At 30.7% G+C, this 144179-nt stretch overlaps 4 protein-coding genes, 3 long non-coding RNA genes and 2 pseudogenes across 13 annotated transcripts in view; 4 read left to right on the top strand and 5 right to left on the bottom strand.

Moving 5' to 3' along the window:
- Nucleotides 1-8659: 8659 nt before the first annotated feature.
- LOC100809569 (zinc finger protein 3) lies at nucleotides 8660-10295 on the top strand. Its single transcript, XM_003544549.5, has one exon. The coding sequence runs from the start codon at nucleotides 8884-8886 to the stop codon at nucleotides 9820-9822; it is 939 nt and encodes a 312-aa protein (XP_003544597.1). The 5' UTR covers nucleotides 8660-8883; the 3' UTR covers nucleotides 9823-10295.
- A 7672-nt stretch (nucleotides 10296-17967) lies between these two features.
- LOC121173433 (mitochondrial-processing peptidase subunit alpha-like) lies at nucleotides 17968-20935 on the top strand (annotated as a pseudogene).
- A 2317-nt stretch (nucleotides 20936-23252) lies between these two features.
- On the bottom strand, nucleotides 23253-31808 carry LOC100806020 (kinesin-like protein KIN-12D; annotated as a pseudogene).
- An 8848-nt stretch (nucleotides 31809-40656) lies between these two features.
- LOC100810099 (uncharacterized protein At2g39795, mitochondrial) lies at nucleotides 40657-45876 on the bottom strand. Of its 2 annotated transcripts, XM_026125568.2 has the most exons (4): nucleotides 45478-45857; nucleotides 45058-45389; nucleotides 44350-44513; nucleotides 40657-43669 (listed from the first exon to the last, which is right to left on the bottom strand). In XM_026125568.2, the coding sequence occupies exons 1-3, from the start codon at nucleotides 45697-45699 to the stop codon at nucleotides 44354-44356; spliced, it is 714 nt and encodes a 237-aa protein (XP_025981353.1). In that variant the 5' UTR covers nucleotides 45700-45857; the 3' UTR covers nucleotides 40657-43669; nucleotides 44350-44353. The 2 variants fall into 2 exon arrangements, with proteins under 2 accessions (XP_025981353.1, XP_003544598.1); XM_003544550.5 differs by lacking the exon at nucleotides 40657-43669 and having other exon boundaries at nucleotides 44062-44513; nucleotides 45478-45876.
- Nucleotides 45877-54780: 8904 nt separating this feature from the next.
- LOC121173469 (uncharacterized) lies at nucleotides 54781-60828 on the bottom strand. 2 transcript variants are annotated; one of them, XR_005888390.1, is made up of 5 exons: nucleotides 60322-60828; nucleotides 58223-59062; nucleotides 58061-58145; nucleotides 57880-57977; nucleotides 54781-54917 (listed from the first exon to the last, which is right to left on the bottom strand). It is a non-coding gene; the product is annotated as an uncharacterized lncRNA (long non-coding RNA). The 2 variants fall into 2 exon arrangements; XR_005888389.1 differs by lacking the exon at nucleotides 54781-54917 and adding an exon at nucleotides 56072-56708.
- Nucleotides 60829-63494: 2666 nt separating this feature from the next.
- On the top strand, nucleotides 63495-67300 carry LOC100810627 (deSI-like protein At4g17486). Of its 2 annotated transcripts, XM_006596017.4 has the most exons (4): nucleotides 63495-64011; nucleotides 64534-64821; nucleotides 65566-65683; nucleotides 67053-67300. In XM_006596017.4, exons 1-4 carry the CDS (start codon nucleotides 63879-63881, stop codon nucleotides 67081-67083), a joined length of 570 nt encoding a protein of 189 aa, XP_006596080.1. In that variant the 5' UTR covers nucleotides 63495-63878; the 3' UTR covers nucleotides 67084-67300. The 2 variants fall into 2 exon arrangements, with proteins under 2 accessions (XP_006596080.1, XP_003544599.1); XM_003544551.5 differs by lacking the exon at nucleotides 67053-67300 and having other exon boundaries at nucleotides 63500-64011; nucleotides 65566-66671.
- A 24895-nt stretch (nucleotides 67301-92195) lies between these two features.
- LOC100806546 (uncharacterized) lies at nucleotides 92196-94207 on the bottom strand. Its single transcript, XM_003545391.5, has one exon. The coding sequence runs from the start codon at nucleotides 93966-93968 to the stop codon at nucleotides 92940-92942; it is 1029 nt and encodes a 342-aa protein (XP_003545439.1). The 5' UTR covers nucleotides 93969-94207; the 3' UTR covers nucleotides 92196-92939.
- Nucleotides 94208-132794: 38587 nt separating this feature from the next.
- Nucleotides 132795-135290, top strand: LOC112999322 (uncharacterized). Its single transcript, XR_005888267.1, has 4 exons — nucleotides 132795-132894; nucleotides 133064-134813; nucleotides 134947-135011; nucleotides 135129-135290. It is a non-coding gene; the product is annotated as an uncharacterized lncRNA (long non-coding RNA).
- Nucleotides 135291-139905: 4615 nt separating this feature from the next.
- Nucleotides 139906-144179, bottom strand: part of LOC112999317 (uncharacterized) — a 4572-nt gene continuing 298 nt past the window's right edge. Inside the window, exons 1-8 of one of the 4 annotated variants that reach the window (XR_005888252.1) lie at nucleotides 144016-144179; nucleotides 143676-143721; nucleotides 143052-143200; nucleotides 142557-142704; nucleotides 141763-141808; nucleotides 141142-141290; nucleotides 140736-140794; nucleotides 139906-140379 (exon numbers count right to left, since the gene is read on the bottom strand). The exon at nucleotides 144016-144179 is cut by the window's right edge and continues 298 nt beyond it. This is a non-coding gene — a long non-coding RNA (uncharacterized lncRNA). The other 3 variants (XR_005888254.1, XR_005888253.1, XR_005888251.1) reach the window with 3 other exon arrangements.

A 144179-nucleotide genomic window follows, 5' to 3' on the forward strand; every position in this document is an offset into this window, starting at 1 on the left:
CTGCATCATGGTCATCATGTCTATCTCTGCCTATAAGTCCACCTATAGCACGACCTAAACCTCGTGTTCTAGCTATGATCTGCAAATCATGTGGAACACGTATTTTTTTCGGTCAAAATATACGCAACCTTCTTTATAAAAATAAAACAAGTTTATTTATAAACAAATAAGACTAATTTAAATCAAATTATTTCAAAACATACACAACATAATTTTAAAAAAATAAACAACTTCATTTATAAAAAAAAAACACAACTAATGTAAAAATAATTAATTAGTAAACATCCACAAGTTATTTTTAAAAAAAAATAAACAACTTCATTTATAAAAAAAATACAACTAATGTAAAAAAAATTAATTAGTAAACATCCACAGCTTAATTTAAAAAAAATAAAAAAAACTTCATTTATAAAAAAAACACAACTAATGTAAAAAAAAATTAATTAGTAAACATCCACAACTTAATTAAAAAAAAATAAACAACTTCATTTATAAAAAAAACAAAACTAATATAAAAATAATTAATTACTAAAAATCCACAACTTAATTTAAAAAAAAAACTTCATTTATAAAAAAACACAACTAATGTAAAAATAATTAATTAGTAAACATCCACAACTTAATTTAAAAAAAATAAACAACTTCATTTATAAAAAAACAAAACTAATATAAAAATAATTAATTACTAAACATCCACAACTTAATTTAAAAAAAACTTCATTTATAAAAAAACACAACTAATGTAAAAATAATTAATTAGTAAACATCCACAACTTAATTTAAAAAAAATAAACAACTTCATTTATAAAAAAACAACTAATGTAAAAATAATTAATTAGTAAACATCTACAACTTAATTTTAAAAAAAATAAACAACTTCATTTATAAAAAAAAAACACAACTAATATAAAAATAATTAATTAGTAAACATCCACAACTTAATTTTAAAAAAAATAAACAACTTCATTTATATAAAAAAACACAATTAATGTAAAAATAAATAATTAGTAAACATCCACAACTTAATTTTAAAAAAAAAATAAACAACTTCATTTATAAAAAAAACACATTAATGTAAAAATAATTAATTAGTAAACTCTACAAATTAATTTATAAAAAAAATACTTCATTTATAATAAAATAAACAACTTTATTTATAATAAAATAAAAAACTTTATTTATAAACAAAAAAAACACAACTAATTTCAAAATATATAAACATACACAACTAAAATTATATATAAAAATAAAACAAAAATGGGAAAAAAAATTTCAAAACATACACAACTTAATTTATATCATTTATAAAAATAATTAGTATTTAAAAAAATTAGTATTTAAAAAAAATTTCCAAATCACACAACTTTATTTATAAAAATAAACAACTTCATTTATAAAAAAAACATAACTAATTTAAAATTAAATAATTAGTAAAATACTCAACTAAAATCATATAAAAAATAAACAAAACCAATTAACAAAAATAACCAACTTAATTTATACAAATAACCAACTTTATTTATAAATAAAATACACTAATTTAAAAAAAAAACAAAACAATATTTTATAAAAAAAAAACACTTCCGAAAGAAGTGGTTCTTCCGGAAAGTGCTTTCGGAAGCACTGAAAGGTCATCCGGAAAAACCCTTCTTCCGAAAACTTTCCAGAAGAACTACTTCTTCCAGAAAGTTTCCGAAAGAGGTGTTCCAGAAGATTTCCGGAAGACCAGTTCTTCCGGAAGACCTTTCAGTACTTCTGGAAGAACCCTTCTTCCGGAAATCTTCTGGAACACCTTCTTCCGGAAGGCGCCACCATAACCACCCTTTCCTCATTTTTTCCGGCGTCTTCTACCCTAAGGTTCCACTAACCTAAGGTTCCACTAACTTACCCTAAATGCTACAACTATAGTGCATAATAAAAGCAAAGGAAGGTTAGGGACACCTACCTCGAAGGCAAATGGCGTCCAAGCGAAAACAAGCAGCCGGACTCGTAGAGAAGAAGACGCAGGAGGCTCGCGGAAGAGGGAAGAGAAGCAGCAGCAAAGAAGAAGTCAGTGAATGGTTCCGAAAGAGGGAAAAAAAAGTGTTTTTAACTTTTTAAATGAAGGGCAAAATGACCCATTCAATAAATTGTTGGGTGCACCAGCAATATTGCTGGGTGCACCTAGCATATCCCGTACTATCTTGCAACTCCAGCTGGATTGTGAGTGGATAGTCCGCCTATCTTGGGTTAGTATATAATAGCTCATTGCTTAGCTAATTTTGGAGTTCATCAATCCCAACACTTAGTACTTGGGATGCTCCTTGCCCTCAACTAAGCTCTCTCCTTCTCAAGGACTGCTTGGGTTGAGTTGCCTTTTGCATTTTTTCCAAAGTATCAAAAAAAAGTCTACACGCATAACTTTTACTTGTTTTTCTTATCAAAGAAAAAAAAACATTTACTTGTTTTTATTAAATTGACACTCCACCAGATAGCTATAAAATTGTATGAATGTGTTGAAACATCTATTTTATCAACTAACAAATAGACCCACGTGCCTTCAAAATAATCATCATATTGATAGTAAAAAAAAATATCTTGCACAAAAAAATGGAGTTCGATAAGGACCCCGAAATTCACAATAAATTATTTGTTGTTTTATTTTCATTTAACAGAAAATTTATCTCTTGTTTGATACGTTCTAAGAAAAATATCCCATGCTTTATGGTATAGATTTCTATTACCAATACAAGCATTAATAACCTATTTGGATAGAGAATTTTAATTAAGGAAAGTAATTTATCAAAGAATTTAAATTTTGGTAATCTAGAATTCATTGTTTGGATTTTTTTTACGAAGAATTTATATTTTTAGAATTTTAAAACAGAATTTTAAACAACTAAAAATGTGAAATTTCAATTTCCTTCTAAAAGGTGAGAAATTGAAATTTTCTTCTTAATATAAGAATCTTTTAAAACCTCCGCGTATTTTCTTTATAACATTCATCATCTCTTTCACCTAAAAGTTCCCGAAATCCCGTTCTCGAACTCGTGACTCTTCCCTCGCGTCGATGATTCTCTTTTTCAAGAAACACCGTCCAAGCTCGTGGAGCATCGATCGGGTGTAGGCGTAAGGGGACATGTAGAACTATACCTACCAGTCAGGGGAGCAGCCATCGCAATCAATCACGCGACGGAGGTGTTCGCCCGCGCGGAGGGCCTGGGTCATGCCTTGGTCAAACACAATTTCAATTTTAATTTTTTTTGTTCAAACACAATTTTGAAAATAAAAGAATTTCAATTGAAGTATTTGAAATTCTTAGAATTTAAAATTTTTCAGAATTTTAAATTCTCTCATCTAAACACACTCTTAGGAACCAAACTCTATTGCCTTAGAAGACGAATGCCTCAACCACTTGTGCCATAATCATGGGATCTCTCAGTCTCACAATTTGTCTTTATTATTGGAGTCTAGAATATTCCACTTCAACAAGTGATGAGGCCAAAATAATATATATATATATATATATATATAATTCTTACCTTAAATCAAACCTACATTTTAATATGATAATAGAGACTATTCTAATGATTTGTTGTTGAGTCAACCCCTATTGGACTGATATTGGATCACCCGCAAATGTTTTTAATCTTGTAAATCTTAGACTCGAAATGTTCTATCCTTAAATTTATATATGTTAGATTCCTCGGAAATAATAGATCCTTTCATATTCCTCACTTCACTTGTGCTGATCAACATCTCCAAACTACATATCTCAGTATCACAAAATTTATTAGAGAACTAAACAATACAATTGCATTCACCAATTGACTGCAACACATAAATCAAATTTCTAGTTAAACTTGGTATATAATGAACATTAGTCAACTTCAATATATCACTAATCAGAATTGCTCCTCGCTTGTAACATTTGGCTTATTTCCCACTAGAAAGATTATATATATTTTCTATTCCTAATAAAAGGAATTGTAGATCGACTTGTCATTTGTAAATACGGAAGGGAGGAAAAAGAAAAGAAAATGAGCTTAGACACCAATAATATATCATAATTAAATAAAAGCAAGTGGATAGATGTCAACGACTACATGATCCAAATTCATTGTGGTTTGGTTTGAGGGTGTCAACCAGTTGACTAAGCCCTAATTCATCACTGACATCATCAACCACAACATAAATTTGTCGTTTCCAGTTTCCATGAATAGTGGCATTTGGCTGTCGTATGCTCAAAGATAATGGACAACTTTTTTCAGTATATAACAATTTTTTGGCTGCAAAATATTTAGAAATTAGGGTGTGAAACGATGGTTGTCACGGTCCATGTTAGAGCATGGTCTATCAACAAATATTTACGTACAAAGATAGATAACCCCCCAGCAAGAAATCATTGTACTCAAATAAACATATGTGCTTGTAGTTGTCACAAGCTAAAAAGCAAGTAAGGGTCAAGGGACAACGTAGTCCATGAAATATAGGGAAATATATGGGGAATATCTTCTAGTACCATTCGTTGCAGACCTACTGTGCACTTTGTAATTCACTCATGCCCTTAGATACTCAAAATTAAGATAAGAATCAGACCAAGAAAAACTAGCAAGTTGATTAAATAATGTGCTTCTATTATTATAAAAAAAATTTTGAGTTCATTTTTATGGATAAAAAAAATAAGAATATTGAGACAATTTATATTTTATTTTAATAAATCAAATTTGAAACACACATTTAAAACATGAATTATTTAATTTTCATCTACAGTTACAAATGTGTTAATTATGAAAATATGCTAAAAAAATGATACACCAAATCTGGTTCCTTATTTCAACATTTGTCTCCAAGCTTGATTCATTTTAGAAAACTTAATTACTTTAGATCCATTCATATGGTCATAAGTAGCACACAACTTGCATGCATAGAAAAGCAAACTGGGCTTTGGGAAAACGACTTTTTGGATGCGTGTGAAAGAGACCTGTGTATCAGATGCGATGATGCACGAAATTGAACAAATTAAGGTTTAGAAAGAAAGAAAACAAAGCAACTCATACTGACAAAGTGAACACCATCTTAGGGTTATATCTATAACTCGTGTACGTGACAATCAAGGCCCAGCCAACCATATTTCGATTTGTCATTATCAGCATTATGTTTGTGTCGAGAGAAAGAGGAAAAAAAACATTTAAAACATCATTCATTGTTTGATTTTATTAAGTACTTAATTAGTACAAATATGAATGTGTTTTACTGTTAATTTATCATATTATATGTGGGAAGTATGCATCAATCAATTTTATTGATAATTAATTTTTATTAAAAAATTTGATTTACCACTTCTCAATTTTATTTTATTTTCATTCACATTATTCGTATTCAACATTTTATTCTAACAATCCAAACCGAATTTCACTTAGACAAACATAAGGTTGGTAAAAATATGACAATTTGTATAAACTCATTGAATTTAATATAAATTATAAAAATTGAATAAAAAGGTTTTTTTAAGAGGGACTTCAACTTTGGATTTGATTTTAAAAACAATCTAATTTAAAATAAATTAAACTTATATATTTTTATTTCCTCTGTAATTTTATTTTTTAAATTTCAAATTATAAATTTAATTAAGATTAAATTAATTTTTAATTTTATTTTATCTCTCACGTTCTCTTTGTTATAAAATTTGGAGTTTTATACTAAACATATAGAGAATGTATGGAAGAAATAAAATATATACAAAAGGATATTCTTATTAAAGCCATAAAGAAATAAGTATTCTTTTTTTTTAATGTGTGTTCGTAGGCACGTGTTAAAAAATATTTTTTACTAAATAGTATTACTTACTTAAAAAATACTAAATACTTATAATATAATAAAAAAATTGACTCTTAGCAAGTGTCCATAGGCACACATTAAAGATACTAAATAAAATAGAACAAAGCAAATTAGTTAATTGATTATTTAGAACTACCCTTGTTATGTGTGTGGGTCCTCTTTTAGCAGTATATGAAATAAATAATATATTTCAACAATTAATTTACGTTATGAGATATTGGATACTTTAAATCATTTGTATTTAATATTTTATAAATTTCAGGTTGATTTTATATATATATATATATATATATATATATATATATATATATATATATATATATATATATAGCAAAGCAAAATAAGAAAATGAAAATCAAATGTTGATAGAATCCATTCACATATTTGAATTTAAAATTAAATCAAAAGAATGATTAAATTTAGTCAAGTGACCTTTCTAACCAAAAATCTATCGAATCCAATTCATGATAAATAAGAGAAGATTGGAGAAGAGAAAAAGGCATTATAGTTGTCTTCTTTCCGGTACTTTCACGTGGATCCTAAAGATATTTTTTTATTGATGGATTGGAACTTTGTGATTTTCTTTTTTGGGGGGCTTTCAAATGTGGACCTGTTTAGAGAGACAGAGAGATCTCTTAAAGAGATTTGGTTCTATGTATTGATTAGACAACTAACAATATACTAACATGAAGTCATTGAGTTGTTTGCCCAATGGGATTAATAACTTCTAAATTCCAAAACTCACTCATGGCTCTTTAAGGTGGGGTTAGGACTTTTGCTAATCAAAGTTGCCAAAAATGACTTGCGAATATGGTAACAATAATTAGTATTATATATGTGCAAAATCCAAAGTTGTATACCTAATCCAATAGTTTAACTTGGAGATATGATCCACTATAATAATGTAACTTGATACGAAATTCCACTATCAAGGGCATTAGAGGGACTCCACATCAACTTCCTCTTTTAATTGTCGGCCATTTGTCTCTTCTGCCACTATAGGCACATCACATAGGATTTTTCCCCTTATACTTTCTTTTACACCGCCTTCAATATTTTATTTGTGGACCATTTTAATTTATAGTTTCTGCAGCTAGCATTGGTTGCAAAGAGAGCAACGACGTTGGAAGGAAAGCAAATTAAAGAGAGTACTAGATTGTGTTCAAATTTATTTACTACTCCTTTATAATTAGTATTAGAATGCTAGTTCTCATAATAAGTAGCTAGTCAATAGTTCACAAGGATAAAAAAAAATAAACATGGCAGAAATAAAATATTTTAGAATCAATTTCGTGGAAAAACTTGAATGCATGAGTTCATCTTTTATACATATATATATATATATATATATATATATATATATATATATATATATATATATATATATATATATATATATATAAGTAACAATGATTTTGAGCAAGAGGGGAATATATGTATTTCACAACTTAATCACAGGTAATGTTTTTATCTAATTCTCCGTTTAAAATAAAATTATAAAGTTTAATTTTTATACATTATCAATGTAAGAAAAATTATTGTTATGATTTTTAAGATAATTATTATTAAATATCAATAAATCAATTATGTATAACAATTGAGAAAAAAGATTTTATATTAATAATGTAAAATTATTTTAAATTGTCATTCAATCATAAATAATTAAATATGATAAATATATGAACTTTTATAATAATTATATAATTGTGTAAAATTATTTTCAGTGTATCACTACTAGACTCAATAATTTATTATTAGATAACAATATAAAAAAATTATACTATCAATTGGATAAACTATTTACTCTATACGAATTGCTTGTATACTATAAATGAAAAGAACAGTCTCGGCCAAAAGAAAAAGGAGGAATAAGAAGCAGTATTGAAAATCAGAGATGAAAAGGGACAATCTTGCAACAACAGACACGGTGACTTTGTTGATGGACTTTCAAGTACTAACGAAAGTCTGTTTGGTGACTTTGGTATACATGGACAATACTTGGCTTTGTCCCCTATGTGAACGTGAATATGATATCGAGTATTATGATATGATATGATTAAGGTACTTTTAAGGCGCGCGTGATCGTATCACTCGATAATTTTTCTTCTTCTTTGTCCTTGTTGTGTGCACTTGTGCCCCAAGGCCAAGTCCAAATGGTACCTTATGGCTGGTTTCCAATACCTACAATACAAAGCAATGTTCCCACAATGTCTGTCTATACAGAAGGTTTAAGTATAAGGGTGTGATGAAATATCACATAATATAAGAATGGTTTAAGTATAAGGGTGTGATGAAATATCACATAATATAAGAATGAAAAGTTTAAATATCATAATTAATTGGTATAAATCTTTCTAACAAAGTCAAATACAATAACCCATAAATCTCATCAATTTTCCTCATGAAAACGGTTCTAGCTATAACTACTAAATTTACAAAATAATGTAATTAATCTTATTCATAATTTTATAAAATTTAATAAATTTCAATTAATAAAAAGAACTATGCTCAGAAAAGTATATTAATTTGTATTCTCATATATATATACTCTTTTAACAATATGTTTAGAAAAATCGTATTTAAAACAAAAATACAAAGAAGCAAGATGAATTAAGTAACATGATATAATAAAAGAACTAGAGAGAAAAATAGAATAAAAGAGATATGGAAATACTATATAGATGTAGAAACATCATTGTTTGTTGTAATGCTTATTCCACATTCATATATTGGATAATTAATAATCAAAATGAAGTATTTGCCTATTTTTAGACATTATTTGATTTTAAGTAATACATAGTTGATTTTCTTTAAATAAAGTTTCCAATGTTAAGTTTTGTAAAAAAATAAAAATTCATCATTGATAGAATTAATTATCACATTATTCTACAAGTATTTCTAACCCGAATAGGGTTACCTAGTGTGCATGATAGTGTAGACATAAAAAAAATAAAAGCAAAAAACAAGTGTCTCTCTCCAATATATCCTACTTTTATCCATTTAAGGCGTGAAGAATCAACAAATTAAAATTCCTTAACCTACCAAACAAGAAAGTACTCCGCAATGGAAGGACTAAGCATGAAGGAGCCATACTTTTGTGACAGACCAAGTTCAACACGCATCTTCTCTTCTTCTGATCCTCCAGAGGCTCCCCCAAGCCCAAGTACCCCACTTCAGCATTCGCATGAAAAGAAGAAACAGCTATGTGTTGAGGAAGAAGAGGAATTAGAAAAGGAGCCAAAGCAACATGTTAGTGTTACCCTTTTGGATCTGAATATTATCTCAGGTGAAGATGATAATTCATGCACTCCAGAAGGACCAGAACTCAACCTCATCACTTGTTTGGATGTGGGGTCATCATCCAATAATGCTAATTCTTCATCAGAAACAACAACACCTCTTGGTGGTTCTTCTGATCATACTGAGCCTAGAGTGTTCTCTTGCAACTACTGCCACAGAAAGTTCTACAGTTCACAAGCACTAGGTGGCCACCAAAATGCACACAAGAGGGAGAGATCAATTGCAAAGAGAGGGCACAGGTTTGGATCACAGATAATGGCCTTCGGCCTTCCCCTTTTGCACCATAACAACAACATCCGTTTTGCAAGCATGGCTTCTCTACCCCTTTATCATAGCAATAGAGGAACTCTTGGAATTCAGGCACACTCCATGATCCAGAAGCCTTCTTCTTCTCATCTTCATGTGAATGGCTTTGGAGGCTCTTATGCACATCATCATGGTTGGTCAAGACCAATCATTGATCAACAACCCGGAATAGCAAAGCTTGCTGCGCCAGATTTTCATCACAGAACAAAATCAGCATTATCATCATCACAAAGCAGCGTTGGTAGGTTTGAAATGGTTAATAGTAGTAATACCATGTTGAATTCTGCAGCCACTAATAACGAAATCGGTGGATGTGTGGCTATTGGTGGAACTCGTTTGAAGAGTACTACTAATCAAGAAGAAATGAAGCACCTTGATTTGTCCCTAAAGCTCTGAAGTCCGAACCAAATCCGCCGCGACATCATTTTTCGGCTGCAAAGTCAAGGTTTTTGGACTCACCATGTCACGACCACAATTGTGACTGCATCAGTTGTGTCTGTCTGCAATTTCCCACGTTGTCAAGGATCGTGATGAAACTGCAACAGCAACTCTGAACATTATATGGTCTTGGCTTATTTATATATATAGTCTTTGCATCGATGATATGAGTAATTGTAGATTAATTAGTATAGTTAAGATTTTGCCAAACTTATTTTTCCCACAGTGTGAAGTAACATTTGTGTAAATTTGATTATGGGAGGATCAAAAGTTCTTTAATTTTCTTGTAAATGACTTCTGCAGAATCATTCAACTCCAGTTAGGTCGGGTGCTTTATTGAGTTGAAATCTTAAAGTTTGTTGATGAGTCCTTTTCCCCTAGCTATTCTGTCCATAGATTAAGTAAATCTAATGAAGGGTTTTTCTTTTCAAGCTCTTGTCTACCAATCTCAAGACTGAACTAGAATATGTGTCACGGCAATTTCTATTTTAATATATAGTACAATTTGAAATTTAATCTGTAAATAATTGAAAAATAGAATGGATTAATACCCTTTTGAGTGTAAATATACTCCATGTTCCATGCATATGTGTACAAATCTGTTACATATATATTACTATATGTTGTTTTCACAAGGTTCTGATCCAAGAATTAGCATTTCTGATCATTAATTTCTAAAGCACAATCCATAGTTTTACAATTTCATAATGCAGAATTATTCTTTCATAATGCATTTCAAGTGGGTATTACAATATCTTCAAAAAATAATTAAAAAATATAAAAATTCTTTAAGATGGGTTTATTCCTCTTCACGGAGTCGGACAATATAAGATTCCGATCTAATGTACAGTATTTATTAGAAGGGCAACAATGCAATTAAGGACTAATGACAAAGTGAGGTACACATTAATAAATACTTAAATTCTCTCATTACAACAAAGACCTAACTGGTGGGTTTCCGTACTGGATAACATTATGAACATAAAATATCTGCATAAAATAAATCACACGGTTCGTTTGTCCATACATGGAGCAGTAGAATAAGACTTGCTATAATATATTGGTTTTAGCATACGAAGGCATTTTTGTCCTACATGGGGTTCATGTACTAGGTCTCTATCATCAATAGTGGCCTCAAATCTAGGAAAGATTCGTGTGTTTTATATTTTAAAGTATAAATAACATGTCTAGCTAGTGACCCCAACGTAGGAAGGACAAAGGCTTTGGATTTAAATAATAATTAGCAGACGAGGCTGTTAGTCATCAAAACCCTCCCCCTGCGGTCCCATTCGAACAGTTGTGTGCGAAGCAGTTAGTACAAACTTGTTTTCAGGTGCTCATTTCCAAGAGCATTTATTCTACATCCCCTAGGTTGTTTTTAGTGACAATTAATATTTGTTTAGAACAATATTGTTTAAATTAAATAATTAACATTATTATAAATAATGATTTTTAAAATATTTAATATAATTATATATCTAAGATTTTGTTTTAAATACATGAAGAAAAGTTTTGTTGCCAATAGTATTCCTATCTGAATCAAACATAATTGTCTTCAATAAAAAATACTTGTGACTTAAATAAAAAAAAGAAATCAAAATTACTTGTTAAGTTAAAATAACATAAGATACGATGGTGTTGAGGATTTTATTTTAGAATTTAATTTTATGCCATTAATTAAAATTATGGTGAATAAGATTTTAAAGATAATTATCATTAATATTAATAAATTTAACACATATGTACTTAGATGAAAATTTAAAATGTTATATACTAAAACAATGTTGTAAAAATTGGATCAGCCGATCTAATCGAAATCCGATGGGTACATTAGTTTAATTTGTTAAAAGGATCGAAAATGTGTCAGAATTAGTGTGACTCGAGTTGAACCAAGATAGATCTTTGGTTGAACCAATGTGGATCTTTGATTGAACCACATAACACTATTTTTTTACAAAAAAATTATGAACATTTTTATGCTATTTTTTTTGTAAACTTATGGTTATTTTTAAAACAGTGGATATTTGTTTGTGTTTGAAACTTATTTATGGACTTGTATTAACATGAATATTAGATGTTATTTGGGATATTAGGTATTTTACAATGACAATAATTTTAAATTTAGAGTATTGAATGATTAAATTATGTTAATTACTTAGTATATATATATATATATATATATATATCAGATCAAACCAATTCAAATAGAAAGACTCCAATTTGACCAATAATTCATTGACCAAGTATTCCTTTTGTCTCTAATTATAAAAATCTTTTCAAAAATTTGTTTATTCCGTTTTATAAAATTATTTTCTAATTTTTAGATGTATTAATAATTTTTTTCAATGTACTCTTACTTAATTATTTTTTCTCTAAATATTAATGAGAATCAATTGAGCGAATAAAAAAATAAAAAAAGAGTAATTTGTGAATGATAACATAAATAATTGACAAATTTAATTTAATGTGATTGATTAAATTAATTATTTTTCTTAAAAAAACATAAATTAATTAAAAAAAATCTTGTAATTAGAAACAAAAGAAACATCAATATCAATTCGATTACCGATTCTGTTCTTAAAACATTGAGTGCAGATGCATGAACCAGATACTCTTTATTTTATCTGCTTCTGTCCACACACGAAACTAACTTTTGGTGTTTTTAGTTCGATTTACAAGTGCGCATGTTATTACCTTCTTTCATTTTTTTTTAATTTAATGTCTAACCAATTAAATGAAAACACTTGGTTTTGTCATGGATTCGTACTGATGCCTTTTCGTTTGTACCATTTATATTTTTTTTTTGTACTCAACAAGATAATATTGACAAAATATATTACATATTATCAATAAAACAGTTTTATTTTATCAGTTAGTATATAAGATAATTTTGTTAATTTTTATGATTAATAATTATTTAAAAAATTATACTAACGATTATTTTTAATTGGTTGGCTGCATGCCTAAAAAATTTACACTAAGGTGTGTAAATATTAAAATCTATATTATAAGTTTATAGTTAAGAAAATAGGATTACAATTGACTGTATAAAAGTTTTACATCATTATCTATGGTGCGCCACATTTTATCTTAGACTAGATTATTTCTCGCTTAACTCTCTCTCTCCAGTAACCTTTGTCGTCCACCACTATATGCCTCCATCGAAGGCAATATAATTTTAGACGGTGTATCAATCTTATTTTACTTTTGTATTCTTTCAAACATTAGTTTCTCTCCAACCTATCATGGGGTCTTGTTGAATGGTCGACCAATAAATTTTGAAGAAAAAGATCAGAAGAAAGGTACAAGCTTTCCAAGTTTGAAGGAGAAGGTAATTGAAGGGTATTATGGCACAATTCACTACGCAAGGTCGCCTAAAGTTGCTCTTCAATGGGAAGAGTGTGTCTTCTATTTTGGAGCACAAAGACTCTTTTCTCTAAAACTTCACATTAAACTCATAAGCGAAGAATAATCATTGACATTAGGGAGTTTCAGAAATTACCTAGTAAATCGAAGACGAACCGGTTATCAGTGAGTAAACCTAGCTCCTCCAATAGGTATTGCGATAGTGTAGATCTTAGGGTTGTTAGGTGTTGGAGTGCACAAAACATAGTAGTTGCCGACATTCAGTTCCTCTTAGTTTTGCATGACGTTCTTTGAACCACAGAGAATCACTTGCTTCCATGCTTGTAATGCCATGTATGTGCTTCTCAAATGGTTGTTTTCAAAGACAGATACTTTACTCCTCTATCATCAAACTGATCATTTATGTACTAGACAATGCACTGCTTGATCATGTGCATGGGAGGTCCATTGTCTTTGATGATGACCGCGCACGGTGGGCAACGATTAGGGTTGTTGGGAGAGAATAAGGTGAGGAATAATCTAGTGTGAAGGATCTAAAATATATAAAATGATGCACTATATAGGCTATGTGAGACTTGATGAGATCTTAGAATGTGAGTTTAGGCCTAACTCAACTCCAATAGCTAGTTCAAGAGGTGAGAGTTACTCCTCATTTATATTCTAATTTAACTTTATTTTTAATTGATATGGAACTTGGGTTTTCCAAACATGGTGCATTGCAAATTGCTCCTAGCTTTGAATACTTATTTTGAGGAAGAAGATTCTCAGTTTATTTATTTTATGAATTTACTTACTTTTTATATTATTTACCTCTCTTTGTTACATATTATGTTTGGACTCTCATCCATTACCCACGTTCCGGTTAAAATCCATGTCAAATTAAATTACAAAAAAATGTGAAGCTGCTCTCAATAACTTCACCTTTACTCACGTCTACAAGAATGCGGAACCAAACACATTGATTGGTTGATAGTAATTTTCACACACAACTTGTAAGAAAATAAGAACGAAATTAGCTCTTTTAAGAATTTGCAATATCAACATGTTATTACCATTAAATTTAACTTAAATAATATCTTGAATTAAATTTAAGAAATATTATTGTGTTATTATCATTATTATATTTAAAGCAAATTAAATGTTATTTTTACATTAATTTGATTCACTAAAAGTATAATAATATCATTTTAGTTATATATATATATATATATATATATATATATATATATATATATATATATATATATATATATATATATATATATATATTATATTCGATTGAGAACTGGTTATATATCTGATATTAATACTTCCTAAAAATCAGTGTGTCCTTAAATTGACACAAAGCCATTCAACCGGTGGGTTAATAGGTTTCGCTTAATTAAAAAAAAAAAAATTCAAAACAACTATGTTTTGGTTTTAAAAAAATATTATAACTTATGACACTAATTTTTACTTTTTATTATTACCAATTTATATACATTATCTTTTTTTTATTCAATATTATATTAAAATAAAAAAAATATTTTTTATTAAAACCAATTTTTGATCCCAGTTTTACCCTATTGAGTCATTAATTCTTAAACCAATGCCTTTAATAGTTTGATGACCAATCCGATTTTAATAACATTGGTTTATATTAGTTTCTCTTCAAGTTTGACATACACACTCAGTATCTTTTTGTTATAAAAGCTGCGTTCACATTCATGGAGAGGATATTAGTGTTTTATTCACCCCCTTATAAAGGATGGTAAGTATAATGAAGCTAATTCTACAGGAATGTGAATTTAACTTTTCTCGTTTGTAGGTATATGAGGAAGCTCGTTATAAGTCATCCTAATTTTTTTTAAAAATGACTAAACATTATTGTTGATATATGATAATATAATACATATTTTTAAAAAGGAATGAAATATAATAAAATGTTTTCATTATTAGATAAAAATAAAATAAAGAAATAAAAATTCTAAAATGAAAGAAAAATTATAAAAATAATTATTTAAATGGAAACATATAACTTCTATGTCTATTAATCCAATACAATTAATTAAAATTTCACATTTAAATTGACTAATTTAAGCAATAATATTTTAAAAATATATAAAATAATTGATGTAGGATAAGTTATATAGCTTAATAGAAAGTAGGTCTTAAATGTCTCATAAACTTATCTCACTCACAATTTATTATTGTCATTAGTTTAAAGAAAATTTTACACACAATAAAAATCATGGATTCTTTTATTAAATAAATCATTCTTCCACATGTGAACATAGTAGAATCTCACACCATTACGACAATCTTATGAGTTGAATGTTAGCTTATCTAAATCTATATTTATGCATAAAAAAATCAAAATCAAAATTTACAAGTAAAATAAAAACTCAATTTCTCCTTCATTTTCTTTTACTGCCGTGAGCTACTAGCCACACACTCTCCACTCTTCCTTCCATACTTGCTTGAGTAAGAAATACAACGTTCAAGGCTTAATAGATCAAGGACTGTTGTCTTTAATATATTTAAAAGTGGAAATCTTTTCTCTCAATTGTCAAGTGTTCCAAGATCTAGACTCTTACAAGTTATAACCACCACATAGGAAATGGCATTCTTTGTTTGAACAGAACATAAATTATTCTTGTGTGTGTTACTTCCTCGTATGCTAAATATTGATAGTTGTGGGCCTGTGGCACTACAAACAAGCCATTGTTATGAAACCATATAGAAACAAAAGGACTGCTATTAATAAAAGTAGTTCTCTAAAGCACTGCTACAGTACCATCATAGTAAATTACATATAATTTGCAAATGATGCACATTGTTATCTCAAAAAGCATCAGCCTCGGCCTCCAATAAAGACTTGTGTTGATTGTGTTGCATAGGGTTGGCATTTGGGTCTTCAACGTAAGAATCCAAGTGATAAACAACTTGATCCATAATTTTGAGGTAACCATTAGGCACTAATTAATGACTACGTCACTCTTCAATGTGTTTGTTAGCTTTTCTCTTTTCAGTTTGAAGACCCTTTTCTCTTTATGGATTGAAAGACATTTTCTTGAAAAGCATAGAAAATATTTCAGATTATTAATGTATTGACATGTTTGGATAAATTTATCTAGAAACACTTGTAACGAAATAAAATAAGAAAAAAAAAAGTTTCTCCCTAAGATAAAATTAATTTTCCATTAGCTAACTAATTTATAAATGTCCTTACATCTTTTAGAGAAATTATATGAAAAAAATTCTATAAATTAATTAATGTTAGCTAATGAAATATCAATTTTAACTTATAGAAAAACTCATTTTATTTTTACGACAACAGTTCTACGACGGTTGTTTATAACCGATTTAGAAAGTGGCCCTGTGGCATTTTTGTAATTATTATGATTAAAAATATATTTTACGACGCATATTCTAAGACGGGTATTGAAAACCGCTTTAGAATGTTGTATGAATTAAATTTTACACCGGTTTACTGAACAACCGTCATAATTTGAAAATAAAAAAATAAAAAATTATATAAAGATTAGGAGAAATCTGAAGATACTAGTTATGTTTTTGTTTTGGAAAAGATAAAAAGGAGAAATCTGAAGAGACTCTTTTGCTCTCCACTCTCCATCATCTCTGCAATCTCTCGCCGCTTCCTACCCTCACAAACCCTACCCGCCACCATGGACAGTAACAACCTCTTCTCCCATTACTTCTCCGACGACCTCGATTCCTCCCCTACCGTCCCCATCGCCGTGACCACGACCACGACCACCACTGCGATTTCATCGCCCTCAAGCCTCTCTGATGCAATCCTACCCCGCAAGGGCATTGGATAGAAAACTGCAAGTAGATTGGGCCAGATATGCAAGAGAAGGCCCTAGGGTTCTTATGAGCCTCAGGGTAGATTTCGGGCCCATGGGCTAAGTACGAGCCCACTTATCTTTGTAAATATTAGATTAAGGTTTCATTATTTTTGGGCCTTGTATTTAGGGCTCCATAATGTAGGTAGGGTACCCTAGAAATATAGGATTTTTCAGCCCTTGTATTTTAGGGCACCTAGACTAGTTTTTGTATTAGGGGTAGTTTTGCAATTTCACATGCACTAAGTGGATATTTGATGTGTGTGGTTGGAAATAAATTTAATTGAATTGGTAGAAGCCCAATCCAATTAAATTTTAGAGGGGGAGGTGAGCATTTGCTTACTACACCCCATTGCCACATCATATAGTCACACTTTGTGCATGTCCTTCATGTTTTTCATGCCTCATGACACCTAAACACACTTAGTGGAGAATCTTGGAATTGATCTTGGATTAGTGGGCTGAACCATAACTAAAATTCACTAATCATAATTAGTGAAATTTTGGCTACAAAGTTTGGCTCCACAAATTCAATTTCAAATTCAAGTGAAATTTGAATTTCCCTCCAATTTTGTGTGACACTTAGGCTATAAATAGAGGTCATGTGTGTGCATTTTTTTTCAACTTTGATCATTTGAATATTAACTTCAGATTTCAGAGCTCTTTTTGAGCACAAAATTTCGTGCTCTTCTCTCCCCCTCCCTTCATTCATCTCCTTCTTCCTCCAAGCTCTTATCCATGGCCTCCTATGGTGGTGAGCTTCTTCTAGACTTATCTTCTCCTTGAAGTGGCGTCTCCTCTCTCTCTTCCTTCTCCATTCCGCTGCCATTTATCTTCCAAGAAGCAAAGGAATCCATTGATGAAGAAGATCCTAGGCCTACAAGCTCCAATGGAGCTTGCATCACTCTCTACCTCCTCCCATACACCTGGTGGCTCGAAGAAGCTGATCATCGAGGAGAGGTCGTGCTTTATACGGTGTCGTGCAATTCCGATTTTGAAGCCGAGATTTTGCTTCATCTGAGGAAGGAAGAGAACCCACACAACAACAATATTGGGGTTTTTGCGCGTCAGTATGCCTTTTTCCTCACTTCAATGTTGGCACCGCAGAGGTTTCTCTACACTTTCTCACACGTTCTCCCCCTCTATTCCTCTCTCTCCACCTTCAAATCTAGAGCCTTCATTTTCCTTCCCTTAGTCCACTCTTACTACACCCTAACACCCTCGATCTTGCTCTCGCCAATGCCTCACTGGTTTTTATTCAATTGGTTAGTCCCAATGCAAATTCCACTGCTACTCTTTCTTGTATTCTCGGAGTTGTGTTTAACAACTACTGCATTACGATTCGAAATTCTTGTTAACCACTTTAGCTAGTGTAGTACCTCAGGCTGAAAGTCTAAAACAATTTATATTCTATGATTCTGTGCTTCTGCTTATTTTTTTTTTGTTCAAATGTTATCACTTAATTTACTGTGCCTAGAAAATTATTTTAATCCCTGTTTTAGATTTTGAGCTTGATTGTCTAATAGTTTTGGATTTTGGATAGGCCCGTTCGTGCAGCAGCAGCAGGATACCTGCCAGTGCCAGATTTGCAAGTTCCGTTGCCACACAACAATCCTCTTCTGGTTTGGGTGGTTTATTTGGATGGCTCACTGGAGACCGATCCAGTTCTTTACCATCTCTGGATTTCCCGCTTCTGGGCGTTACACTTCCCCCTTCATTGCCTAATTTTGTTGCGCCCGGAAAAACTATTATTACTACACTCCCAAATGGACTCAAAGTGGCCTCTGAAACATCACCAGTATGAATGAATTGTTGCTTATGTTTGCAAAAAGTTTAAAATTTAAATATTATTATAATAACCACATTTTTTTATTGTGTCAGGAACCCTGTTTTCCTTGATTGAGAGGTTAACGAGCAGCTTCTGAAAGTGAAGGCTGAGATTGGTGAAGCTTCCAAAAATCTCCAAGACTTACTTTTGGAAGCAATTCATTCTGCTGGTTTTTCTGGTGCCTTGGCAAATCCTCTTTTAGCTTCAGAATCAGCTCTAAATAGACTAAATGGTACAATTTTGGAGGAGTTTGTTACTGTAAGTCTTCAAGATTAATCTTTATATATTACTTAATTACTTAATACGTGTTCATTTGTCTCTCAAAATTTGAAGATTTTTTATATGTTCTTTACCTTTCTTATAAGACTTGATCTTTTATGAAACATCAGGAGAACTATACAGCACCTCGGATAGTACTTGCAACATCTGGTGTTGAACATGAGGAATTGTTATTTGCTGCAGAACCTCTCTTGTCTGATCTACCCAGTGTTCCACGTCTAGAGGAGCCAAAATCAGTGTATACTGGTGGTGATTATAGATGTCAAAGTGAATCAGGGGTATGCAATAGAAAAATATAGCTTCTGTTCACACATCAGGTTTTTACTTTTTGGGATGAAATTTGTCAAGTCTAACATTCCTTGAATGACCAGAGGACCCATTTTGCTCTAGCAGTTGAACTTCCTGGTGACTGGCATAAGTTGAAGGATGTTATGGTTTTGACTATTCTTGGTTTTGATAATGTCTTACATTTTCTTGCTTTTCTGCACTTGAAATCACCTTTCCTTCTTTTAAGGTGGCTTAAAATATATCAGAGTATGGACTGTATGTCTAGTTGGTTTCTTAAAGTATGTTTACACTTTACAATATGATTCATTAAGTTTGTATTTAATTGTATTTCCTCATTTTACTGTAGATGCTATTGGGAGGTGGTGGATCATTCTCAGCTGGTGGACCTAGTAAAGGGATGTATTCACGACTATGTAGGGTTTATATGCTTACACGATTGACATACATTTAACTATTATGCAGTGTGAATCAATATGACCGAATGAAGCCGATGAGCTTTCTATTTGAATGAATGCAGGAAAGAGCATTGCTCTGTGTATGCCTTTCACTCTTTTTAGTTTTATAATTTTATTTACTGGATAATATTATTCATTCCTAAGGAAAAAGAAATCCACTATTTATTAATACCCTTTTTGTATTTTATCTTTTTGTATCAACATAAACTTCTGTGCTTTGCTTTTTAGGTAGGTAGGGTAAACTTTTGTGCCTCTAGGTAATTATGTTTCACATAAATCTCGTTACCATAATATGAATTCTAGGTAATTATCTTTCACATGGAAATCAATCACTACTACAAAAAGCCTTTTTTAAGACACGTGCTTTACGTCGATTGTACAAGGAACCGCTTTAATAAGTGGTGCGGTGGCATTTTTGAAATTATTGTGTTACAAATGGCATTTTAGGACGCACATTCTAAGGCGGTTATTGAAAACCGCCTTAGAATGTTATGTTTCTTATAATTTACGCCGATTTTTAGTAAAAAACCGTCGTAATTTTCAAAAAAAAAAAAACAAAACCGCGCAACCTCGTCCTAGCTTGTTCACCTCTCTGCTACGAACTCCTTTCTTTGAACCCTAGCCTGTGTTTCTGCTTGTCCTTTATTTGAACCCTAGCGCATGTTTCTTCCCCTTTCTGCTTGGTCCTTTCTTTGACATTCAACATTGAACCTCTGCTCTTCGACATTGTAGCCTTCTTCCATTGAAATGGACGAGGTCGACTTCATCGCTCCAACTTCTCAGGTTGAAGTTTCATGAAGAAAGAGATTTGCTAGTGACTTACAAACTTTGTTAGGTTAAGGTTATTTGAAGCTTGTTTTTGGTTAAGGGGTTCGTGTACTGTTATTATCTAAGTTTGCAGGTTCCATATAATTTCTGTTAATGGTGATGTTTGCTAATCGTGGTTGCAGGGAAGAAGCGTGCATGTCAGCGATGAGTTGTTGGTGAAGAAGCTAATGCGTTTTTGATTGGGCTACAAACGGGTCAGTGGCTTTTTTTTATTGAAGCTCTGGTTCATGTTCATATGATCTTTTATTAATTTTATATTTTGTTCATATGTTAAAGTTTGTTCATATACAACTGAATGTTAGCTTGACATGGTAATTGTTATGATGATAATAAAGTTGCTGGTCTTTAATCCCTTCCAGAAGTTAGTGTAGAAGCCTAATTTTAGTGAAATTTAAATTAAAAAACCTAATGTTGGTCAAAAAACTAATAATACTAAGAACTAATATTTGTCAATTAAAAAAAAAGGACTCATGTTCTTGGTCTGTCTGTTTAAAAAAAAAAGACTCATGTTCTTGGTACTGCTGAACTATATATAAATTATAACTAATAGCAACCAAGATCATTTTATTTTATTCCACATAGTTACTAACTTTCTGCTTGTACTCCATGGCCTGTGCTTCAGCGTGCAAATTTAGCTCTGAAATATGAGCCTTTATTTGTCGAATCTGTCATACAGCCAACAAAAAAGATGAATCTTTATCTGTTACGAGAAACTTCAATCCAAGAGACATGATTAGTAATGTTTCAAAAATCCTACCTCTGCATCCTTTCCTGCTAACTCCCTCTTAAGAACCTGTATGTGATTTAGGGCTTCATTGAGGCTTTTCTCTTTTTCATCCAAAAATCTACAGGAATTGAAATAGAAACAGAAAAATATTTTATATTTATATATTAGCATGGTAGATTTGCATATGCCTACGATAAAGAATCCATATATACACAAAAAAAAAAGGCATATAGTTGGGAATAAATGTCCAAAACCTTCTCATGTCACCATCGAAATTTCTAACATTTTGCATCTGATCTTTTAATGCATGTAGCTCCAACTCTAGATCTTCTCGTTGTAGCCTCTGTCGTTCTGCATCTCCTTTAAGGATGTCAACCTGGACAAAATAATTAAGGAAGTGTTATACCTATGAAGATAGACAAGCGTCTTGTCAAATATCACCATAAAAAAAGACAACTCACTTGGTTTTCTAGTACATTTACTGTACTTTCCAACTCTTCAACTGATCTCGCTAGAAGTTTCACCTCTTCTTCCCTGTCTTCAGCATAAATTTTTCTCGATTCTGCCACCTGTAATTATGTAATAGATATCAGACAGGAACAAGGAAGAAAACAATCATCCAGCTAGTTCACCATTCTTTTCCTTTGGCTTCTTGAATGAAAATAAATGAAATTCTTTTTCAAAGATCAAACTTTTAATGATAGGTTATCAAAATCATAATTGTACTATATATTTTGCTTCCCTTGGCACATGAATCTCTTTATAGAATTCTGATTCCCACAGTTTAACTAAATTGTGTAGATGCCAGAGTTGAGAAATGTGCAAAATTTTGTATCTCTACAAAACTGTACAAAGTTCAAATCCCAAATTGATATGGCTTTCTATGTTACTTGACATTAAAATAAATAAATAAATAAATAAATAAATAAATATATATATATATATATATATATATATATATATATATATATATATATATATATATATATTGACAAGTTAGAATTGTTGAAGTCTTGAAGATACAACTCCTTGTGTCTTATGTTGAAGATACTACATAACAAAGTTCTTCATGTTGAGTCATGGATTATTCAATAATAATGTCATGGAAGGAAAACATGATACATTTTTAATAGATAAAAGCATTACCTTCTGAGCTTCTTGAACAATTGCTTCATTAGCTTTAGCTTGTGCTTCAGCTTTTTCAAGCTTGTTTTTGAGGCAAATTCCTTGACCCTGAAGCTGATCCCTCTCATTAGTGACATCATCCAAATCACTACTCAGATTTTTAAATGAATCATTCATTTGGCTAAAAACACTGTTCATTTCCAGAATTTCATCTTCTAAGCTCTTTGTTATCTTCATTCTTTCTGTTAGCTCATTGTCAGCCAGTTTTCTCGCTGTCAAGGTGCCTTCAATATGAGTTCTAAGTTCTTGATTTTCACTGACTTGCAATGCTAGAGCCTCACGTTCTTTTGAGAGATCCAACTCAAGAGCTCTAATTATGTCTGATTTGTCCTGCAACTGAGCTTCAAGCAATTGACAGTTTGCAGCAACATCAGCAAGTTCACCTGATTTAACAGCTAGCTCCACTTCTAATGCCTCCATTGTAGCCACAATTTTTTCAACTTCATCTTTTTGGTCTTTATTGTTTGATGCAGATTCCTGTAGTAAGCTCAGATCATACAACAGTCCTTTTACTACATCATCCTTTCTGGATAACTCAACCTCCAGTAAGTTCTGCATTCTGGTTAAGTCCGAATCCTTTAGGTTCAACTCATTCTTAAGTCTGCAAGATGAATTTTCCAACATATAGTTTACTTTCTTTAACTCTGTGTTTTGATGTTCGAGAAAATAAACCTGTTGGAAAGAAAATTCAGAAGCCACATCCTTCCCAATGACATCACCAATTACTTTATCATAATCAGCTTCTAGATCAAGAATCCTATCCAGCAGTCTTTTCTTTGCCTTGTTAGCTTCAACAAGTTCACCCTTCAATGCATGATTAGAACAAGTAACATCCTTTAGAAACTCAATATTTTGTTCAAGGACCTTGTTCACTTCACCCATCTCTGTAATCCTTAAGACATTCCGGTTTAATTTTGTTACTAGGTCCTTCCTTTCCACTTTTCCCTGCTGAACTTCTCTTTCTAATAGGGAAACTTCAACTTCCTTATCCATCAAAATTTGTTTTGCTAACTCAGTTTCTACTTGGGAAAAGATTGTTTCTTTCTTCAGTTGCTCAATTAATATGGAGTACTTGACAAAATGCTCCTCCATATTAGCTATATTACATGACATATTTTTCAATTCAGATGCATGGATAAGTGATTCAAAGTCTTTGGCATACCAATCTGCCATAAAAAATTCGACCTCACATTCAATGGCCACTACTTTCTGTTTCAGTAGTTTCTCTTGATCTAAAAGGGATGTCACAATATCTGTATTACTCACATCCAATTCCCTCATCAGTTTAGCAAGTTGGGATCCCATTTCATTCGACCTTTGCAGCATTATCTCCTCCTGAAGTTGTAGGTCTGATATGTTTTTAGCAAAATTATTTAGCTTGATGGTGATTTCTCCAGCTTCAACTTATTTCTTATTAATACGATCAAAATTTTTCTTGATGTCAGCCAGCAGTTTCCCTTTCAAGATTCTGCACATATCAAGCTCTTGCTTTGTCCTATAATTATGTTCCTTCAAATCACTTATGACAGAGTTCGATTCACACAAGCCGTGTGAAAGCAAACCATTTTCTGCATGCATCCCTGTTACTGTTTCCAGTTAAATACCCATGTGACAAAGATGTAGCACAGACATAGCACAATCTTTAAAAACTATCTCAGACCATATCTTCTCAAGCCATGGCTGTATCAATTTAGTGGAATATAAACATTGAGACTTCAAGCACTCTAAATCACAAGCTAAAGACTTGAAATTTTCTGCCATCGTCAATTGGACGTCTTTAATGACATCATCCAACGTAACAATTAGATCCCTTGTTTCTACTAGACTTGATTCAACAAGGTTCTCTATCTCCTGATGCTTCAAATCAACAACAATTTGTAAGCTTTCAATATTGCTGACTAATGTACCCTTCTCATTGAGTAAAGTCCTGTCTTTTAGTCTTTCTATATCTATCTTCATTGACTCATTAGTTTTCACCAATCCATTGATCATAGTATTTGCTTCTCTCATTGTATCTTGTGCTTCTTCAAATTTAGCAAGAATACAAGATGCCTCTTGAGCTTTCTGAGCTTGAATGATCTTTGCCTCTCCAACTTCAAGTTCAAGTGACTGCAAAGAAAAAAGCATTGTCTTAACATTATTCAGTCAACAAGTGTCTATCAGCATGTCTTAACACTATTGTTATAAATGAACCGTGCCTAATTCAACCCCCAAAAGTATTCTAGCCATATTCCTAGAAGCATTGTCTTAACATTATTCAGTCAACAAGTGTCTATCGACATCAATGGGGAATGGGGAAAGTTAATGACAACAAAAAAAAACAAGTAAATGCACAATCAACACTAAGAATGACATAAAGCAAACAAAAATTTCTTATTTTAGAGAATGGAATAGAGGAAAAATGAAAACAGAGGTTCAACGCTGTACCTCTTTCCTTTGGTACCAATGGGAGCTGGCTTCCTTCAGAGGTTTCTCCAGGCCTCTAAGTTTATGACTGAGTACATCAATCTTGACTTTAGATTTCTCCTCAAAGTGATACATAGCTTCTTGCAGGAAAAGTATCTGATTTGTGAGGCACTCTATGCTTTGCCGACTCTTCTTTTCAGACACTGGCATCTCTTTTTTTTCATCATGTAATCTGGCCATCTCATATTGCACTTCTTTTAAGCTTTCAAGAGCACATTCGATTTCTTTTCTCAAAAGCCTAATAGTAGCATCTCTTTCAAGCACATTCTTGCCAACTTTTCTTGATTTCAGGTATTTCATATCATATCCACTTTTGACCAACTGTAAGTCAGTCAGGTCAACTATATGTTCTTCAACAGAAAGCGGATCTAAATCACTGTTTTGATGTGTTTCCAAACTTGTATGCTACAATGTCAAAATAGCAAATACTGAATAAAAACAATTCACAGACCACTGGCATAAATCAAATAAATGTGACATTACCTAAAGTAACCTATCAGAAAGCAGCATTAGCTTACCCTTTGTTCACCAATATCATCATAGTCTGATGTGCATGCATCCAATGAATTTCTATTATCAAGACTTCCTGGATGGTCTGCAAAAGAGGCCATGCATGATCTGATTGAAGAGACACCATCTTGTAATGTCACTAGCTGCTCCCTTGTCTTTGAAATGGCATTCTTTTCAATATCTTCAAGCTTTTGTTCCAAAGCACGAGAATGCTCTTGCTCCTCAGACAACTTCTGCCATAAATCATTACATTTTTCGTGCAACTCTGTTATTTGTCTCTCTGCTTGAACAAATGAAGTGGATTGGTCACTGAGAAGGACATCCTTCTTATTATTAGTTTCTGCTAATTCACTAAGCAGAATATCCTTATGCTTTAGATCATCCAGGTAACCAAGATTCACTTCTGACAATCTATTCACAACTACAAAAGCCACTGTTGAACAATTTGATGCTTTTCTGATATGATCTTCTGCCATTACCAAATGCTCCTTTAATTGTGCCATAGTAGATGTTTTTTCACTCAATTGTGAGGTCAATAGGAGAATTTCTTTTTCATATTCAGCACACTCCTTCTGGTGGGATTCAGTAATGACTAACGCTGCACTTCTTAAGGACTTTAGCATACACTCCATATCACTTCTTTTATTGCTTGCATCTTCCAAACATCTTCTAAGTTCATCAATTAATAATTCATTCTCAGAAATTTTTCTAACTATCATGCCAACTTGTTCAGAAATCCAGATCCTTTTCTGTGGAAATGAATTCCTTATATTCCCAAGTTCTTCAGAGGCATCAACTATTGCCTCACATCCATAAAGAAGAACCTCTTCAATCTCATAGGTTAACAGTTCCCATTCTTCTGCCAGTGATGTGAGTTCTATATCTTTTTGGCCAAGCTCCTCCTTTAAACTTCTATTATCATCAATAGTAGTAAGCATTTTTTTCTGCAACTCCTTCAATTCAGTTTCCAGATGCAGCATACTCTCTTTCATTTCTGTTTCCTTCAAATGACTATCATTTACTTGATGTTGGAGCTGGGCAAGTTCTTCTTGCATACTGATAATTACCTCAACAGTTTCAGCCTCGGCCTGCCGATGGATTTCATCCCTCTCTTCCTCATTGGATATCTGGAATGCATGATCACTTTGGTACGACATGTTCAGTTGCTTCGCTTTTTCAAGAGAATCGTGCATCCTTCTGAGTTTTACCTGTAAGGGGGACTTGTTTTCAAACTCTGGATTATTTGAAAGCAAATTATCTCTGAACTCTTTAGATGCAAGTTGGTTCTTCAAGGTCATGATTTCATGCTCTTGTTTCCCCATAAGCTCCATAAAATGGTTGTTCTTGGTCCTCATCTCTTCTATCTCTTTGATAGATAATATTTGCTGCAATTCTAAGGCTTCAATGACAGATTTTGCCTCTCCAAGCTGGTCCTTTGCATCTTCTAATTGTTTGCTTGTCTGCTCAAGCTTGTCTTTTGCCATCATAAAATCCTGATTTAAGCATGTTTTTTTCTCTTCCAATATGCCACGGAAAGACCTCTCTTCCTTCAGAATTACATTTATTATATCTAATTCCAACTGCAGATTTAAAATATCATTTGTGTGTTGTGATAGATGAGTTTCATGCTTGACCCCCATCCTTGGAACTGCCTGAGCTTCAATAAATGGTTCTTTGGTAGAAACCTGAAAACATTAACGGAAAAAAATAAATATTATTTCGCATGACACAGAACTATCATACATAATAAGGGGTAAAGAAACAATAAATTTGAAGATAAAGACCATAATGTGTATGAAATAAGGTCCATCTCCAAAAGAATTCACATGATTGAGTTCATCATAAGCCTTTCCACACAAACATTCACATGCTCCTCCTCCTATTTATTTGTACAATATAGTAAAGGACAAAATGTACAGATGTTAAACCAGAATAACAAGACTACCTTTGTACTATTTGTGCTGCTTAACATTGAGTGAAGAGAGTCTACTTCCCTGTATAAATATGCAATAAAAACATTAGAATTTTTATAGCCAAAATTTAGAGCTCCAATTTGCTTGCATACAACCAAATGGACTTCAAAAGGAGTACAAAAATAATACCTATTGAGTTTTGCATTCTCCTCTAAGCAATAATTTAAATTGCGCCTGCATTCCTGTAACTCATCAAGGGTGTTTCTTAGCTGCAATCCATGAACAGAAGCAATCACACATCACTATTTTGAGATGGGAAAAAAAAGGTTAAATTATTATGAAGGAATAAAACCTCTAGATCAACAAGGTTATTTTCTTTATTGCAGCACTGAGCTTTCTGCACCAGTAGTAAATGGAAATTGTTAGAAATATATTGGATTTGAACGTAAGCATGAAAGTTGATTACTGCTTCAATTAAGGGGCTATTTAAGCAGTTGATTAAAGATTACTATTCTAACAATGACTGAATTTCATACCATACTTGTACAAATATATCCCTCTGTAAGTCTGGTTTTGAAACACAATTTCAGCATACATTTTGTTTTAATAGGCAAAAGGGAATGAAATGTTCAATGGAATGGAAATCATAAATTGCTTCAAGTAATTATAGACTAACCTGAGGTTGAATATCATGATTTGAATTACCCTGCATGGAGTTTCTTCCATGATATTGAAGCAACTACAGAATGAAGGTAAATCATAGAATCTTAAAAAACAAGGAATCTTAAAGGGAAATTATTTCTGTATTAATTCTAGAAACACAAGTACCTGATCCCTCAAAGAAGACACTTCAGTCAATAAAATCTCTTTCTCCCCTTCTTCATAAAAATCTTGATATCTCTACAAGTAATTGTAAGGAACTGCAAAAAAGAGATAATATTTCATAGTCACTGTCTTGGTAACAAACGATATATCACTTTCTAAGTTGGTCTAGAAGCCTGATATTCTCTACAGCAAACCGAGTGACTTCAGGATTTCAGTCAAGTCTGCTCTGAAGTATTTGAATCTCATCAGAAAGTGTTTTATTCTCTTCCTGCAAAAATGTGTTCATAGGAATCGAACCAGTAAGTTGGGACTCCAATCTATGAATTTTATCTTCGCGAAACCTAAGCATCATTTTGCAACTCCTAGTGTCCTCCTCTCTTTGACGAACCTGAGTGACAGCAAATTTATGGATAAAGAGTGAAGAGAGTTGACATATAAAACTCCAATAGCAAGAAGAGCTCATAAGAGAAATACCAAATGATTTAATTGTTCAATTTCAGCTTCTAGTTGCTTAATAGAAATTTCTGCCATTTGTTCCCTTCTCAAAGCACCCGCTAGAGTTGTCTCCAATGAATGCAACTGAGACACAAATGATTTTGAATATATAAATATTTGAAGGAAAAAAACTATATGGTCACTTCATGGAGATGCTAACAATTATATAAGTTGCTTTTAGGAGACTAGTGGTAGATTATGTTAGTTTAGCCACAAGCATACCAGTGCACAAGAATTCACCATCATGGGATATTGGGAGGGCCAAATTTACATTGCATCGCTATAAGAGAGGTTTTCTTCCACAGCTAAAACTTGGAACAAATCAAAAGGCATTGCATTACCATTCCACTAAGGCTTACCCTCCCATAGAAACTAAAAGCATAATCACAACTTCTTATTTTACTTAGGACAGTGATCTCTTATAAAACAAATGAATAATTACAAAGGAGAAGTCCTTAATTCAATATATCTTGAAGCAACAAGGCATGAAAACAATAGAAACATTGGTTCATCCTTCATACATAAATTGTCATTACACTGGCCTTCATTAACATAGCCAAGCCTACCCATGTATACCTGTTTGTGGGACATTCTGATGCCCTTGGATTCATTATCCGGCATGTTATCTTCATGTTGGTCAACCATGTCAGTTGCATTTTCTAGGCAACAGTCTTCGAGTTCTAGTGATTGTTTTATATCTCTTATCGATGACAAAGAAAATGACAAAGACCTAGAGACATTCTGACGTCGTTTGAGGATAGAAAGCTCTTCCTGGCCCAAAAATTTATCATTTTAGTTAAATTAGCAACTCACATAAAACTTATACTACAAGAAATAACTGATACCACCTTCAAAAGTCGAATTTGATGTTGTAAAGCAATTACATCCCCAGTAGAATCTTTGTTCACCACAGCCTACAAGAACAATATATGGAATGTATAGTGATAGGTTGATGAGATTCATTCCTTTGAAAGAAATTCAGACTAATCATAGAATGACACTCACATTATTTTGAATAAGTTTTGCTCTCTGAGCAAATTTAAGTGTATTCAATGTTTTAGCAGCGCAGCTGCAAAAGTGAAACGGGTAAAGCTCCATCAAGCTTCTATGGTAACCTGAAAAGTTTCGATAAAGGAAATATAGTTCCTGATAAATAAACAAACCAGATAGAAGGGCTGACATTGGCAATGATCATTGTTTTCGAGTTTCCGCCAAGAGAGTCCTGCATTTTATGCCAAATAGTGATGAACAAAAGAACCCTGAGACTAAAGAGTCAAACTAAACCAGCACATAAATCAGCCTGAAGAAGAAAAGTTAGTCTAGAGTCTCTATAAGGGATATGCCTCTGCTTCCCATTTGTCACATCCACTAGTATCATAATAACATGACTGCAAGAATGATTAGAGAATACTAGTTACTCAATGAGAAAACAGAAATAAGACAATTCAAAATCTTAATGTATTAAGCTAAAATGTAAATACCCCAAGGTAGATAATGATTTATTGATGTTAGCTGCTTCTTTTAAACGCTCCCCCTCAGCACCAGAAGTCTTCTGTCTGTTAGATATATGATAATGATAATGATAACTTGGTTCATAGGATACTTTAAGGGTTTCAGCAGTAGACTTCCAATCCTGTACTTCACAATTTAACTTACTTGTATGTTTTGTGTAAGACGTCTAGACTTTTTTTTGTTAATTATGAATGTCATTAGTTTTTAGTAAATTTTTATTATTTTTGAGAATTTATATGTATATATTATACATTATATAAACTATAAAAATTTCAAAATAGCAACTATCCCGCTATATGCAATCTCGTTATTGTGTTTTTTGAGCCAGCGGCTCCACTCTGCTATCAGAGATTTAAAACATTGGTTCTATGTAGTATCATGATTTCCTAATGCTATCATTTTATTTTATTTTGTTTTCCCCTGCTTCAGGGAGCATCTGCAGTTACCAAGAGGACTGTCAGGGCAAAAGACTCATCTTCAACTGCTGTTACTGGTGGATAAGGTTTGGTTGATAAGAGCTAGCAATTTGTATTTAATGTTGCTTTGAGCTTTCAGTATTTGAGGAAGTATATTATTGTGCTATTGCTTCTAATGTTGTCGTGCATTACTTATTATAGGATGAAGTGACCACTAGAGGAATTTGTGTGCTAAATTTTGGTTACTTTTCTTCATACCTCTTGGCCTGGAATAGTTATTTTCCTTCTATAAACTTGCTATGTAGGTGAGAACATATGGAGATATGTTGGGAAGCTAACCGATGCTCAAAGATAACTTTCTAAAAGAGAATTATGTCATGTAATTGCACACTGAGATACTATTCCAATTTTTAATTGGTAAGTTTCTATCAATTTGCTGCAGGCGTATGCTAAGAACCACAATGATACTAAACTGCTGGTGGAAGTAATGAGGCTTCTGAAAAAGAATGATTTACCAGTGCAACCAGGCACAGCAGATATAGTTTTCAGGTATATTAAATTCTAACATTTTCTCATTTTTGTTTTGTAGTGAAGACTAGTCTTTTAAAGTTGAATTTGGATTTTACCTCCAAAAGTAGTAACTAGACATTTAGTAGATATAACTATTCTTAGTTGTTTGGCTGGCATACTCATTTCAAATCCTATTTTGTTGTTAGTTCCACAAAACAGTATATTGATTGTATGGCTATGAAGGCAATTGGTTCCTGTGTTTATGTGTAAGGCTATAAATCTAAAATATTACTGGTTTGTATAAATTTCCTAGATTACAAATGTAGGGATGTATTATTTATGTATCCCAAACCTTTCTTTGAAGCTTAAAGTGAAGCAAATCAGGACAAAAAGAGACTAATAACATTTTGGAATATTGTTATAAGTATGTGACTAAAATTTAATTTATATCTAGTGTAAAAAAATAAAAATAAAAAGTACTGCATACAGCCATCAATATCTCTTCATGTTGTTCTATTTTTTTTTACTCAGAGCTTTTATTAATTGCAATTGTTTTTGTGCTCAGGTTGGATTGGAATAGTTTCCAAGAGATTATGACATGGAATCCAGTAATTGCTTGTCATAATACCATCTTCCTATCTTGTAGGTGTTGTAGTGGGATGTTGATTGGAACGAGTGATTTGGATCCTTATAGAAGGCCCAAATCAAAATGGAGGTGCTTCATGGTACATCTTCAATTTTGCTTTGTTACTAATGTAGTATATTTGAATGAAAATTATATTTAAGGAATATGGGAAAATAAATTAAATCTTTGAAAAAAATTACTTTTAAAAATCTTGAATGTAATTTTGCAATAAGAGTAAAAATGCATATAAAAAATCTTCAATTTACTTACAATTAAAATTACAAATCTTGAATGTAATTCTGGAGTTATTGGTTCACTTATACTAGTAGGTACTTTTTTTATTTTTGTCTTATTGTTATGTGTTGTCTTTTGAAATTTGATTTTCATTACTTGCTTTCTAATAAAATAGGAATGGTACTTTTTTAATTTTCATTACTTTTTTTAACTTCTGATTATGGAATTTTGTTGTTATTTAATCTAAATATCACCCATTTTTCAGCTGCAAACAATTGTAATTGGCCCGTCGATGGAATATCTCACGTAAGCACGCGGCTTATGGGTCCTTATGGTTACGCAGCTTATGGGCCCCTATGGTTACGCGGCTTATGGGCCCCTATGGTTACACAGGTACCATGCAACTTGCTTTCTCTCTTTTCTCAATCAACAATTTTCTCAATTTTTAATTTCAAATCATTATATATACTTCATCGTTAACAATTCAAGTTAGTAATAAAATAAGATTAGTACACAAGATCGATAATCATGAATACATGGGATTTGAGGATCTCTCTAAATATGGGTCATAACACATATTGGAAGATTATTTTAGTGATTATGTGGGGAATTCAGAATTATCCAAAAATCGTATTTAAATGTCAAACCAGACACTGTATTAAAAAACGGTTATTACATAATAACCGTCTTTGAATGTCGAACAAGACATTGCATTCAAAGACGGTTATTACATAATAACCATCTTTGAATGTCGAACCAGATGTAACAATCAAACACGATTATTATGTAATAACCGTATTTGAATGTCGAACCAAATGTAACATTCAAAGATGGTTATAATGTACTAACCGACTTTGAAGTTCGAACCAGACACTGCATTCAAAGACGGTTATTATCTAATAACCGTCTTTGAAAGTCGAATCAGACACTGCATTCAAAGACGGTTATTACATAATAACCCTCTTTGAATGTCAAAGTAGACAGAGCATTCAAAGACGGTTATTACATAATAACTGTCTTGAAATGTAGAACCAGACACTGCATTCAAAGACGGTTATTATGTAATAACCGTCTTTGAATGTCGAATCAGACACTACATTCAAAGACGGTTATTAGATAATAATCGTCTTTGAATGTCAAAGCAGACAGAGCATTCAAAGATGGTTATTACATAATAATCGTCTTGGAATGTAAAACCAGACGCTGCATTCAAAGACGGTTATTAAATAACCGTCTTTGAATTGTTCTAACTTTCAAAGACAGTTATTATAAAAATCGTCGTAAAAAGCAATTGCGTTTCAACGATGTTACAACGACGGTTTACAACCATCGTTAAAAGCACTTAATAACCGTCGTAAAAAGCCATTTTTCTAGTAGTGAATGATAACTTATTTTAAAGTGGACATATATATATATATATATATATATATATATATATATATATATATATATATATATATAATATTTTATCTACTTTAATTACTTAAGCTAGGGAGTAGACACTAGTTAGTTTAGACTAAATTATAATTAAGATTTTTTTATAATATGTGAGCTTGATTATTTTATTTTTTATTTTTATAATTTTGATTTTCTTATTTTAAAAATTTATTATTTTGGTTTGATTTTTAATTTTTCATACTTTTATTTATTTATTTTATTAAATTATTTTCTTATGATATTTTGGTCAAATTTCAACATTTGGTGAGTTCAAGAACCATTACAATTTTGACTTTCATTTTTTTTATTTGCAAATATGGACAATAGTGTGAGTTATGATGCCTACTTCTCACACAACTCTTTTATTCTTTAGGTCACAAAGAAGCAAAGAGTGCCCAATCTGTTGGCAATCACTTGCTTTGAAAGATCCTGTTAGGTATATGTTCACTTGCAACACCTTTTCTCACTCCCTTTCAAATACTTGTTACAAGCTAGCCATTTATGGGTATCATTAGCAATTTTCAATTTTCATCAATTGCTTATTCTTTTGTAGCCAAGAGCTTGTAGCTGCAGTGGAAGATGAGAAATGCATGAGATCAAGAAACATTGCTAATTCTCGTGCCCCCCTTGGAATTATTTTTTTGTAGCCAAGAGCTTGTAGCTGCAATGAAAGCCACGTAATATTATTTAAGGGGAATTATCATAGTTTCATTCAATGATCAGAGGCAAATTATTTGCAGGATGATTCTTGCTCGGATGACTCTGCCAGGTATAAAAAGAATCATAGTTCTCATTCAAAGATTAATAAATTTATCATACATTAAAATTTATAATTAAATGATATTATAAAATTATTTTATTAATAACTTGTATTATAATTACTTTAAAAATACATTTAATATGATTTATAAATAGTTTATAATATAAATTATTTTACATTATGTTCTTAAATGATTAGTACATATTTATAAATAGATTAGTACATTATGTTTTTAAATTAGTTTATAGTATAAATTATTTTACGTTATCAGCAATGTATTCCAATTCCAAATGTATTGAACAAATTAAATTCGAGGATATTAATATTCTAAATACATATTTAGGCATATATGACGTGTACGTATCAGTTTCAGAGGCAAGCATGTGGTATTATATTTTAAACTAATATCTCGTTTTTTAAAATTTAGAATTAAATATAATTTTGGTTTTCTATTTTTTAAAATTCATAATTTTAGTCATCTTATTTTATAATAAAAATATTTAATATTCATATTTTTAGTCATCTTATTAAATTTGAGGATATTAATATTCATATTTTTCCAAGAAGGTTTCTCATTATAGTTTGCTTGCAGATACAATCAGAACAATTGAGGGTTACTCTGATATAATTGTTATGCGGCAACATCCAACTCAGGTATGTCTAAAATAGCCATCAATGCAGGGCTACTCTCATGAGAGAGTTTTATCAACAAAATAGTTATTTTCAGAGAGAATATCTAATTTTCTTTTCAGTTTTTCTTTATATTTTGAGTCATTCAATTTTGTTTTAGTCAACTAGAGATAAACCATTACTACTTTAATTGCTCCATGAAATTAGTTCAAGGAAATATAATTAGTAGCATAGGAGTAAACTTACTCGGTTTACTTGATCTTTTATTTTTTTAGCTTAACTACTGTTGTAGTTAGTTAGTTTAAAGGTCAAAATAGATCTAAGCTAGCCAGTACATATTTTTAGAACAAACCTATAATACTAGAATTAGTTTGTAAAAGTGACTCAAACGAATCAATCAACCATGTAAAGTTAGTAGGATGCAAATAATTAGTTACAAAAATATGAAGGACAAATTAAGTATTATTATTAATTTTTAATTATTGTACAGTTGGGTAACCCTGAAACATCTAATGCTGAGGACTGGATGGGTCTGGTTGATTATGCTTGGAGCCATGCTGTGATATCTGATGAACACTTGAACACTTTAAGGTGACCTTCTAAATTGAGATATTAGGTGTTGATTGGTATTCTCTCTAGTCTCTACAAAAAATTATGATATATAAAAAATCCATAAATAAAGTTATAAAATTCTTATTTTTATCCCATTCTTTCCATTCTAAAAAGTTATAAATATTAGCATTAATCATAGATTAAAATTATGATTTTTATTGTACATGTTGATGTTTTGTATAGTGTTTCAACCATTACTTATTATATACATGCCATGAACCTTAAAAATTGTATAATGGTCCTATGAGTATTATGTAATTAAATGATTTTATAATTGTTTAAATTATGTTTAGTATATAATTAAATCATTTTATAATTGTTAAAACTGTGTGTTGTAATTAAAACAAGAGCTTTTAAAGGATAAAAGAACACGTTGTAGAAAGTCAAACTCAAAATAGTCATTCCAAGACGATTATTGGAACAAACTTACTACGACGGTTCATATTTAACCGATTTAGAATGTTACACTTTCTAAGACGATTATTGAATAACCGTCTTAGATTTTGCATGTTGCGAATGACATTTTAAGACGGTTGTTGACATAATCGTCGCAAAAACTAATACTTACTAAGACATGTGTACAACAAAAACCGCCTTTGAAAAAGGAACATTCTTATATGGTTATTCAATAACCATCTTAGAAAATATCATTATTTACGACAGTTCGACAACCGTCTTTGTAAGCATAGTACCATATTACGACACTACGTTCTAAGACGGTTCAAAATCGTCTTAAAATGTCGTCTAGAGCCGACTTAAAAAAGGCTATTTGCAGTAGTAAAAATGTGTCAGAATTAGTGTGACTTGAGTTGAACCGAGATAGATCTTTGGTTGAACCAATGTGGATCTTTGATTAAACCACATGACACTATTTTTTTACAAAAAATTATGAACTTTTTTGTGCTATTTTTTGTAAACTTATGATTATTTTTAAAACATTGGATATTTGTTTGTGTTTGAAACTTATTTATGGACTTGTATTAACATGAATATTAGTTGTTATTTGGGATATTAGGTATTTTACAATGACAATAATTTTAAATTTAGAGTATTGAATGATTAAATTATGTTAATTACTTAGTTTTATTATTTTATATTATATATATATATATATATATATATATATATATATATATATATATATATATATATATATATATATATATATATATATATCGGATCAAACCAATTCAAACAGAAAGACTCCAATTTGACCAAGTATTCCTTTTGTCTCTAATTATAAAAATCTTTTCAAAAATTTGATTATTCCGTTTTATAAAATTATTTCCTAATTTTTAGATGTATTAATATTTTTTTTCTACATACTCTTACTTAATTATTCTTTCTCTAAATATTAATGAGAATCAAATAGCTAATAAAAAAAAGTAATTTATTAATGATAACATAAATAATTGACAAATTTAATTTAATGTGATTGATTAAATTAATTTTTTCTTAAAAAAACATAAATTAATTAAAAAAAATCTTGTAATTTGAGACAAAAGAAATATCAATATCAATTCGATTACCGATTCTGTTCTTAAAACATTGAGTGCAGATGCATGAACCAGATACTCTTTATTTTATCTGCTCCTGTCCACACACGAAACTAACTTTTGGTGTTTTTAGTTCAATTTACAAGTGCACATGTTATTACATTCTTTCATTTTTTTTAATTTAATGTCTAACCAATTAAATGAAAACACTTGGTTTTGTCATGGATTCATACAGATGCCTTTTCGTTTGTACCATTTATATTTTTTTTTGTTCTCAACAAGATAATATTGACAAAATATATTACATATTATCAATAAAATAGTTTTATTTTATCAGTTAGTATATAAGATAATTTTTTTAATTTTTATGATTAATAATTATTTAAAAAATTATACTAACGATTATTTTTAATTGGTTGACTGCATGCGTAAAAAATTTACACTAAGGGTGTGTAAATATTAAAATCTATATTATAAGTTTATAGTTAAGAAAATAGGATTACAATTGACTGTATAAAAGTTTTACACCATTATCTATGGTGCGCCACATTTTATCTTAGACTAGATTATTTCTCACCTAACTCTCTCTCTCCAGTAACCTTTGTTGTCCACCACTATATGCCTCCATCGAAGGCAATATAATTTTAGACATTGTATCAATTTTATTTTACTTTTGTATTCTTTCAAACATTAGTTTCTCTCCAACCTATCATGGGGTCTTGTTGAATGGTCAACCAATAAATTTTGAAGAACAAGATAAGAAGAAAGGTACAAGCTCTCCAAGTTAAAAGGAGAAGGTAATTGAAGGGTATTATGGCACAATTCACTACACAAGGTCGCCTAAAGTTGCTCTTCAATGGGAAGAGTGTGTCTTCTATTTTGGAGCGCAAAGACTCTTTTCTCTAAAACTTCACATTAAACTCATAAGCGAAGAATAATCACTGACATTAGGGAGTTTCAGAAATTACCTAGTAAATCGAAGACGAACCGGTTATCAGTGAGTAAACCTAGCTCCTCCAATAGGTATTGCGATAGTGTAGATCTTAGGGTTGTTAGGTGCTGGAGTGCAAAAAACATAGTAGTTGCCGACATTCAGTTCCTCTCAGTTTTGCATGACGTTCTTTGAACCACAGAGAATCACTTGCTTCCATGCTTGTAATGCCATGTATGTGCTTCTTCAATGGTTGTTTTCAAAGACAGATACTTTACTCCTCTATCATCAAACTGATCATTTTTGTACTACACAAGGCACTGCTTGATCATGTGCATGGGAGGTCCATTGTCTCTGATGATGACCACACACGGTGGGCAACGACTAGGGTTGTTGGGAGAGAATAAGGTGAGGAATAATCTAGTGTGAAGGATCTAAAATATATAAAATGATGCACTATATAGGCTATGTGAGACTTGATGAGATCTTAGAATGTGAGTTTAGGCCTAACTCAACTCCAATAGCTAGTTCAAGAGGTGAGGATTGCTCCTCATTTATATTCTAATTTAACTTTATTTTTAATTGATATGGAACTTGAGTTTTCCAAACATGATGCATTACAACTTGCTCCTAGCTTTGAGTACTTATTTTGAGGAATAAGATTCTCAGTTTATTTATTTTATGAATTTACTTACTTTTTATATTATTTACCTCTCTTTGTTACATATTATGTTTGGACTCTCATCCATTACCCACGTTCCGGTTAAAATCCATGTCAAATTAAATTACAAAAAAATGTGAAGCTGCTCTCAATAACTTCACCTTTACTCACGTCTACAAGAATGTGGAACCAAACACATTGATTGGTTGATAGTAATTTTCACACACAACTTGTAAGAAAATAAGAACGAAATTAGCTCTTTTAAGAATTTACAATATCAACATGTTATTACCATTAAATTTAACTTAAATAATATCTTGTATTAAATTTAAGAAATATTATTGTGTTATTATCATTATTATATTTAAAGCAAATTAAATGTTATTTTTACATTAATTTGATTCACTAAAAGTATAATAATATCATTTTAGTTATATATATATATATATATATATATATATATATATATATATATATATATATATATATATATATATATTATTCGATTGAGAACTGGTTATATATCTGATATTAATACTTCCTAAAAATCAGTGTGTCCTTAAATTGACACACAGCCATTCAACCGGTGGGTTAATAGGTTTCGCTTAATTAAAAAAAAAATTCAAAACAACTATGTTTTGGTTTTAAAAAAATATTATAACTTATGACACTAATTTTTACTTTTTATTATTACCAATTTATATACATTATCTTTTTTTTATTCAATATTATTATAATATTATATTAAAATATTAAAAAATATTTTTTATTAAAACCAATTTTTGATCCCAGTTTTACCCTATTGAGTCATTAATTCTTAAACCAATGCCTTTATTAGTTTGATGACCAATCCGATTTTAATAACATTGGTTTATATTAATTTCTCTTCAAGTTTGACATGCACACTCAGTATCTTTTTGTTATAGAAGCTGCGTTCGCATTCATGGAGAGGATATTAATGTTTTATTCACTCCCTTATAAAGGATGGTAAGTATAATGAAGCTAATTCTACAGGAATGTGAATTTAACTTTTCTCGTTTGTAGGTATATGAGGAAGCTCGTTATAAGTCATCCTAATTTTTTTTAAAAATGACTAAACATTATTGTTGATATATGATAATATAATACATATTTTTAAAAAGGAATGAAATATAATAAAATGTTTTCATTATTAGATAAAAATAAAATAAAGAAATAAAAATTCTAAAATGAAAGAAAAATTATAAAAATAATTATTTAAATGGAAACATATAACTTCTATGTCTATTAATCCAATACAATTAATTAAAATTTCACATTTAAATTGACTAATTTAAGCAATAATATTTTAAAAAATATAAAATAATTGATGTAGGATAAGTTATATAGCTTAATAGAAAGTAGGTCTTGTATGTCTCATAAACTTATCTCACTCACAATTTATTATTATCATTAGTTTAAAGAAAATTTTACACACGATAAAAATCACGGATTCTTTTATTAAATAAATCGTTCTTCCACATGTGAACATAGTAGAATCTCACACCATTACGACAATCTTATGAGTTGAATGTTAGCTTATCTAAATCTATATTTATGCATAAAAAAATCAAAATCAAAATTTACAAGTAAAATAAAAACTCAATTTCTCCTTCATTTTCTTTTACTGCCGTGAGCTACTAGCCACACACTCTCCACTCTTCCTTCCATACTTGCTTGAGTAAGAAATACAACGTTCAAGGCTTAATAGATCAAGGACTGTTGTCTTTAATATATTTAAAAGTGGAAATCTTTTCTCTCAATTGTCAAGTGTTCCAAGATAGACTCTTACAAGTTATAACCACCACATAGGAAATGGCATTCTTTGTTTGAACAGAACATAAATTATTCTTGTGTGTGTTACTTCCTCGTATGCTAAATATTGATAGTTGTGGGCCTGTGGCACTACAAACAAGCCATTGTTATGAAACCATATAGAAACAAAAGGACTGCTATTAATAAAAGTAGTTCTCTAAAGCACTGCTACAATACCATCATAGTAAATTACATATAATTTGCAAATGATGCACATTATTATCTCAAAAAGCATCAGCCTCGGCCTCCAATAAAGACTTGTGTTGATTGTGTTGCATAGGGTTGACATTTGGGTCTTCAACGTAAGAATCCAAGTGATAAACAACTTGATCCATAATTTTGAGGTAACCATTAGGCACTAATGACTACGTCACTCTTCAATGTGTTTGTTAGCTTTTCTCTTTTCAGTTTGAAGACCCTTTTCTCTTTATGGATTGAAAGACATTTTCTTGAAAAGCATAGAAAATATTTCAGATTATTAATGTATTGACATGTTTGGATAAATTTATCTAGAAACACTTGTAACAAAATAAAATAAGAAAAAAAAAGTTTCTCCCTAAGATAAAATTAATTTTCCATTAGCTAACTAATTTGTAAATGTCCTTACATCTTTTAGAAAAATTATATGAAAAAAAATTCTATAAATTAATTAATGTTAGCTAATGAAATATCAATTTTAACTTATAGAAAAACTCATTTTATTTTTCTTCTTATTTTCTTCTCTGAAAAATTCTTCTAAATAAACTTACCCAAACAAATCCTAAAAGGCTACTATTGTTAGGAAGTCATGGATGGGAGCATTTATTGTTGTACTTCAAAATTGAATCTGTACATGGTTGGTATGACAAATTAACAGTTGAAACTTGCTGATACAGAAGTATTCTGAACACTTTTAAGCATCAATATGCATGCCACGCATTGGTAAGCAGCATGTATCTTATCGTTTTGAGGGGGTACACCATATAACGGCTTGTGAGAAAATATGCTTCCATTTGCAACATAAATATATGTATAATGATCTTTGTCTCCCTCAATTCATGCTCACACATCATAGCCAGGTACAAACCGGTAGTAAAATAAGTGTAAAATCCAAAATTCTGTGAAAATCAACTGGTAGTAAAATAAAACCAATCAAATCATCACTCACTCAAAACCAATAAAAAAAAATCTATTATTTTCTGGATCATTAAAAAGCCTTTTAGTAGAATGTGTGTTGCTAGCACTCTTCTAAACAAAATAGATGTTTGTCCAAGACTTACCAGTGGAGAAAACAACTTTTGCATAGCGTTTAGATTTCAAAGACATTGCTACCTTTCACATAGGAGAAAGTGAGAAAGAAACAACTAGTTTTGGAATCATCATCAATCAAGGTTCTTACTTGGTCAAGGTTTTTCCTCTTGATCAAGTTTCTTACTCTTCTTTCTTCCCTTGAAACTATTGTTTCCACTCAAGTTGTGGAAAGCCATAAAAGCATTTTTAATTTCACTGTTAGTCTGCTACCATAAACACTACAAAATGAGGTCACTGCTTCACCTTTCCTAAAAGTTATTTTTATTCATAAGAATCAAAGACAGTATCAGGGAGTTTACAATAATTCACGCACCCTGCTCAACTAACTGAGTTAGACCCTCCTGACTTCCCTAAATTTTTCCTTATGTAACATTTTGTTGTTTTTCTCATATAATAGAATTTGAAAGTTCAGGTATTTATGTTCTGATAGCACAGAACCATAATGTCATTGAAGAGCACCACCAACATAACAAGCACAGATAAAAAGATGCCAAAAAATTAAAAGCTTAAACAATGGCTAATCTCATCAATTTCAAACCATGGTCAAATGAGTTGCTGTCTTTTCTCACCACCACTCTCCAAAACCACTCTGCTCCAAACCCTTTTGCCTTGTCAAACACCTATCCAAAGCTTTTCAGGTCTTTTAAGTGAAATGGCTACACATTTGAAATTCTGGTTCGTGAGAAGAATCTCAATTTTAGCTAGGAATTTCCTATTTCCATTTAGAAAGGATACAATGAGTGATGAACCTTGACAATTGGTTCTTCAACAGCTTAATTACGAGTTATGGTGAAGCTTGGTTGATCAAATAGTCTGACCATTGGTGTTTTACCATTAGTTGTTACACTCAACATTAGTTAATAGTTAGTCTATATTGCTTAGAAGGGATCCATCCAATATGGCAAGAGGTGTGTACGGTGAAATGCTCTGCATTTTCCAAAATGAAGACATTGGAGTCTCTCTCATACAAAGCACATTGTAAATTTTTCAAACTCTAAAGTAGATGTTCTCGACAGAACATCTTGGGGTATGCTTTCAGGAGATTTCATCATACAAAGCACACATCTCTCATCTATTGCCCTAAAAGCTAAAGAATCACCAGATGATTTTAAAAATGAAGGTGGTGAAATTGATGAACTTTCCATCATAACCAGAAGCTTAAACAAGATGTAAGGCAAAAGGGAAATCACTACACCAGTAATGCATTCAGGTATCGCACTCAAGATAGTGCTTCTGAAAGAAAGTGTTATTGGAAAAATTAAAACACTGGTCTTCTAGACAGAGCTGCTTTAGAAAAGCATTATCCAAGTTTAAGCATTACATATGCTTTCTTTGGAAAGTGCTCTGCTTGAATTGTTGTCATTTAAAAAAAAAAGTTACACAAATAGGCACCAATGCACGACACTTGCTTAAAAAAGCGCTATCTAGTTTCTTTATTAACATAACGTTATGATAGGAAAGTGCTACCTGACCTCTCCTTCAAACAGTGCTTTATATGGAAAATGAAGAGTTATGAAAACACATGTTAAACAATATCCCAACATATCACAGGATTCAGCTTCAAACTATAAATCACACCTAATGATAAATGTTCTCACTGTTTTATGTATAAAAATTTCGACCTAACCTAACACCAATACATCAAGCAATTACATGTCCTACCAAAATGGGATGCTACAAGATGCAGAAAATGCCAAGAATTTAAATAATGTCAAGTGGACACAGCCCAATCTGAAGTTAGCAACCACTTCCATCACAAATCATCCTTCATTCCACAAATTAGCAAACTTAGAAAAAGCATCGCTTATTTTAGGCCTCACACGTGCACAAAGACTGGCACAAAACCTAAAAGATATGTTATAACCAATAACAACACATTATATGCTTGTCAATCACCAAATAAAGCACAATAAAGAATGCAAAACAGATTATGAATACAGAACATAAATGCAAGGGCATAAACAAATAGGTTATCACTCCTGAGGATAGGAGACATTAAGCTTAGGTCTTACCTTACTCATAACAACATGTCAAATGAAAGCTCTTCAATTATGACACTAATTTACAGTGTATTTAGCATCACTAGTACAACCACTTCTAAACCTAAAATACAAATTCACAATTTAATTCTTGTTGCTAAATTTTCTGATAATTTTCTAAATTTTGTCCACTAAAAGCTCCAAAAATATGTACAATCTTAGTTTATTTTACATGATTGTAACAAAGGAAACTGATGCAAACATTACAAATCCAATGAATTCCTACATTAGCAAAACTTGGAAGTGTTTACATCAATTCTTAGTTTCAAGATTTACCTGTCAACTTTTGAAAAGACTTATCATTGTTCATCATTCATTCATCATATAACCTCAAAAGGAAATAGAGCCTCTATTATTTCCTACCCTTGCCTCCTAATGCACAGCATTCTTAAGGTGCATTCCAATCAAATATATTAATTCATACCAAATGCTAATGTCAAAACTTAGTGTTCACATCAATTCCTAGTAGTCAAATGCCAAGCATACCAATCTATCTTTCCATAAAAGACTTGAGACTATCCATCCACCGCAGAAGTTCAATTCTATCCTTGTTCATCATGTATTCATGCAAGAAAATTGCAAGCTCATTATTCACTCCCCTCACATCCAAGTACTCGTAAAACGTCTCCTGAACCTTAGCCTTCAAGTCCCTGAAATCAAAAACCAAAACACAAGAATCACTAGCAAACCAACTTCAAGTAACCAAATAACTTCAAAGCATCTAGGTCTTTCACACAAGTTCTCCTCATTAATTCAAAGTCACATAACAGACAGAGGTTTTAAAATACGGTTCCCAACCGCAACTGTGGCTGCAACATCAAGGCTTATGTGCCTCCACCAAGGTTTTTAAACAACAGTTTGTGACCACGATTTTGGCTACAAAGACAAGGATTTTTTGCTCTCGCCAACCACATCACAACCACAATTGTGGCCACCCCATTTGTCTACAATTTCCCGCAATATTACGGATCACAAAAAAACCACAACTGCAACCACAATTTAATTTAAAGCCTTGGCTTCCACGACCACATTGCAACGTCAACCACGCCCCATTTGTCTGAAATGTCGAGAATCACCACAAAACAATGACCGCAATTTAAAACCTCAGTAACGGACACATGACACACTAAACACAAAAACTTTGGCCAGTGAACCAATAAACAAAATCAAAACAGTTAATGCCATTTTCCAAACCTGAAATCAGGTCCAACGTAAGGCCTAGCCGCCATCCGGCTGCGTCTTAACATGTAAACTTTCTCAACATTCAAACAATCCGGCCACGCCGAGCACACAAACTCCAACTCACTGTCACCTTCTTCCCCTTTTGCTATATCTACAATTAAACTAAGGTGAAGACGCAAATTCACCCCAGAACTATCATCTCCACACGCCGGAACATGCTCACACCCATCAAACATGGTAGCCTCAATTTTAATATCCTCACATTCACCAAATTTCCCTTTAATCGTGACCACTTGCTCCCCACGTAGCTCTTCAACCGTAAACGAATTGAATTTAGTCTCAGGCTGCAAACATTACCAATAAAAATTAAAACTTTAATTCTAATGAAAACATGGATTAGATGTAATAGAATGAAATAAGATTAGTGTTAACCTGGTGTGGAGGAGCGTATTCTTCTTGGTACTCGATTTCGTTTCGGAGAATTCGTATGATGTTGGAATCGAAGGGCGATTTGGTCGCGGGTTCTGGTTTTGGTTCTGCTGCGTAGGTTCTGGCTCCGACACGCGTGGTGGCAGCGTGTGGGCTTAACGGTCTCGAGGTTCGAATGAGCGATGCAGAAGCTCTTTGGAGCGTTCGAATGAGAGAAGAAGTCATTGTGATTCGGATTTCGGAATAGCTGGAAAATTGCGGAAAGGTTTTAAACTTTGAAGCTTCGGCTTCTTCAATTCCTAAGATGAACTAAACGGCGTCAAGGGAACTGTGTAGTGTGAGTAGTCTGCTATACGACGTGCGTTTCGTCTTCTGTTTTTGGCGAAGTATTTCGGTTTTTTTGTTTCGGCCTTTTGGACATTGTTCTGATGTTTTGAAGAGGGAATTGTCACTTTTACCCCTTAATTAGAAAACATACCCCCATTCCTCTTTTATAATCTTTATTACCCAAAACATCCTTTTATGTATATAAAAACGCACGATATCCATGCCTCCACAGGGTGACTTGTTGCTTTCACATATTTTATAGGCGATAAAATAATGTAATACATATTCAATTTACTAAGGTTGTTGATGTTAAAAGAATCATTTTCTAATGGAATCAATATTTATGTGGTGAGTATATAGTTTACAAAAGTTTAAATTATATTATTATGTGGTCAGGATGAACATGACAATAAGATAAAAACTTTTTAGTAAGATTAAATATGATATGAAATTGTATATAAAAAACATGATACCATATAAAATATGAGTAACCATAGAGTTCAAATTTAGTATATTACAAGCAATATCAAAAGACAAATAAAATAAATTATTTTATATATAATAATATAATGTTATATGATAAATTGATGTGATAAAGACATGTAAATGAATCAAAGTATTTTTTAATTTAGAAAATAAAATTAAAACCAAAAAATAAAATAATTAAAACACTAAAAAGTATTTTAATTTAATCTAAATCTATAATTATTTAAAACGGAAAAAAATATATAAATGATAATTATGAATAAGCATGATAATGAGGCGAGCAAGGATGGATATATTCTTCATCCTTTTTTTCATCCCCACTCTCGATCTTACCCTTACTCTCTGTCGGGTAAATTTTGTACTCACCCCATCTTCATTCGAAGTTGAATATATTTGTCATGTTGCTATAATTGTCTACTAATTTTAAATTTAATGTTAATTTTAGATGTCATTAAATTAAATAAGCCATAAAAATACAATGATTCATAACATTATTCAATATACCTAGAATTATGTTTTCCTTGTTGTAATAAAGGGGTGTAAAAACAAGCAAAATAAACATGATTTTATTTTATTCAATATACACATAATGGTGTTTTTCTTACATATGTTTTACACTTGTATATTGCAACAACAAAAAGGTGATTTTATGTATATTCAATAAATAAAATTGCATTTTCGTTGAGACCATTGTTCAGCAATATACACAATATTCATTCCACTCTCACAACCACAACAGCTGCATGATCCATCTTGCACAACAACAATGGCCTCCACCTGCATCAACGACATTGAAATCTCGCCAGAAACCACCAAATAGGGCCAAATAGAAATGAAAAAAATTAAAAGAAAAGGGAACAAAAAGGGAATTAGAGAAATCCCTTTGTTGTTGCAACAACTGTTCATCACCACTAAAGGCAATTTTCGGTGGTGGTGCCACTCCCTATTTTCTTTCTTCATTTTCTTTTCCATCTCTTCCTTGTTTTCCTTTTTTTTTTTTTTGTCAGAGATAGTTTTCGTGACCTTCCTCAACCTTCCTTTCTCCCTCCCTTGACAAACCTCAATCACATGGATTTTCAGGATTTGTTCACTCGGCAAGGGAAAAGAAGGGCGTGTAAGGATTTGGTGAGTGGGCAAAAAACACATTTCATACAATGTGTGTAGTGAGAATAACAAAGAGTGTAGTAAGAATAGAAACACCCTTAAGTTGAGGATCTTTTCACTTCTATCGACATCTGAAAGGTTGGGGTTGTAGACCTCCTCATAGGTGTCAGCGGTGACCTAAAAGTAACGGCTGAAGCGTGAAGGAATGAGAGAAAAGAAATATAAAGGAATATGTATGATAATAGTATGCAACTGAAAGAATTCAAGGGCTATTAAATGTGGTGCATGGTGGATGACCTACCGAGGTAGTCCATGCTAAAATTGGTCGAATACATAATAATAGAAAATACATCCATAAAAGAGTTATATTGTGGTCATCATAAGTCAATCTCACCAATACAAACAAAAGATGAATTCTAACTATCCTCCCAGTCATAGATACAAAATATGAATCCTAACAGAGCATTTCCTAAGCCTAGACTGTCTTCTAGCATATCTATATAGCCCATCGTTGCATAAGTATCCAACTTCCTCGCCAAATGAATCCTCGAAGATGTAGGTCTCCTATTGCTCAAACCGTGTGTGAGTATGAGGGGTATCTAACATTGGTTAGTATCCAGGCGAGCGATCATAATCCTCTGACACAGGTGAGTACTAAGGTTTAGAAGTATCAGCTACTAGTAATGAAGATTGGAATTATGTAGATTTGTTGTCGTCGATCTCCTCTGGGTCCTCTGGGAGTGGTGACATAGGTGGATATAAGAAGTCCTCTGCATGCGTCATCTACATCTATGTCCTTATCTACAGCCGAAATGTCGTGATTTATGTGAACCCACCTAGGAGGTGTTAGACTTGAGAACTAAATAAGTACAAAGAAAACTACGGGCAATATCAAGACTCCTATAGTACCGATGATAGACATTGTACTGTAATCTAACTACGAAGGCCTCCTTATCATGGACCCATAATCTGTGTGGATTGTACGTCACTTGGATGTTCCATATAACTAGGAAATTCATTTTCGTACATCATGAGCATACATACAAAAGAACAACAGGAATGGAATGAGGTGTTTGGTTCCTCGTATCACTTATACAAAGAGTGTAAAGATTTTTTTCTCACTCCAACACACAGAGGTTGATATAATAAGAATATACGAGGAACCTACTGACTCATTCTACGTTATTCTATAATGCCTTTTCTCAATGTATGGATCCATACCTGCATTGATCATTCATCCTTCGGGAACTAATTTGGACTCAATATACCTTTAATTCCATTTGGTAAACGACACTTTTGTAGAGTGTGAAAAATTATCTCTCCTACATCTAAATTCCACTAAGAACCTTCCCTATAAGAGGTGTACCTTCCACCAATCATGGATTGCCGGGTGCATTTGACATTGATAAACGTCACATTTACCGTGTTTTTATATGTAATTTGAGACGTTTATTTGATACTTTAGTATGCTTTCGACTTTACTTTGAATCAAATTCGTTATGCTTTCAGTTTTTGATATATTTTAGTTAGGAATTACAATTTTAGAATTTTTTTAATATGATTTTGTGTTTTTATAGAGGAGCAAGGCAATTTTACAAGGTAACCTCACTCAAGCGAGGTATATGCCGCTCAAGCTAGCTCAAACAGAGGAGAAGATAAAATTTTACAGAAGACATCTCCCTTAAGTGAGAAGTGCACTAGACAGTGTGTCCAAAAACTAAATTAATTCAAAACATAGATAATTATAGAGATATAGTTCGAAGATAAATGAAGAAAATCACTTGAGAGATAATTACAACAATTAAAATAGATTATATTAGTTGAAGAGATAATTTCCTTGTATAGATTATATTATTTTATAAATTAAAGAGATTATTTGTCTCTATTAAACACATCTATGATTCTATAAATAAAGAGGCATGGGCTGCAACAGAAAAAACACCTCTACACACCACCCTTCACTGAAAAATCCTCTTCTTTTCTCTCTTGTATTTCATGAGTGACTAGTTTCTTTCTTAACTAGAAGTGGAAAGGATTGAACCCTATTTTATGTAATTTTCTCACATTAATTTATTGTTTAAGTTCATTATTCGCCTTCTATACTTAATGCTTTGTGAGTCCGCGCACCTCATAGATGATTCCAGGAATTGACGTGCACTTTCGTGAGTGTTGTTGAAACTCGAACTGAATCAGATACTTAATTAAGGTTATCTCGAGGGATAGAATAATCTTGGTTAAACCTCGCTAATTCCTAAACGATAATGTTGATTGCTTGTGTTGGTTTGCCTAGGGATTGGGAATTAAAGCAAATGATTTAGGGTCTATGACATAAGGGATTAGGGATCAAATACATTAGTGAATTGGGGATTGACAATATAACAATGTAGAAGTGTGAGGAATAGCATCAAATAGGAGGATTCTGAGTACAATCTTAGTATTTCAACTTTATTGTTTTCGTCTACAATTATTTTTGTGTCAACATATAACTTCTTATATTTTCTTTTAATTTCTGTTATTAAATTTTCAGCACATTAATCTCTCTAGAAAGATATATCTTTTATTTTTTGTTTTAATTAGTTTTATTTTTAGGTAGTTTAAAATATAAAAACACAAAAATATCTTTATCCGAAGGTTTTAAGTTGAATATTCATCCTTGCACTATTCCCTTGAGAGACGACTGAGCTTTGGTTTAGTATTACAATTGGGATTCGGTTACACTTACCAACATAAATCCTAACGTAATTAAAACATTAGCAGAGATGTACGACCTAACACTAATATATCCAATGAGACTCCCACCCTCGTGCCATCATTCTTTAGACCTTAACAAGACCACACCCTCCAATCCACACATATTATACCATGACTTCCACACACAAATCATATTAACTCTTAAACCTTTACCTTTTGCCCAATTTGGTTATGATACCATTGATGATAGGATTGTTTTGGCGAAAGGATTAAGTGACATTGGCCATGGTGATATTTACTTTTTTTTAGACCACCAGATTAATTTAATGGCCTAGATTTTCTTACTAGTTTTAAAATATATTTTTAATTTTAATACTAATTTAGTTATTTATATTTTTAATACTTTAAAACCATAAAAAAAATACTATTGAGCATGTAGATTAATCAATACAAAATTATTTCACTTTAACTAGTGGTCTCAACGGAGAATTTTACTATTCATAGCAATCCTATAAGTTCTCGTAAGTTTCTGTCAAATGAAAGATATCAATGGTTTGTATATAAAATTGTCAAAAAAATTGTAAAAAAATGTCAGTAGCTTAATATTGTAAAAAAAAATTGACAATTTCACACTCTGTTGAGTCCAAAGACATTTGTGTTTGAAAGACTGATCAAGATCCTTAATTATTTTGATTAGATGCAAACAAACACAAAGAAAATATGGTGCGTGATTTGTGTTTGATATCTGTATAATATCTGCATCTAATGATTTTCAGACAATAAGAAGATAAGATCATGATGTGACACTGCATATGGTATGATATTTTGATACTTCATTTATTATTGTGGGCAAAACATTCTCCTAGGATTTGTTGAATCCTATGAAGAATAAATGAAGTCAAGATCTAATATACCATCAAAAGACAAGCTTTCTTATACAAAACCTGCTTTGACACAAAGATCTAATTGTTTGCTACAATCTCTCATACACGCAAGCCTTAAAGAAAGATCTCTCTGCATTAGGAAAGGACATGCATTAAATGCACCTAACGACCCTTTTTCTATCAAACAAAGATCAAAACAAGATCTACCTGTTATGAGACAATGGATATCTAAAGTTGAATGCTTATATAAACCAAAATTTTTTGAACACCGGTGTAGTTCACCTTCTGTGCATAATTTCTCCTATTGTTCTTCTTCAACCAGACTTTCTGAATATTTTCTTGTAAGATTAGAAAAGCTCCCAAAACACCTTGAACATCCTAAAAGAAAATGACTAAGTGCTTAGATTGTTTAAGTGTCTGTAAGACAATTGTATGTTAATCTCCGAGCCATCTTTCATCCCAAATCTTGTTTGATTTGTTTAGAGCCAGTAGTGGCTTGGTAGAAGAAAGAATATTGGGTGTTGATCAAACATGGGGTAGAGTTTGATGTGTAAGAGCCATGAGTGGTCGTGACATAATACTTGTCACTCGTGAAAAGTTAGTGAAACTTGGTGATTTATAAAAAACTGAAGGTAGTTTCAGTGGTATAGACAAACTAGTATAAATTTGTGTCTACTTTTTTTATCTCTTCCTTTCTGTTTGATTAACTGACATTGGGTTTGAATTGTGTTTCAAAAGTTATAAGATAAACTACATTTTTAAAAATTTGTTTTTCTCATTGTATGAAGTTTTCTTGTGATAAAGATTGTCTTTCTTTCAAAGTTGTCTATACAAACGAAAAACCCTGCCTTTTCTAAAAGAATTGATCTTTTACGATAAATCATAATTCACTCCCCTTCTTGTGATATTTATCTTTACACACTATAAATTTTTGTCACAATAGATAACTATTGAACAATACTCGAGACCATCAATTAAAGTGATAATTTTATATTAGTTAATTTACACACTCAATAATATTTTTCTTATAGTTTTAAAATATAAAAGCTAAATTGTCGCAACCAGGGTTGCAACGAAATGATGAAAATTCAAAGCAACCCGTTTTGAAAAACTAGTAGAGTCACCACCAATATTTTTTATTAAGAAAACATTGGAAAACCCAATTAAAAGAAAAATAGTATTCAAAAAGGAGATTTGGGTCAAGGAGTCGATTATGTGTAGGGAATGTGTAAGCACTCTATGATGTTCGTCCTAAGACGATTACCTATAATTAACTAAGTAATTTATTAATAACTTTTAAAATATTTATCTCACCCTAAAACATAGTTAAGAGTTATTTATAATAGAAAATGAGAATTAATTTATTTCAATATTTACGTATGGTGAAATTTTATGTTTTATTTTATAGGGCTCGACAGGGGCGGTTCCCTAGTCCTACATATCTCTCGGTACAGTGAAGAATCAGAATCCACGTAGTTCTTGATTTTGTGACATGTGCTTTAGTTATTTTATTTTTATTATTTTAAGATTTTTGAACTGTTACGACTCATATGTTTTCCTTCACCAAGTCAACATGATTTCAACATGTTTATTTTAGATAAAAAAAAAAAAAATTGAGACATTAAATTGCTTGGGTGAGCTGGGCTGTCATTTGTGGGAGTAAGGAGAGTGGTGGGTTAGGTGTAAAAAAAAAATTAGTATTTTTAATGAGGCTTTGTTGGGAAAGTGGAGGTGGATCTTTTCCACCATGAGGAGGCTTTGTGGGCTAGAGTGTTAGAATCAAAATATGGGGGTGGAAAGGTTTTTTGAGGGAGAATGATCATTATTGGGTGTCCTAGTGGTGGAAGGTTATAAAGAGTGTGCGTGGGAGTCATAGTGGTGAGGGATGGTTTGACAAAGGTTGAGTGGAAGGTGGGTGTTGGGGGAAAAAACAAGGTTTTGGACCGATGATTGGGTAGACAGACAAAGCTTGACATCTTTGTTCCTTAGGCTTTTTCTCTTGTCGGTTAACAAAGAGGCCATGGTGAGGGATATGAGAAGGTGGAGTCATGAGGGCTGGTTGTGGGAGATCGCTTGGCGTAGAGAGAAGGTTTTGAATGGGAAAACTATCTCATTCAACAACTCTTTCTTTTGCTGAACAGTGTGATCATTCATCACTCTTTGGCTGATTCTTGGGTGTGGGAACCTTGTCCCACGGGGAGATACACATCCAAATCAGCATATTTGCTACTTTCTTGTGACTCTCCCTTGCAGTATTCAACAAATATTTTTGTTGTGTTGTGGAGACTAAAGATTCCACATAAAACATCATTCCTCATTTGGAAGATTTTGAGGAATCGTTTACCGACTAAAGATAATTTGTGCAAGCAAAACATTTTGAATTGAAGTGAGACGTTTTGTCCTTTTTTGTCTTCTTGAGGAGGAATCAACCCAACATTTATTCTCTTCTTGTATGGTGGTTAATTTAATTTGGAAGGAGGTTTATTCATGGAAGTAACTTGACTTTGCTACGGTCCTACCAAATTCTATTGAGGCACTCTTTCGACAAAATAGTGGCATGGGGATATCGAAAATGTAGTCAGATCTTTGGTATGTAATTTGGTGTGCAGTTGTTTTTTCTTCTATGGTCTATGAGTATCTGGTCTCTTTAGAGTTCTCTCCTCTGTTCTCCTTCTTGCTGGGTTTCTTCTTCTATTTATAGAGGCTTGGAAACATTTTTTTATTGTCAATTGTAATCGTTTTAAATTGTCTTCTTATGGTAATGACCGCAACTTCCATTGCTTCCACTTGTGACTAGGAGTCCATGCAGCACAAACAAGCAGTTGAACCAAGGAAGACAGTGCGGCTGAACCAGGGTGTAGGGTGGCGGAGCATGGCTCAGAACAGGGAACCAAGCTTTTCATTTATGTTTTTTTATTTAAGAAACTGTTTTATTGGATTTTGAAGATATTATCAATGTATATTTTTATCTTGATCAATGTAATTTACATTGGACTATTATTTGAAATTGATTGAATTGAACAGAGTTTAGAAATAGATTGTTCCAAAAGAGCTCAATGGCCTAAATGGCTTCAATGGAGTAAAAATCTTTCTTTCTCTCTTTTTATCATCATTTTTATTCGAAGTCTGTTTTGTGCTTGAAATTAAATCAAATCAAGTTCTAAAAGTGAATAGTTAAGATGATCTTGCACAAATTGACTTGGTTAAATTCGAAAAGGAATCAACAAAGCAAATAAAACTAAACACAAGATATATTGGTTTTAATTAAAAACAATGAAACTCAAATTGGATTTGGAATTTGAATCAAATTGATTCAATATAGGGAAAAAGGGCAAGATAGATAAAATTAACGTAACTAATTCGGAACAAATTGAAATATTAATAAAAAGGAAGCAAATAATGAAAGAATTGCTTTATTTGAAATTAACAATATTATTATTTTTTTAAGAAATAAAAGGATAAACAAAATTGGGTGTTCACATAAATTTAATAACTAAACTATTAAAAATATTTTTTAAAATAAGTGGAGAAATCTATACAATTAGATTAATCTAATGAAAGCAGGTTTTTCAAGCTGTTGCAGGTTCACTACAAACATGAAAGCAGAGCTGTTAGCTATCTATCATGGACTGAAAACGGCTTGGAATGAAGGTTTTAGAAAGTTATTTGAGAGTCAGATTCTTCAATGAACCTCAGTCTCATTGGCATCCTTATGCCACCATCCTTAATCGCATGTTCAAAGCTTTCACACACGAATATTGGCAACTCTCATTTAGCCATACTTTTAGAGAAGTTAACCACTGCGCGGACTGGTTGACAAGACAAGGTTCTTCATAAGGGAATCCATGGGTTACTTGGAATGTATATCCACCTAAGATCAGACTGTTGCCTTTGGCTGATTCTCATGGTGTTTCCTTTGTTAGGAGTTAGTGTTGTCCTTTATTTTTCTGACTAATAAAAGAAAAAGATTAATATAAGGATTCAAAACAAGAAAAAGTCACTGAATCCAAAATCAGTTAATGTGTTTTGGTGCTTATAATGTCAATGGAGTTGATATATATATATGTGAAAACAGTGATAAATTTTTGTAGGAATCGTAAGCATACATAACATTAATATTCTCTTTTTAATATAATTTATTTTATATTCAAGAATTAAATCAGGATTTAAACCATGACCTACTTAATTAAAGAGTACAAGTTGTTACCCGTACTTGTTATCAACTGTTTTTAGTTCGGTAAAGTTAGTATATTACCCTCCTAGGCTCCTACCAATTTTTATTCCTTATATAACACAGTAAAATATAATATTTGCTCATTAATTTTGTAACAATATTCTTGGCTTAATTATATAATTATCCCTTAATTATAATTAAAAGTTCAATGTTCCTTAATTATTAAAAAGTTTAATAAGGTAATTTAATTATTTAAAAAAGTTCAATTGAATCTCTTAATTGCTAAAAAAATCCTTTAATTATTTTTATAAAGTTCAATTAGGTCTCTAAATTATCAAAAAGTTTAATTAAGATCTTTTATTGGGTCTCTAATTATTAAAAAGTTCAATCAAAATTTATATATTTTATTATACAAAAGGATATGATCGTAGTATTTTAAATAATTTAAATAATTGAGGGATCTAATTGAAATATTTTAAATAATTGAAGGGCTTAGGTGGATTTTATAATAATTGAGAAATCCAATTAAAATTTTAATTATAATTAAAGTACTAAGTTAATCGAATATTCTTTCATATAATTTGATTAAAGGAAAAATCTTAAATTGTACGTTGTAGTTTTTTTTTTCAACTTGCAGGCGTTTTTTTTTTTTTTTTGGTTGAACAGTTGTAGGCAAAAGTAACTTGCTTATGCATATATTGAGAACATGCATAATCATTGTTCTTTGGTTTTCTAAAAAATATAATAATTTTAAATATTTTTTATTGACTTCCCTTTTATAAAATAAAAATAATGAATATTTTACTTTTATAATATTATATTTATAATTTAATAATTTTATAAATAGTATGGGAAGCAATAAAATATATATTATGAAAAGACACAATATAAATCAAAATATAATATCTAATCACTAATCACGGAGTTAGCTGGAGTTTCATATTATGTTGACACGGAGAATCTAAGACTAAGAGCGGGAAATTTACTATAGAGGGTCCCCTTTACAAACTATTTACGTAAAGGGATCCTTTTTCTAAGTATTTACGAAGGGGGTCTCTTCTTACGTTGATGCCGTCAGCAGGATTGGCGAGATAGGTGTGCCGCCATTATCAATGGCGAGAAGCTTCGTGATGTGGCTACATGGTACATGTGCCGCCAGCACAACTGGCGAGATGCATGGTGACGTGGGTGTGTCGCCAGCACCACTGGCGAGAAGCCTCCCCCACGTATGCATGAAACTCGCCAGTGCATCTTGCGAGAACCATTGACAAGCAGTGCCGCCATTGCTTCCTGCGAGACAGCTTAGGGCATTGTTCGTAAGCCATTTGCATGTAGCTAGGGCTGAATCATGCATGCAGCTAGGGCTGAATCATGCAGAATAGAGTTGAACCATTTGCAGGCTAGTTGTGCAGTTGTGTAAGGGTCACATGCATTGCAGCTGTGCAAGGTTCACATGGATACAGTGGCCAGAAGACTTTGGAGAAAATTGGCTTCACGGGCATGCTTTAATAATGGCTTGTGTAGTTTTTGTTTAAATAGGAGGATGGTATAACTTCAAATTCCACATTCTAAAGCCAGAAAGAAAGCCAGAAAAACAGGTTTGAAGAGAGAAAGAAAGGCATAAGCAAGAGAAAGAAAACGAGAAAAAAATAGTTTGAAGAGAGAAAGAAAGGCAGAAATTCTTTCAAGTTTGTTAAATTCTTTCAAATTTATTTTTGTTTGAAGTTTATTCATTCCATGTTCAAAGTTTTATTTATTTATTGAAAGTAATAATTTTTTGTATTCATTTTAAGGAACAAATTTTTCTTCAGTAAAATTTTTAGAAGCATTATTTCATTCGGTTTGAAGTTAAATTTGTTAATAATTTTTATCATTTACAAATTGTTTATTTTGAAGTAATAAATTTTGTGGTTAGAATCAATTTTGAAGCTGAAATTTAAGTGTAGTAAATTTTTGAATTAGATTTTGTAGTTGGAAATTATTACCAGTAATTATTTGAATTAGGTTTTTGTGTCTGAAATTTTTTTAAGTGTAACTCTTCCATTTATAAGCCTTTGTTGAAGGTATTTTAGCCTTAAGAATATTTATATGTGATACTTGCAGATTTTGAAGTTGAGGAATTTTTCATAAATTATTTAATTAGAGTAATAATTTTTTTTAGAATAAAGTATGAATGTCTAGTTTAATTTTAATAGAGCAAGCAAATAAATAATTTTTATTTTTATGATTGACAAAAGTATTAGTTGAAGTAATAATTTTTCTTGTTAGACTAAAAATTGAAGGTAAAGTTTAAGTGTAGTAATTTTGGAATTAGAATTTTTATTTTTAAATTATTATGAGTAATAATTTGTAAGCGTCTTTGTTCATGATTTTTGTGGCTTAGAAATTTGACGTGTGATCCTTCGGGTTATAAGCTTTTGTTAATGCTATTTCTGACTTAAAAATATTTAGAGGTGAGTCTTCCAGTTTTGTAAATTAAGAATTTTTTTTAGAATTATTTAATTGGACTAATAATTTTTTTGTTACAATGAAGTATCGATGTCTAGTTTAAGTTTAATAGAGCAAGCAAATAGATTTTTTTATTTTTATGATTCACAAAATATTTAATTGAAGTAATAATTGTTTTTTGAGAAAAAATTAATACGTGAAGTTTAAGTGTATAAATTTTTGTAATTAGGTTTTTTACTTTGAAGTTATTTTAATTATGTTTAATTATTTACAAGTGTTACAAATATTTACCTGATTCCGAGCACCACCGCGCACCACGCGACACTTCCGAGTACACAAATGAGAGGCAACAATGATATAACGATTGTTGTGTAAGGCTCCCAAACAAGCTGCATATAACAACATAGTTGTCAACATTTTAGTAAAATAACATATCATTTTTTATTTTACAAATACAATACCATGTTCTTACCTCATCACGTTTCATAATATCTAACTTGCGACGAAAAAATCTCATATGATCATTGCTGATATGTTGGTTTCCACGTCGCAGCCACCTACAAAGATTAAAATTTAATATACCCTAAAATCATTTATTCTATTGAAATGAAAGACGCTTTTAAAAATGACTAACCTGTGCCCCAGTGGTCTACTTGGGAAGGAGTCCTCTTTGGAGCCAAGGTTGGACATCGTTCCCATGCCCACATTTGTAGTAAGATGCACATACCTCCGATTGATTTAGTTTTATAATCGGTGGCACTGCACATCTCTCTGTATAGAAAAGCAAGTACAGCAGGTCCCCATGCATATGTGTCGCAGTCTTGAAAGTCACGTAAAAATTGAAGGTGCCTTAGCGAAACTTTGTTACTGTTTTTGTCAACGAACAAGACACTTCCAATGAATCTCAGTATCCATGCACGGGCAAACCTTCGTACTTGTTCTTCGACGTCATCGTTATTTATTTGTGCAAAATGGTGAGCCAGCCAACTTAATTTAACCACACTACCTTTAATTTCACCTTCTTGTGGTCTGACTCCCAATAATTTCTCACATAAATCAGCCCAATCAAGATTTGTTGGACCGATTAATGGTAAACCATCCACACGTATACCTAACAATACACAGACGTCTTGGAGAGTAATAGTACACTCTTCGCATCTCATGTGAAACGTATGTGTTTCCGGCCTCCATCTTTCTATCAGAGCACTAATTAATGAGACATTTATTTTTAAGTATCCCATCTTCATAATCGAGTAAAAACCAGATTGTCGAAGAAAATGAAAAATTTGCTCTGGAATTTCTTCTTCCCCTTGATATGTGGGGACAGCTCGTCTGATATGTAATTTCCGATTTTCTTCCCCATTTCAAACATGTTCTGAAACATGCTTAGGTTGCATCCGTAATACATCACCATCGATGGAGGCAGACTTAATTTTAATATGTGATGGACATGACGATGAAGATTCCATTACTACTGCAAAATAAAATATAATACAATAAATTTACAAATCAATTTATACATTATTTGTAGATAATATAAATTAAACTACGCACATTTATAAAAACGTTATTAAATATATATTATACAAATTTAAATAAATAAATAAATATTATTATTTCATAACAAAATATATTATATAAATAATAAAATTTAAATATATTCTACAAATAATAAAATTTAAATATATTCTACAAATAATTTCAAATACATACACACACAAATTTAAATAATTAACATAATATATTCTACAATTAACAAATAAATAATTAAATAAAATATGGACTAACAAATAAATTAAAATACAAACAAATATTAAAATGCCAAAAATTATTTAAACAATATATATATACAAAAATAATAATAATGTACAATATATCATATATTTAATAACGTAAATTTCCTAAAACAAAGAATATTAACCTACAAACTAAAAATAAAACCTACCATGTACTAACGTAAATTACCCTATCATATATATATATATATATATACACACACGTGTGCCTAACTAAAGCTAATATGTCTAACTAAAATATCACACATATATAACATATAATATATCATAATATATATTTAATAACGTAAATTTCATAAAACAAAAAATATTAACCTACAAACTAAAAATAAAACCTACCATATACTAACATAAACTACCCTATCATATATATATATATATATATATATATATATATATATATATATATATATATATATATATATTAAAAAAATTCAAACCAAAAATAACTAAATCAAATAATATAACTTATCAACTCATTTATTTAAAACTCAAAATTGTTTAGCCAAATATTATTACAAAAGCTCAAAATTATTTAGCCTAATATTACAAAAGTTCAAAATTTACGTGTGCCTAGATTTTAGATATATATACCTAAAGCTAATATTAACTTGTGTCTAATATTACAAAAACTAATATTACATGTGCCTAATTAAAGCTAATATGTTTAACTAAAATATCATACATATACAACACATATAATATCTCAGAATATATACAATAATCAAATAATATTTTCATACCAACTAACCAAATAATATTTTCATGCTAATTAACCTAACCTTCGAATACATATTAATACATAAAAATTAACAATAGAATACATATTAAAACTAACTAACCTAATCTTAAAATACCTATTAATACTAACTAACTTAATTTTTTTATAATATTAAGAACATAATACATAAATATTATTTAATTAAAAAATACTTACCAGTAATTATGAAGGAGAAAGAGCACACAAAAATTGGAGAAGAAAGCAAAGGATAGCATTGGAGGAGAAGCTCAAGAATTTCGGGGAGGAGAAGCTTTGTAAGTTTGAAATGTAAGTTCAAGTTGTTGATGAAGATTTTTTTTATAGGAAAAAATGTTCAACGTTCAACAGCTAACGTTCAAAAAAGCAACGTTTAAAAACACTGCATGCAAGCCCTAGCCTGGAACCTACTCCCTGCATCCCTGCAACACTGCACTCCTGCACCCCTGCAATTGGGCACAAGCTGTCTCGCCAATGGGATAGGCGAGACCTGCTGCATGGTTCTGGCCATTGATGCTGGTGGTTCCTACGTGGACTACGTCTTGCCCGTAACAATGGCGACAACCTTCCAGCTCAGCAACGTTCTCGTCATTGCAGATGGCGGCACATCTATCTTGCCAACCCATCATGCAGCATCCATGGAGGAACAGACCCCCCTTGTAAAAAGTTTAAAAATAGACCCTGATTAATAAATAGTTTTTAAAAGTAACCCTCTTTCATAAATTTGCCCCTAAGAGCAAGCAATGGTCATCTTATCAAGAGGCAAATTGTTGTATGGAGGAGTGGTATGGCCGTGTTTTGCGTGTGTGTTGCCGTGTTTTACGTGTTTGTAATATTATTTTACAATAATATATAAATGCTAAAATATAGTAGTGTAATATATTTTCAATTAGTTTTTAAATTATATTTACGAGAAGTTTTAATATAATTGCTGAACTAACAAAATTAATATATATATATATATATATATATATATATATATATATATATTATGTACACATTTTTTTCTTTATTTATTAAATAATAAATTGCAAAATTTATTACAGTAAAATTTAAGAGTAATTATGTGTAAGAGAGAGAAAGGAACAATTTACAATTGATTAAAATTTAAAATTTAAAATCTAACGTGTCGGAGTCAATAGCAATCACTACAACACTTTAAATTTTAACAAAATAATTTATGCCTTTTCTTTACGGGTCAAAATAAATCAAGTCTATATACAATTGAATTTTCTAGAAATATAATTGACATATAGTGATATAGAATGCCAATCGTAATAGTAATTATCAAAATAACAAAAATAATAACAAATAAATTTATTTTAAACAGGTTAATAGGCATACACTATTTTTATATCATCAATTAATAAAAAATCATGTTTAAAATATTTTTTTAGGATATTTGTTAAAAAAATTATATATGATAATTGATGATTAAATTGTTAATATAAAATCTGTATTATTTATTATATTTAAGTGGGTACTATATTCGTTTTTATATTTATTTTTATATATACGAATCTTTTAACTAATTTATAAAAATTTAAAAAAATTAATTATTTAGTAGTATTAATTTTCTCATTTATTAATATATAAAGAGTGAAGAATGGTTAAAGAGATGTAAAAACAAATATTATAAGAAGGAGGATTGAATTGTAATTTTAGAATTTTTAAAGTTTTTTTATGAAAATAAAGTTATTGTCTAAAATTAATTTTGTAAAACACATAACAAATTCTCACAAAAGAAAGTCTTGATGATACAAACAGATTATGTAAACATAATAAGTGCTTTCAAACTAAATCAGATTCAAATTCTTAGTCAGTTTAAAATAGAAGATAAACTGAAAGCATAAGACGCAAGGATATACACTAGTTTGTATCTACCACAAGACTATGTCTAATTCTTGGCTAATAATCAAATTCCACTAACTTCAAAAATTTACAAGTAGTTGTCACTATCACTTTTGACACTTACAAAAACGAGCTCTTTACCAAGTTCGAACAAAATTAGTATTGTGTCTTATCAAGTTACCGCTAGCTCTATACAAATAAAAAGATTTGTTATTTGTTTTGCTTATTGACTAATCCTTATTCGTCTTATAGATAAATATAAAATCTAAACATTTAGTCTTTTCTCTCAACTATTTCAAGGTGTTTTAAGAGTTTTTTAAACTTAACGAGAATATACAAAGAACTTTTTACAAAAAGAATTTGAATGTAAGCTCCTAGTTTAAGTATTTGTTGTCTCTAGATGGGTATAATTCTTCACTAAAACTTGTGTATGAAGTTTATAACTGTCGGAGCACATATTTCTTCGTGCCGAAAAACTACTCTTGATAGCTTTCATGTAGGACAGTTTAGCGAAAAATCCTTTCCTTTGCATTAAATCATATATGTCACTACAAAACACATCTTTTGATGTTGTTTGGTAACTTAACTTGACTTTCATTTATTCTGTATGCGATTTGATAGATCCTAGAAGAATGTCTTGTGAGATAATTCTTGCAAAACGAAGTTCAGACACAAAGTATTAAATAAGGTATTTTATGTTATCTTTAATGTTGTATCAGATTATGACTTTAAGCTTACTTTCGTCTGAGATCCAGACGTAGGATTGTAAAATATAGTCTAATATCACATAAAACATAACTTTTAATATTTATACTTATTTGCATCTAATAAAAATAATTAAGAGTTTTGATTCATCTTAAGATACCAGTATTTTTTTGACTTAACATGATATAGAGAAAAAAATTTATTGCCTAAAATATTATAAGATAACCAAGAACATTTTAGTAAAAAATAATTAATAATTCATTTGTCTTTTTTATTATATTATTATAAGTGTACAGCATATAGTGATTTAACTCATTATTAATTTTCATAAGAAAATATGACGAATGATCTTTACTATGAGATTTTTTTTTAATTACACTTTTTAGAAAGAAATTTCTACCAAAAATGAAAAGATAAATCTTTTATTAGAAATTAATTATAAGCAAAATATGAGTGCTTAGCCTATTTTTCATGGTTAAGAAAGAGGTATCTATATCTCCCAAAAGATGAAAGTAGTATATGTATCTCTAAACTAAAAATGAATTATTTACGAATAATAACATAAAATAATTTTATATTAATATTATTTAATTATAATTTATCATATATAATAATTTATTAATTTTGATGATAATTATTTTAATATTAAAGATGATATATAATTAAATAAAAATATAAAATTATTTTATATTATTAATGAATGATGATTAAGCTCATCTTAAAAGCATTTCTTATATAAATTTCAAAACAAAATCTTCAGTAAAAAGCAAATACTACTGTAGTAGTATTAAAATCTTTACTCGTGATGATTAGCTTTCCTTCCCGAAACAATAAATAATGCAGCACCAAGAAAAAATGAATAAAAGCTAAGGCAGGGAGAAAGGCATAGCACACTGCAAGATTCTCTTCTTCTCCGTGTTCCGAAAGCGAAGGAGCAATCATATAATGAGAAGAAGAAGAAGAAACAAGAAGAGGCAAGAACAAATTAGGATCACCAACAACAAAATCAGAGAAAATTTCAATGGCCATTCTCTTTTCTCTCTTCCCATTTTGCCCTTGAGTTCTTTCTAGATTTTCCCCATTTCCCTCCTCACATATCACACACACATAGCCCAAAGGCCACAACCTGCGAAACCAAAAAAGAAAAAGAAAACAACAACAACATCGTATTCTATTCCATAATGTTGTGTAAACTGGTTCCGCGCAAGAAAAAACCCGGTTCGAACCCGGTTTACCTTAACGTCTACGACCTAACCCCAATTAACGGTTACGCTTATTGGCTTGGCCTCGGAGTTTACCATTCTGGCGTTCAAGGTAACCAACGCCGTTAACCTTTGTTTTTTTTTTTTTTTTTTTTTTAAAGGAATTAAACAAAATTTCGGTGATTGGGCATACCCAATTTCAATTCATATCCTTGGAATTGATTAGTGTGTATAAAGTTTAATTTTTTTAGTGAAATTTAAAATGGGCCGTGTAATGTTAATAATAATAATAATAATAATAATAATAATATGATGATGATGACGCCATTAACGATCTTGTACCGAACTCTACTGGAATAAAATGAAATTATCTAATTTTATTTCTAAAATCAATTTAATGCTATATAGTTTGTTGGGTTACTTGAATTTTAATTTAATTTCAATTTTAATGTAATTATTGAAAATTCTGATTGAGCCGGATTTTGAGTTGGGGAAAATACTGATTTTTGTTGTATGATATGATGTGTGTTGCATTATGTTTATTCTAATGTATTATGGGGTGGTGTATTTCTTGTTGGGATGGTTTTGGTAAGTTGGGAACTGTTTTAGTGACTTTGATTCTGTGTTGTTGTAGTTCATGGGGTTGAATATGGATTTGGAGCACATGAACGCGACACGACTGGGATTTTTGAAGTGGAGCCGGGACACTGCCCTGGATTCACCTTCAGGAAATCGATTTTCATTGGATCGACGGACATGGGACCGAAGGATGTTCGTGTGTTCATGGAGAGGCTGGCTGATGAGTATTCTGGGAACACCTACCACCTTATCCAGAAAAACTGCAACCACTTCTGCGAAGATCTTTGTTTCAGATTAACGGGAAAGTCTATTCCTCGATGGGTGAATCGGCTTGCTAGACTTGGTAAGGGATAAGGGATACCGGAGAGTTTGTTGTGATTAGTTGCTTTCTTGATCATGTTTGTATGAGTTGATTTTTCACTCAGATGTTTATGAGATTTGCTAGAAGCTATGGCAATTGTGAGAAAGGAAATTTTATAATGAACTCTTTGCTATCTGAAAAAAATTATTTTGAGGGATCAATGTGCTACCTGACCTCTAGATTCTAGAATGACACAAACCCTCTTCATCCTCTTTCAGAATTTAAGTAATACAAGTTCTGGACTAGGTGAATTTGCTGTTGATTTTTGCATGTCAACCACAACCTAGCAATATGTAGTTATATATGTGGCCATGACTGTTAAACTTTGAGTGTTATGATTCAGATTAATCTTTGTTTTTAAATTTCCTGTTTTTAGGTTCTAATTGTTTATTCTGTTGGATATAAATAAAGTGCTGAATACTTGTTTTTGGGTTGATGATGATGACCAGTAACTTCAAATATGAAAATCATATATTTAATAGAATTCTTCACCACATGCATTAAGTGACAGTTTTGCCAGTAGGTTTAATGCTTAATGCCTTCAACATTTAAATCTCTGGCTGTTTTACCACGCTGCAAATTTTCCCATTTAATATGCTTGTTATGTCATAAATGGCACATGCAAATTTCTCATGTTCCTGTACTGCATCTTGTGAAAAAGAAAAAGAAAACAACTACTAAGCATTTCGTGGTTTCTAATGGTAAGTTTTGTTTCTCAATATGAAGGTTTTCTTTGCAACTGTGTTCTTCCACCCAGCCTAAATGAAACAAAGGTTCGCCAAGTTACATTAGACAGGGTTCAAGAGGGAGGAGAAAAGAAGAAAATGAGAAGCCAGTCGAGCAGGTATGAGGCTTCACCCAATCCTGCATTGTCTAGTAGCCAAAGACATTGCCTTCCTCCATCTTCTTCTGTAATTAATGCCTCTCCATCCTCAACCTTAACCGTAAAGTAAAGCTTTGGCAGAAGTCAAAGTCCGAAATATATAGGCTGTTAGAATCATGTAACCAACCAAAGATGGGCAGAGAAGCAAGTTTTTCATTGTACGTATATCTTTAATTGTGTGGCAATGGAAAAAAAATGAAATGGTTGCATTGTCTCTTCTTTTTAAGTGGCTGCTTTCTTCCGTGAACAGAAAGGGTCTTCATTTCTAGATTTTTTGGTCTGAATTGAGATTTATCTGCTACTGCTGATGTAGAGCATATAGTAATGCGTTCAATATGTAAGGATAGTGTTATATTGGCTGAAGTGCAAAATAATGCAAGACGGGAAATAAAAGAGAGATGGTGTGTTTGAGGGAAATAAAGAGTAGTTAGCTGAATCTAATCAGGGTTCTCAATCTGATCAAGAAGCATCCTTGTCAACATTGATATACAAATGCAAAGTATGAAATGTTAAAAGAAACAGAAAATTTGGGGATGCTGTGTTTCAGAGACCAAATTAGCTTGAAATTAAGTTAACTTTGCTTTCTGGACATTCAAATCCAAATTTGGCCTTGGACCTTCTATTATTATGCAAGGTTAGTATCTTTTCACCCAGTGGAGTTGGCATGGATTTGTTGCTGCTGCCAATGTATTATTAAATGCAAAGCAATATTATAGGTAGAGAAAAATGCAGCTAATAGAGTTAGCTGCCACCTCAATTAGGTAGAATTTGAGCTGTAATTTTCCTTCCATCTGTGAGGAGGACGTGTATATGTAATCTCCTTAAGTTGGTCTCATTGTGTTTATTAGTTTTTTATGTTCAGTAATTGTGAGTAATCACAGATGAATTGGCATGACATAAATGGCTTACCAATAACTATAATTTGGGGCAGTTTATCCCTACTTGATTATATCATGAGTTTGGGTCTTTCTATAGCTTCGTAACATGATATGATCATGTTAGAGAAAAAAAGATGTAATTTTTATCAGATAAGGACTTGCCATGATTAGTTGTAGGATCCACTAATTATACAAATAAGACAAAGCCTTATTATGAGATAGGTTATATATAGATCACACGATATCATTCAACTCAGCTAAAGACTAAAGTTTCAGAGATGGTATTTTTATCCTGAGATCTCTTAATTATATTTGATAAGAAAAAGAATAATGATACGCAAACATTTCATTATTTTAAATATCCTATTAATACTTCTCATTTTTCTTTATTTCTTTCTTCTTATCACATTAAAAATCCTATGATACTTATATTTTTTTTACTCTCTTTGTAGGTGTCCCATAGGAGTTTGGGGTGTCCATTAATTTTTTTTTTAAAATGTATCTTTTTTCAATGTGGTCACATCTTTCTACTCAACATAATTCGATCCTGATGGATATTATCGCGATCAGTCCTCATTCCTCCCTCTAACCAGTAATCCCCTCATTTGGGTGTTGTCTCCTCTCTCCAACTATTGAGTACTTTGCTTATTTTTTTATTGATGGACTTAAGATGAAATTCAATGAATCTAAAAAGAACAAAGTGAAATAGATCATAATGGAATAAAAACCTTTATTCCATTGTTCGGATACATTATGATCACAGATTTAAAAAAGGATTGCAACTGTGATTTTTGGCTGGAATTTAAGGTTTTTAAAGTATTTGCGACTGTAATTGTCATCCCATCGACTATATTTGTCAACAATCTTCCACAACATAAACAATTATAATTTAAAACCTTGATTATGATAATACAAAACAAAATTCCTGTTTCATCTCATTCCCCCAGATTGGAGGGAAATAATAAAGAAATAATTTGACTATAAGGAGGAAAAATTATCTAACTCTTCCAATGACAAAATTTGAAAATCCACCTGTAGTTCATTATTGGAGTAGATGACATTAGCATGTGTCTCCCTCGAAACACTTTCCTTGCTCCGTTGTATTTTGACCCGTGGCAGTAGTGTAAAGGATAAGCACCACATTATTATTCGCTTTCTCATGCTTTGGACATGCATGATACTAAACTTCGCACAAAAGCATAACAACCAACAAGACTTTTTTCTTTCTTTTTGATTTTGAAATCATGTCCTCGCATGTCCCACCTTCCGCGTTCGTTTCTTATTCATTACTTTGTAACTGTTTTGGAGTAAGAATCCAACTATGGAGAACTATTACATTATCAATATTAACAATACAAGTATATAACGCGTGGTACTACGGTTGAATTAAAAATATTACACAAACAAATGTTGGTGTAGTTGGTATATAATAAACTCATATCACAAAGTACATGGGGTTTGATTTTCGTTGCTGATGTGAAAATCTTCTCGGTGGATAATCTCTTTGAGCTTTGAGATCTACTCTAATATTGGTAAGCCCTCAGGACCCAGGACTCAACTCATCTAAACTCTTGAATTATTGGAAAAAAAAATATTAAGTTAGATCTAGATGATTGCTAATCTATTGAGGATATTTTTTTCCAAATTAGTCTCACAATATCAACGGGAATTCTAAGGTTTTCTAACTCTTTGGTGTGAGGCAAATTGTGACGAAAATGGTTATCTCAATAGCGTTAGCGTGCCTGATTTCCATCAAATATATACTTCTTTTTAAAAAACACTGGTTTAATCAATAAAACAAAGCCACGATGATCCGCTACTTTCCATACTTGAAATCCTTCCTGATAAGCAATGCTGTTTGGTCAAATAGAGAAATATTTTCTTTTTCACTTATACTTAAAATTATTGTTTGACATAAAAACTAATGACCTGGCACTTAAAATCGTGTTAAAAAAATCAAATCATGATTTTGTGAAGCGTTAAATATCTTTTTCATTCCTACAATTTAATGTTTTTTTTATTTTTGTTCTTGTATTTTTTTTTAGTCCTTACAAATGTATTTTGTTTTATTTTTTATCCTTAAAGTATTTTAGATGATATTTTTTCACTGTTAATTTTTTTTACTGTTCAAAGTATTATCTAAAGTGTTTTAAAGATGAAAATGAAAAAAAACATATTTTATAAGGACTAAAAAAAATAATTTTCAATGATAAAAATGAAAAAAAAAGCATCAAATTACAATCATAAGCAACTTATTTTGAAAGAAAAAAAAGGGTTAATTAAGTTTTTAGTCCTCAAATTATGAGGTTTTAAAAATTTGGTCCATAAATTATTTTTTTTTTTAAAATTTTTGGTTCTTCAAGATAGTCTCTATCATTTATATTCTCTATCAAGTGATGAAGTGTCATGAAATAAGATAGATTAAGTGCTATGTATATGTCACATATATGCTACATAAGTTTTGTTATATTTAAGTAAGTAATTGAAATATTATGTTATTAAAATGCAAAGGTGATAACAATTTGAGTTTAATTGATAGTCAATTTTGACTAAGAATGATTAGAATTTCTTCACTTTACTGTTGTTTTAAATGAAATAATAAGAAATTTAATATCATTGTAATTTTTGAGCAGTAGGATTCAAAAGAAGCGAATTTCAAGTGCTTTGGAGGAAAATTGATGCAAAAACTTGAAGAAAAGTTGGAGATTGGGATAGCTCGCTTATAGTTCAAGTGAAGAGAAGCGTGTTTCCTTGCTTAGTGGTCCGCTCACGCTTAGCGTGAAGAAGGCCCAAGAAGAAGCCAAAGGCATGCTTAGCGAGAATCCCATGCTAAGTACGTGATCACCACCATACTAGCTAAGCCTGCTTAGCACGAGGTCGAGTGAATTTTAAGATATTTTAGACCTATAAAAGGAGTAGGAAGCTAAGGAAAAAAAACACACTGAGACAACTATCTAATGAATACATAAGTATCTCTAATAGGGGAAACTCACTTTCTATGTCCATTGTCCTCTTCTCTTCCTTTATTCATCCCTCTTCTTCTTCTATCCACACCAACCCTTAGAGTGTAAAGCCTTTCATGGCAATGAGAGACTAAACCCCCATTGTTGGGAGCCTTGTAATCAAATGTCCTTGTAATGTAATCTTTCATTACTATCTATTTAATGCAATGCCAATTTTTATTGTTTCTTTCCTGTGCTTTGTTGTTATTGTGTGACCTGATCATCCATGCATCTGTTTAGGGATTAGGCATTGGAAAATGTTTAATTTCTAAAGAATTGGGAAAGGGCATCTAGGGATAGAATAATCTTGTTTTGCCTATGCATACATCTCCAAACTTCATGCAATTTACTGTTTTATATCTACAAAGCGAGTTGGGAGAGAATAAATAAATTAGGTTCTTCATCGTGAGGGATCAAGGTTGAGTGTCTTAATAGGTGTGGGTGAAAATTGGAAAAGAAACACCTTAACATTGCATCAATGGTAGTTAGACATGCTAGGCTCCAACATATTTTTAATTTTTGAATTTACCTTTAAGCATTATCATCATCTTTATCTTTAAATATTTATCTTATCTTTTACCTCTCTTTATCTTTTATTTTAAATTTATTATCTCTTGCTTGTAGATTAAGTTTGCATCAATTTAAGTACAAACAAAATCCATGTGGATTCGACACTCGAATTTTCGAGTATTTTATTACTTGGGAATTGATGCACTTGTCAATAAGTTAACAAAAGAAAAAGAGAAAAATCATTATTGAACCCTAACGCTCTAAACACCTATAAATATACAACAACCATTCAACCATTCAGGAGGAGATATGCAACGTGAAACAACAATTCATCCTCCTCATCTATAATTTATGATGATATTTGTGTCCACTTAAGTAAATAACATTTAACAAAAATTATTAATGGCACCCACTATTTTTAATAACGACAAATTTTTTATGGACCAAATTTTTAAAAAAAATTTAGAGACAAAAAATTCAAAACCCTCGACGACTAAAACCTTAATTACCAAAAACAAAATATAAGTAGCTTTTGGAAAAACTACTTAGATCAACTTATTTTCAATTTAAGCAGAGCCTATTTTGGGTATCACGCTTCGAATCTAATATATGAAAATTCATCAAGCATTTTTGTTTGTTTTTCTTGCATGCTGCTTCACGCACGTTCGGGTGGCTTCAAGTCTGCAACAAACAAATGTTGAAGGCCTCTGTTAATGCGCGTCTTATATATAGTTTAAAATATATCTATTTACAATACTATTTATTTTTTATCATTAAAATAATTTTAGGTCAATTAAATTAATTTTATATATTATTTTATTTTACTAAATATACTCTTCTGTTAGATGAGATGACCATTTCTATATAAATTTAAATTTTTACTAAACAAGTTTTAACTTAAAAAAAATTAATTTGATGACATAACGACAAATTTTAAATATTTTATATGTACTACTTAATATTTAGATTTCTTCAATCAATATTAATATAATAAAATATTTTCAAATCTTCAGTAAAATACTTTTTTATTATTTAAAGTATTTTATACATTATTAAAATTAAAATTTTAAACATTTGTATTTTAATATATTTATTATCGTTAAAATAATTGCATATAAATAAATTTAATTTTCCATAATTTAATTTATAGATATACTTCTCACTACAGTTTTATTTATTTATTTTGCAAATGTACTTTTATCAAACAATTTTTATCTTTAAAGGAACTTCTAAAATAAAAATAATATGGACAAACAACTTTTGCTTAATTTTTTAGGATTAGCTATAATTTTAGTCCCTAAAATTTTCAAGTTTTCAATTTTAGTCATTGAACAAAATTTTGAACAATATTATCACTTAAATTTTTATTCAATTAATGTTTTTTGTCCTTACAATCAAATAACATTATTATATGATAACATGATGTTAATTTTATAGTGGACTCATTTTTTCGGAGTTAGAAACTACCATAAATTGCTTTGAAGAAATGAATAACAATTTTTGGTGGTTGATTTTGATTTTGGATCTGGGTTTAATTTTGAACTAAGTAGACATGACAAACAAACTCATTCTTGCATATACTACCCTGACTTTGACGGGAATTCTCGCTTTGACCGCACACAGATACACGTATGAGTAATACTCAATTTTTTTTTAAAAAAAATGGGGATGAGGGTAGGTATGGATATGTACCTACTTGCCCAGTACTCATACTCATTCCGGTCCCTATACTCGACAATATAATTATTAAATTACCCTTCATTTATATTATGTATATTACATAATTAATTTTATTAAACTTTTATACCTAGTAATCATTGTCTATTTTTCTATTTTTTTTAAAACTGAAACTAAAACTCTAAGACAAACATAAGTCATAAGGGATTATGGTTTCTCTCTCAAGTCTCATGTTTCGGGATAGTTTTTAGGTGATATGAATATGATTTTTATGAGAAAATTTTTATTGTGATAGAATTTTATATTGGTTACGACAAGTTGGTCGTCTAAGCTTGACTCCTTGAATAAATAATATATTTAGTGTTTTTTTAAATTAAAATTAATTTTTATGGTTTTTTTGTAATTTTTTTAATTATTGGACGAGAGGAGTATGAGGCAAGTATACCCGATTCCTAATGGGGACATGAATGGGAAAAAAATCCATACCCGCCATGGATGGGGACAAGAATTGGGATGAGTTTGGGGAAGTGGAGAATCACATACTTGTCTATGTCTCGTTCCGTTGCCATGTCTAGAACTGAGAATTTGGGGATCGGAGATCATGTTCGTCATATTGCTTTGTGGCACCCTTTTATGCACTGCTCAAGCTTATCATAATAGGGTTTCTCTCTCCACCACCACCACCAACATTTGTCTCGTTCGCTCCCTTCTCGATTCCATCTCAGGGGTTCTAGATTCCACCTACCCACTTCCCAATTTTTTTGGACCCATTATCGTCACCAAGGTAACTCTTTCTTTTTATTCTCTATTATATTTTTGTAATTTCTTTATAAAAAATATATAACTGTAAATTTGGGATTAAAATTTTTCTTTTTTGGAATTACAAACCTCGAGAATTTGGAGCTGACTATGTTTTCCTCTACCTTTTGTAGCTCTATGTGGACTATGGAGTTGATGCATAGATTTTTTTACACAAAAAATCCTTTTAATATTTTTATCTTCTCAACTATCCCTTCCTCCAAATAATTAACAAAACTATCCCCAACATTGTTCATGGTGTAAATTCAAGCCATCTAGTCCTAAATTCACACCTTGTTTTTTTTTTTCTTTTGAACATCCCGTTTAGAATTTGGAACCCCGAATGCGAATTCCAAACCGGTTTTTTCTTTTCGATTCTTTATTTTGTAAATTTTTTCAGTTTTACAAATAAAAAATAATTAGTAATATATTTAATTATTCTATTTAAATAATATAATTATTTATTATTGTTTTTAAATACTAACATATAATGTAACTAATTGTAAGAATAATTATTGGTGGGTGACTTGAATTTTTTTATTATTTATGATGTTTTGTGGTTCAAAAAATAGTTAAATTCAATAGTTTTCATGTAAATGAATCTAATGGTATAAGTTTCACATCTTGACTCGATTTAAAAGGCTTGAAAAAGGTGTCTAAAAAAGCAAAAAAAAAAACATATTTTGCACTTGAATAATTTCTTGGTGGCCTTTTTTTGCATATTTTTGCTTATGAATATGAGGTTATTTCATTAGAACAATGCATCATTTGCATTGTTTTGCTTATGAAAATGAGGTTATTTGATACAAACAATCGTTCACTCCCATTATTTTCATATTGATGGATTCAACATTACAACTATGATGACTTGATTTGGTTTAGAAAGGTTTGAAAATCATGTCCAAAAATTGTAAAAATTAATTTTTGCACTTAGTAAACTCATTTAGATTTACCAATGAACAATTTTATTGTTCAACAATAAAAAGAAGATTGCACATGAAATTCCTAAAAGAAACATAATCAAGACCATAAAAAACAAACATAAACGGGAAAATTATTGCTTGAGCGTATTGTTGGAGCATTATTTATCATACTTGATGACATGTTGCGTGCACAAAATACATAGTTCTTAACATGTGGTCAATTCTCCTTTTGAAACACCCGTGTCACATATTAACAACACATGAGCATACAATGCAAATTTGTGAATACCAAATTTATTGGTAACCTAAAATGCAAAAAACATTAACTTGGCAACATTGTGCAGTGTAATATTCAAATAACATTTGAAGGGAGGAGGAAAGGGACAAAACACAACCGCTTGTAAAGTACACAATTTAGTTCAATAAAAAAAATAAACTCTGTAACACCGAAAGTAAAAAACTAACAAAATTAAGAAACTTACCTCTCACAAAACTAAGATAGAACCAACAATTATATATTGGTCAAAATCTTCATCTTGTATGATTGTTCGTTGTAAAGCGGCATCAATGGTGTCTATAGAACCCTGAAATTAAAACTCATATGAATGGATATCCCAAAAATAACAATGTAATCATTAGAGGTCGAATTAAGCTTGACTACCTTGAGCGTAACTCTCATCTCACCAAAATCATTGGGGGTACAAGTTTTGACAATGACGATTGTTAAAGGTACACGATTAAAAGTATGGTCAATGGACCCTAATGGTATCCTATGAGGTGTGTCATCTACATTTACCAGCCCTTCAATTATATGAATTCAACAATTAATTTAGGGTTTAGGTGTATAAAATACAATAAATGTTTTACGGTAGTTGACTTTGTGATTAAACAAAATCTAAAGCACATAACCATGGATTCATGTTAAATTCACATTGGCTTTCTTAGTGGGCACACATTATGAATTCTTGAGCTGGGAGTGGTTCCTTAGATTGTCAATTCATCATGATAGTCTGTACGACCCCTGCAGGACCAGGAATAAGTGTTCTTGAACTAGAGGATGACAAATTTGGGTTAGAAAGAAGCACAAAGGATGGGAGGTCTGAGTCATCAATGTTGAGAAATTCCTACGGTGTATTGTCCATGATGAAAGAGACTTTGTGAGAAAAATAAATGGTTTGAAGATGATGAGATATTGAAGTTAACATGTATACATTACCCAATTTATACAAATAAATGAATCAATATTTGAATGGAAGAGATAACATAGATTAAATGAAATATGTTGTCAAGTATTTTCTTCCAATGCTATCTCGGTCGCTCTTCTTTTATGGCACAAAAGACGAAGCTTTACATGATTCCTGATGGGTGAACAGTAATATCTTTTACGTCAATATGTTATAGGCAATTGATTTTCGTTAGTACTATCTCAACCACTACTTTTTTGACACAAAAGATAAAGCTCTGTAGGATTCCTGACGAGTGAATAGTATCCTCATTTACACTAATGCATTATGGGTTATTGATTGCCTTTAGTGCTATCTCGACCACTACTTTTATGGCACAAAAGAAGAAACTATATAGGATTCCTAATGGGTGAACTATAACCTCATTTACGTCAATGCATTTTGAGCCATTGATTGTTATCAGTGCTATCTCGGTCACTACTCTTCTGACACAAAAGATGAAACTTTACAGGATTCCTGACGGGTGAATAGTAACCTTGTTTATGTCAATGCATTTTGTGTCATTGATTGTTGTTGGTGCTATCTTGGTCGCTCCTTTTCTAACACAAAAGTTAAAGATCTTCAGAATTCTTGATGAGTGAACAACAACCTCATTTACATTAATGCATTTTGGACTATTGATTGTCGTTGATATTATCTCAATCATTCCTTTTCTGGCCCAAAAGTCAAAGCTCTGTAGGATTCTTGACGAGTGAACAGTAACCTCGTTTATGTCAATGCATTATGAGTGGTTGGTGCTATCTCGACCACTACTTGTCTACCACAAAAGGTGAAGTTCTACAGGATTCCTGACGGGTGAATAGTTACCTCGTGACACATGAAAAGAAATATTACTGTTGAGGTGATTTTTTCATGTATTTGGGCACTTTTTTGTGTGTTTTTAGGTCAATTGGAGTCCTCAAAGTTGTATTATTATCTTTATCAACATGAAAATTATGAGAATGAACCATTATTTGAACCAAAATGACTAATACACATAACCAAATAGGTACCAAAAGTTGCCCTCATGGAATGAAATTTCGAAGTAAACATGATTTTTTTGACACTTTTTTATGCATTTTAGGCCAATTGGAATCCTGAACATTGTATTATTGGCTTCATGACACGAAAAATATGCGAATGAAACATTATTTCAACCAAAATACCTGATACACAAAATCAAAACCATATAAGTTCCAAAAGTTGCCTTCATGAAATGAAATTTTGAAGCAAAGATGATTTTTCTTGTTTTTTGGAACTTTTTTCTTTTGCATTTTTAGGCCAAGTGGAGTTTTGAAAGTTGTATTATCAACTTCAATGACATGAAATATATGGGAATGAAACATTATTTGAACCAAAATACCTGATACACATAACCATATAAGAGTCAAAAGTTGCCCTCATGGAATAAAAGTTTTGAAGTAAAGGTGATTTTTTCTTGTTTTAGGACACTTTTTAATGTGTTTTTGGTTGATTGTAGTCCTCAAAGTTATATTATCAGCTTCATCGACATGAAAACTATGGGAATGAAGCATTATTTGAACTAAAATATCTGATACATATAACTATATAAGTGCCAAAAGTTATCTTCATGGGATGAAATTTTTAAGTAAAAAAGATTTTGTAAATCATGCAGGATTTTGATGATGTCAAAAAGAATCTACTTGATAATGAGTGTCATCATAAAAAATGGGGAGAATGTGAATGTATGTATACATGATTTTGATGATGCCAAAGAAGAATCAAATAAAGTTGCTTCAAAGGATAAGCAATGCTTCAAGATTAATACAAGATTGCTTCAATAAACAAAGTTTTGTTTCAAGATTCACTAAAGATCAAGTCTTGCCTCAAAACAAAGTGTTTCCAAGACATGCAAGGCTCTGGTAATCGATTATCAAAAGACAAGTTTGAAAAATATCTGTTTAAAAGGGTTTTGAATTTGAAATTTGAACATGTAATCGATTACCAGATGTGTGTAATCGATTACCAGGAACGAAACTCTTGAAATTCAAATTCAAAAGTCATGAACCTTCAAAATATAACTGTGTAATCGATTAGCAGAAACCTGTAAACGATTACCAGTGAAGAAATTCAGAAAAAGCTTTTTGAAAAGACACATCTCTTCAAACCATTTTGAAAAGGCACGAAGGGTCTATATATATGTGTGTCTGACTTCAAAAAGCAAGGGAGAGATATTCCAAGAGAACTTCATTGTCAAATCCTCTCTCAACAACTCTTGGGCAAACACATGCAAATCTATTAAGAGTTCATCCAGGAACTTTAATTGTAATATCCTTCTCTTAAAGAGAGAATTCTTCTTCTTCTTCTTATTCAAAGAAATTGATTAAGGGACCGATGGTCTCTTAAGTTGTAAGGATTGCTGAACATAAAGGAAGGGTTGTCCCTGTGTGGTTCAGACTTTGTAAAATGAGTTTTATAAAGATAGTGAAAAATCTCAAGTGGGTTGCTTGAGGAGTGGATGTAGGCACGGGAAGTGGTCGAACCAGTATAAATCAAGTTTGCATTTCTCTCTTCCCTTATCTCGTTTATTTTATTGCAATTAATTTTGTCTTGCATGTTTAAAGAATATTATTAAATTGATTGTTGCTTCTTCTTCTGCATTCTGAGCCTATCATTTAGAAGGGGGTTAAAAGTTTGTTAGTGGGAAATTAATTCACCACTTATTAAGTTATTGAGACCACTTGTCCAACAGATTTTTTTTATAGAAATGGTTCAAATAAGAGTTGTGAAACTTCGATAATAATTTTTTAATGACAAAAAATTAACATATCAACATAAGTAAATTACACAAACACAAAATACTGACAATAATTTTTTAATACACTAGCTAAAAACAAAAATAAAATACATAATTAATCACCAAAGTGGGATCCAGTGACACAATGTCTAGGCTTCCTCATACAATGCTGATTTTGGTGGGGTTATTGTTAAACTTGTCCTCTGTCTACAAGTTCATCATGTGGTTGATCAAAATTCTGAGTGATATTTAAACTAAATAATGATGGAGTAAAACTTGTATGTCTTTCATTCTATGGCGAACTACCACCTTCATTATGGGGATATAATGTTTGTATATATGTAACAACTGACTCTCTGGTTCCTATATTTGCACCAAACAAAGTTTTGTAGAATTCTGTAGGTATGGATGCAAATGATTCTAGATCATTTTCAATGCTTGCATATGGTTGTTGTTAGGAGGGAGACAATGCAAATGAATGACGAGGTGACTCCATGTCATAATTGGGCATGATGTTTGGAACATATGTAATCTGTTGTGGAGGTGTATTGCATGTTCGTGCACATTGTTGATGATGATGATGTGCTTCAAGATCTTCGTTCAACATGTCTCTTGGACCATTGTTGTTGGGTTTTGGAATTATGTTCCTTGGTTGTACCAAATTAATATAATACCATTGAAGGTATTTAGGGGTCTGATGTAGATGTTCATGCATAAGTTGGCCTACTAAGACTCTTTCTTATCTTTCATTCCAAAACTTTATCCACTTAACATGTTTTTCTTCCTAGTTCTCATCGGTGTGTCCCCGCATGTCCACCTTGTGTAATTTACTTAAGTTTTTTGGTGGTTTCGGTTCATTCTAGCGTAAATCGAATTTGAGCTTTACCCGGTTTATTTGTTTCCAAACAACCACTGGAAAATGAACCAATGTAGTGCATGCAGTCCATATGTGTGAATTATTAAATAATATTATTACAATGTATGAAACTTAATTAAGTTGTATATTATTAATTTATAACTAATTCTCACAAATTATACCTGATTATGCCTCATGTTATCAATTCTTGTTCTGAAACTAATAACAACAGTGCGAGGAGTTCCAACAAAATGTGACCCACCCCCGCTCCACCTAAGTACTATTGGATATGTTGGTTGTCTTTTGCAATATGGTGCAACAATGAAATACGATATTATTCCCAAGACTATAACAATTATGTACACCTACCCATGCATTTAGCATCGACTTTTTTTGTTCAACACATTTCTCTTTAGAGTGTAGCTAAACAAGCAAAGCTTCAACTGTATCTATCTGCACACCTAAGATTTGTCAACAGAGTTACATACATTAGGTGAACTTTTTACATGTTTTTATCAAACATCAATACCCTCCCAATCAATCCAAGAATGTATGTTTTGCTATGAGCTTATAATTGTTGTTCTAACAAAGGTGACATATGGTCACACAACCATTTTAGTTTAATCATTGACCCTACTATTGCATCACATTTTTGTGGAATAACACCTAGATAAGTACGACACATGTCTTCACAGTCAACATAAGTTAGTCCAGTCATTTGTTTTCCATCCACACGCAGTCCTAGTTGAAGTGCCACGTCATCTAATGTTACTGTGCATTCTCCCACTAGAAGTTGAAAAATGTGTGTTTCAAGTCTCCATCTTCCAATGAGCTTGGTTACAAAATAGTGATCAATCTTGAAGTGCTAAGCTTAGCAGAGCTAACTTCCTATAACAAGAGATCTATTAGAAGATTTGGCGGATACATTGAATGGAAATAGGAAACAATGACATTTTGTTGATAAAAGCATTAAACCATAATTGTTAGCAACAATGTTATGTTTTAAAATTATATAATTATACAAAAACAAACATTTTTTTAACATACCATGTTATGTATATGTGTAGGTCTATGTTTGTGTTGTTTCCATAGAAACATTGAAGACTCCATTTTTTTTTTGTAACACAACAAACAAAAATTGATTGAAAAGGATAATTATTTTATTAGGTGAAGAAATTATATACGTATGTTGTTTCTTTTTACTATGCGCATTTATACTCTTGTTGCAACCTACACCATGCCAATGTTGATCATTTAAAAATGAAAAGTGTCATGTTCATCTTCCTTTAACTGTTGCATGAAAAACTATATTTGAATGTGGTCTTAATCATGTGTTAATAGTTCTCCAAATGCAGATCAATACGATTCAACCCGTTCAATCTGTTAGTGCAATTTAAGCCATTGATTACATTTTTTAACTAGAAAGACTACACACTGACATATGTGCTCACACTATGGCAATAACAGTGTTGCATTCGATGCAAGATTCACCATTAAAATTTTTGGTGGAATCCTCTACCCATTGAGAGTTCTTAACTTAATCGGTGCAAGCCTATGGTCCAAATCACATTTATTCAAATATGGTTACTATTAACGATTTAGGAATCATTGAGATGTCTATCCTTTTGTGTAGAATGACCAGTCACAACCCTATGCCAGATTCCCTTACGTGTGAATAATGTCTACATAAAACGTCGGTGTAGTCTATGCCTTTGAAGGTGCCAATGCAATCTCCACCTTTTGTTTTTACATAGAATCCTATGTCTTAATTTATTCATTCAGGCCTCCCTATATATAGGTATTCTATCTTACTTCCACAACCAAAGAATGATTATTTTTCACTAAACTTTACATTATATGGACAAACATTGTTGATCAAATGTCAGGGTACACCATGACTAAACCCAAATTTACATATTGCTTCAACAATGCAATGAAAGAAAATAAGCAAGCAGTTGATTGGCTAGAGAAGATTCCAAATAAAAAATGGACTATTGCTTGGGACAACAGGTGACAATAGGGTCATATGATGACAAATCTTATCAAGGCCATGAATTTAGTGTTAAAAAAAATAAGGAGTCTCACAATCTTTGCATTGGTCAATAGTACTTAGAAGCAACGAATACTTTGTCAAAAGGGGTAGAGAAACCATAACAATGATGACATCAGGTAAAGAATTGGCAGAAAATGTTGACAAGATCATTGAGGTCAAAGAAAAAAAAGGCTAACTCTATGCATGTAATGGAGTTCGATCGACAAAGTACTATTTTCATAGTGGAAGAATCCCTAAATCCAAGACAACGATGTCTCCCAGAAAAATTTGCTGTAAACATTTTTGAACGGTGGTGTGATTGTGGTAAATTACAAAAACTACACCGCTGTGTTCAAATGTAATTGTAGCATGCAAGTATGTCCATGTTGATTACAAACAGTTCATCGATGACGTTTACAAGTTCAATTATGTGTTTAACATTTATAGCGGATCATTTGGTCAAATGAAGCACACATCATATTGGCCAAAATATGAAGGGCCCACTATGCATCATGATCCAGAAATGCAGAGGAAAAAAAAGGGTCACCTAAGATCAACTTGTATGTGCACTAAAATGTACCAAAGAGAAAGAGGCCAATTGAAACATTGTTCATTGTGCAAAATTGTTGTTCATTCCAAGAACAAATGTCCAAATGATTATGGAAGTACGACTCAATGTTGTTAATAATTTGAGAGGAAGGATAATTGGATAGAAAATATGCTTTAAACGCCACTATTTTAACATCGGTTTTATAAAAACGGATGTTTAAAAAAGTGAGGTGGTATAATTGTAAATAAGTTAAGTTCGTTAACATTGGTTTTTAGAAAACCAATGTTGTGTGTCGATATTAACATCGGTTTGTATAAAAACCGTTGTTTGATCAATTGTTAACATCGGTTTTTTTCAAAATTGATGTTATGTGTCTATGTTAACATCGATTTTTATAAAAACCGATGTTGTTTGATTAATTGTTAACATCGGTTTTTATAAAAACCGATTTAGTGTTTTTTCCAAAATTAAAAACCCAATCTATTTCAGTCTCTTTTCGCGCTCGCTCTCATCACCACTCTCAGTCGTGGTGCTTCCCAAACCCTTGAGACGCACTCGTGACATTGCTCACTCTCACCACTCTCACTCGTGACCCTGCTCACTTTCATCTCCCTCACTCTCTTTCTCTTTGTGTCGTTGTTGTTGCCTCTCGTCGCTGTCGCCGCTGCCCACCGTTGTCATTCTTGTGCCCATCATAGTCGTCTCTTAGTGTCAATGTTCTGGTGCCTTTGAGTTTCGGCCAAACCCTTTCAAGCCCTCAGCTCTTGTCAATGCCACTATTGGTTTTAGGTTATTAGATTCTCTTAGTTTGAACAACAACTATGCTTTAAAGAACGTTGAGCAGTTAGCCCTTATTTTTGTGACTGGATTATTAAATCCCATACCTCAGATGTATCACATTGAATCTAGTTTGAAGTTTTACTGATCAAATTTAGAAGTTCATTTCTTTTTGTTGTGCTAGAGTATATCATTAGACTATCGCAGATTGTTGATGAAAGTGAAATTGTTCTTTAAACATGACAACATAAATTTATAGGTTCACCGTCTATTTGTGGCTGAAATTGAATTCTATTTTCACTACTATTATTTAGCTTTGATTTTTTAGAATAGAATTGATCTTTTGATTATGAACACATTGGTAGATGAAATGCTTAAGTCACTAGTGTGTAAATTTTGTATGTTTGTACTTTAGTCCATGATGATAAATCTATGAAACAATGTTGGCAGTAGCTTGTAGGCACACACACAATAGTTAGCCATTGTGGTCATGGTTCCTGTTTCTCAGTTTTCTTTTCTAGTCCTTTGTATCTCTCTTTTCCTTTCATCTACATTTCCTTTTTAGTTGTATTTATTTTTGTGTGTTGTACATGTCTCTTTATTCTTCTCTGTTGAGTTTTTTTTTTTAGGATAAATGAACCTGTTTAACAATTGCTTGCATTCAACTCAGAAAATAGATTCGATGCCCTTAGTTTTCTTAAAACTTAACATAATTGTTAGGGGCTTTGGTTTCAATGGTCTATGATTATTTAATTAACTCAGCTTTGGTTTCTAAGGATATCCCCATGCATTTTTGGCTTGTGATTAATCATTTGACATGGAACAATACAGTTCAATCTTCCCCACTTTGTTTGACTTAATTAGAATTGAAAAGAACTTCAATATTAGTAATGATAAAATAACTTTGATACCCATATCCAAATTTTTTCAGGGTCTTAATAAATTTACTTTCTCGTCATCCTCTCCATATGAGGCATTCATAATTAAGCACTTAAACACTGAGTATGTTGCCTTGAGTTCTAAGCTGCTAATTTGTACTTAATTTAGTGTGAAACAAAATTGAAAATCAAATTGACTGAATTTGTTTGTGTTTTTGTGACTTGTTTCATGAAATTGAAAATCAGATTGAGTGAGAAAATACTTGAAATACTGTGATTGCACTTAAACATTGTTTAGAATGAAGTTTTTATTTTATTGTTTCGATGGAACGATAAGATTAATAAATATGTAGTTGATTTTTTTCTTATTTGAACTTCCAATGAGTTTATGAAATAGTTGAAATGAGTTTATTTTTGTTTTTATTTGAGTTGAAATTTTAATAAAATTATTTATTTTGATTGGAATATGACCAAATAAGATTTTGATAATAATATAGAGGGAATAAAAACTGAATTTGTTTGACTGTATACACTGCTATGCACTACACTTAAATCCACTGCAAGACAATATTCATTAGTAGTGAATAAGTGTAAAGTACAGTTTTCTTGCATTATCATTATTTTTTCTTTTGTTTATGCATTAGCTTTACAAAAATTCAACTAACAGGCATCCAACTTGATTCCATAATGGTTGCCACCCGACTAGGAAGGGCACTCATACAATCTTTGAAAGTACTAAGTTATCTTCTTTCTAACAAGTTATTCCATGCCAATTTATCAACTTGTATACAATTTCTTCCCTCAAAGTACTAACTCATATAAATGAAATCTTTCAGATAACCAAAGCGACAATAGTTACTTATCACTTTAGGGGAACAAATTGTATATTAACTCTCAAAACTCGTTGTAGAAGTAGAATTTGTTTTTATTTAACAATTCTAGTGAAGCATAATAATTGCTTGAGTGAAAGGTTGTACTGCACTTGTGACTTTCCATGTGTGTGCTCTATCATTTATGTGTTCATGTAGAGACCAATTATGTAGTGTCATTAGTGTGCAATGTAATCAGCGAGTGTCATTAAGATGTTGAACCTAGTAGCTTATATAATGTGTGTGTGTCATTTTGGTGCTAATTTAGGTTCGGTGTGAAGGAAACAAAATCATTATATGCAGTGTTCTGATTAGTTGTAGGAATCACAATTTTCGAAGTCGATGCATGATTCCTAAAGCCAAATTTTGGAAAGTAGTTACAACTTACAACAATAGGAACCAAAAGATTATTTATAATTATACCTAAAAAAAGAAAGAAACAATAAAGTATTCTGTAAACTTTTCATAAACAATATCGAATTTTCAATGTTTCTCCTTCCACGAGAAATTAAACTGAAATATTTTTTTGCTAGCTACTATTCTTGTGCTTTAATTCCAAAGGCCTTACTTTCCTTTAGGATCTATAATTACAAGAAGCTTAGAATTTCTTTGTTTGACACAATCAGGCATAATGGACAGCGTAGTTGATTCTTTGAATAATGCATATCAAGACAAAAGTTAATGTTGCAAGGTCATTTTGCACAAGTTGTTTATGTGACTTGACTTTGATGATCCTGCAACTTTTCCTCAAGCCTATGCAAGTGTCATGGGATGCAATTATGTTTGAGGTCTACAATGATAATATTTCCTTGTACATAAAACATGCAGATCTTGGAAAAATAGCACACAGTGGTCAATGTCTGAACATCAATGTTATATAATTGTAGATTATGTAAGTACATTTTAATCATAGTCCATTACCTAATTGATTGTATTAAATTGATTGATAATTTACATTATTTCAACAAAAATAGGCATATGAATGAGTTAAGTATGCGATCGGGGAGTGGTTCTCTGTATGGATTCCTTGAGTCATAGTCCATATAGAAATCAGGGCAATCGTAGTTTAAATTTAAGGATTATATAAAAAATTGGATGCTGAATTCACATAGAGATGTCTACCTAGGAGCCTTCTTGAATGAGTAAGTAAAATTGAACAAATACATTTAAATAATGTATGCATTATTATGACTTAATGTTCTCCAATGCAGGGGACATTGGCAACTGGTGGTTATATGTCCTATGGACAATGTTGTCGCCTAGTTTTGTTCCTTGCATAATAAGTCTGACAACTACATCAAAGGAATAATTAACAAATTAGTTTTAATTTGTAACACATTTACTTTATCCTTAGTATTTGACACAAACATTTTAATCGTACAATATACATGTATGTTTCTTTTAACCAGTGTTTTGAAGAGATTCAATGATAAACAGGAAGTAAATCAAAGGCAAATGCTAAATGGATTCAAGTTAAAGTAAGTAATTTAAACAATGTTTGATCTCTTCAAAATGACAATTTTATTACTTTGTACACTAATTTTGGGATAAATTTGAATTTCTTTTTGAATTTAGTATAATAAGCAAAGAGGAAACATTGAATGTGACTATTATGTCATGCATTGAATGTCAACCATAGCCCTAGAAGGTTTCAAGGATAATTGAGAAATGATAATTATTTACTTCATAACTGATTTCATTTATTATAGTTGTTATTATTTACACTGATTAAGTTATGTTTTATCATATGATGCAAAATTTTACTGATCTAGGAGCATTGGAACCAGAGAAATTAAAAGCAACTTGCATTGAGTGGGAAAAATGTTTACTAAGAGTTAGAAATGAAACATCGAGTGTTTAAGGAATTTTAGAATTATTAGAGTTATGTTTAGCTTAGGTTATAGATGATATTTATGTATTGAGATCATTGTTTGATGTACTTTAAGTGTTTCTTTATTTAATAGTATTTATTCAATAATAATTTGAATATTATATATATTGTTTGGATTGGTTCTGGTTTTAATTTGTAGGCTTGGTTTCATTTAACAAATAGGCATATTATAAAAAAAATTACAAAAAAAAAACATTGGTTATGTCAAAATGGATGTTGTATTGTGTTATACCACATCGATTTTTGGGAGAACCAATTTAGATTATAGTTTTCAACATTGGTTTTTATAATCGATGTAAAAAATTATCTACTTTTAACGACGGTTGTTTCAATATCGGTTCAAAACCAATATTGAATGTCCTCTAGAACTGATGTTAATGGTCTATTTTCTAGTAGTGAGTAAAAATTAATTATCAACAAAATGGATAAATGTTTCATACTTTACACCTATATATAACATGTAATAATAAATAAATAAATAAATAATTCTATTCCATAGCCTACGATATACCAAACAAAAGATAGTTTGCCCTTTTTTCTTAAAGAAAAATATAATGTCTTATAATTTAAGGTGACATGCAAATGGTTTAATAATGGTCTGACAATAGATGATCTAATAAGTCCTAGGATAATAATTATGATACCAAAAACTTAGCTCATGAAAATTATTTTCTACTTATATTATTTTAGACTAGATAATGTGACATTTCCAACCGTTTACATTCACAATTTGAAAGATAAACTTCATGACACATTACATATATAGTTATTATTGCTCAAAAAACAATCAAGCTTTATTCAAATTCTTTGTCCTAATTCTTGCTGAAAGTGAAAGGGTTCAATGTTCTAGTAGCTAGGGTGTACAATTTCTTAGAAATAAAGATTGTTTATTTTTAATGTTTAGGTTGATGTTGAGTGGTACTTATCAACCACATATGTGTTACTCGTCCTATTTGCCGACAATCATATCAAATAATAATATATAGAATTTTTATTTCTAGTTTACTTTTTCAGTTAAAATATAATCTCAAGAAAAAAAATAGTATTGTAGTACTTTTTTTTTAAATTATTGGAAGTTATTGACTAGCTTTGTGGATCCTAGTTGCACATGTAACTGTAAAGCAACTGAGAAATATCCCATAGTTTTGGAACATGAAATGGTTCCTACTTTGAAGGTTTTGCAATTTTGCTGCTATGAGAGATACCTTTCAACTCGATCAATATTATTATTATTATATTAGAAAAAATAGAAATATCAACAATCGTGTAGATTTAGAAGCTTTTAGCTCTACTTACCTTACCTGAAGGGTGAAGTACCTCTGGGTGTTGGAGTTGTGTATGTGACGTTAGGGGAATTGTTCGTGCAAATTTTTTATCCATATAGAAATTGATGTTGTAGGTTTACAATAAACTACACACATTATTCGATCATGGGAGTTAGATTTCCTTAATAAAGTAATTTATATGGAAAGAACATATATACTTGATGAGGTGATTGTGGTGTATTTATAGGAGCATAAAGGTGTCGTGTTTGGTGATTTACAACAATATGATTTCTTAATAGGACCTTTGTAGTTTTTCATATACAAGATAGATAACTGTTCAACTTGATATATTAGAGATTATATTTAGGGTTCTTTATTTATTGACAATTTGAGAATTTGAGAAATTTTTAGTTTTAGTATTTAAAAATAATAGAATGAGAAGACATTCCTGAATATATTATATACCAAATAGAGTGTTGATGACATGTTGATTTAGTACTAGTAGAGGCCCACATAGAGGATATAGAGCTATCAAAATTACATGATCTGACCCAAATGGGCCAAGGACCAAAAAGCCCCAAAAGTCTACAAGACTAGGGTTGGCCCGTGGGCCTTAAGTTTAATATTATTGCATATTTTTTAATACTTAAGTCAAGGTCAGCCAAAAATTAACCCTAGTTGAGGTAATTGCAAATAGTCTGGTCAAGGTCAGCTAAAAATTAACCCTAACCAAGGTTAGCTGAAAATTATCCTAGCTGAGGTTAGCTAAAAATTAACCCTAGCCGAGGTTAGCTTAAATCAGTTTGGTTGAGGTTGTCCAAAGTTAACCCTAGTCGAGGTTAGCCAAAAAGAGTCTTGCTAAGGTCGGCCAAAACTAGTCCTAGTCGAGGAAGTCCAAAAAATACCCTGGTAGAGGTTAGCCAAAAATAGGTTTGGTCGAGGTTGGCCGGAATTAGTCCCGAACTAGGTTGGCCGAAAATAACCTTGACCTAGGTCGACATAAAACAACCTTGGCCTATGTTGGTAAAAAACAACCCTTTGTCAAGGTCAGCCAAAAATAGCCTTGGTTGAGGTCAGTCAAAAATAACCCTAGCCTATGTTGGCAAAAAATAGTCTTGTCGAGGTCGGTTGAAAATTGCCCTAATGAAGGTTGATAAAAAATGTCTCGACTGAGGTCAACCGAAAGTAACCTTTGCCGAGATAGATAAAAAAAATCCCCATCAAGGTCATCCAAAGATACCATTGGTCGAGGTTGGCTAAAAATAACCCTAGACAAGGTCGACAAAAATTAACCTTAGTTGATTGATTTAAAAATATGTATTTTTGGACTATTAAAAAAATCACTTTTTAAAATAAAATGGTTTGTTGGCTAGCCTTAGCCCCATATTAAGCGAGGTCGTGTGGGTTAGGGCCCCTGTAAGGTCCCTTATTAAGGAGATAAGGCCTGCTAGGGCTATTATGGAGGGCCAAGCGGGTATTTTGATGTACGGCTCTAAGAGGATGATGTTAGGGGGGTTAAAACCCATACCCATGGAAAAGGTAGTAGTTTGTTCTAGATCCTTAACCACTTGTGCTAACCTGAATTTTCATTGTGCTAAACTAAAGTGTATCAATAAAAGTATTTATTCATTAAATTAATATAATATCTTTTAGTCAAATAGACTCGCTTAATTATATTACTTAAAAAATATAACTCGTTAAATACAAATAAATAATATAATTATTAAAACATGTAGTCATATTAGTGTTGATGATGAAATTTTAAGCTTATTTTCGTCAACAAACATAACTCCATAGATATTTGAGGAAGGGGATAAATACTTCCTTTGAAGGCTTTTTATCCTCCTTGATAAATCCTTTACTATGGGCCAATGTGTTAAATTTTTATTATGAAAACAAATTAAAAGATGAAATAGAAAGTAAAGTGTTGATTAATCATGAGAACAAATTTAAAATAAAGAAAATGTGAAAGAAAGTACGCGAATAGAAAGGTGCAAAAACTTAAAAGAGTAAAGAGTTTTGAGAAAAAATTGAGATTGATAAAAGAGGAAGATTTAGAGAAAAGTGGAAAAAATGTAAAAGAAAGCGATAAAGTTACTAATCCAAGAATGCGGTAAAATACTGGAATTGAAATGGTTGGAACATTGTAGTGACTTATCTATTCGTGAGCGTCACGACGGTGGACAAGAGGATGTGTGAGTGTTCATAAGTTTCAACCTTAATTACAAAATACAAGTATGATATTTATAGATAAAAATTCATAACTACCCATAAAGATCAACAACTTCTCTTAAATCTTCACCGCCGATGATTTTAATCTTTGATCTCTACTATTAATAATTAACATTCATTTTTAATCTTCATCATTGATGATTTTTTATCTTAAAACTCTAAATCTTCAATTTCCAAACACTGTAGCATCAACATAAAACATCATTTTGATACTTAATCAAAATAATGCAGGTATTAAAAATTATATATAAAAAAATTCCAACAGAGATAATTCAATAAAGTGGTCAGCTCCAACCGGAATTATTTGAATATAAGACTTGTCCAGAATAAAAATCGTGCAAGGTATACTTCACAAACAAACAAGGAGGGTGTGTAGAGAGACTATAAATTTCCTCTATTTAACTATAGGTTTATTTGTTTTTACAAATAATAAAGCACCCAGTTAAAATATTTGAAATATATATTGAATGTATAAACAAGTTATTTTATAATTTATTTTAAATCTTTTAAAATAAAATTCACTCCACAAAAAATATATAAAAATAACCCAAACATCATTCTTCCCAGTAACTCATTAATTCAAACCATACATTGAATCATCAACTTATATTTATCAACCAACCTTTTACCAGATGCCGAGCTAAACCAATTGTCTATGTATTTGCTGCGTGTAAACAAACCAAAAGTTACATCAATAAATATTTTAATATGTTTTAATTTCATGTTTCACCACTGATTAGTGATTATGTGTTTTTTAATATATAAATGACTAATATTCAGCTGTATGTCTGATTTAATAGCGTTTCGTCAAGCCAACTCTTTTAACATAATATTTAAAATTTCGGCCCCCACTGCTAATGACATGATAATATATGTAGGTGTTACATGTCTCCTTTGATTCAATCTTTTTCTTTCAATAATATAGATAAAGATGTTTCGTATTGCTAAAGTGGTACGAAGCCTACGAGAAATTACACCATATAATATATTATTTTTCGCTCGAAAATTGCATTACATAATTAGATAGTGTAAAGACAACTTTTGACCTTTTTATTTTGTTGGGAACGATACGACATGTTAAAGTAGTCCACGATACAATTCCCTCGAAATTACATCCATTGATAAACAAATAACGTGGTGAACACTAGAAAATTATAACTCACTGATTTTTATTCTACAATCATCCTTAATTTAATTTAGGGTAAGTTATCATTCTAGTATTTGAAAGTGTTAAGTATTGTAATATAGATCTGTATAAATGAAAAAAATTCAAAATAAGTCTCTAAATTTATCATCCATCTATCTTGTTAATCTAGCCAATTAATGTAAGATTTAAATGATAATATTAATATAAGGTTGTGTACAATATCCCTCCCACATACCTTCTCACAGCGAAGAGTCTCTTTTTATTAATATATGTTTAATTTGGAGACCAAAATACATTTTAAAAAAAGTTTAGAGACTAAAATGAAATAATTAATAATTTTAATAACTTATTTTGAATATCCTTAGTTTTAGAGATCCATTATTAGCCATCAAAACTTTCAACAACCAAAAAGTAATTTATCCTTTAACAGGTAACAAGAAATTATTCAATATAATTATCTCATTTTATTGACTTAGTAAAAAATTTCAAGGTCAACAAAAGTCGTTGCCAAGATGCTATTTCTTTACTCTTTTTTTTTTTTGGTTCAATATATCTATTTTTTTTTTTGGTTGAATATATCTATTTCTTTTCTTTGACGTTTGTTCACAAGAAAACTGGGAATGGAATCCTTAGCCGAGAAACAAAATCATGTGACCCATATTTCGGCCAGTAAGGTACTAACAACCGACCCTATAGACAACGCAGCTATCAATTGCACATTGCTTCTTGGGCCACTTCCTCTCCTGCTGTTTCCTACCAAGCACTGTCTTTTTGTTCCCCTCTCTTCCACAGGTCTTCAAAATTATCACGTTGAATTAACTATTTATATTTTTCACCCAGCTAAACTTTTTTGGAAGTTACATTACATAATATACCACCTAACATCTATACCAGCTTACGTGGGATTCCTTTGGTATAATCAGAGATATCGGATTCCAATTATATATATATAATCGTGTTAAATATTTTTTTTTATATTTATAGTGGTTCTATTGGGTTTCAAACAAGATTGTTTTCAGTAGATATTAGTGGTATAGACAAAAAGACTATATTAGTTAATATATTTTATTTATTTTTCAAAGAATTATATACTATTTATTGCTTGTTTGAAATCTGAAATAAGGAGTCACCTTTAATATGTGAAAGTTATAACTATTAGTTTTTTTTTTAAAAAAAAATCAGATCCAAGATATATGAAACCAAACATGTTACTGGTGAAACACCTTGAGTTACTTTTTTTTTTCTTCAACAAGAAGTTTCTCCCATCAAATGTAGAGCCTAATCTCCTATGGAAATACGGAAGGCAAAGGATAAACTCATCCTAACTAGATTTTTGCTCCATTCCAATTAGAAATTGAACCTCCAATCTCTTGCTTAAGGGGCCCGAATCACTCGTGCCAACCTGAAATTGAGTACAAATTGATTTGCAAAAGTATTAACTTACCAATTGTTTTGGACAAAATTATTATTATGATCCTTTAACTTTATTTTCTTTTTTTTAGTCTTCTATTTTTTTTTACCCCTTTTGTTTTAATTTAGACCAAAATACAACAATTTTTTTAGAACACTGAACTACTAATTTTACCATAAATTTATTCCACTTGTCAGAACTTATAAATATTTTTTTAAGAAAACTAATCCAAAATATGGTAAACTTTTAAATATTATAAAATATGAGTTTAATATTTATGTATTAATAATATAAATAATTTTATCTTGTAATTCAATAATAAATTATCATTTAATTACTTTAAATTAATTATACATTTTAAAAATTGATAAACTTATATCATACATCATATATTATAATTAAATGACTTATAAAACTTTTTATATTATCTATTGATGTATATTATTTTTTTCATAAGATATTACATTTAGATACTAAAGTACTTATATTAACTCTTAGAAAAAAGTACACCATTTTTTCTGTGCCGTCAACCAAATATTAACCATTGGATTGAGCTGAAGATAACTGATACTTTGTTGGAGCGGGTCAACCAAATTGGCGGTTAGTACCGGTCCCTTTAGGCAACAAGCTGCTGAGCTGCCAAATGCAAATGCACCAAAGAAAAAAAAAAAGAAAAAGAAAATGTCCTAACTCACATGCCGCCATTTGGTCGAACATTTGGCGTGCACAACACGAGTAGAAAGTTCCAATCACACACCCGATGACAATAACAACAGTGCCAATAACAACTTTCATATAGCAAATTTCCCTTCAGCAATTCCATCAACAACAAACTGAACATTATTACAAAAAAACATTACATTGCAAATTCAGCAAATCCGTCCCTCTAACGCTATTACAGATTTTTTCCCCTCTAAAAGAAAAACAAATCTGTTAGATCTATATTAAGTATACAAATCCACCGATAGATTCTCATTGGCTTTCTATATGTTCCACAAACAAATGAGTTGGTGTACAAAGAAAAACCTATATCCGATATTCTAACTTCTAACTAGTTAGTTATTATTAGTACTCAAACTTAAAACACACTCGAAATTTGAAGTGTGTGAGATCTCCATCTAACAATTTTGATCTTCATCATTCAAAGGTTCCGAGCTACTGATTCTAGCATCTTAAGAACCATTTTGTGTCTAGCATATCTTCCGGTCGACAATTACGAATCCATTCAAGGAACTGACCTCTGATTTCAACTGACTACTTTCCATACATACAAACTTGACATTTGACTTCTCTTGACAAATACTCTTCCATGCATCACAAGAACTCGAGTTCAATAAATCACAATATATCTTGTTTTTGGATAAAAATTAAACTTTCATTTGGCCGAACTAAAGACTAATCTTTTGAAGTATTAATAAAATTCATTCAAAGAACATATATTTTTCTATACACATGCCAATATCTAATTTCATTCTTTTTTCCCCCTAAAATTTTACTGTAAAGGGGGGAAAAATGAAACAAAAACCACCCAAATTAATGCTCACCTTCTCCAAGCATAAACAACCAAAGAAAACCCAAGAGGAACCACCAACTCATTCTCCTCCGCACTGGACCATTCCATAACCGAAGAACTCCCCCCAAAAGACCCAACAGAAGAAGACACCGACAAAGATGAAGAAGACCAACTCTTCCCATTCCTCCACTCCCCACCACTCCCCAAACTCCACTGTTGCTCCTCCTCCTTCCCACCACCACCTCGTACCTCGTCCTCCTCGAACTTAAACACGAAAACTGCGTGACCCTCATTACCGTTATTATTGTTATTGTTATTAGTACTACAATGATTATTATCCTTATCCTTCTCGAAAAGCCAATCGTGCACATCCCACGAGATCTGCACGTGCACCCCGTCGATCTCCACACGCTCGCTCCCTCTGAACTTCCACTTCAGCCGCGTCACTTCCAGAACCTTCTCTCCATCCACACCGAACAACAACCTTAAACTACTCTCGTTCTCGTTCTCGTACCCGCCACCGTTACCGTTGTAACCGTCGCAATCTATTTCGATTTCCCTTACCTTACCTCCGAGTCTCGCTTTGGTTTGATACACCCGGCTGCGGTGTGGCGCCACGTGGACGTGGTCCCGCTTGAGAACAAGGAGCTGCTGCTGTGTTTTGCTGGGCTTCTTGGCCTTACTCTTGGGGGATAAGTCCCCCACGAGGAGGCTGAGGCTGTGTTCTACCTCGATGGCGAGGTAGAACCTGGAGCGAGGTTCGGGTCGTCCGGATTCGAATCTCGCGGAGGAGAGGTTCCAGAGGAAGACCGTGTTGTGAGAAAGCTTCTTGGACCCTTTTTTCCTCCAGGGTTTGACGTGGAGGTGAAAGGAGGAGTGGTTGTGGAGGTTCACGTGGAGGGAGCGGCCTAGCATGGAGCGTGACCATGTCAGCGAAACGGTGCCGTATTCGGTGTGGTAGATGTAGGTGGTGAGGTTCGTTGAGAGGGTGGTGGGATCGTGGTTGGGTTGTGAAGCTCTGAAGCAGGAAGAGAAGGGCAAAGAGAGGAAGAACATTTGATTGGAAGTGTGGTGTTTTTCTCTTGGGGTTTTGGTTTTGTTAAGGTTTTTTTATGTTGTTGTTGTTGTTTTATTTTGGGTTTGCTGTGAGGATTTTGAAGATTTGGGGTTTGAACTTTTGAACTGCGAGGTTGTAGTATGAATGGGGAATTAATGAGGGTTGGGGATGCTTTTGTAAGGGAACGTTGGGGGACGGGGTGAAGAAATCTTAGCAATATATTATGTCTGTCTTTCTATGTATATGACTATATATTGACTTTTATCTTCTTTTTAGAAACAAATTGTTTGTCTCTATTTTACAAGATTTAGTAAATTATTTTTATACTAAAATAAATTGATTTCTTAATTTTCTTTCTTTATTTTTTATTTTTTATAATAAAAATACTTAATTATTTTTTAATTTTTGTAGTTTATCAACAATAAATACTATAAATTAATAGAATAAATTTATTATTTTTCTTATGAGAATCCAATCCAAGGGAATACATAACATATTAATTAATTAATTTGGTCAAAAGTAATTACGTAGAAAGATTCCAAATAATTTTAAGAATAATTTAAAAAAAAATAATTCAAATAGTTACCAGATCGATTGACTACATTAATTATCTTTCTTAATTCTTGTAAATTAGTCAAAAAAGAATGTAAAATTAATGTATTATTTAATATTTTCTTTACACAATGTATTTTGTTTGTTAAAGTACAATTTATTAAAAAAATATAAAATTAATTAAAGAACAAGATACTGATAATTTTGTGATTTTAAATAAAATTCGCGCATGTTTGACTGCATTAGACAGACAATTTGTGTAAAAAAAAGTGAAAAGATGAAAGTGATAAATAAATGTTGCTTCAGTGTGAATGTGAAAATTTAAGCAAATTTTCTTCAGTGTCCCGCAAGACAAAACAGAAGTTTCAACGCAAAACTAAACATAAGATTCAATTAATTAATAGTAAAAAAAAAATTAGAAGAAATATAATAGAAATTGTGTTGATATGGGAAAATGACAAAACAGTAGGACTTGGGAAGTTTGACTCTGACCCTTGCAAGTATTGAAAGGGTTGTAAAGGTTTAATGAAAGGGAAAAGTGAATTGGAGTTGGAAGAGGAGGGATGGATGGGTGGACCACAAATAAGAGAAAAAGAACCCTACCATTATTGGGTATTGGCAAATACATCACAGTGCAATGAATTTTATGATAAAAAAAACAAAGCAACTCTGAAATGGATTGAAAACTACTACAGATTGTGGACAAGTAAATGAATTTAATTAGAATGGTGGAAGTAATATCAAACTCGTATTAAAAGAAAAAAAATATTGGGTTATCTTAATTCAAAAAAATAAATATTGATTAGGAGAGAAAAGGTTAAAGTATAATTTTAAATAAATGAAAATTAATTATAAAATAAATATAATTGATATTTGAGATTTTTTTTTACAAAAATAACTACTTTAAAGATAGATTTAATAAAAATATAATGTATTTTTAAAACTGTTATTAATAACTTGAGTATTGTTTAAAGCATAAAAATAAATACTAAATTTTCTTAAATGCTATAGAAAACTGACGTTTATCCTTTCGTGAGCTTCTTGGAATTTTCTTTATCTTAAATTATTGGTAGAAAGCTGAAAAATATTTTGCACTTTTTTCTTCCAACCGTTGAAATAAGACCTATCTCTTTGCTAGACAAAAAGCAAATTAAGGAAGAGGGCAAAACTGGAGAAAGACGCAGATAGTTAATAATTTAGTGAATGTTATTTTTTTTACCAAAAAAAATTAATGTATTACTATTACTTATTCAAAAAATTTTTTGTCTTAAATATCTATCAATATTTTCTATTCACAAAGTCCAAATTTCATGTCAATTCTTTTGTTCAAGATAATCACAATATAAGATGCTACTAGACTATGGTTAGTAGAAAGAGAATCTGGGTTGAGGAAGTTCCCAATAAGTTTTTTCTTTTCAATGATGTACACAATTTATATGTTTTACTGTGATAAAATTTTCATATCCATCCAGGTGCCTTGAAGCAGGAATTCCCTTGGTTGTTTGTTTATAACCCTTGCAAAGGAAGCCATGAAACCTGTGCTTAGAGACTAGATGCATCTCTTTGATTCAATAAGAAGGGAATAATTTCTACAAATTTACTAGCTAGAACTTCTTCAGCGCTATTATATTTTCTTGTAGCAACTGCTAAGGAATATTACTGTCTCATGAATTCATTATTTCCTCCTGTCAATTGCAAGGGAACAAAAGTGGTATAATTAGATTGATTGAAGATGACAAGTTTATTGTAAACATTATAATTAATTAATAATTTATTGATAATTATTAGAGCAAAAACAATTTAGTAATATGTTATTCCAGTCTGTTCAGTTTGGATGAATGAAATTGCTAGTTTAATGTAAAACAAAATAAACATTAAAAAAAATAAAAATAAAAATATTGATTTTAGAAAAACCGTCTTAGAATGTTGATATTCTAAGATAATTTTTTGTGAAAAGCATCTCAAAATCTTAACATTCTAAGATAGTTATACTAAGAAGTGTCTTAGATTCTATAGATTCTAAAACGATTTTCAACAAAATCGTCTTAAGATGTCAAGATTAAGTTATATAGATTCTAAGACAGTTTTTTTGGAAAATCGTCTTAAAGTATGAAGTTTTTAAGACAGTTTTCCGAAAAACCGTTTTAAAATACTGATATTTTAAACATTTTTTAAAATAATAAATAAAATTATCTAAGACGGTTTTCTAAAAGAATTGACATAGACACAGACATACTAAGACGGTTGAAAAATCATCGTGGAAAGTGTTTACTTTCCATGATGGCGGCTTCAAAAATGATTTTAGAACCATAATGGAATGAGCTAAACCGATGTAGAAAACGTTTTTTTTTTCTAGTAGTGGAGATTGGTATGGATTGGAATTATTAAGGACAAATAAATGAATGTCGGTATGCATAAATAAAAGCAATTTAATTAAACTCATAATAACAAAATATGTTGTGTAGATATTGTGTACATAATTTTTCTTGATATTTAATATGGTTATTGCTGATTTATTTAGTAAATTGAATTTATATATGTTGGGTAGATATTGCGCGCACACACACGCACCAACCAACCAAGTAAGTATCCCAAATTTAAGGAAATCACCTCTCTTAATATATGTTTCTTTTTCAATACCCACACCCACGCACACACCCACACACACGCATGCGCGCACACACATAGTGAGTATCCCAAATTTAAGAAAATCACCTCTCTTAATATATGTTTCTTTTTCAATACCTAAAGACATAAGATTATCTCAAGTGAATATTAATTAGAATAAGGAACAATTTAGGGCACACACACAGTGAGTATCCTAAATTTAAGGAAATCATCTCTCTTAATATATGTTTCTTTTTCAATACCCAAAGACATAAGATTATCTCAAGTGAATATTAATTGGAATAAGGAACATTTCAGGGCTTATTTAAAGTGGTTGTGAGTATTTTATATATGGTTTTCAAATGCAATTTTCAAAAACAAATGATTTTTAAATCATTTTTGAAACACTTCTCCACTTATTTTTAAAACTAACAAAAAACGTTTTTTGAATGTGGTTTAGTTAAAAAAAAAAAAACACATTTCCCACATTTGACAATGATACTTTTTACTACCATTATCGCTACTACCACCACCACCACAATCGTTAGTGCCAATGTCACTAACACCGTCACCACCACCAACATTGTCACAACCACCACCCCCACCATACCCCCACCACTGGTTGTCGACACCATCATTCTCACTAACATTACTACTACCACCACACCATCATCACCACCGATATTACTACCACCATTGCCACCACCATTGTCACCACCACCACTACCAATACCACCTATCATCATCACCAATGTCGTTGTCACAATCACCACGAATGTCATCGCTACCACCATTATCACCACCGCTATCATTGACATTACTACTACCACGACCACCACTACCAATACCACCCTGTCATCACCACCAACTTCTCTGCCCAACAACCACCAATGTCATCGTCACCACCACCACCATTGGTTGCAACCACTACCATCGACATTGCTACTACCACCACCATCGCTCCATTATCATCACCGCTATCACCAATATCATCTCTGTCACTGTCACCACCGTCACCACCATTGTCTATCACCATTAGCACCACTACCATTGCCACTGACACCAAAAACATCACTACCACCACCACTGTAACCTCTGCCACCACTGCCATCACAACCTCCACTAGTATATCTATTGTCGCCAGAGCTGATTCCACCACTATCACCATTGTGTCCCATACAAAAGTACTTTTAAACTAATTTTATTAAAATACGAAACTTTTTAAATGAGTTTATTTTGAAACTAAACATATTTTAAAAATTGATTTAAAATTTTTTTAAAACTAAAACTAAAAATTGGTTAGTATTTTTAAAAATTTTGAAACTCAAGCCTAAAAACCAATCCAAATAGGACATAAGATAGTCTTGGAGATTAAGGTAAAATAAAATTTTGGGTTAAATATATTTTTGTTCTTTAAATATTTTGGATTTTTTTTATTTAGTTAGTAAATAATTATTTTAGCATTTTTTATTCTCATACTTTTTCTACATTAACATTTTTAATCTAATACTATCAATTAACAATGTTAATTTTCTTCAATTAACCTATAAAATATAATTTTTTTATATGAAATCAAAAAAATTAAACAAACTTAACTAACATCCTTGATCAAAGTAAAATCAATATTTTTGCTAATATTTAAGTGTGGAGCGTATGTTTTAGTATTGATTAATCATTCATAATAAAATTTAATAATTAATATTTTTTCTTTCTCTCAAATAAAAATAATAACTAACATAAAAAATAATCTTTTTTAATTTTTATATTAAGTCAAGATTATCCGAGAAATTTAACTTAATTGGTTGAATATGATGTATTAATTATTAAATATTCCTGTATCTATTTTCGTCTTTTTGATTGTTATGAGTAAAAATAAGATTACCCCAAGATTTATAATTAAATATGTAATTTAAATTGTTAATTAATCTAATTTAAAGGTTCCCATTTCTTACGGTAACTATGAATTTTCACCGGATATGTTGCTTGTATAAACCCACACATGTGTTAAATATTGCTGACACATGGCTGACATATTATGGAACAAATATGAATACAATTTAGATATATTTTATTCCGTTGAATCGACTTTGATTCTAATTCTTGTCATCTCTCACCAAAGCTCCCCTCTACTGAACAGATACAAAAATAATTTCAAGTTTCAAAATAAAAAAATGTTATAATAAGAATTAATTAAATGCAAGTTGAGGTTTAAGGGGAGGGTCCCAACAGACAGAGGAGAATGAGTTTGCACAAGCCATATGTAAAGAAATTTAAATTTAAATTATATACAATCTGAAGAGGACAAATGTTTATCAGGTTTTGGAATAGTAAAAATCTCAACATGAGAAAGTGGGTTGCTATTTGCTAATTAGATTTTCCCCTACAGGTGCCCCAGCTGGAAAGGCCATGTCACTATATATTGTTAGTGTGTGAAAACTGGAAAAAGAATGATATCACTGTGCAGTGCATGATTGAGAGAAGGGATAAAGATTCTTTGCAGTGATTGGATTCCTCTCATTTTTGTCTCCAAGCTGTGACAGTAGGCGTTTGGTCCAAAAGGTTGTTACTTTTCAAATGTACGTAGAAGTATTTATGAGACGCATGTATAAAAAAGAAATACAAAGTAAATTGAGAATACACGTATATTTAAACCACACTTTATCACCAAATGTCTCAAATAACCTTTTGATCCCTATGAAATAGGAGACTTTTAATTTTAGTTCTTTAAATATTTTTGTTTTAATTTTAATTATTTTAAAAAATTATTTTATTTGAGTCTCTAGTGTCAAATAACAACATTAATGGATGATAGATGTAGCATTGATAATGATTGTCTACTAGCTTATCAGGTGATCAAGAAGTATGAAAGAACAATAACATGTAAGCTTTTTGGGTATATTATGTCTTAAATCCTTATTTAATCAAAATAAATGATGATGAATGAGGGATCTAAAAACAAAGTTTATAAAAAAAGAAAAAAATTATACCTGATAGTCTTGTCAGATTCCTTGATGGTATGACAAGTCAATGAGTTATCAAGTTCGTCGTTACATCATTCACTATAGTTGTTACTTAACGATAAAACTTAAAATAAAAAATTTAAATTTTTGTAAGACTAAAACAAAAAAAATAATTAAATAGTCACTTTTGCTTTTGAAAGTGTGAGATGTTCCACTTAAGTCTCTCAAAGAACAAAAATAATGAAACAATCCCTAAAAATGAATTAATTTAATCATGTCTTTAAGTCCATTACCATTAATGTCCTTGCTGACATGGCACATTTTGTGCAAATGTGCATGACACGTGGTAGTTGATGGTTGCCACATGTACACGTAGCTACCGCGTGTTTAAAAGTTAACTTTTAAAATCTTTTATGATTCTCATTTAATTTTTCTAGATAGTGTCTCAGATTTCCTCTTAGTTGATGGCTCAAACATGTTCCTGCTAGCTCTCTTCTCAATAAGGAATTGATCAAGTCGAGAAAGAATTTTTGAGACATTGTCTCTCTTTCTAAGCAAATATTTTGGTGAGAGATCAGAGAGCGAACTAGATGTGTCCTTCTAAAGTGAGGATAAGATAAAAGGTTGTTGAATATGGGATTTTCCTAGAGGCACCTTTGCATTTGGAATCAAAACTTACATATTCTCATAAATATTCATATCCACATGAGTTTGTGATTCTTCATTATACTATTGTGCAAATCTTCCCAGTACATCCTCATGTCTCACTAGCTAAGTACTTTTGTCCACTACTTGGGAAAAGATCTCTTCCTCTTCATTTGAGAGAAGAAACTCTTCAATTTTCTCAAGCTCTTACATTTCCTCATGTGAAGAACCTATGGATAGAGTTTCACTTATAAAAGGATATTCAGAAGCAATGTTAAGATAAAAAAAATAATGATGATTATCTATATTATCATTTTTAAAGTATATACTCTTTTTCTAGTTTAATAGGTTCCATATTTCCTTCTGAACCTTAAGCTTCAGTTGTTTCTTCACCAACTATTGATGCTGCAACTTTTCCTTAGCTACAGCTTCATCCTCTTTTGTTGCAAGTCCTTTTTAGCATAGATTTATTCTTCTGCACCCTTTTCCATATTAGCTTTAATGGAATTCTTCTCATAATCTTTCCTAGTTGTTTTTCTTTTTGAGCAAACACTACCGATCTTTTTCTTTTCTTCCTATTGAATGCCTTTACAATAAGGGAGATTTTTTCCTTTAGTGCCCTAGAGCTTCTTTCTATTCCAGATTAAGGAATACATACCTCTTCCACTAGGTATGCAATATTGGCTCTTGGCATGCTTTTACTCCTTTAGAAGCATTTTCAGTAAGGTATTCTTCTTCATACTTTTCAAAAGCTTCCTTCGTAACTCCTTTAGACTAGAAGATCCTCTTTCTTGTCTAGGCTTCTCTAACCTCCTCTTACTCCTTCATTACTTAAGAAGAACATCTTCTTCTCCTGATACAAATTCTTTTACTAATTTGGGTTCCTTTTCATGTCTTTTATTACCTTTTCTCTCCAATTTTACTTTTGTTGAAGCAAAACCCTTTTCGAATCAAAATATTTCAAGGACAACAAACTTTTAAGAAGAAAATTCTAAGTCATTTAGACTTGTGCTACTAATGATTTGTCTTGAGTGCTTGATCTTAGATAAGACTTAATCTAAAAGCATAAAGAATTTGTGAATCATTGGCATATAGTGAAGGTTTTCCAAGCTTAGGATCTGTGTGAATTCAAAAGATGTTTATATCGAAAGTTGTTGATACCAAAAGTAATGTTTTCCATGTCAAAATGTTGAAATCAAAAGTTGTATATGACTAGAATCATGCTTTTAAAGGTAGCTTTAATCATGAGATAGATGCTAGAAGCTACAAATGACTAAAGGATCATCAAAAGATGCAATGCATAAGAGAGTAGTAAAGACAAATGTGTTTGCATTAATTAAAAGCATGCAATAAAAGCAATAAAGAAAGATGTGATGCAACAACATGCTAAGGCATTGCATCTAAAGCACTTCAAAAGACACGAATGATGCTGGAAAATAAAGCTTGCAATCATCTACAAGTCTTAATCTAATCGAGGCAACTAGAATAGAACATAAGTGTTTTGAAGAATATTATAGTTAGTTGAAGGAAGGAAAGGATTCATAATCTGCAGAGAATTCACTTCTCTAAAGAAATAAATTCATGACTAAGCTAGAGAAATCAGAAGTCATGAGTCACTAACACAACAAGCACCAATGGGCCACAATTTCGAATTTTGAGTTGTGCAAGCTGTCATTTAGCTAAGAAAGATGGAGGACCCAGTTGTTTCAACAAGGATAACACACAATGAATCTCCTTGGCCTCTAAGCCTCTCTAGAAACCATCAATGTTCAACTACAAACTATATAAAAGGACGAAGAGTTGCTGAAGCCCATTGTTAGGAAGGAAATTAACATAAAGAGGGTAAGATCAAGAAGTCGAGTTGTACATACACATATAATTTTACTTTTGATATTATTCTTTCTTAGCCCAAACTTTCTAAGACTTTAGAGCCAAATTCACTTAGCTACAAAGTGTTGGTAAACACCTCATGAGGGAAGCCTTACTACTGAGAGCTTCCTAAAAGGTGTAATAGGTATTTGCCCTTAAACCTAACCTTTTAGAATAGGGAACATCAGAAAGAGCAATCAGGGAATTACTACTTTCTGAAGGTTGAGAGAGCACAACATAATGAGTCATGTAGTAGTTGTTACTTTGGTTTCAAAGCTTGGAGAGACTTTTTTAAACAGTACGTAGGTAGAGCCTACAGAGGCTTAGAGAATACTGGGGTGAAGCCTATAGAGGTTTTTCAAAAGAATACTTAGGTGAAGCCTGAAGAGGCTTTTTTAAAAAAAAAACCTTGGGTGAAGCTTGTAGAGGCTTAGAGAATATTGGTTGTACGAACTTGTGCAGGCTTTAGAAGAAAGAATACCACATTTGGTGCTTGTGTTAGTGGAAATCCTATAGGTGCAGGGACTAGACGTAGCCCAAGGTTGTGGGCAAATCAGTTCAATTTGTGCACGTGCTTTTACTTCTCTACTACTAATATAGATTTGTATGTTGCTTACCCACTTTATGTTTTGGAATTTTTTTTTTACAAAAAGTATATCTATGTTATAATTCATAAGAATTTTTTACAAAATGTCTTTAAAATATTAGAAGCAACATCTACTTTTCTACAAATGAGATAAAAATAAGAATCTACAGCTAGAATCTAAACTTTTGAAGTAGCTTCAAGGAAGTATCACATGTATAACTTGGGAAATTTTTTATTAGATTATTAATTTTATCCAAGTATTTTTAAAAGGATAAGCCTTGCTCATACAAAGCTTCCTAAATCCAAAAGATAAACCATTATTTGATTGTGTTTGAACTCCAAATTTTGTATGCTTTTAGACTAGGCATGATGCTTGATGTAGTTGTAGTTTTTCTTATATCCATGCTTAGTTTGATTAAATATGTTAGACAAGTGTATTGATATCAAAGTTTCTTAAAAGTATTAAGTTCAACATTGTGTAATCAATTACAAGGTTTTGTAATCCATTACAAAGTGTTAGAACAAGCAACAAAATCATCTTCTACTTGAAATTTGGCTAGAAGCATCAAATTAATCAATTATCACTTTTGTTATCAATTATATGTGCTAGTTTAAGAAGAAGGAAGACTTTGTAGTTGAAGATAATCAATTACCATTTATTGTAATTGATTGAATGCATTTGGAAACTTAAGGATCCCTCTATGTGGTTGAAATAATTGGTTACCCCATTAATAATTGATTATTCCAAAAAGCACAAAAGCTTGAGAAACTCTCTATTTGAAATGAGATAATCGATTACCATTTCCTGTAATATATTACCATGTTTCTAGAAATGCAGAACAAGAGGGATTTTAACGAACTAATTAATTTCCCAAATTGATAATCAATTTTGTTAAAATTATAAATACCCTAACTTGTTCTTTTCATTAATGACTCTTGATATATTTTTATCTTTGAGAAAAAGCTTCAAGTGAGTCAAATAAAGGATTTTCACTACATTTCTTCTAGAGAGTCAAGCTGATCAAGATTCTTTAATTGCTCATCATGATTTGATCATTCTTTGAAGAAGAGCTTGAAGAAATTGATCTACACATAAAGGTGTATTGAATCCAATTATGATTTCTTTCTTGTTTCCAATCTTGGTTAGGGTTACCAAGGGTTTGTATGGATTGAGAGGATTTCCACTCTTGTTCTTTCTCATAGGATTCTAGGGAAGGATAGAATTAGGGAATTGCATGTGCATAGTATTTATATTCGAATCTTTATTAGTGGAAGTTATAAGAGGTCTTAGAAAAATTGGATGTAGGTCACTGAACAAATATAAATTATGTGTGGGATTTTCTCTTTCTCTAACCCTTAGTCTTGTATTTCAACCTTGGTAATGGAATTGATCTTAAAGGGTCATAAAACTTTGTTTTTCATATTTTATTGATTTCATTGTTTTCTTGGTTGTAATAATCTTTTTTGGTAAACCTTTGAGAAAAATTTGATTAATCAAAAGGGGTCATTTTAATTGAAATGAAAAATTAAACGGTAAAGTTTTCAAAGGAATCTATTCAACACCCACTTCTATATTCTCGGCTAACCTAACAATTGGTATCAAAGCTAGAGTCTTGAAAATTAGTCTGAATTTTGTCAAAAGTCCTTGAATATGGCTAGAAAAACTTACCATTTACGGAAGTTGTGTCCATTGATAAGCCTTCACTCTTTTGTGGCATGAACTATCCCTTTTGGAAAGTTCGAATGAAAATTTTCATGGAATTTGTTGATAGAGGTATTTGGAATGCGGTGGTAAATAGTTATACAATTGCAACCCAAGTTGTTGAAAACAAAATTATAGAGAAACCTTTTGAATCATGGTCTCAAGAAGAAACTAGAAGAGCTAAATATGATGTTAAAGTTATGAATATCATTCACTCATCCTTGAATTATGATGATTTTTTCAAGGTGTCGACATGTTCTACGACGAAGGAAATGTTGTGGAAGCAAAGCTTCATGATGAATCAACAATGATTCAAAGGTGTTTTGATGATAACAATGATGACAACAAAAGATGATAACAATGATGACAACAAAAGATGATGACAAAGGTGATGAACAAAAAGCTCAAAAGATCAAAGAACAACTCAAGTGAATCAAGAACAAGTCAAGAGTTCAAGAATCAAGAAGAATTCAAGACTCAAGAAAAAAGTCTACAATCAAGAATCAAGATCAAGATTCAAGACTCAAGATTCAAGAATGAAGAAAAGACTCAATCAAGATAAGTACTAAAAAGTTTTTTCAAAACTTTGAATAGCACATGAGTTTTTGACAAAACTTTTACCAAAGAGTTTTTTACTCTCTGGTAATCGATTATCATATTGTTGTAATCGATTACCAGTAGCAAAATGAGTTTGAAAAAGTTTTCAAACTGAATTTACAACGTTCCAAATATTTTCAAAAGGCTGTAATCGATTACAATGTTTTGGTAATCGATTACCAGTGTTCTTGAACATTGAGATTCAAATTTAAAAATGAAGAGTCACATTGTTTCACTTAAAAGCTTTGTGTAATCGATTACACTTATTTGGTAATCGATTACCAGTGTTTGTTTCTGAAAAATCTAAAGATGTAACTCTTCAAATGGGTTTTAAGTTTTTCTAAAAGTTATAACTCTTTTGAATGACCTTCTTGACCAGACATGAAGAGTCTATAAAAGCAAGGCTTTGTTTTGCATTTTGAATCAATCTTTCTAACAACAATCTTGAATACTTTTGCTTTTCCAATCAATCCTTTACAAGCCTTGAAATCTCTTTGAAGTTCTTCTTCTTCTTCTTTTGTACCAAAAGCTTTCTGAAGTTTTCTGGTTTTCTAAACCTTGAAAACTTGTGCTATTCATCTTTTCATTCTCTTCTCCCTTTGCCAAAAAGAATTCGCCAAGGACTAACCGCCTGAATTCTTTTTGTGTCTCTCTTCTCTCTTTTCCAAAAGAACAAGGGACTAACCGCTTGAATTCTTTTGTGTCTCCTTTCTCCCTTGTCAAAGAATTCAAAACGACATAGTCTGAGAATTCTTTTGATTCTTCCCATTCCCTAATACAAAAGCGTTCAAAGGTTTAACCGCCTGAGAATTCTTTTGTACCCCCATTCACAAAGTATTAAGGGTGTAACAGCCTGAGATCTTTGTCTTAACACATTGGAGGGTACATTCTTTGTGGTACAAGTAGAGGGTACATCTACTTGAGTTTGACTGAGAACAAGAGAGGGTAAATCTCTTGTGGATCAGTTCTAGTGGAGGGTACACCCACTAGGGTTTCAAAGAGAACAAGGGAGGGTACATCCCTTGTGGATCTTTGCTTGTAAAAGGATTTTTACAAGGTTGAAAGAAATCTCAAGGACCGCAGGTCGCTTGGGGACTGGAGGTAGGCACGGGTTGTTGCCGAACCAGTATAAAAAATCTTGTGTGTTTGTTTCCTTCTTCCCTACTCTTTTACTTTCCGCTGTACATTTAATTTTCGCTTTTACTTTCTGTTAAGTTTCTCTTCTACTCCATATTCTCTTAACAACAAAAGTAAAAGCCTTAAAAGAGTAATTTTTAATTGGTAAAGTTTTAGGAATAATTAATTCAACTCCCCCCCCCCCTTCTTAATTATTCTGAGGCTACTCGATCCAACAAATGCTAGATCTCATCCAAGTGACTCATGAAGGTACTCCATGTGAATGTATGTGTATGAAGGTTTTGATAATGCCAAGATATAAGCAACACAAGATTACTTCAAGCCTAAATTCAAGATCAAGAAAAAGACAAGACTTAGTTTATTTTGTTAAAAGAATCTCATATTGATTAAAGGAGGTTTGGCCTCAAAACTTGATTTCCAAATGATTTTATAAAAGTCTTGAAATAGTTTTTATAAGTACAAAATAATATTTTTTCCACTGGTAATCAATTATCAGGCATTGTAATTGATTACCAGAGACAAATTACTATAAAAGGCTTTTCAAAAAGAAGTTTGAAATTTAAATACTATAATCGATTACCACTTTCTTGTAATCGATTATCAGTAACGAAACTTCAAAAATTCAAATTGAATAGTCATGACCCCTCAATGTATAACTGTGTAATCGATTACCAAGAATTTGTAATCGATTACCAGTGAAAGAATTTTTGAAAAATATTCTGAAAAGTCACATCTCTTCTAAAGTTTTTGAAAAACCACCAAGGGCCTATAAATATGTGACTTGTCTACAAAAATCTTTAGAGTTTTTCAGAATCTTATTGTCTTACTCTCTCACAAACAAATCATTGGCCAAACACTTGCAAATCAATTGAGTATTCTTCTAAGATCTTCAACTTGTATCATATTCTCTAAAAGAGAGAAAAACTTTTGTACTTTTTGAAAAGAATTGTTGTGATCAAGAGACTGTTTGTCTCTTGTATTGTGAGAATCCTGAACACAAGGGAGGGGAATCCATAGGTGATTCAGAAGTTGTAAAAGAGTTTTACAAAGATAGTGGAAATCTCAAGTGGGTTGCTTGAGGACTGGATGTAGGCACGGGAAGTGGCCGAACCAGTATAAATCGAGTTTGCAATTCTCTTTTCCCTTGTCTCTTTTATTTTATTGCAACTGATTTTGTCTTGCACATTTAAAAGAATATTGATTAATTTAATTGCTACTTCTTCATCTGTATTTTGAGCCTATCATATATCATTTAAAGAAGGGATTAAAACTTGTTAGTAGAAAATTATTAGAACTTAATTCATCCCCCCTTCTTAAGTTATTGAGGCCACTTGTCCAACAAGCGGTATCAGAGCTTGATTCTTGCATAAAGTTTAGAAACTTCAGGAATAATTATGGCATCATCAAACTTTTTATTTCCCGAAGAAAACTCTATTAATAGGCCCCCTATATTTAATGATGTAGGTTATTATTACTGGAAAACCCGTATGCAAATCTTCATAGAGGCTATAGATTTAAACATCTGGGAAGCCATTGAAATTGGTTCTTACATCCCTACAATTGTAGTAGGAAATGCAACTATAGAAAAATCCTGGGAATAATGGGATGAAGAGGAAAGAAGAAGGATACAATATAACTTAAAGGCCAAAAATATAATTACTTTTGCATTAGGCATGGATGAATACTTTAGAGTATCAAATTGTAAGAATGCAAAAGAAATGTGGGATACATTACAAGTAACCCATGAAGGAACAACTGATGTAAAGAGATTTAGAATAAACACCTTAACACATGAATATGAACTTTTCAGAATGAATCAAAATGAAACCATACAAGATATGCAAAAGAGATTTACGCATATAGTTAATCATCTTGCATCATTAGGAAAGATATTTCCTAACGAGGATCTCATTAACAAAGTACTAAGATGTTTAAGTAGGGAATGACAACCAAAGGTAACTACAATTGCAAAATCCAGAGATCTCGCCAACATGTCTCTTGCAACTCTTTTTGGGAAGCTTCAGAAACACAAAATGGAACTTCTAAAACTAAACCAACATGAAGAAAATGACAAGAAAAAGAAAGGAATTGCACTTAAGGCCTTATCTTCTATTCAAGAAGAAAGTGACAAAGAGGACTTGAATGAAACAGAAGAAGATGATGATTTTAGTTTCTTCGTAAAGAGCTTCAATAAGTTTCTAAGGAGCAAAGGAAATCAAAGAAGAACAAACTTTAATCCAAAGAAAAAAGGAGAAGATTCATCTTATGTTCCACAGTGCTATGAATGTAATCAACCTAGACATCTAAGAGTTGATTGCCCTAGTTTCAAGAAAAGAATGGAAAAATTTGACAGGAAAACCTTCAAAGATATGAAAGCAAAGAAAGCTTACATCACTTGGGAAGATAACGATATGAATTCATCCAAAGACTCAGAAAATGAAGTCGTGAATCTAAGTCTCATGGCCAAAAACTATGAAAGCAAAGAAGAGGTATCATCTTCTAACAATAACTTATCTATTTCCTTTGATGAACTTCAAGATGCATTCAATGACTTACATAAAGAATTAGTCAAACTTCTCAAACTAGTTTCATTTTCTAAGAAAACTATTTCAAATTTAGAAAAGGAAGTTTTGAAATTAAATGATGAATTAGAAAATCTTGGAACTAAAGTCAAAACTTTAAAACCAATTGATACAAATCAAACTTCTACCATAAACTTGATACAAGATAGTAATGAAGCATCTAACTCATGTAAATGTTGTAACAAGTTTAAAGAAGAAATCAAAGATATGAAATATTCTCTTGCCAAATTTACTATTGGCAAAAATTATTTAGATATTATACTAGAAAACAAAGATGTGTGTTTGATAAGGCTGGATTAGGATATAGACATGACAAACAACAAACTTAAAAATATCCTAGGGGTGTTTGCGGCTTGGCTTGATTCGATTTTTCGTCAAAAAGTCACTCAAACCAAACTTAAAAATATATGTGGTTCAATTCAATTTTTGCGGTTTCTACTAAAATATTATTTCATTAAAATTTATATACTTTATTTTAAAATATTAAATTAAATTACATTAAAAAATTGTTAATAATAATCTACAATAAAAATCTGTCAAACTTTCATAAATTTTAAATCAAACATATCTTTAAAAAGTCGTTTGAAAAAGAAAGTAGTATATTTTGTATAAAGTCATATACATTACACTACAAAACTTTGTGAAACTTGAGTGATATACACATAAAAAAATAACACTAAAGTAATATGCCAAATGTCTATTTGGCCTTTTATCTTCTTTTTTTAGTTAGGTCATTTATCTCTTAAAAGTTTTATTTTGGTCTTTTGTTAATTTTTGATTCAGTTTAATCTTTTATCTTAATTTTGTGTAGTTTTGTCCTTCCGTCTATTTAAGGTTCATGTCATTAATAATTTAAAAATGAACTTTTGTTGGCTCAATTTTTTCCTCTTCTTTTTTAACAAAAAAAATCATTCTTAAATGATTAACGACGTCAATCTTAAATAGATTGAAGGACTAAATTAAACCAAAATAAATAATAAAATTAAATTTTTTAAAAGATAAATGACTAAACTGCACCAAAATAATAAGATAAAGAACTAAAATAAACTTCTTAAAAGATAAATGATCAAACTGAACCAAAAAATTAAAATAAAAGACCAAATAAGTCATTTATCCAAAATAATATAAGTGTTAATATAAGTGTTGTAGTTTGATTTAATTTCAAAAATATAAATCACAAAATGAATCAAATTGATCCGTTAGAAAAAAAATTATCTAAACAAATTCAAAAAAAAATCCGTTTAATTTAATTTTTTTTAGCATTTTTTTAATTTTTATTTTAAATCGATTTAAATTTAAACACCCCTCAATCAATTCATTTTATTGAAGTATTTCTCACCCTACATTGGGTTCTCGAGTTTACGTGCTTTCGATGTTACCCTTTTAGACCATTTGTTCGGAGATCAGTTGTCCTAGATTCTGGGGAGCACCATAGTACTCGGGCTGTACTACATGTGGGTCTACAAACAATTAACAACATGGAAATGGAACCAAACACTCTCACAATCACATTTTATATTATAGTTGCGAAGACGAGAATTAAATGCAACACATGAATCTGTTCCTTCGGAAGTTGGTAATAAAGCCAGTGTCGGTACATGAACGGTACTAGTACTCCTTTTTCAAGCGAATTTTCTTTTCTTTTTCTGAGTATGAATAAGAGTATTTTTACATATGATAATATGAATAAATTCTTTAAAATAATGTTGTAATTAAATGGTTTTCATAAAATTCTTGTTTTTTTAAGGCCCTTATGATATTTTCATAATTGATTGAAGTAAAAATGTTAATTGCTGCCACTCAATAAGAAGATCAATATGCATATATTTAATTTAGCAGATAGAACTAATAATAATTCAAGCAAAAGAAAAGGAAAAAGTGAAACGTACAAAGAAAAAGGGATATTTGTGAGTCTTTTAGCCAGTGCTTTCCTATTAGAGAACGAATTATAAGGGTTACAAGATAAAAGGCAGAAAAGCCTTCAATTTCTTTGTTATTTTTTTTTCTTTTCAAAGAACATAACACTGAAAATATTAATTATTACTTTGATTTCAAATATAAGCAAACAAAAAAAACTTAATTTATTCTAATTAAGAAAGTTATGTAGCATCCTTTAAAAAATTGTTTAGCATCATTTAATTATATCAATCTTATTTAAGAAATATACTTATTTTTTAAACTATTCTTCCTTAAAATTTTATATAAAAACAAAAGAGAGTTATTAAAAATAAAACCTTAACTAAATTAAGGATATTTTTAGGGATGATTTCATTAAATAACATAAAATTAATTAAAATTTACTTATATTTAACATTAACACACAAGAAAATTTTTATACATTCAAGACGAAAGAAAGTACACGGAGAATAATAAATAATTTTTTTTCTTAAGAGTAGGGGTGTAAGCGAATGAGACCCCAATCCACCAATCCTCCCAATCCAATCTAACTCAATTAGATTTTTGTGGGTTGGATTGAGTCAATGAATTGAATTGATTTTAGTTTAATGAACCAATTAAAATTGGATTGAGGGACAGGTTTGGAGTTTTGGATCCACCAAAACCCAACCCAACTCAATCCAACTCACATACAATTAAATTAGCTAATATAGAAACCCTAAACCAAACAAATCTCATTCTCAAGGTAATGCATTTTTATCATACGAGAATCTATTGTTTTGAAGTTTATACTTTCTTGTTTATTTTAAGGTAATACATTTTTTTTATGGATGGTACTGAGAACATATATTTATGATTTTTTTTGTTTATCATATGAAGAGTACAATATTTTATGAATATTGATTTTTAAAAATATTCTTAATATTATGTCAAAAGAAATATCCATAGTATTTTTTAATTTAAGAATTTCTTTATTTTTTTTTCAATACTTAAAGAGATGATAATTTTTTTAATAATCTAACCGAATAACCAACCGAATCAAATTAAAGTTGGATTACATTGAAAAAATAAATAAGGTAAACCCAATTCAATCCAATCCAACTAAATCTAATTGGATTGTATTAAAAAAGAATTCAACTAGCTCTGGCCACTTACACCCCTATTCAAGAGTGGTACAAGATCATTTTTTCATGTCAATGACTAAAATATTTGTTGTTCGATATAAATAGAGAACGAATTAAATTATACCAGTGTAACTTTGATAATTATTATACTATTTTTTATAACTTCACATAGAATGTGATTTTTATTGATCAAACCGTTGAATTATATTTACATATTATCAAGACCGTTTATTTCAAATTTTATCAAAATTGAACAACAACAATAACAAGAAAATCAAATGATCAATATTTTAGTATATTTTGAAATGTTATATTACATTGACTTTAATCTATATGAATGAGATATCAAATGATTTTGAATTAATATAAAATTTTACATATGTGATCTGTGTGAAAAAACTTTCACTCTAATGATAAATTTTAAGTTACACCTATTTAATTTATATTCACAGCCAACCAAAGACTAATGCCGAAAGTCTGTATACATGGTTATAGATACTAGTAATAAAAGTGAAAAAATTATTAAAATATTGTTATATTAAAAACACAAAATTAGAACAACAAAAATGATTTAATGCTTATTTTTTAAAAACGTAATAAGCAATATTTAATAGGATATAATTGAGTTTGAATTTAATTAGAAAATATTCATTCTGTAAATATTATTTATAATATCACCGAATAGTAAATTATTTTGAATAAATGAGTTTAAAATATTTTTACATTCTCATCTAAGCAAAAGTTGAATTGTATGGTAAATTTATTTATTCTTATATTAACTACATTAAAACTCTTACCTATCATAATTTCTTATTATTTAACGATATAAATTTTAAACTGACAAGAGAAAATAGAAAATATTGATTGTATATGATAAGATTATTTATTTTTTATACTATGGGTCAATCACAAATTTTTATATTTGGTAACATTATTTAATTTTATAATATTTTTTAAAGTAATATATATATATATATATATATATATATATATATAGTGATTTCTAAATTTTAATTAATTAAAAGTGTAAAATCTCTGCACTAACATCATATCAAAATTAAAATCTTAATATTCTTTAAATAGTATACGTTAACTTACATAAAAAAACACTAAACAAAATGTTTCACGTTAACAATTTAAATAAAGATGGAAAGAATTATCAACTATGTAGAAGCAAAGCTTCATGATGAATCAAGATTGATTCAAAGATGTTTTGATGATAACAAAAGATGATGACAAAAAGCTCAAAAGTCAATCAAAGAATGAGTTCAAGATGTTCAAGATAGAATCAAGAACACTTCAAGATTCAAGAGGAAAGTTGATTTCAAGAATCAAGAATCAAGATTCAAGGATCAAGCTTCCAAGAATCAAGATCAAGATTCAAGACTCAAGATTCAAGAATAAAGAGAAGACTTAATCAAGATAAGTATGAAATGGTTTTTTCAAAAACTGAGTAGCACATGGTTTTTTCTCAAAACATGTTTACCAAAGAGTTTTTACTCTCTGGTAATCGATTACCATTAGCAAAATTGTTTTCAAAAAGTTTTCAAATTGAATTTACAACGTTCCAATTAATTTCAAAAAGTTGTAATCGATTACAATGTTTTGGTAATCGATTACGAGTGTCTTTGAACATTGAAATTCAAATTCAAATGTGAAGAGTCACATCCTTTCACATAAAAGCCTTGTGTAATCGATTACACTGATTTGGTAATCGATTACCAATGACTGTTTCTGAATAAATCAAAAGATGTAACTCTTCAAAAGGTTTTTGACTTTTTCAAATTGGTTTTAAGTTTTTCTAAAAGTTATAACTCTTCTAAATGGTCCTCTTGGCCAGACATGAAGAGTCTATAAATGCAAGGCTTTGATTTGCTTTTCAATAGACTTTTACACTTATTCAATCAATCCTTTACAAGCCTTTAATCTCTTTAAACTTCTTCTTCTTCTTTGTACCAAAAGCTTTCCAAAGTTTTCTGGTTTTCTAAACCTTGAAAACTTGTGTTATTCATTTTTTCATTCTCTTCTCCCTTTGCCAAAAAGAATTCGCCAAGGACTAACCGCCTGAATTCTTTTTGTGTCTCTCTTCTCCCTTTTCCAAAAGAACGAAGGACTAACCGCCTGAATTCTTTTGTGTCTCCCTTCTCCGACCCTTGTCAAAGAATTCAAAACGACACAGTCTGAGAATTCTTTTGATTCTTCCCATTCCCTTATACAAAAGTGTTCAAAGGACTAACCGCTTGAAAATTCTTTTGTATCCCCATTCACAAAGTATCAAAGGTTTAACAGCCTGAGATCTTTGCCTTAACACATTGGAGGGTACATCCTTTGTGGTACAAGTAGAGGGTACATCTACTTGGGTTTGACTGAGAACAAGAGAGGGTACATCTCTTGTGGATCAGTTCTAGTGGAGGGTACATCCACTAGGTTCAAAGAGAACAAGGGAGGGTACATCCCTTGTGGATCTTTGCTTGTAAAAGAATTTTTACAAGGTTGAAAGAAATCTCAAGGACCGCAGGTCGCTTGGGGACTGGATGTAGGCATGGGTTGTTGCCGAACCAGTATAAAAACTCTTGTGTGTTTGTTTCCTTCTTCCCTACTCTTTTACTGTCTGCTGTGCATTTTAATTTTCGCTTTTACTATTGGTTAAGTTTCTCTTCTATTCCTTATTCTCTTAACAACATAAGTAAAAGTATTAGATGAGTAAATTTTTTAATTAGTAAAGGTTTAGGAATAATTAATTTAACCCCTCTTCTTAATTATTCTGAGGTCACTCGATCCAACAAACTGTTCAAATTAAGTTTAAGTCAGTAATTAAAATTTAAAACTTCAGGAATAATTTTCAATGAAATTTTAATTATATGTATGAATATAAAATAAAATGTCAAAAATAAAGACTTAATTTAATTATCCATTTGATCCAAATACTTATATCATTTTTTTTTGTTTTAATCCTGTAGTTAAAAATTCGATATTTTTGTCCTTATACGAGTAACATTTTTTATATTTTAATCTTTATGCTTTTATATTTTGACGGTTTTACCTTATAAAAAACTAGGTATACATACTAAAGTATAAAAAATTGCTCGAAATAGAGATGAAAACATATAACTTTTAGTTATATAGACTAAAAAAAATTGATGCAGAAAGTAAATACTTTTTTTTATGGATAGGAATCAAATACTTAATTTAATGAAACTTAAAAACTTTTTACTGAAAAACATTTATTATTTTGAAAACTATTATAACTAAATCCTAATTACTCAAAGCTTAAAGTTGAAGTAGATAATTCACATTTGAATGAAAATAAATGAAGTTTAATTGCTATACTGCCAATGTAGTAAATTTTGTTCTGAAAGTAATTATAATATAATTTTTATGAAATTATCAGTTTGACAATAGTATTTATGCCTGGAGTTGGAAAAAAATTAAAGTATTTGCTTTCATTTGAGAGAATAAAATCTTAGTTTTTTTTTCTTTTGAGAGATTAAAACCTTAGTTTTGTTTTTCTTTTTTTTTTTATGAATTGGGTATATGATTTACTTTTTCTTTTCATATACAAATCCAATATTATTTATGGATGTGATATTTATTTGTTGTATTTTAAGTATAAATAATTGATAATGTTAAAGATAATTTAAGGATATGATATTTACTTGTCATAATTAATGTTGTATATTTTTTGTTATCACGATTGGATGTAAATTTAGCACTAACATATCCTTTCAATTTATTTGCATGTCTAGTATTTTTTTAATCAAATTAATCGAGATGCAATGTATTGTCAAAGTAATTCCTACTATGAAAATTGATTTGATTAAAATTACATAGACATTGTTATGAAATTATTTATGCAAATTATGTTTGGTTCAAAGGAAGACGCAATTTGGTCAAATAATATTTTGTACCTTAAATGATATATGTGTGACAATTATAGGTGTTTTCATGTGAATAATAGTCGATCCAAAGAAAGGTTATTATTTGACATAATTTATTATCAATATTTGATCATTGCGTTGAGAGTACCAATTACAAATTAATTTCTCTAAGAATTAATGTTGTTCTAGGTATCTTGTGATGGGTCTGTTCTATAAAATATTATTATATGTATTTTTATATAACTAAATTATATGTGAAAGTTGTGTAGTTTTAAGATCTCCCATTTATTATATTAAATTGTCTTGCATTTTTTTGTTAAATTGATTGAAACAACATGTTGCCAAAGTAACCTCTATTGCGTAAGTTGATTTGATTGAATTTACTTAGATGCTACATGGAATTATTCATGTGAATTGTGTTCGGCTCAAAGGAAGACACAATTTGGTAGAATAGTTACATGTTTGCGATGGTAAACATGTGACGATTATAAATAGTGTGATCTTCCATGTGAATAATGAAATTTCCAAAGACAATCATTATTTGACTAGAGTAATCACCATATAAGTCTTTGAATAAAGGTGAATCATCTATAAACATAAAGGTGAATCATTATTTGAACTAATACATACATATATTAGTCTTTGAACTTATCATTGTTCAAGAAACGGATATGGTAATTAAATAATGATGTTACTCCTAACATTATTAAAAGATAAGACAACACTGAGATTCTTTCTCAAGCACCACCTAAAGTTCAAACTCAATAGCCTCAAGAAGTGCCATTAAGAAAATCCACTAGAGAAAGGAAAAATGTAATTTGATATGATTATGTCATATTTCTTTAAGAACATGAATATGACATTAGGTTGATTGAGAAGGTCTAACTCTCAAGTGGATTGATGTCATAAATGATGTAATAAAATCGATGGTTGAATATGACATTTGGGATATCGTCAAATTACTTGAAAGTGTGAAACCCATAAGTTGTAGATAAATATCTATAGTCGAAAGAGATTCAATGGATAATATTGAGGTATATAAAGTTTGTCTTGTCGTCAAAAGTTTTACAAGAAGGAAGACATTGATCACAAAGAGACTTTCTCTCTGATTTCTTAAAAAGACTTTCTTAGGACTATAATGACACTGTAGATCATTTTGATAATTGTTTTGCATAGATGGATGTTAAGATTATGTTTCTAAATAGAAACATTGATGAAATATTTTATACGGTGCAACCAGAAAACCTTGTTTAAGATGATCTAAAGTCTATGGTATGCAGACTAAAGAAATTCATTTATGCTTTTAAACAAGTATCTCATCTATGGTATTACAAAATTCATCAAGATTATCTCTTATGGTGTTGAGGTAAATTTGGTTGATGATTGTGTGTGCTTAAAGTTCAGTGGGAGTAAATTTATTATTTTGGTATTATATGTTGGTGACATCATGCTATCATCATACGGTTTATTGTTGCAAAAGTTTTACAAGAAGGAAGACATTGATCACAAAGAGACTTTCTCTCTGATTTCTTAAAAAGACTTTCTTAGGACTATAATGACACTGTAGATCATTTTGATAATTGTTTTGCATAGATGGATGTTAAGATTATGTTTCTAAATAGAAACATTGATGAAATATTTTATACGGTGCAACCAGAAAACCTTGTTTAAGATGATCTAAAGTCTATGGTATGCAGACTAAAGAAATTCATTTATGCTTTTAAACAAGTATCTCATCTATGGTATTACAAAATTCATCAAGATTATCTCTTATGGTGTTGAGGTAAATTTGGTTGATGATTGTGTGTGCTTAAAGTTCAGTGGGAGTAAATTTATTATTTTGGTATTATATGTTGGTGACATCATGCTATCATCATACGGTTTATTGTTGCAAAATAGTTATATTGCAATTTATCATGTATTCTTAAGTTTATTTTTTTATCATCATAAAGTATTTTTTGTGGGAGTCTTAAGGTGATATATGAGTAATCTTGGTATGAAATACTAGAAAGTAGTAAAGCGCATTATGTGTAAATTGAAGAGAACAAGAAATTACATGTTTTTTCATATCAAAAGTCTAGAAGTTTAGAGATCATTGGGTATTCTAACTTCGATTTTACAAAATGTTTTAATAGAAATCACTCCACATAAGGATCTGCATTTAACCATGTTGGTGAAGTTAATATTTTTCTATGATACATCATACTAAAATTTATTACAACTAAATTATTGTAACTAGCTTGCCTGTTGTTGCCAACATTAAGAAGCCATCGGGTGTTTATTGAGACAATATCTTAGCAGTCTTATTAAGAAATCAACCAAGTAAAAGTTTGTTGACATAAAGTATTTGATTGTTAAATAAAGAATTCATAAAATACAGATTTGTATAGAACATATAGGGACTCATTCCATGCTATCTAATCCACTTACTAAAGGTCTGACACTTAAAGTTTTTTCTGAGCACACTGCTCATAGGGGTCTAATTCCTGATAGTAACTTAGTTTAGTGAGAGTCTTGCTTATGTTCTATATCTTATGGTTTACAAATATTTTGTTTGAATTTTCTATAGAAATAAAGTTGAAGTTTATCATTTCATTATAAGTTTGTTTTGTTTGCAATATTTATGTTGTGTTTTTATTGATCTCTATAAAGAATAAAGTTTGGACCAATTGGAAATAGGCATGACTGAGATCACATTGCATGTAATTTCCATGCTACTTATTCATATTGACCTATGTCTTTAAGTGCATTGATGTGGTAGTCATTGAGGTCTAGTTACATTTGCTGTTGTGACGAAAGTCGTAATGATTCCATTATTAATATGTGAGATGGACCAGGTTGTTAAGGTGGAAGTCTGAAGGTAAATATCATACAGATGCACTCTTAAGAATTTTTTATATAATTGTTACAATATGTAGCCCAAGTGGAAGATTGTTGGAATTTTCTATTTCAATAATTAATGTGGGCTAATATTATAAGACAATTATATTAGTTATTTATCATTGGTGATTTTTATTTTATGTGATCAAATTAAGTGAATCCGTTAGATAACTAAATCAGATGATATGGACTTAAATGGGCAGATGTCAGTGTTGGCCCATTAGGGTATAATGAGAACCCTATTAGGTTAACATACTATAAGAAGACTATGGTCCCTAATATACTGAGTTTTCACATATAGTTTCTCTTCTCCCCATCTGAAGAGTTACGAGTGTCCTATTAAGGAGGTTGAGGAAGAATAATAAAGTCACCGGTTACCTACGATTTCAGATTCCGCTGCGTTTGTTCGATCAATCATTATGGATCCAAGTATTCCTAAAACTCTTCTTGATAATCTAGCCTAATGTGTTTTTGATAGTTATTGGTATTTTATAAGGATTTTCTAAAATTCCAACATGGCCGACATAAAAAATCTTCACATTGCAAGTCTATATATTATTTACTTAAACATATATAGGAGGAATAAAATAACTATCAATTGACAATTACTAGTACACCTCTAGATACATGTACTCAAATTAAAGCTTCCGATTATTGTAAAAAAACATTGCCTATAGACTATAGTCTTAGACGAAAACTGATGAGATGTCGATATAAGAAACGATAAGATTGTTCGGACTGAACGAATTAAAGTAATAAGAAGGAAGGAACAAACAAATAAAAGTACGCGCGATTGTGATACAGAAGCAACAAAAGTCATGGAAGAGCATCTTGTTCATAATAGGCTCATTTTTTTGGCTGAAGTAGGTTTTTGTTTGATTGCAACATTACCTACGTTAACATTAATTGGAAACATTCATTGATCGAGCCTCAAATGGAATCCATGGACAAAACTAAAATCAACTGTTGGCTATTCAGTTGTACTAAATTTGAGGTTTGAAACAATTATAAAATGAGATCATGAATCCCACACAATTCTAATATCTAATTATTATTTTCATACATCACAATTATTGGAAAATTAATTTAAATTTCTAGATATATAGGTCTTTAATGCCTACATATAAAAAAAGATTTAAAATCCCTCTCCCCCAACACACACAAAAATAGGGGATTAAAATCATATATTTTATGATACCTAAGATATTCAATTGGTGCAATTGGAACTTCAAGGACTATAATCGGATATTTATGATACCCAAGGAACCCAATGGGCACATTGAAATTTGGAGGGATTAAAATTGCACGATTATAATACTTGAGGACCAAAGACACAATTAAGCCTTACACGACGTGTTGGGTTTAGGACTAAGAAAGATGAATTTAAATTAGGAAATAGGAAAACAAATATTGGGTAACATGTGAGAGGAAAAGAGTATTGTTATTAAAGATCAAAACAATGACATTACAATTAATTAAACATATTAGACGAGACATTATTAGACTGAACTTGACAATACAAGCAGTGACGTCTAGTCACTATAAAAAAAGGATATTTGTTAAGAGAAATGACATCACCCAAGTTAAGTTCAAGGGAGTCATGTGAAAGAAATATCATTGTATAATGTGGGATACATTGAGGTTTTTTTTTCATTATATATATGAAAAAATCCATTATGTGTTACTTGGAGATCGATTGGTCACCACCATTCATGATATTAACAGGAGAAAAACAAATTAAACCAAAGAAATGTGTAAATATTTTGTCAGACTATTATTATTTCTTGTAACTTTTGAACAGAAGACTTGTGTTTATTGTTTTGGATTATTTCCTAATAGTAAACATGTTTTTATCTAACTTTGTACATTATTATTATTTTCTATAATAATATCTTTAAATATTAATTAATCATTCAATGACTCTCCAAGACAACTTTTCATGCACTGATCCGGACCCATATTAGTAAACCTAAACTTTTCCAAAAGCAATGGTTAAACTAAACCCATCGTTTAAATCATAACATCTTCTTTTGTTTTTTCTCCACATGACCTTTACTTTGGAGACAAGTGGATCGTACAAGAGGTGTGTCACTGTGATATTAAATTGCACAACAACAAGTATTAATATGACCCGGTCCAGCATGCAAATCAACAAAGATAGCCCCGAGTTATCCTTTATTTCACAAATCTGTAACGGATTCAGAAGGTGCCATTGACAACCCTATATATTATGTTCAAATTTAGATAATCATTCACCAAATATGAAAAGCTAGGTGAGGGGTGAAGGCATGATCCATCCATCAATCAGATAGACAAAGCATTCTTTATGGTTAACATCATGCTTTTATATAGTTTGTCCTCTTTGGCCCCTGCTGGTTCATTTCTTATATATATATATCAACATTAGGTTTACGTACAAATTCGCATGATCCATCATACCTATTCTGTTGTTCCCTCTATTGTTTCCTACTTGCATGACCATATTAAATGTGAGTGGATAATCATCGATCCTTGTATATAGTATGATTTATATCTGAAGCTTCTAAGAAACCGCGAAGACATACTACCTTCCTTGTTTTTCTTTTAATTCGAATAATTCTTTTTTTATCAGCAGAAAGATTTGAATTCATGATTTCTTCTCAATTTCTTCTTTCGTTATCAAATTAATCATATATCTCTTTAGTTTTTTTTTTCCATATCACTCGTGAAAATTAGATTCCCATAATCTTGATAGGAGGAAGGTAATGATTTCTTCTATATATATATGAAACTATTTATAGTTATTACTTTAAGAACATCTCAAGAGAGCACGTTCATGAATTAAAGGACGGTAATTGTGTAGTATACAATTGCAAATCATATTCACCACATTCATAACAACCTTGAAACTATGGAGCACTCTAACAGTAGTTCCAGAAATTAGAAAAATAGTAAACAAATCTTTTAAATTTAAATTTATTAGTCATATTAATTCTTGCCGCCAAGGATGGAGCTGTTTTTTTTTTCACAATTATTTAAATATTAAATTTTTAATACATATTTATTGAATAAATAATAAATTTCATAAAACTACTTACTATTAATTTTATGTATAAAAATCAAGATAAGATCTATTACCAGTTGAAAATTATCAAATCAACTACTGTTTTTTTAATTATTTTCTCCTATTAATATTTTTTAATTTAATTTTTCTAAGAAAGTGTTGAGGAGGGGGGCTAGGGCCCCTGCCTGCTCCCTTAATCCTCTCCTCCTTGTCGATAGTCACTTTTGTATTAACGACTATAATGATAAGTTATAAGATTTTGAGATCATAATGATAGTATATATGTTGTACATATTAAGGACTAAAATTATAGTAATTTCAATCTAAGGAATTTATGTGACATTTTCTTAATTTAAAGAATTAACTAAAATGCCAATTTAGTTTGACTTGCTGTTATATATATATATATATATATATATATATATATATATATATATATATATATATATATATATATATATATATATATATATATTCTTTTTTTTTGGGTTGGTTTTAACTAGCACAATAGTTTTTTTTAGTGTTAAGTGTTAGAGGCCCACGTTATGTGCACGTTGCACATTCCTTTATATTTTATTATTTTGGAAAAATTTGTTACTTCTGAATCTGGTCCATTTTCCATCCACATTCATCCCATATCTTTGCAAAATATATTTGCAACTACCTTCAGTAACAAATCACGTACCCATCATCTCACGTGATAACTTCTTATCTCACGTCTGATAACTTCCTATCTCACGTTCTGATAACAAGTTGAGAGAGCTCTGTGATGGACAGACTCTATAAATAGGATGTGGTGCTCTCAGTTTTGTATCACCAAACCCACTTCTCTATTCAGGAAAAAATACATCATCTATTCAGAGTGAGTAAGGGTCTGGAAGAACAAAACTGTCTTTCAGGTTTGTGTGTGAACCGCTTCCCGTTCGATTTGCAATGGCTGGAGGTACGCTTTTAATTCCTTTTAATTTCCGCTGTTTGATCTAAATATGCTATTTAAATTTATTTGCATGTTTAGATCAGTGTATGTATATTTTTACATTTGGTATCAGAGCCTATTTGTACCTCTGTCTTGCTTATTGGGTCGTTCCTATGTGGAGTTTATTTTCTGAGTATATGGGTGTTATGTTTTAAGCCTCCTTAATTCAAAATAACATCAAAATTAGGAATGATGTGAGTTTTCTAATTTTTATATGATTTAAAACGTATTTTTGGGTGTCTAAAATGTATATAATGTGTGGGTTTTTCGAAATTGAGGTAATAATATTTTTTTTTTTTTTTTACCACTGCTGGAGGTTGAAGACGAAGTCTTGTGGGTTTTGTTTACTGTGTTGGAATTGTTAATATACATTTTAAATTAACAATATTAAACAAAGCACGACTTGGTCTAGTGGTAGATGTGATGTGTATTACCTCATTGTTCTGGGTTCGAATCTCGTTGCTGCCTTTGTTGTTTGTTTTCGTTTTAATTAATTAAAAGGAAGTATAAATGAAACGAAAACGCCTTATGCTGGTTTCGAACCCTCACCCTACAAGCATGAAAGGACTCCCTTTGCCGCTAAGCTACTGCAACTTAATTGTTTATTAACTGCAGTTCATGTGTATTTATAACTTCTGAAGGATAAATCATTTATGCACAAACTATTTAAAAATTGTTTGTCTCTTAAGTTATGTTGAACATGCAATATTATGTTAAATACTGGTATGCATTGGATTTAATCCTTTAAAGTTTATTACATGTTGAATGAATATACATGCAATGTTATTTTGAATTGGTATACATGTAATTTTTATGATTCAATATTGAGCACATTTGCATTATTAAGTATGTTTATGCAAGGTTTATTTTTAAATGTTAAGTGATTAATATAATTTTATTAAATTAGAGAATAGCCACAGCATCTTTAATTGAGTAAAATTATATACTAAATTTATAATCACATTGGAAATATTAATTGTGATTAATCATATGTAATGTGATGAAATCTACCCACAGGAATTTTGTTATATTTGTATGATTAATTAGGATAAAATATTAAATTATATTTCTTAATTTACCCACAGGAATTAAAGAAAAGAACATGATTTAATAGTTTTATCATAAAGTTGCATGATGAATCTAATTGAGTAGGACTTTAGCCCACAGGCAAGTTTTGTGTCACTAGATTCATATATTGAGACATGATTTGCATTGGCAAAACATGACATTTGTTTAGTCTCAAATTTTCTTAATGAGCATGTGTGTTTGTTTGCAGTTTCACAATCTATGAATATTTCTTGTGACCTTCCCATTTTGAAAGGTGATAATTATAAGGTTTGGAAGGAAAGAGTTCTCCTTCATTTGGGCTGGATGGATATTGACTATGCTATAAGGAAGGATGAGCCACCGGCTATTACTGAAACTAGCGAACCTGATGCTGTTGATCTTTATGAAAAGTGGGAGAGATCTAATCGTCTCTCCGTTATGTTCATAAAAACCAACATATCCGCTAGTATCCGGGGTTCAGTTGACCAGTATGATAAGGTCAGAGATCTGTTGAAAGCCATTGATGAACAGTTTACAACCTCTGAGAAGTCACTTGCTAGCACACTCATTATGCAATTCTCTTCCATTAAGCTTACTGGAACGAGAGGTGTGCGTGAACATATCATGCGCTTAAGGGACATAGTGGCTCAGTTGAAAACCTTGGAAGTTACCATGTCTGAATCCTTCCTGGTACATTTCATTTTGTGCACCCTACCTCAACAGTATACACCCTTCAAAATCTCCTACAACACACATAAGGATAAATGGTCTATTAATGAATTGATGACCATGTGTGTTCAAGAAGAGGAGAGATTGATAATGGAAGAAGGTGAGAAGGTAAATTTGACTACTTCTAATTCTGGAAAGGATAGGAAGAAGTCTGTAGGCACCAATAAAGGAAAGATTCCGACTCAACCAACAATTAAAAAGGAGTCAAAGTGTTTCTTCTGTAAAAAGAAAGGACACATGAAGAAGGACTGCCCCAAATTTAAAAGTTGGTTTGAGAAGAAAGGTACACCATTTGCCTTTGTTTGTTATGAATCTAATATGATTAATGTGAATCATAATACATGGTGGATTGACTCTGGTTCTACAATCCATGTTTCTAATACCTTGCAGGGTATGGAAAGCCTAAGGAAGCCAGTGGGAAGTGAGCAGTGCATCTACTCAGGGAGTAGGATGAGCTCACATGTAGAGGCCATTGGAACGTGCGTCTTAGTCTTAAGTAGTGGCTTTAAATTACATTTGGAGAAAGTTTTTTATATTCCTAGTTTCTGTAAAAACTTAATTTCTGTTTCTAAACTTGCACCTTTGGGATTTTATTTTAATTTTACAGACTTTGGTTTTAATTTACTAAATAAATCTGAAATTATTGGTTGTGGTCAATTGGTTGATGGTCTTTATTCGATTGAATTGCAAAATGACGCTACTTCTATGCACGTTTCTGTTGGGTTAAAACGATGTATTGTGAATGAAGAATCCTCTATGTTGTGGCACCGGAGATTAGGACATATCTCTATTGAAAGAATCAAGCAATTAGTAAATGAAGGAGTACTTAGTACTTTGGATTTCGCTGATTTTGAGACTTGTGTAGATTGCATTAAGGGTAAGCAAACTAACAAGTCTAAAAAGGGTGCAAAGAGGAGTTCTAATTTATTAGAAATCATACATACAGACATATGTTGTCCAGACATGGATGCAAATAGTCCGAAATACTTCATAACCTTTATAGATGATTATTCACGATATATGTATCTCTACTTACTTCATTCTAAGAATGAAGCTTTAGATGCCTTTAAAGTTTTTAAGGCTGAAGTTGAGAAACAATGTGGAAAACAAATTAAGATCGTGAGATCAGATAGAGGTGGGGAGTACTATGGTAGATACACAGAGGATGGACAAGCACCAGGTTCATTTGCGAAATTTCTTCAAGAACATGGGATTGTTGCCCAATACACTATGCCTGGTTCTCCGGATCAGAATGGTGTGGCAGAACGAAGAAATCGAACCTTATTAGACATGGTGAGAAGCATGAGGAGTAATGTAAAGCATCCTCAATTTTTGTGGATTGATGCTCTTAAGACGGCTGCGTATATATTAAACCGAGTTCCAACCAAGGCTGTCTCAAAGACACCTTTTGAATTATTCAAGGGTTGGAAACCAAGTTTGCGACATATACGCGTTTGGGGATGCCCGTCTGAAGTAAGAATCTATAATCCACAAGAGAAGAAACTAGACCCTAAGACTATTACTGGGTATTTCATTGGATATGCTGAAAGGTCTAAAGGGTATAGGTTCTATTGTCCATCCCACAACACTAGGATTGTGGAATCAAGGAATGCAAAGTTTCTTGAAAATGACTTGATCAGTGGGAGTGATCAATTTCAGAACATTTCTTCTGAAAGGGATCACTGTGAAGCTGAACCTTCTGGGACAAGTAATAGGTTGGTAGTCATTCCTACCCCTCAAGTTAAAATGGGTGTTAGACAACCAGTGATTGAAGTTCCACAAGCTGTTGAAAGTGATCATGTAGATCGAGTTGTTTGTGAGGAACAACATGATGATATTGAACAAACTGATGAAGAACCAGTTGAACAAGTTCCTCAGCAAGATGACCAAACAACATTAAGAAGATCTACTAGAATAAAAAAGACAGCAATTCCTAGTGATTATGTAGTGAACCTACAAGAATCAGACTACAACATTGGAGCCGAAAATGATCCTGAGACGTTTTCACAAGCCATGAGTTCTAAGGAATCAAATTTGTGGTATAATGCTATGAGGGATGAGATGGATTCTATGGCATCTAACCAAGTTTGGGATCTCGTTGAGTTGCCTGTTGGTGTAAAAGCCATCGGATGTAGATGGGTCTTCAAAACAAAGAAAGACTCAGAAGGCAACATTGAGAGACATAAGGCAAGACTTGTTGCTAAAGGATTCACTCAAAGAGAAGGAATCGATTACAGAGAGACCTTTTCCCCTGTATCTAAGAAAGACTCTCTTCGAGTAATTCTGGCATTAGTAGCTCATTTTGATCTTGAGCTGCATCAAATGGATGTGAAAACGGCGTTCCTGAATGGTGATCTAGAAGAAGAGGTTTACATGAAACAACCTGAGGGATTCTTATCTAGTGTTGGTGAGCACTTAGTCTGCAAGCTTAATAAGTCCATCTATGGATTGAAACAAGCCTCCCGCCAATGGTATTTAAAATTTCATGAGGTCATTTCTTCATTTAGCTTTGAAGAGAATGTCATGGATCACTGTATATACCAGAAGGTCAGTGGGAGTAAGATTTGTTTCCTTGTATTATACGTAGATGACATTCTGCTTGCGACTAATGATAAGGGTATGCTATATGAGGTGAAACAATTTCTCTCAAAGAACTTTGATATGAAGGATATGGGAGAGGCATCTTATGTCATAGGCATAAAGATCCATAGAGAAAGATCTCGAGGCATTTTAGGCTTGTCTCAAGAAACCTATATCAACAAAGTTTTAGAGAGATTTAATATGAAAGATTGTTCACCAAGTGTAGCTCCCATTGTGAAGGGTGACAAACTTGCTTTGAGTCAATGCCCCAAAAATGATTTTGAGCGGGAACACATGAAAAATATTCCATATGCTTCAGCAGTCGGAAGCCTTATGTATGCTCAGGTTTGCACTAGACCTAATATTGCATTCGCTGTTGGAGTTTTGGGAAGATATCAAAGTAATCCAGGTATTGACCACTGGAAAGCTGCAAAGAAAGTGATGAGATATCTTCAAGGAACAAAAGATTACATGCTCATGTACAGACAAACTGATTGTCTGGAAGTGATTGGCTACTCCGACTCAGACTTTGCTGGTTGCGTTGATTCACGAAGATCAACATCTGGTTATATTTTTATGTTAGCCAGTGGAGCTGTATCTTGGAGAAGTGCCAAACAAACCTTGACTGCTACTTCCACTATGGAGGCTGAGTTCGTTTCTTGTTTTGAGGCTACCTCGCATGGTGTATGGTTGAAGAGTTTCATATCTGGCCTTAGAGTTGTGGACTCTATTTCTAGGCCATTAAAGTTGTATTGTGACAACTTTGCTGCAGTGTTTATGGCTAAAAACAACAAAAGTGGAAGTCGAAGTAAGCACATCGACATCAAGTACTTAGCCATAAGAGAACGTGTTAAAGAAAAGAAAGTGGTCATTGAACACGTTAACACTGAGTTAATGATTGCTGATCCTTTAACTAAAGGCATGCCACCAAAGAATTTTAAGGATCATGTAGTACGAATGGGACTTGGTTCCATGATGTAATTTCATTGTACGTACATTTGTTATTTTCAATGAAACTCTTATTTAGTTAGATATTTTCTCATATCGTTTTGTGCACATATTTATTTATTTTGAGAAAAATCATTCGGTTTAGATATAGAATAAACATATGGTTTATTCATTAAGTTGAGAGCTAGTGTTGAGAGACTCGATATATTGTGGTACATGGAAGATACTACTCATCATCAGAGGACCTATCGCCATGACTCATATATTATGTTTCTTGTTATGGTTGATGTTGAGTTAAATGGACCAAGTGGGAGAATGTTAGAGGCCCACGTTATGTGCACATTGCACATTCCTTTATATTTTATTATTTTGGAAAAATTTGTTACTTCTGAATCTGGTCCATTTTCCATCCACATTCATCCCATAGCTTTGCAAAATATATTTGCAACTACCTTCAGTAACAAATCACGTACCCATCATCTCACGTACTGATAACTTCTTATCTCACGTCTGATAACTTCCTATCTCACGTTCTGATAACAAGTTGAGAGAGCTCTGTGATGGACAGACTCTATAAATAGGATGGGGTGCTCTCAGTTTTGTATCACCAAACCCACTTCTCTATTCAGGAAAAAATACACCATCTATTCAGAGTGAGTAAGGGTCTGGAAGAACAAAACTGTCTTTCAGGTTTGTGTGTGAGCCGCTTCCCGTTCGATTTGCAATGGCTGGAGGTACGCTTTTAATTCCTTTTAATTTCCGCTGTTTGATCTAAATATGCTATTTAAATTTATTTGCATGTTTAGATCAGTGTATGTATATTTTTACATTAAGAACCTAGTTTAGTTAAAAACCATCGTCAAAAAAATATTTTATTAACTTGTGATGATAATTTTTTGATCGAACAATTGCGCATTTTCAATTCAATCACACGAAACCAACATCGTTTTGTCTAATTAGTAAGGATAAAAATTATAGGGTAAAATATATTTGGTTATTTTAATATTTGAAGAGTATTAATTTCATTTTCATAAAAATTTTTGTATTAATTTGATTCCTATAAAAATAAAATATACTTTTATTGATCCTCCGTAATAATTCTATCAGGCTGTAATCAAAGTAACTAACAAATTAATACGTATAGTTTGATTTCAAATGAGTTAAACAATATGTGATGGTTAAAACTATTCAAATGAATTAAATCATTTTTGGTAGCTAAATCCCCCAAAAATTATAATTTTTGGTCACTTCCTAAGCAATTTCTTCTCACTTTTTGGTGAGATTAAGGGCAAAGATATAACTGTTGGACTAGCGGCCTCAATAATTTAAGAGGGATAGACTTAGAATGCAGAAGAAGCAACAATCAATTTAATAATGTTCTTTAAACATGTAAAACAAAATTGATTGCAATAAAATAAATAAGATAAGGGAAGAGAGAATGCAAACACAGTTTTATATTGGTTCGGCAAAGTTCGTGCCTACGTCCAGTACTCAAGCAACTCACTTGAGATTTTCCTTTCTCTTTGTAAATTCCTTTACAACTTCTGAACCACACAAGGACAACCCATCCATTGTGTTCAGGAATTCTTACAACTTAAGAGACCCTCGGTCCCTTAATCAATCTCTTTGTATAAGAAAAAAGAAGAGGAATTCTCTCTTGAAGATAATGATATTACAATTGAAGCCCATGGATGAACTCTTAATAAATTTGCAAGTGTTTGTCCAAGAGTTTCTTTTGAGAGAACATTTGACAATGAAGTTCTCTTGGAATCTCTCTCATTTCCTTTTGAGAGGATAAGACATTTTGAACAAGCAAAACTCTCTCTTCAAAATCCGTGCCTAAGTCACCTCACCTATTTATAGGCCTTTGATGCCCATTTACAAATTCAATGAAAAGATGTGACTGTTGGCAGATTTTCTGAAAACTCTCCACTGGTAATCGATTACAATGTTTGTGTAATCGATTACACAATTATAATTTGAAGGGTCATGACTTTTGAATTTGAATTTCAGGAGTTTCGTTACTCGTAATCGATTATAGACATATGGTAATTAATCGATTACATGTTCAAAATACAAATTCAAAACCCTTTTCAACAACTCTTTTTCAACCTTCCTTTTTGGTAATTGATTACACTTCCTGGTAATCGATTACTAGAGTCTTGCATAACTTTGAAACCCTTTGTTTTGAGGCAAGACTTGATCTTTAGTGAATCTTGAAACAAGACTTTGTTTGTTGAAACAATCTTGAATTAATCTTGAAGCAAATTGTTTATCCTTTGAAGCGGCCTTGTTTAATTTTTTTTTGGCATCATCACACTACTAAAAAAATAAGTTTTAACATCGCCCTATTAACATCGGTTATTTAAAAACCGATGTCGTTGAACACTTACAACATCGATTTTCAAATAACCGATGTTAAAACTGAATTTAAAGTAATTTTAACATCCGTTATTAGAAAACCGATGTTATAAGTGTTCAACAACATCGGTTTTTAAATAATCGATGTTAAAATAATAACCGATGTTGTAAGTGATTAACGACATCGATTTTCAAATAACCGATGCTAATATAAGCTTTTTTTAATTATTTATATATTTTTTTAAAAAATCATATATTACGTTATTAATTATATTTTAATTACACTACTAGAAAAATATCTTATATTGCATTATTAATTATATTTTAAAATATAACATATAAGATTAAATTCTATTTTCACATAAATTAGAATATTTATATTTATATAAGTTTTTTATTTTATATATTATATTTATCTTTTAAAATAATGTTTCTGATTTAATGACAACATTTTTTTATCTATATTAAAAAATTCATGTTATTTATTGTAATATAGATAAAAATACTGTCGAAAAATTACATAAATAAATATTTTAAAAATAGAAAATATTCTCATTTTATTTAAGTACATTTATTTACTATATAATTTAATTCTTTAAAAATTTAACCACTTGATTAGATAAAGTTAAATATAAATAAAAAATACTATTCTAATCAATAATAAAAATATCATACTCTTAATATATGTAAAAAGTATTATTCACATAAATTAGAATATGTATATTTATATAAGTTTTTTATTTTATATATTATATTTATCCTTTAGAATAACATTTATGATTTAGTGACAATATTTTTTTTATCTATATTAAGAAATTCATGTTATTTATTGTAATATAGATAAAAATACCGTCAAAAAATTACATAAATAAATATTTTAAAAATAAAAAATATTATGATTTTATTTAAGTACATTTATTTACTATATAATTTAATTCTTTAAAAAAATTAACCACTTGATTAAATAAAGTTAAATATAAATAAAAAAAAATACTATTCTAATAAATAATAAAAATATCTTACTCTTAATATATGTAAAAAATATTATTCACATAAATGAGAATATGTATATTTATATAAGTTTTTTTTTATATATTATATTTATCCTTTAAAGCAATGTTTCTGATTTAGTGACAACATTTTCTTATCTCTATTAAGAAATTCATGTTATTTATTTTAATATAGATAAAAAATATCATTAATAAATTACATAAAGAAATATTTTAAAAATAGAAAATATTCTCATTTTATTTAAATACATTTATTTACTATGTAATTTAATTCTTTTAAAAAATAACCACATGATTAAATAAAGTTAAATATAAATAAAAGATACTATTATAATAAATAATAAAAATATGTTAATCTTAATATATGTAAAAAATATTATTCACATAAATTAGAATATGTATATTTATATAAATTTTTTATTTTATATATTATATTTATCTTTTAAAATAATATTTCTGATTTAGTGATAACATTTTTTTATCTCTATTAAGAAATTCATGTTATTTATTGTAATATAAATAAAAAATAGTGTGAATAAATTACATAAATAAATATTTTAAAAATATAAAATAATCTCATTTTATTTAAGTTCATCTATTTACTATATAATTTAATTATTTTAAAAAATAACAACTTGATTAAATAAAGTTAAATATAAATAAAAAATACTATTCTAATAAATAATAAAAATATCTTAATTTTATTATATGTAAAAAATACTATTCACATAAATTAGAATATGTATATTTATATATTTTTTTATTTTATATATTGTATTTATCTTTTAAAATAATATTTCTAATTTAATCAGAACAAATATTTAATTACTAATCAATTGGAACAAATATAAATTAAATGTAATTTAATTTAATTCATAATTAATTAACCACATATTTAATTAATAAGACACAATCATAAGATAATTAATCAAATATTATTTAATTAAATCTCTATATATCTATTCAAAGAAGCTAATATAATAAAATTCGATAAGAACAAATAAATTTTATATATATATATATATATATATATATATCATTTTTTTAAATTATAGCTTTTTTACCTAGTTCATATCTCCATACACACACGGTTAAAGCAATAAAATTACACACACAGTCCAAATCCTTTGTGCTCTAATTTCTCAAATCGGAACCTTTCACTCCACCGCTCCAACCCCTAATTCCTATCAACGCTTTTGTTGTCGTCACTCGCCAGGTACTTTGCCATTTTTCACATGTTTTGTGATTTTTTATTCTAAATTCGATTTTTTGTAAATGTGTTTGTGGTTTCACTGTTGGTATTACGGTTGTTGTTGTTCTTGTTTTGAGGAAGTTGAGATTGGTTTTTAGTTTTGTTTTTGAATTTGTGGTGTTGTGTTTGTTAGGGTTTTGATTGAGATTTGTTCCGCAGGGGTTCGAAGAACAAGTAGTTAGAGAAAGATGCTAGAGAATCTTCTGGTTCCTCCATCGACAACGGAATCGGCCCCAGTGCTGAAGCACTAAGTTTTACTCCTTATTTTCTCCCTATCTTTTTATTCACCTGCACTTTGCTAACTTTTTTTTTCTTTTTTCAAATGGGTATTTAGTAATGTCAAGAAATATAGCCCCCTTTTTTTCTTCTAATGAGCATGATGTGCTTTATTTAGTAAAATTAACACTCTTAATGCGAAGATTTTTTTTTAATCTTAACAGAGATATTACAAGAACCCAATTAAAGTAAAACTTTTTTTTTATGGAAGAAAATCTGTTTTGAGTTAAATAAAATTATTATAAATAATAAAAATTTTCTTATTAATTTTTAATAGTTATATATCTAAGAGTTGAACTCGAAAAACTCAAATATTAATTAAGCTAAATAATCCGACGCGTTTGATGGTTAATATCTCCATTGTTGTTAGCAGTAGTTGCGCACCTTTTCCTATTTGCATATCATATGTGACTCCAACTTTAATTTGATAATCCCTTGTGGAGGCCCATGTCCCCTTTCTTCCCATGCTTTTTCTTTTGGTCCTCTCCTCGTTATTTTCAGTGCTTCCCTCTATCCTTTTCCACAGAGAGAGCCTCTAAAAGTCTCACCAGCCTTTTCATTATTGTATTCTTATGATAATCCCACCAGCCACATAGTTGGGGGAATTATTGTGGGAGTTTATAGCCCAGCAACTCAACAAATAAAGGGGATTTTAAATGCAAAATCTTCATAAATTTTCTTTGGAGTCTTTAGCGGAAGTTTTTTTAAATTTATTTATTGAAATATATATTTATTTTAATATAATAAGTATTTTTTTATTTTTATAATGTATTTTTCTAAATTATTTTTGTTTTAAAAAATTTACTTATTTTAAGAAATAAATTCCATCAATTTCTTAAAAAAATATTTATTTTAAAATTATTTATAGTCTTGTGTTGAAGTTATTTAGATTTGGTAGCCAAAGTAAACTATATCATGCATCAATATTTATTTACTTCACTTTTATGATGCTAATTAAATTCTACTAATATATATTTTTATGTCACTTTGTTTTGAATATATACAGAATATATTTTGTAAAATTACTCTATAAAATTAAGGACCTAATAATTAGTTAGCTGGCAACAGATATAAAAGCTAATAGTTAGGACATATTAAATCTATTTCATCAAATTTTGTCTTGCGATTAAATTTACGAAAACAAGTAGTCATGACTTGAAATGATGTGTGACCATTTTTCTTTATCCCAATAATAAAATAAAAAATGATTCCTTATTATCCAATTTGAGACAAAAAAAAAACAAGAATCACCCTTACATTTTTCTTTATCCCCACCCTTACTACCGTATTAAACATTATTTATTTACATATTGTGAATCAATTTCCTGCTAACTAATTTATTTTTTGCCTGATTTTGACCAGCTTTTTATTTGACTTTTTGATCCTTTTTTTTTTTACTTTTTGACTTTTTATTCTTCTATTCTTTCTATTTTTTTAGGGATTTTGGTTCTAAGTGTCTAAATATTAATTCATCTATAGTATTTTTACTGTATGATATTTGCTCATTGTTGATGGAATAACTATTCCTCTTATTATCCCTAACTAAAAAAGTTTAATCATATAGGAAATCCTGTATGATATTTGCTTATTTCTTTAAAAAGCTGCAAGTAAGTTTGTACTTCGATCTCTGCCTTTGGCATAAATGTATATAATTTTTGCTTTTGTTTTTTATTTAGACCCTATTTTTCTCTTAGCCTGGAGTTTATTCATTGTCTTGTTCCATTTTTGTTAAAATTGTAGGATGCAATATCTGATGCTATCTGGTGAATTTGGAAGTTTCTAACTTTAGCATGGCTTCGGTCAAGGTTTACTGATTAGATAATTTCTGATGTCTTGGAGTGCATAAATGAGTTATTGATGCTTTGGTGCCATGTAGATTTATTGATGTTCTTTTTATTCTGATTTCTTGCTTATTCTTGCAGAGGAAATTGAATGGGCCTTCTGACTGAGACAAGTCTGCGAGCGGAGAATTCTGATGTGTATGATTTATTTCAAACAAAGTTGGTTTTCTTATAATTGTTATTACATTATTAATTTATTTATTTTATTTGATCATGCAGTATTTTAATGAAGTTAGACCATTAGAAGCAGAGAGATTCAAGGCGCTTCGCATCCAGTGGACACAGTATAATCTAAAAGTTAGAAATCAAACATAGGATGTTAGACAACTATGTAACTTTAGGTTACTTAATTAGTTTAAATACTTTGCATTACATTTTTTACAATTGTTGTTTCATTTTAACATTGAATAACCTTTGTTGATAGCTAGTTTTCTACTAAAACCTATTTGAAAGCAGAATGCAAATGATATATGTTGTGTGCTGTGTGGTCTGATTTTAAATTTACAGGTTAAATTTTGGTTTTTTTGTAAAAACAAAGACATTATTTAAAAAAAAATTCTTGAAAACAACATCGATTTTTTTGAAAAAATCGATGTTAACGAATGTGTTAATTTGACAGTTAACATTGGTTTTTGGGAAAAACCGATGTTAACAAATGTGTTAATGTTGATAGTTAACATCGGTTTTTTGGAAAAACCGATGTTAACGTACGATAACATCGATTTTTTTGTAAAAAAAACCGATGTTAATATCGAAAATGTTAACATCGGTTTTTTGGAAAAACCGATGTTAACGAATGTGTTAATGTTGTACGTTAACATCGATTTTTTCATATTACTAACATCGGTTATTTATATAACCGATGTTGGTAATTTTACGTTAACATTGGTTTTTAAAAAACTGATGTTAACGATAATACTATCAACGTCGGTACTTTCAACATCGGTTCAAAAACCGATATTGAAAGTCATAAATAACCGATGTAGAAAACATATTTTCTAATAGTGTCAAAATCATCATACATTCACCTTTTCCCCCTTTTTGATGATGACAATCAAGTGATTTCTTTTCCGACATCATCAAGATATGCATGATTCACATTCTCTCCCTTTGTCAAGCAAATTCTTTTTGACATCATCAAAATCAGCATGATTTACAATAACAATGGTGGATTCTCTTATCTTCTGAGTGTGCTTGATAAGGTAGAGAGAAAGTAATTAAGCCTCTTAGCCATGTTACGAAATTATCTAATGGAATTACAACTGAATATAAACAAAAATATTTTTTATATTTACAAGGATTAAATTAATACAAAAAAATTTATGAGAATGAAATTAATATTTTTCAAATTATACAGAGAACCCAAACATATTTTACCCAAAATTATATCCTAATTTACTAGTTCAAAAGAAATAAAAAGAAAGAAAGATTAAAGAAAGGAAAAAAATGTAAGAAGTAAAATAATGAATGACAGAATAACCTTTGCCCGAAAAAAAATACATGAGATTATATTTGATTTTTTATCCACTAAGATTCATAGGATTTGTGGTCACACCTAGATAGAGAGGTGTGTTGAAAGTCTCACATGGCGAGTAACCATGAGAAAAATGAAACATATTGAAGTCTCACATCGAATAAAGACAATGCTCGATGAACTATATAAATTGGGAGTACTCCTCACCTTACAAGCCGATTTTATAGGATTAAGATAAGTCCAAATCACTTTGTGACCAAAATCAATTAAAAAGTAAGAACAATAATACTCTATGATTGAATGAATTTAGAAGCAACTAAAATTCTAGAAATTTATTAAATATTTTAAATACTTAAAAAGTAAGAGCCATAATACTCTATGATTGAACCTATGACACGTTAGATACAAAATTCTATCTTATTACATTCAATCAACTCCTTTTTTTTTATGTTTAACATATTTTTATATAATATATGCACATTAAGAATCATTTTCATTTGCGAGGAAAACATATTTAATAGAATTTTACAAAATGTTTTTTTATCCTTTTTTATTATTTAATTGTCTTGTATTTAAATTTGTCCACTTTATATCTATTGTCTCGTATTTATTTTTATTCACAATTATATGATTACATACATTCAGGTTGTACTAGTAAATTTTAAATAGTTGAATATTTTTAAAAATAACATATAATAAAATAAGCATTTGTGCATTCAGTTAATCTTATTGAAGAAATAGTTATTAATTTTATAAGCTTATAAATATTTTTAAAATTTGTCATTTTTCATAATTTCTTATTTGTTTCAACCTTTTCCTCGTGAAATACTACTTCTATTTTGAATAAAATGCTTTTAAAAATGTTTTTCTTATTCGTTTAATCATTTTAAAAAAATAATATATAAAAAAATTATTTTGTTATTTGAAATAACACACAATGACATTTTTATTACAAATCGTTGTATTTTGGGTGTAATTGCGATGCAATATGTTATGATTTTACAAATTATAAATTTATTTTTCATTTGGATGAAAAATATAACATTAAATTTTTTAAAGTTTATTTTATCATATTTTATTATTCAATTAAATAATATATACATGTTTTCCCTTTATATTATATTTATGATCTCTTACTTATTTTTGTTTATAACTATATGTATTGTATCATAACTACATGATATCATAATTTGTAATAAAATTTAGAGAAATGATAGGAACACCTTGATATTTTATTAGTGGAAATTTATTAAAGAAAGAAAATTTTGTGAGTCTTATAACATATTTAATTATTCTCTCGATCTCTTTTTGTAATTTTTAATAAGTTTTAACCGATTAGAGATAGTACATTTGAAGTAATATTTATATGTAGAGTGTGCTCTAATTAGCTCCTCTTGTAAAATTTAAATATCATTAAAATAACACATTTAACACACACATAATTAAATAAGCATGTGCATATTTAGCTTAATTTCTTTTGAAGAAAAAAAATCACTGCTTTGATATTTTATTGATTATTTAAAATGTGTATAATCTTTATTAAAAGTCTCTATTAGAGATTACTACTAAGGTCATCCATAAATATCACACGTTGGCCTTAGTAAAAATAAAGTTTATGATGCGTTTACTTTATATATTTTTTTATCAATAAATATTAATTTGTTTAATTTTATTAATAAAAAAATTCAAATTCGTAATTTTTTCTTTCCTTTTTTATAACCACTAAGTCAACCTTAAAAATTTATCTTTACTTTTTTATGATTCCTTGATCATTAACGTGCATTGCCAACAACTTTTGATCATTAGTAAAAGAGTACCTTGAACATAATCCAAACCCATCAAGAGCATTTTAACACTCCCTCTCATCCTCATGGACTAAACATTCATGAGTGACCCAATGTCAAGATTTAATAGTCTCTCATTCAATATTTGGAATACATGACTTTAATTAAATCTTTAAAAAGGTATTATCCAAGTCTTATACGGAAAGATAATATGATACACAAATTACTTTTTATTTTAACTTATATAATTATAATTTCTTTTAAAAATTGTAATCATACATGATTAGTCTTATATGAAATGCTAGTTTCATTCCTTGTCGATACACTGAAAAATGTTTTTCTTAAAAATGTTTTATCTTATCAACTATTTTATTAATTGTAATCATTCAAGATTATTTTATTCGAATAAGTAAATAATCATGCAATATTGTTATATCTGTTTGTCGGTTATGTTTTCTCAAGCATTTACTTTCCTGATCATTTCCTCATTTTCTTAAAAATATTTTTTTTAAAAAATTAAATTAAATTATAATTTTGATCATTCTATAATAATTTCTAATATGCAGTTTTGATCTCTTGTTTTTTTTTTAATCTTTCTCCATCTTGAAAACATTACGCACTGATAAGTACGGGTATAAAAAAACTAGAAATAAACCATACGGAGGTTAGCATAAATCAAGAGATTTCCCATCACCAAATTTCCTATCATCGGCACAAGTTCAACATGTGTCAGCAAATGTAAAAACTCAAATGGGAACTGTTTTAATTTTTTATAACTACTAGCATGTAACCCGTGCGTAACGCACGGGTTGTTTCTTAAGTTATTGCAATTCAATGTTAAAGCATAAAAGGCTGAATATTAATAACTAAATAAGGGTAACAATAACAAAATTAACAAAATAAAAAAAGCTGAATATTAATAATTAAATAATTAATTATTCAACAATTAAATTAACAAAACATTGTTTTAAAATTTCAACCGTTTAGATATGATCTTTGAATATATGTCTTGTTGTGTCACATGTTTGTTGGTCTAGTTGAAGGGATGAAGTGTATGTCAAACTGGTAGTTATGATGGATTGTTATGGTCTCGTAATTTGCTACTGACTCCTATTTCGTAAATAAAAAAATTTAGGCAATGAAAACATAGTAAAACATGACTTTGTGGTTGTGAAAAGTAGCGGCAAATTGGATTATCGACGGTGGTTGTATGATCGGATATTTCATCTGCAGTACATGGGTCGCTTGGTAAGCGCTATTGTAAAGTTTAATATGCATATAAAATTAACATAATAATAATAATAATAATAATAATAATAATAATAAAAAATAGAATCTTAAAGCTATACTTAGGATAATTTAATGGTATCACAAACCTCATAGACTTTGAATTAATCTATCTTGTTGAAATAAGAATAAAATTTATGATTTAAAATACAAAATTGCAGAAATCATTTAAATAATTAAGTCAATAGTAAATAAAATATTATGACTATTCTTATAAATTTAATTTATCTTGCTAGTCCACGGAAAATCACCTTGAAGCATGAATATATATATTTGTCTTCCTTTTCCAAAATGAATAAAGGACTACTAATAAGTGCATGTTTGAAGATAACCATTTTAAACCGTTTTAAATGTACTTTTCAATACTGAAACATATTTCTAGAGGAAAATACTCTTCAGCACTTTAATTCTGAAAAAAATTACTTTTGGAAGCAGTATAACGATTATCCAAAATCTTTAGGCATCGTGGAAGGGGATCACACAGATATTCAGTAATTTTATCAACACGAATGCATCCCATTGTCCGTACAGCTAAGGCACAGATCAAACCAAGATGTGTGCATTCCTTTTGGGGTTATGCCTCATCATGAGTTGTCTCACTGTGCTTTCTCTTCTTCCCCATTTTTTGCTAAAAAATCTGCCATACCTAAGAACCAAAATCATATAACAAAAATGGTACTAAAATTATATTCATAATAAACTTACGTTTGCGCTTCAGCAGTTTAAGTTTCAATCTCTTTTTCAATTGAATTTTTCTCTGATGATCTAGTGGTATCTTTGGTATCCCCTGCTCAACAAATTAAGCAATATCAGCTGAAGCAAATCTACCAAATCTACTATTAGCTTAACATACCAAACATACAATATTCTATTGGTCCATGAAATTTTTTGTAAGATAATCACATTCAAATAAAAATAAAATATATACAGCACAATAACAAAAAGCATAATTATTAAATTGAATCCTACACAACTCACGAATTAAGTGTATAGGAGACAATAACATTTAGCGAGAATCCTAAGAACGAAATTACAATACAGTTAGAAAAGTTACAAATTGCAGCGATAGGGAGTGGATGATAAGCAGTAGTGTAAAGCAGAGCACACAGCGGGAGCCAGAAGTGAGGGAAAAGAACAGTATACATGGTTGGAGTGAACCCGACAAAAACATCTTGACCCAGAATCCATGCCTCTTTCGGCCACTGCACACCATAGTAAAAACAAATGCCACAGGAACAAAGTTTAGAGTAGGATTTTCAACCAACAAAAAGAAAGTACACAAATTAATCAATATTGAATAAATTAGAGTGTATATGTAATGTCATTATTGATAATGTAATGTCACTTCCACAACTGGCAATTTTGTTCTCGTGCTTCTAACCAATAATACAACATGCATTCAACTATAAAATTTAGTAACTGCATTAATAATTTATGTAATTTTTTGAAGCGAAATATATTGATGTAATTAATTCATTAAAATCTTATGAGTATAATTTAATTCAATCTTTGTCCATTTGCTTAAATAAGATTCAGTACTTAAATAAACCTTCAAATCAGGCTTGATGGGCATGCAAGGCACACTGCGTGAATTTGGGTTTCGGGGATCTTTCGCTGCGTGATATTCTCAAACACTTGGTGAGCACGCTGCAAAGGGATTACTCATTGCTTTCTAAGAGTAGCACGACCCTGAACCATCTGCTCTCACACACAAATAGATAACAAAAAGAAAGCAATACATTAGAACCCCATTCAAGTCAAGGGCAAAAAAAATAAAAAAATAAAGCCTTCACAAACAACAAAATAATATCAAATCATATATTGTCAAACAACTCTCTTGCCCTCTTCATCTCCACTCACACTCTCTATGTATCTTGTTTGTGTTTCTTTTTGGATTTGTTTCGCATGCATGAATCTCCTTGTCACTTGATTCTGGAGATCTTATAGAAATCTTTGATCTATTGGACAGCGTCAACTATTATCAATTTCCAAAAATAATCAGAATTTTAGGATTGAGATAATGAACTTTGGGATAAAACAAAATTTCAATAGACAAACACATAATAAATAAGGATCATAATTATTTAAAATCACTTTGACATATATTTTTTTTAACGAAAACTAAACTAATTATATATGGTATCATTAAAGAAAAAGATGGAGCTCACACCTTGCTTGGATTAAAGTTACAGAGAATCTCCAATAGTTTGAAGAGCCTATACAGAAAACATGCATGTAATTAGATTTCAGATTCAAGAAATTGAAAATCACACTCATATATATTGTTATAAATTGCGTGAACAGCTTTAACAGGAGAAGAATCTCGTGACTCAACCACAAAAATAAAATAAAAAGAGAGGGGAAATTATTACTTTGGGATCATTTCCTGCGATACCAAAATAATCTGCAACAGACTTTCAAGGAAAAAATAGCAACGAAGCATCCCAAAAAACCACAAAAAATCAGAAAAAAAACATAAACACAGTTTTAATAAAATCAAAATATAAGAACCTCTATCTTCTTCTTAACTTCTCCCGCTAAAAAATCTGCCATACCCAAGAACCAAAATCATATAACAAAAATGGTACTAAAATTATATGCATAATAAACTTACGTTTGCACTTCAACAGTTTAAGTTTCAATCTCTTTTTCAATTAAATTTTTCTCTGATGATCTAGTGGTATCTTTGGTATCCTCTGCTCAACAAATTAAGCAATATCAGCTAAAGCAAATCTACCAAATTTGCTATTAGCTTAACATACCAAACATACAATAATCTATTGGTCCATGAAATTTTTTGCAAGATAATCACATTGAAATAAAAAATAAAATATATACATCACAATAACAAAAAACATAATTATTAAATTGAATCCTACACAACTCACGAATTCAATGTATAGGAGACAATAACATTTAGCGAGAATCCTAAGAAAAAAATTACAATACAGTTAGAAAAGTTACAAATTGCAGCGATAGGGAGTGGATGAGAGGCAGTAGTGTGAAGCAGAGCACACAACGGGAGCCAGAAGTGAGGGAAAAGAACAGTATACATGGTTGAAGTGAACCCGACAGAAACATCTTGACCCAGAATCCATGCCTCTTTCGGCCACTGTACACCATAGTAAAAACAAATGCCATAGGAACAAAGTTTAGAGTAGGATTTTCAATCAACAAAAAGAAAGTACACAAATTAATCAATATTGAATAAATTAGAGTGTATATATAATGTCATTATTGATAATGCAATGTCACTTCCACAACTGGCAATTTTGTTCTCGTGCTTCCAACCAATAATACAACATGCATTCAACTATAAAATTTAGTAACTTCATTAATAATTTATGTAATTTTTTGAAGTGAAATATATTGATGTAATTAATTCATTAAAATCTTATGAGTATAATTTGATTCAATCTTTGTCCATTTGCTTAAATAAGATTCAGTACTAAAATAAACCTTCAAATCAGGCTTGATGGGCATGCAAGGCACACTGCGTGAATTTGGGTTTCGGGGATCTTTCACTGCGTGATATTCTCATACACTTGGTGAGCACGCTGCAAAGGGATTACTCATTGCTTTCTAAGAGTAGCACGACCCTAAACCATCTGCTCTCACACACAAATAGATAACAAAAAGAAAGCAATACATTAGAACCCCATTCAAGTCAAGGGCAAAAAAAAAAAATAAAATAAAGCCTTCACAAACAACAAAATAATATCAAATCATATATATTGTCAAGCAACTCTCTTGCCCTCTTCATCTCCACTCACACTCTCTATGTATCTTGTTTGTGTTTCTTTTTGGATTTGTTTCGCATGCATGAATCTCCTTGTCACTTGATTCTGGAGATCTTATAGAAATCTTTGATCTATTGGACAGCGTCAACTATTATCAATTTCCAAAAATAATCAGAATTTTAGGATTGAGATAATGAACTTTGGGATAAAACAAAATTTCAATAGACAAACACATAATAAATAAGGATCATAATTATTTAAAATCACTTTGACATATATTTTTTTAAACGAAAACTAAACTAATTATATATGGTATCACTAAAGAAAAAGACGGAGCTCACACCTTGCTTGGATTGAAGTTACAGAGAATCTCCAATAGTTTGAAGAGCCTATACAGAAAACATGCATGTAATTAGATTTCAGATTCAAGAAATTGAAAATCACACTCATATATATTGTTATAAAGTGCGTGAACAGCTTTAACAGGAGAAGAATCTGAGTCAACCACAAAAATAAAATAAAAAAAGAGGGAAAATTATTACTTTGGGATCATTTCCTGCGATACCAAAATAATCTGCAACAGGATTTCAAGGAAAAAATAACAACGAAGCATCCAAAAAAACCACAAAAAATCAGACAAAAAAAACATAAACACAGTTTTAATAAAATCAAAATATAAGAACCTCTATCTTCTTCTTAACTTCTCCCACAAATTCTTTGCCAAAGCTGCCGTTGTTACTGTAACTTGTTCCAAAAATAAAACCACAAAAAATCAGACCATTCAAAGAAAAAGAACCCAAACCAAAATCGCAAAAAATAGAATGAAGATGGAAGCCCTCAGTAGCTC

This window comes from Glycine max, chromosome 14, assembly GCF_000004515.6.
Source record: "Glycine max cultivar Williams 82 chromosome 14, Glycine_max_v4.0, whole genome shotgun sequence".
NCBI lineage: Eukaryota > Viridiplantae > Streptophyta > Magnoliopsida > Fabales > Fabaceae > Glycine > Glycine max.

Coding starts and splice junctions, on each gene's coding strand:
- LOC100809569 (XM_003544549.5), top strand. CDS start 8,884: ATGGAAGGACTAAGCATGAAGGAGCCATACTTTTGTGACAGACCAAGT.
- LOC100810099 (XM_026125568.2), bottom strand. CDS start 45,699: ATGACTTCTTCTCTCATTCGAACGCTCCAAAGAGCTTCTGCATCGCTC. Junction 45,390..45,477: donor AATACGCTCCTCCACACCAG/GTTAACACTAAT, acceptor TAATGTTTGCAG/CCTGAGACTAAATTCAATTC. Junction 44,514..45,057: donor TACGTTGGACCTGATTTCAG/GTTTGGAAAATG, acceptor TTTTGATTTCAG/GGACTTGAAGGCTAAGGTTC.
- LOC100810627 (XM_003544551.5), top strand. CDS start 63,879: ATGTTGTGTAAACTGGTTCCGCGCAAGAAAAAACCCGGTTCGAACCCG. Junction 64,012..64,533: donor TTACCATTCTGGCGTTCAAG/GTAACCAACGCC, acceptor GTGTTGTTGTAG/TTCATGGGGTTGAATATGGA. Junction 64,822..65,565: donor GAATCGGCTTGCTAGACTTG/GTAAGGGATAAG, acceptor CTCAATATGAAG/GTTTTCTTTGCAACTGTGTT.
- LOC100806546 (XM_003545391.5), bottom strand. CDS start 93,968: ATGTTCTTCCTCTCTTTGCCCTTCTCTTCCTGCTTCAGAGCTTCACAA.